Source organism: Hemitrygon akajei, chromosome 8 (assembly GCF_048418815.1).
Source record: "Hemitrygon akajei chromosome 8, sHemAka1.3, whole genome shotgun sequence".
Classification (NCBI taxonomy): Eukaryota; Metazoa; Chordata; class Chondrichthyes; order Myliobatiformes; family Dasyatidae; genus Hemitrygon; species Hemitrygon akajei.
In genome coordinates, this window is record NC_133131.1 from 35662520 (window position 1) to 35806698 (window position 144179).

Sequence of the window (144179 nt, forward strand, 5' to 3'; positions counted from 1 at the left end):
GCTCCTCTTATCCCGTGTACACTACACCGCCCAGCCGGTATTTTCAGATTTACACACTCTGGAGAGTGTTTTAGAAAAGCTCTGTTTTCAGGGGAGGAAAACGTCGTTTCAGTGTGGATGGAGGGTCAAAATGAAGAGAAAAAGCTTCAGTTATAGATTTATCCGGTTTAGTGTGGACGAGTTGTCGAGGTAATGAGAGGGTTATTAGTCTTTGCATGAATAGAGGTGTGAACTGTTGTGGAGATGCTGGGGTAGAGATGTTAGGACTGTGTTGTTAGTAGCTGATAGGTGGTATCATCGGCTGAATATTGATTGGCGAGACAAAACCACCACTTCACAAACGGATGGCCCAACATAAGAGGACTAACACCTCAGGTCAAGACTCGGCTGTATGGTGCTGCGTTCCACCAGCATTTGGTGTGCCTGCGTTCCACCAGCATTTTGTGTGTTGGTGAGACCCGACGCAGACTGGGAGACCATTTCGCTGAATACCTATGCTCTGTCCGCCAGAGAAAGCAGGATCTCCCAGTGGCCACACATTTTAATTCCATGTCCCATTCCCATTCTGATATGACTATCCATGGCCTCCTCTACTGTCAAGATGAAGCCACACTCAGGTTGGAGGAACAACACCTTATATACCGGCTAGGTAGCCTCCAACCTGATGGCATGAACATTGACTTCTCTAACTTCCGTTAATGCCCCTCCTCCCCTTCTTACCCCATCCCTGAGATATTTAGTTTTTTTTCTTTCTCTGCCCATCACTCTGCCTGTTCTTCATCTCCCTCTGGTGCTCCCCTCCCCCTTTCTTTCTCCCTAGGCCTCCCATCCCATGATCCTTGCCCTTCTCTAGCTCTGTATCCCTTTTGCCAATCACCTGTCTGGCTCTCAGCTTCACCCCACCCCCTCCGGTCTTCTCCTATCATTTCGGATTTTTCCCTCCCGCTCCTACTTTCAAATCTCTTATTATCTTTCCTTTCAGTTAGTCCTGAGGAAGAGTCTTGGCCCGAAACGTCGACAACGCTTCTCCCTATAGATGCTGCCTGGCCTGCTGTGTCCCACCAGCATTTTGTGTGTGTTGCTGGGCTGTATATCTACACTTAATGGACAAGGGATACTCCTTTGATGACAACAATGTGCACATTTTGAACAGGGAGGGCAGGTGGTTTAAAAATGGGATTAAAGAAGCCAATATTGTCAAACTGGAAAAACCATCCCTATAGGGAGGAGGTGGGGTATGACACCTTACAATGTGTCTTCTACTTACAATGCAGTCCTAGAATCTCTACAACAGTTCACATCTCCATTCATGCAAAGATAAGACCCACTCATTACCTCTATGACTCACAGAGATTATAAACCGGAGAACTATTCGCTATGGATCAGAACCGAAGAGGCCTCTCGGATGAGCGGCAAAATGTCTTCTGGACAACATAGCAAGTCCAGTTGCCTTGATTTACCACTGCTTGAAATACATGACTATTGTGATTTTGTCATTCTACAAGTGCATAATATTCACAATAGAGTATTCAGCAAGGCTTGTGGTGTTTGGGTTTGAGTTTGGTGTTTTTTGCCTTTGGAAATGTATGCAGCCAGAGGCTATGGAGTGAAGCACTTCAGCCATTCCAGTAAAGAAGGATGTACCACAATGAAAGTACTTCTGGATATCAGGAAATGATTATGTAAATATGATTATGTTAAATATGTGGTGAGTTAATTTCAAAACTAGACACATGCTGCGAGCTTGAATTTCCTTGTTAAAATATACTTCCTTGTGAAATTGCAATCCTACTAAAAATAATTTTCCACTGCTCCACATTATAACCCCATTGTAACTATTAAAGTTCTATTTGACCATATGGAATGTAATCCAAAATCATGACTCTGTAAAACTGTACATCATACTAATGCAAAATACAACAAATCACTATACAGCACTCTACAGGCCTTTTGGCACTGGATTTTGTGCCGATCTTGAGGCCAATTAGCATCAAGAGGACCACAATCTAGTCATTCAAAGCAAATCTATTAACAACATACATAATTGTCACTATATACAACCTTGAGATTCATTTTCTCACAGGCATGCTCAGTAAATCCAAGAACCATAATAGACCTCACCCAGCAGAGTGATAAAACAACCATTATGCAAAAGACAGCAGACTGTGCTAATGCAAAAGAATAAATAAATAAATAAACAAACAAACAAACAAATAAATAAATAAATAGATAGATAGATAAATAAATAAACAAACAAACAAACAAACAAGCAAGCAACAAATATTGAGAACATGAGATGAAAAGTCCTTGAAAATGAAAGGCTGTGAAAGCAGTTCAGTGATGGGCAAGTGAAGTTGAGTGCAGTAAAGTTATTCCCGTTGATTCAAAAGTCTGACGGTTTAGGGGTAATAACTGTTCCTGAACCTGGTGGTGTGTGTCCTGGGGTTTCTGTACCTTCTTCCTGATGGCAGCAGTGAGAGAGCACATGACCTGATGATGGATACTGCTTGCCTCTGATAGCGCTCCATGTAAATGTGCTCAGTGATGGAGAGGGTTTAACCCATGGCTCAGAGGTTTATCTCAATGACCCTGAGAGCTATGTTGGCTGGAGTAAAGACTTTATGCTTTGGCTCTTGCTAGGGACTCATGTGCCAAACATGTCAAAGGGTAGAGGCCATACTAAGAGTGGTCCACCACTCCTCCAGGTTCGGGGGTTCAGCTCAGGGCTAACAAATCAGTTACAGAAACAGCAATGAAGAATCATTCCACATCTGAGTGCAACGGTATTCCTGAGCCTTTATGGCTGACAATAATGAAAACCAAGAAGAAGCTACTGGCAAAATGAAGAAGAAACATAGAAAATAGGTGCAGGAGTAGGCCATTCGGCCCTTCGAGCCTGCACCGCCATTCAGTATGATCATGGCTGATCATCCAACTCAGAACCCTGTACCTGCTTTCTCTCCATACCCCCTGATCCCTTTAGCCACAAGGGCCATATCTAACTTCCTCTTAAATATAGCCAATGAACCGGCCTCAACTGTTTCCTGTGGCAGAGAATTCCACAGATTCACCACTCTCTGTGTGAAGAAGTTTTTCCTCATCTCGGTCCTAAAAGGCTTCCCCTTTATCCTTAAACTGTGGCCCCCCCAACATCGGAAACAATCTTCCTGCATCTAGACGGTCCAATCCCTTTAGAATTTTATACGTTTCAATAAGATCCCCCCTCATTCTTCTAAATTCTAGTGAGTATAAGCCTAGTCGATCCAGTCTTTCTTCATATGAAAGTCCTGCCATCCCAGGAATCAATCTGGTGAACCTTCTTTGTACTCCCTCTAAAGGCAAGAATGTCTTTCCTCAGATTAGGGGACCAAAACTGCACACAATATTCTAGGTGCGGTCTCACCAAGGCCTTGTACAACTTCAGTAGAACCTCCCTGCTCCTGTACTCAAATCCTTTTGCTATGAATGCCAACATACCATTTGCCTTTTTCACCGTCTGCTGTACCTGCATGCCCACCTTCAATGACTGGTGTACAATGACACCCAGATCTCGTTGCATCTCCCCTTTTCCTAATCGGCCACCGTTCAGATAATAATCTGTTTTCCTGTTCTTGCAACCAAAGTGGATAACCTCACATTTATCCACATTAAATTGCATCTGCCATGAATTTGCCCACTCTCCTAACCTATTCAAGTCACCCTGCATCCTCCTCACAGCTAACACCGCCGCCCAGCTTCGTGTCATCCGCAAACTTGGAGATGTTGCATTTAATTCCCTCATCTAAATCATTAATATATATTATAAACAACTGGGGTCCCAGCACTGAGCCTTGCAGTACCCCACTAGTCACTGCCTGCCATTCTGAAAAGGTCCCGTTTACTCCCACTCTTTGCTTCCTGTCTGCCAACCAATTCTCTATCCACATCAATACCATACCCCCAATACCATGTGCTTTAAGTTGGCACACTAATCTCCTGTGTGGGACCTTGTCAAAAGCCTTTTGAAAATCTAAATATACCACATCCACTGGCTCTCCCCTATCCACTCTACTAGTTACATCTTCAAAAAATTCTATAAGATTCGTCAGACATGATTTTCCTTTCACAAATCCATGCTGACTTTGTCCAATGATTTCACCTCTTTCCAAATGTGCTGTTATCACATCTTTGATAACCGACTCTAGCATTTTTCCTACCACCGATGTCAGACTAACCGGTCTATAATTCCCTGGTTTCTCTCTCCCTCCTTTTTTAAAAAGTGGGATTACATTAGCCACCCTCCAATCCTCAGGAACTAATCCAGAATCTAAGGAGTTTTGAAGGCCCTGAACACCACCAGAATTGGAGGACCTTCATTGCTACCTTAACTGCTAGTGGCGTAATGGGCAGTAAGTAAGTTGGCGCCAATTTATCCTGATGCTATTCTCTTGTGTATTATCCATCTCTCTCCATTCCCTTCACGTTCATGTATCTATCTAAAAACCTTTTACACTTCATCAAACTGCTTGATTCCACTACAAACGCTGATACCTATCACTCTCTGGATATAAAAAAAAGCTTGCCCCTCACATCACTGTTAAATTTTTGCCCTCTAACCTTAAATGCACGTCCTCTGGTGCTTGGCATACGTCTCTACCCTGAATAATTGACTCAAAGGTGGAACTGAGTTCTTGATTGCTCAAGCCAAGAAAGGTGGGGAGTGTAGGATTCATTTTTAGATCAAATTGTATTTACAAACTTTGGAATCTCTGGTAGCCAGAGGCTGTTGAGATAATTATAATGAGAAAAGCACTTCAGTCATCCAAACAATGAGGAGGCACTAGAATGAAAACACTACCAGGAAATTATTACAAACACGAGGAAATCTGCAGATGCTGCAAATTCAAGCAACACACACAAAATGCAGGTGGAATGCAGCAGGCCAGGCAGCATCTATAGGAAGATGTACAGTCGACGTTTCGGGCCAAGACCCTTCGTCTGGACTAACTGAAAGAAGAGATAGTAAGAGATTTGAAAGTGGGAGGGGGAGGGGAAGATCCAAAATGACAGGAGAAGACAGAAGGGGGACAGATGAAGCTAAGAGCTGGAAAATTGATTGGAAAAAGGGATACAGAGCTGGAGAAGGGGGAGGATCATTGGACGGGAGGCCTGGGGAGAAAGAAAGGGGAAGGGGAGCACCAGAGGAAGATGGAGAGCAGGCAACGAGTGATTGTGAGAGGGACAGAGAGAGAAAAAAAGAGAGAGAAAAAAGAGGGGGGAAATAAATAAATAGATAGATAAATAAGGGATGGTGTAAGAAGGGGAGGAGAGGTATTAACGGAAGTTAGAGAAATCAATGTTCATGCCATCGGGTTGGAGGCTACCCAGCCGGTACATAAGGTGTTGTTCCTCCAACCTGAGTGTGGCTTCATCTTGACATTAGAGGAGGCCATGGATTGACATATCAGAATGGAAATGTGACGTGAAATTAAAATGTGTGGCTACTGGGAGACCCTGCTTCCTCTGGCAGACAGAGCGTAGGTGTTCAGCAAAACAGTCTCCCAGTCTGCGTCGTGTCTCACCAGTATATAGAAGGCCACACCAGGAGCACCGGACGCAGTATACCACACCAGCCGACTCACAGGTGAAGTGTCACCTCACCTGGAAGGACTGTCTGGGGCCCTGAATGGTGGTGAGGGTGGAAGTGTAAGGGCAGGTGTAGCACTTGTTCCGCTTACAAGGATAAGTGCTGGGAGGGAGATCGGTAGGAAGGGATGGGGGGGAGCGAATGGACAAGGGAGTTATTTAGGGAGCGATCCCTGAGGAAAGCAGAAAGAGAGGTGGAGGGAAAAATGTGCTTGGTGGTGGGATCCCGTTGGAGGTGGTGGAAGTTACGGAGAATTACACGTTGGACCTGGAGGCTGGTGGGGTGGTAGGTGAGGACAAGGGAAAACCTATCCCGAGCGGGGTGGCGGGAGGATGGGGTGAGAGCAGATGTGCATGAAATGGGAGAGATGCATTTGAGAGCAGAGTTGATGGTGGGGGAAGAGAAACCCCTTTCTTTAAAAAAGGAAGACATCTCCTTTGTTTTGGAACACAAAGCCTCATTCTGCGAGCAGATGCGGCAGAGACGGAGGAATTGCGAGAAGGGGGATGGCATTTTTGCAAGAGACAGGGTGGGAAGAGGAATAGTCCAGGTACTTGTGAGAGTCTGTAGGCTTATAATAGACATCAGTAGATAAACTGTCTCCAGAGAGAGAGACAGAAAGATCAAGAAAGGGGAGGGAGGTGTCGGAAATGAACCAGGTAAATTTGAGGGCAGGGTGAAAATTGGAGGTAGAGTTCATGAAGTCAATGAGCTCAGCATGCGAAATGATTGTTTATTAACTCATCAATTAATAGTTCATTAGGGTGATTGATAAGTTCATGGCCTAAGGTAGAAGGAGATGAGTTATTAACTTCAAACTTTCTGGATAATCACTCAAAGAGCTAAACTGATTCTGCTGTATAACTCATCTCCTTCTACCTTAAGCCATGATCTTATCAATCACCCCTTGTGTATGTGTGTGTATATATATGGAACTACATGTGTGTATATATATATATAAATTTAAATAAGTAGTGCAAAAAGAGGACTAGAGTAATGAGGAAATATTCATGGGTTGGTTCACTGACCTTTCAGAAATTTGATGGCAAAAGAGAAGAAGCTATTCCTAAAATGTTCCTTCCTGTTATTCCACTGATCTCTGATGGCTTTAAAGTGACTTAAGCCAAATTCTTGGAAGCTTCATTCGGAAGAAATAAGTCACTGTTTATTCAGTTACCCGTGGGAGTAAACATTGAGTATTCAGGCACCGCAGTAGAACAGGTTCTCCAGTGGCTTTAGTTTAATCAGCCGGTGAAAAAGGCAAATGGTATGTTGGCATTCATAGCAAAAGGATTCGAGTACAGGAGCAGGGAGGTTTTACTGCAGTTGTACAAGGCCTTGGTGAGACTGCACCTAGAGTATTGTGTGCAGTTTTGGTCCCCTAATCTGAGAAAAGACATTCTTGCCATAGAGGGAGTACAAAGAAGGTTCACCAGATTGATTCCTGGAATGGCAGGACTTTCATGTGAAGAAAGACTGGATCGACTAGGCTTATACTCAATGGAATTTAGAAGATTGAGGGGGGATCTTATTGAAACGTATAAAATTCTAAAGGGATTGGACCGGCTAGATGCAGGAAGATTGTTTCCAATGTTGGGGAAGTCCAGAACGAGGGGTCACAGTTTAAGGATAAGGGGAAGCCTTTTAGGACCGAGATGAGGAAAAACTTCTTCACACAGAAGGTGGTAAATCTGTGGAATTCTCTGCCATAGGAAACAGTTGAGGCCAGTTCATTGGCTATATTTAAGAGGAAGTTAGATATGGCCCTTGTGGCTAAAAGGATCAGGGGGTATGGAGAGAAAGCAGGTACAGGGTTCTGAGTTGGATGATCAGCCATGATCATACTGAATGGCGGTGCAGGCTCGAAGGGCTGAATGGCCTACTCCTGCACCTATTTTCTATGTTTCTTCTTCATTTTGCCAGTAGCTTCTTCTTGGTTTTCATTATTGTCAGCCATAAAGGCTCAGGAATACCGTTGCACTCAGATGTGGAATGATTCTTCATTGCTGTTTCTGTAACTGATTTGTTAGCCCTGAGCTGAACCCCCGAACCTGGAGGAGTGGTGGACCACTCTTAGTATGGCCTCTACCCTTTGACATGTTTGGCACATGAGTCCCTAGCAAGAGCCAAAGCATAAAGTCTTTACTCCAGCCAACATAGCTCTCAGGGTCATTGAGATAAACCTCTGAGCCATGGGTTAAACCCTCTCCATCACTGAGCACATTTACATGGAGCGCTATCAGAGGCAAGCAGTATCCATCATCAGGTCACGTGCTCTCTCACTGCTGCCATCAGGAAGAAGGTACAGAAACCCCAGGACACACACCACCAGGTTCAGGAACAGTTATTACCCCTAAACCGTCAGACTTTTGAATCAACGGGAATAACTTTACTGCACTCAACTTCACTTGCCCATCACTGAACTGCTTTCACAGCCTTTCATTTTCAAGGACTTTTCATCTCATGTTCTCAATATTTGTTGCTTGCTTGTTTGTTTGTTTGTTTGTTTGTTTGTTTGTTTGTTTATTTATCTATCTATCTATTTATTTATTTATTCTTTTGTATTAGCACAGTCTGCTGTCTTTTGCATAATGGTTGTTTTTTCCACTCTGCTGGTTGAGGTCTATTATGGTTCTTGGATTTACTGAGCATGCCCGTGAGAAAATGAATCTCAAGGTTGTATATAGTGACAATTATGTATGTTGTTAATAGATTTGCTTTGAATGACTAGATTGTGGTCCTCTCAAGCACGCTGAGTAGGTTATGGTTCTTTATATTCAGAAAAAGCTGAATGCTTGCAACTTTCCTGAAGCTCCTTGAACTCTCTTCCATTTTAAAACCAAGCCACATTTTGCAAGTAACTGCCTGATTTGCATATCAGAAGTTTTCTCAGGAATGTTGCCTGCAAAAGCTGTTGTAGCCACTTTCATCGCTTCCACGATTTCCCTGAGCAGCATGGCCTTCCTTGGTTCAATATACTTTTGAACCAAAGGCACAGATGTTGAGACCAACACTAGATTGCCCTGTGTTGTGCAATGGATCTTGCTGTACAGCATGGAGACAGCTGTGGCATCATCCAGTACCGTTCTTAATTCACTTTCAGTTGACTCCATTGCAGGGCATGTGGCATGAAATGGTGGATGGATCTCCAATCAAGTTGTAGTTGTCTCGGCCACTCACAACCACACAATGCTGGCCGTCCCGTTTTTACCACATACATCCCAATGTGGTTTCCTGGTTGTTGTATTTCACTGTTACGAATATCATTCCCACATGAGTTATCTTTTCTTGAGTATAAGTTCTTAGTTAGATATCTGCAGGCTTAAGTTCAGTAACTTTGAAAAACTATTCAAACTTATTTTGTGTCCAAGCCAGTGTCCAATTCCAGTTTAATTCACGCCATTAACTTCTGGTGTAAGCCATATTGTTTTGTTACCTATAGTTTTCATATTGTAAATCTCAAGGCTACTCAGCCTTGAATCACTCTCCTCATTATCAGATCTTTCATCAACAGCATGCAGATTAGTGCTTGTTTTGAAACCGCAACTTGGCTTTTCATCTTTTTCTCTTCCCTGTGCAGTCCATTTGTTGTCTGCCTGACATACTCTTTGTCTGCCCAACTTTGTTGCTTTTTCTTTTGTAATTTATTTTCTATTGAAGTTCATCATCAAAGAAACATTTCCATAAGATGTATTTCAGATGTTCTATATATATATATCATATAGTCATATTTGCCACAAATCTCCACATAATATTTATCTGAGGTATACACTTATAGAAAAGAGAGGAAAGAACAAGCAAAAGGAGAAAACTATGTACAAGTAGGAGTGATAATGTTTTTACGACATATTTATTGATTTGTGAAAATAAAATCAGGCCTATGAGGTATTATGTAGTTAAACCATTATTCCCAGTATGAATCAAATTGTTCCAAATTATGATTAACAGATGCTGTTATCTTCTCCATTTTGTAAATGTCCATTGTAATTTCCATCCATGCATTTAAAGTTGGGTTCTCCTGTGATAGCCATTTCCTGGTAAGAGTCTTTTTACCAGCCACCAGCAGTATATTCATTAAATATTTATCTCTTTTCAACCATTCTTGAGGTATATATCCAAATTATATGATCTTACTTTCTAAGGGTATTTCGCATTTAAAGATGTCTTGTAGGGCATTATGTATCCCACGCTAATAGTCTTTGATAATGGGGCATTCCCAGAAAATATGATAATGGTTTGCATTTTGATTTCCACAATTTCTCCAGCAAACAGGAAGGTTACTATCATAATGGGATTTCTGAGAGGGTGTAATAAAATATCTTATCAAGTTTTTCCATCCAAACTTCCTCCATTTCTGTGAACTAGTACACTTCCATTGATACCTCCAATATTATTGTCCATTCTTCCTCAGATATAATTATCCCTCCTTCCTTCTCCCATTCTGTTTTAATGTATGAAGTCAAATGTGTTTTAAGATTTGACAACCCTTATACACACTTGAAAAGATTCTACTACCATTCTCTGAATTATATGCTTTTCTAAATAGCTCTATCAAACACATACTTGCCTTGGTTACATTTTTAACTGTCCTATTAACATACTGTCACATCTGTAAATACCGATAAAACTCTTGTTTTCTAATGTGTTTCTCTTTAAGCATTTCAAAACTGAACAATGTTCCTTCTTTCATTATATTGCAAAGAACTGTTATTCCTTTAGCTGTCCAGTCCTTAAATTTAGCATCCAGTTTATTCGGCATAAAATCCAAGTCATATGCACACCACTTAGGAATTGCAGTATCTCCCTCTAGTTTATATTCTTTTATAGTAGTTTTCCATATTTTAAGAGTCCATTTCACCCATGGATTATCAATAGTACTTATGTACCTTTGTAGGTTGTTATCAACCAAAATTGCCTGTCTGGGGGTGGGAAGTATCCGCTCCTCAATGTTTCTCCATTGAGCATCATGTGATGGGTTGCACCAACATATCACAGCTCTCAACTGTGCTGCAAAATAATAATCTCCAAGAGAAGGGAGGTCCCATCCCCCCTTTTCCTTGGCTAATTGTAAAGTTTTGAGATAAACTCTAGGCCTTTTACCTTGCCATATATATATTGATAATATTTTGTGTCATTCATGGAATTGATTTTGATTAATCTCTATTGGTAGGGTCTAAAAGAGATATAATAGTCTGGGCAGTATATTCATTTTAATAGATTCAATCCTTGAACTGAGACTAAAAAAAGGAATTAGGTTCCATTTTGTTATATCTTCCTTAATTTTTATATATAGGCTGATAATAGCATTCTGATAATTTTGGCATAATGATGCCCAAATATTTGGGAAAAAAAATTGAAAAAAAAAGTAAGAAAGACTCTGTTTTCCATGCCCAGCAATATCTACTTTCAATTTCTCTTGGTGGGCTATAGTTATATGAAAGTAATTGGGTTTTATCTATGTTGGTCTTGTATCCTTATAATTGACCATATTGTTCAAAGGATTGCATCACTTTAGGTACAGAGTATGTTGGTTGCCCTAGATAGATCAAAATGTCATCCGTGTAACAGGCCAATTTATGCTCTGTCCCTTCAATAGTAATTCTCCTGATATCTACATTTTGTCTGAAATGGTTCCAGATACAATGCAAAGAGTAGCGGTGACCATGCACAACCCTGTCTCATGCCCCGTTCTAGGGTAAAACTATTTGATAAATATCCATTGATTTTAATCCTAGCAGTAGGGTTGTCATATAGTGCCTGTATAGTTTAAATAATTGTGTAATGGAAATCAAATCTATGTAAAACTCTGTAAAGAATATTCCAATTAATCGAATCAAATGCCTTTTCAGCGTCCACGCTTATCACTATTGCTTTGATTTTATTTTTTTGTATATGATCCATGGTGTGAAGTGTCCTTCATATATTGTCTTGTGTTTGGCATTGTTGTATAAAACCTGTCTGATCCTTATGTATCAGTGTGGGTAGAAACTCTTCTAAACGTTTGGCCATGATGGAGGTAAATAATCTATAATCTACATTAAGAACAGATATTGGTCTAAATGACCCGCATTCCATTTTATCCTTGCCTTCTTTCAGTATAGCTGACATTATCACTTCCTACCAGCTGAGTGGCATTTGTGCCTTTTTCAGAGCCCAGTTCAGAGTGGGGAGTAAGACAGGAATTAACTCATTTTAAAATTCTTTGTACCACTTTGTCATATGCCCATCTGATCCTGGTGATTTGCTTAATTTAAGCCTACTAATTGCAGCTTTTAGTTCAACTTCAGTTATGTCAGCGGTCATCGTTCTATTCTGTTCTTAGCTTAAAGTGGTTACCTCTAGGGAATTCAGGAAGGTGTCAACTTGGGTTATGCTTCTCCCTGGAACTTTGGAATTTAGAGTTTTGTAAAACACTTCAAAAGCTTCTTGAATTTCACTTAGCTTATATTTTTTTATCATTTTTGTTCTTGGATCCCTAATTATATAAATTGTATTTTCTGCTATCTTTGTTGCATTTTCTAAAGTTCAAAGTTAAAAGATCAAAGTAAAATTTATTATCAGAGTACATAAATGTCACCACATAGAACCCTGATTTTTTTTTTCTGCAGGCATACTTAGGAAATCTATAGAACAGTAACTGTAAACAGGATCTGCAAATTTCCCCTTTAAATCTGCATTAATCTGGTATATGTAAGCCCCTGACAGAACAGTAACATAATTTGTTTGGCCAGGCCAGTTTCTGTTTAGACACTGCAATTTTGTTCATGCTCACTTTAACTCCTGACTGCAACTCAATTGTGTTTCTGTCTGTGGACAATTTCAACTGTTCTCTTAAAAGTAAGCTGTGCTTTCTTGTAAGATTCCAGAAACTAAGAAATCTCTCAGTGATCATTAAACCCATCATTGAATTGACAATGCTCAGACAGTCTCTTAAATTCAGCCACTTATGCTGAAATGGACACCCTTTTTTGATTCTGCTTATGAAACCTAAAGTGTTCTGCAATCAACAATGGCTTTGATTCTAAATGTTGCTGCATTACTTTCACAATATCAGCAAAGCTCATTTCGTCTGGTTTGGTTGGAGCAGTCAAATTCTGAAGCAAACTGTATTCCTTTAAATTGGAACTTGTTTCTCATGTGTTATTTCATTCGCTTTAAAATACTACTGAATCCATTCAGTATACAAAATCTAGTTATCTTTTGCGTCAATCATTCCGATCTAGCTAGCCATTTCTGCTCTTTGTTTATGATTATTATCAGCTGATACTCACTATTTATGAATTTGTGAACTCTTCTGTTTTCTACCCATTTTTAAAATTTGTTTCTTGTTACACTTTTTTTTAAACTTGAATTTCTTGCTGCTCTTCAACCGATAGTTAGTCATCTCGGTTTCATTTTAAAAATACCTTATCCCCACTGTTAAGTTTTGTAATTCCAAGAAAAAAAACAGGAGCCCAAGAGATGTTAGCCTCAGTTTAGTCTTTAAGCGAGGTATCATGTGGTAGAGTCATGATGTATGCAATTCATGTGTTTTACATATAACCAGCAATGAATTATTTAAATAAATAAAGGATGCTTAATTGACAACATATTTACAATACTATGCAAATACTTCTGAAATATTAAATACACAACAAATCCACCCTGGGTAGAGAGACTGTTTACCCTATCTACGTCACTCATAATTTTACATGCTTCTATCAAGTTGTCCTTCAGCTTCCAGTGCTCAGAGAAAACAATCCAAATTTGTCCCATCTCTTCTTACAGGAAAGACACTCCAAGCCAGTCAATATCCTGCATCGACTCTATTGTCTTCAGTAACTACAACTGTGCACGACACTCCAGTTTCATACAGAAGCAACATGACTTCTCAACAGTTTTACTCAATGCTCTGACTCATGAAGTATACAAGCATATAGATATGCAATATACCTACTCTATCCACTTGTGTTACCGCTTTCATGGAGCTATGTACTTGCACCTCAAGATACCTCTGGATGTCAATGCTCCTGCAGCTCCTGCCATTTACTGTACACTTACCCCTTGTATTCGACCTCCCAAAATGCATCGCTTCACACATGTCTGGAAAAACTTAGATTGGTCATTTCTCTGCTTGAATTTCCAACTGATTTATATGCTGCTGTTTCTTTTGGCGAATTTCCTCACTACCTACAAATACACCAATTTCTGTATAATCTGCAAACTTGCTCATCAGTCCACCTGCAACTTCATGGATTTCATTATTATATATTGCACAAGAACACCAATGGTCACAGACCACTAGTCAGAGAAACAGTTAACTCCCCCTACACTGTTTTCTATACCCATGCCATTTTAGGATTTACCATTTGCTGTGGATCCTATGTGACATAATCATCTGAACTAACCTAGCATGAGGGACCACGTTAAATGCTTGTCCATATGGACAAATCCTACCTTTATCAATCATCATTGTCACTCCCACAAAACTTCCACAAAATTTGTAAGACAAGACATCCCCTGTCCAAAGCAGTAGTGACTATCCCTAAAAAGCCCATGTTTATTTTGAAATGTAAGTAAATCTGGTTGCTATGAATCTACCCCAATAATTTTCCTACTGCTGACGTAAGGCTCAGTAATCTATACTGTAATTATCTTGTTTATTCCTGTTGCCCTTGAACAAAGGAATGACATTATCTATTGTTCAGTCTTCTGGCACCTCACCAGTGATTAAAGGCATTGATAAATCTCGTTTTAAGCTCCAGCATTCACTTCCCTCAGTGATCATGTAAGTAACTCTGGATTAAATTGATTTCAGTTACATTGTGCTGAAAAAAATAATGTCCTCTGCTTCCCGAGGCCTCCCGTCCCATGATCCTTTCCCTTCTCCAGCTCTGTATCACTTTCGCCAATCACGTTTCCAGCTCTCAGCTTCATCCCACCCCCTCCGGTCTTCTATCATTTCACATTTCCCCCTCCCCCCACTACTTTCAAATCTCTTAGTACCTTTCCTTTCAGTTAGTCCTGACGAAGGGTCTCGGCCCGAAACGTTGACAGTGCTTCTCCTTATTGATGCTGCCTGTCCTGCTGTGTTCCACCAGCATTTTGTGTGTGTTGTCCTCTGCTTAAACCTTGATTGACTGGAAGAGAAAACTGGAAAATATAAGAGAAATACCACCTTAATGGGGTGGATTTTGCCATTAAGAATGAGCTGGACCCACACTTCAGTAGGTCCTCCTGTGTGGTAAGTGAATTTTTCATAGCCTTTTGGACACGGTTACCTTGAACCAGTAGGTATCGTCAGTGCATATGCCCAACTCAAGAGCTATGGATTAGGCTAAGGAAAAGCTCTTGTCTAACCTCAAAGAAACTGTGGTCCAAACAGCAAGGGAGGCCAAGCGGATCCTGTAGGACACTTCAATGCCAGAGTCAGTAAAGAAGCAATCAGCTGCAAAGATGTAAACCACAACAGATTCCACAGATGAAGGAAATCCAGAGCAACATACAAAACAGGCCAAACTTCCACAAAAGCTGTTGCTTAACTTCTACAGAAGCACAATTGAAACCATCCTGATCAATAGCGCCACAGTGTGGTATGCCAGCTGCACAGCCGCTGAGCGACAAGCCCTGCATCGCGTAGTGAAGGCGGCCCAGCGAATTGTCAGGATGGAGCTCCCAGGACTGGACACCATCTATCCCAGCAGACTCAGGAGGAAAGCAATCAGCATAACCAGAGACACCACACACCCTGGCCACTCCCTGTCTGACCCGCTTCCGTCCAGCAAAAGGTTCAGGACACTAAAAACCAAAACAAATAGACTGAGGAACAGCTTCTAACCCCAGAGCTGTGGCCTCCATCACACCACTCCCACAGAACAATGACTGAAACTGTGAGCACACACAAGGACTCAAATACTTTGTGCATTACTGTGATATTCTGGTGCTGCTGCAACTTATTTTCTGCTACTTATCTATTTAATACTGTTTTTTTATTACTGTCTTGTTTTTATCTACTGCTTTGTTTGATTGCCTGAGAGGAAGCCAAACAGAGTTTCATTGTATCTATGTATAATGACAATAAAGATCATTCAATTCAATTCAACTCAATTCAAAAACTGTTGGAGGAACTCAGCAGGTCAGGCAGCATCTATGGAAAGGAATAAATATTGGATGTTTTGGCCTGAGACCCTTCTTCAGACTGGGAAGGAAGGAGGAAAACACCAGAATAAAGAGGTGGGGGAGGGGAAGTTAGACTAACCAGAAGGTGATAGGTGAAGCCAGGTGAATGGAGAAGGTAAAAGGCCTGTGGAGGATGGAATCTGACAGGAGAGGAGTGTAGACCATAGGAGAAAGGGAAGAAGGAGGGGCACCAGGGAGACATGACAGGCAGCTGAAAAGAAGAGGAAAAATGCCAGAGTGGGGAATAAAAGAAGAGGGAAAAGGGAGGGAAATATATTTTACCAGAGGAGAAATCAACGTTCATGCCATCAGGTTTGAGGCTACCCAGATGGATCGTGAGGTGCTGCTCATCCACCCTGAGAGTGGCCTCATCACATCAGAAGAAGAGACCATGGGCTGACACATCAGGTGGCAATGGGAATAAGAATTAAAATCACTGGCCACTTTGCTTTTTGCAGATGGAGCACAGGTGCTTGACAAAGCAGCCGCCCAATTTACATCAGGTCTCACCAATGTAGAGGAGGCCTTGCTGGGAACATCAGATACAGTAGGCAACCCCTACAGATTCACAGGTGAAAGGTCGCCTCACTTGGAAGGGCTCTTTGGGACCCTAAATGGAGGTGAGGGAGGAGGTGAATGGACGGGTATAGCATTTCTGCTGCTTGCAGGGAAAATGCCAGGACAGAGACATAAAGTGAGAGATCCCTGTGGAAAACGGAGTGCAGGGAGGAGGTAAAGATGTGTTAGTTAGTAGGGTCCTGATGAAGATGGTGGAAATTGCAAAGAATGACGTGTTGGATGTGGAGGCTCACGGGGTGGTAGGTGCGGACAAGAGGAGCTCTATCCCTGGCAGGAATATTGGGTGAGAATGGATGTCTGGGAAATGGAGGAGATGCAGGTGAGGGCAGCATCAATGGTGAAGGAAGGGAAACACCGTTCTTTGAAGAATTAGGACACCTCATTCTGGGAACAGATGCAGTGGAGATAAGGAACTGAGAAAAGGGAATAGCATTTTTACAAGAGACAATGTGGGAAGAGTTATAGTCAAGATAGGCATGAGAATTGGTAGGTTTATAAAAGATATTCATGGACAGTTTGTCTCCAGAAATAGAGACAGAGAGATCAAGAAAGGGGAGAGAGGTGTCAGAAAAGTACAAAATTAATTTAAGGGCAGGGTAGAGTTGGAGGCAAAGTTGCTGAAATAGAGCTCAGCATGGGCGCATGAAGCAGCACCAATGCAGTCATCAAAGTAGCACAGAAAGATCTGGGGAGGATTATCAGGAAAGGCTTGATACATGGATTGTTCCATGTAGCCAATGAAAAGCCAGGCATAGCTGGGGCCCATAGGGGTGCCCATGGCTACCCCCTAAGTCTGGAGAAACTGAACATAACTGAAGGAGAAATTGAGCGTGAAGACCATTTCTGTCAGACAGAAGAACTGGAGGGGGACTGGTCGGATCTGTTGTCTGTAAAACTAAATCTCTTCTGCCTAAACAAGACCACTACATTTCCTACATATTCATGTGCCTAAGTCTCTTAAATACCCTTGCCATATCTGCTTTCACCACAACCTTTGGCAGCCAGTTCTACACACCTACTGTTTTCTATGCAAAAACATTGCCCCACAGCATCTATTTTAAACCTGTCCCGTCACGTTAAGTGCATGCTGTCTAGCTACTTGACACTCCGACCCTGTGTAAAAGATTCTTCCTGTCTCCCCGTTATATGCCTCACATGATTTTATAACTCTTTATCAGGTCTCTCCTTAGACTTTGATGAGAAGGTTCACAAGAATGGTCCTGGAAATGAAAGGCTGAACAAACAAGGAGCATTTAATGGTTCTATGTCCGTACTCACTGGCGTTTAGAAGAAAGAGGGAAGGATCTCCATAAGAGCAAAAGACATAGGAGCAGAATTAGGCTATTTGGCTCATCCAGTCTGCTCGGCCATTCAATCGTGGCTGATCCTTTTTTCTCTCCTCCTTGACCCCATGTTTCCGCCTTCTCCCAATAACCTTTGATGCCATGTCCAATCAAGAACCTATCAGTTTCTGCCTTAAATACACCCAACAACCTGGCCTGCACAGCTGCACATGGCAACAAATTCCACAAATTCACCACCCTCTGGCTAAAGAAATTTCTCCACATCTCTGTTTTGAAGGGACGCCCCCTTTCCTGAGGCTGTACCCTCTTCTCCTAGACTCCCCCACCATGGGAAACATCCTTCCAAATCTACTCTGTCTAGGCCTTTCAACATTCGAAAGGTTTCAATGAGATTCCCCCCCCCCCCCCCCATCCTTCTAAATTCCTGTGAGTACAGACCCAGAGCCATCAAACGTCCCTCGTATGATAACCCTTTCATTCCTGGAATCATCCTTGTGAACCTCCTCTGTACCCTCTCCAATGCCAGCACATCTATTCTAAAATGAGGAGCCCAAAACTGTATGCAATACTCAAGGTGAGGCCTCACCAGTGCCTTATAAAGCCTCAGCATCACACCCCTGAAATCTCATTGCAACATTTTGAAGATTGAAAGGCCTAGAGGGAGTATATATAGAGAGAATGTTTCCTACAGTGGGGGAGTCTAGGACTAGAGGGAACAGCCTCAGCATAGAAGGATCCCCTTTTATAAAAGAGATAAGGAATTTCTTAGCTAGAGGGTGGTGAATCTCTGGCAGACTTTCAAAGAACAGCCATAGAGTTGGGGAACAAGCACACATTTCTGAATACCTCAATAAGCATCTGAACTTTATGGTACTGGCAGTTTGTCAGTAGGATAATTTCCATCCCTTTGGTGCATTGAAAACTCCTGTCACTTGTTTCTAAACTTGTTTTTTTTATCCCCAATTCTACCTTGCCACTTTCTAGGAATCTTCCAATAGTGCAACTTTCTTGGAACCTACCAAGTTGTTCCAGGCTAAGGAAACATAACATTCAGTGGAAGGATAAAGTGACTCCTCAATACCCAGAGCCTGGACTGGCACCAACTTACTGCCCTCTACTGTGCATATTGTCTTGTTTATTATTTATTGTAATGCCTGCACTGTTTTGTGCACTTTATGCAGTCCTGGGTAGGTCTGTAGTCTAGTGTAGTTGTTTTTTGGTGTTGTTTTTAACGTAGTTCAGTGTAGTTTTTGTACTGTTTCATGTAGCACCATGGTCCTAAAAAACGTCTCGTTTTTACTGTGTATGTACCAGCAGTTATGGTCGAACTGACAATAAAAAGTGACTTGACTTGAATGAAAAATCAACAGACATGTTGAACTTTACAGAATCTTTGTGAAGGACACACTATACAGATGATAAATTCCCTTTCTCTGTACTCACAACACTACACATGCTGAGTATTACTGAGGGTGACTGCTATTAGTATGCCCTGTCCTCTCACTTGATAGTTTGCTGTATAGCACCATCTATATATTAACCGACCAGGCTTCTGAATTGGTCACAGCCACGGGCTCTTGTGGGGTCTATGCGCTCGCTTCAGGCGGGCTGCAAGTTCGGCAATTGCACTCATGAATATGCACATTCCAGCTAATCACGGCTTCATTATGGTGGTATTTAAATCCCTTCTCTTTGTTGTATTCTTGTCGAGACTTGAACAAGTGCACAGCAATGTTACACTTCCTGCTTACTCTCGTCCTCGTCTGGAAAAGTGGGATACCATTTGGACTGATGCTGGGAAGGAGCAGTATTTGTTTAGTAATTGGATATTATTTTTAGGCACAGTGTTGGCATTTACCTTTCAGTTTAACAATTTTAGTTAATGGCCCTGTTGGCCTAGCATTTATTGCTTTTTCCCCCCTGTAAATTAACAACAGTTCTCATTAAAGTCAGTTAAATGTCGACCTGCTTCAGTGTCTCTTTCTCTCTGCACTTGGGAATCTGGAGGAATCTGCCCACATCTACACTTACTTTTCTAAATTATAATTGTTAAATATTTCTAAATGTCAGAAGTACTTGGATAATGCCAATTGCTGACCGCCAGTTAAATCAGTGGATGTGGTTTAGTTGTCCGTCAAAATTTCTTCAGCTATTTTGTGAAAGGGATTGGTTGTCTTTGTGATCTCTTTTTTTTATTAAACAAAATATACTTTGTTCAAAAATAAGATTATGTACAATAAACCATTCAATGTCTTTCAATCCTTTACACATGTTTCCATTACAGTCTTTACATTTCCACACTTTTAGCCACCCACGTGGCACTCGGTTGTTTCATATTTACAGGCCCTTGTTGAGGGGTATACTCCCCACCACCCTACCCCTCAACTCTTAAACTGTGGTCCTTCCCCACCGGGCCCTTGCAGTGGCTGCACCAAGTTTGAGTGCGTCCCTCAGCACATACTCCTGCAGCCGAGAATGTGCCAGTCGCCAGCATTCTCCCACGGACATCTCCACGTACTGGTAGACCACCAAGTTTCGTGCTGACCAAAGAGCGTCTTTCAACGGAGTTGATGATCTGCCAGTAGCACCGGATGTTGGTCTCCGTGTGCGTCCCCGGGAACAGCCCGTAGATCAGAGAGTCCTCTGTTAAGCAGCTGCTGGGGATGAACCTCGACACTGTCCCTTCCATCCTCCTCCACACCTTCTCCGCGAACCCACAGTGTGCAAGGAGTTGGGTCACTGACTCCTCCTCACTGCAGTCCTCCCGTGGGCAGTGGGATGTGGAGTCGACGTTCCAGGTGTACAGGAGGGATCTGACTGGGAGGGCCCCTCTCACCGCCAGCCAGGCCAAGTCTTGATGAGGTCTGGCGATGAGGCATTTTGCTAGATGAACTGGACAGTTTGCTCAGGGAACCACCCCACTGTGTCCGTCACGTCCTTCTCCTGCAGTGCTTGCAGGACATTACGTGCTGATCACTGCCTCATGGCCTGTGGTCAAATGCGTTGACCTGGAAGAACTTTTCTACGGTGGACAGGTATGGTGGCAATGACCAGCAGACTGGGGCATTGCGCGGTAGTAGGGCCAGGCTTCTTAGCCAGGGTGGCAGGTAGAACCTGGGCACATAGTGATACTTGGTGCCCACGTACCTAGGATCCGCACACAACCTTATGCAGCCACAGACGAAGCCGCCCATCAAGGTGAGGGCAACATTGGGAACGTTTTTGCCTCCATTGTCCAGGCACTGGTGCATGGTGGCCCATCTGACCCGCTCCATCTTGGATCTCCAGACGAATCTGAAGACGGCCCGGGTGATTTCCGAGCGGAAGGAGTGGGGGATGGGCCACACCTGCGCCAAGTACAGCAGCCCTGAGAGCACCTCACACCTGATGACCAGGTTCTTGCCCGTTATCGAAAGGGAGCACCTGGGGTTCTTTTGCCAAATATTACCATTTAATTTGAATTATTCTATATGGTTTCCTTCCAATTTTATTATCTTTTTAAAAAAAAATGTGTGTTGGCGGTTGATGACTTTTTTCTATATATCTAGATGATGGTTAAACGTATTGCTTCCGGGGGTTGATTCCTAAAGGGTTTTTTTTTTGTAGTTAATAGAGTTTTTTTTTCTTAGTTAGATGGGGTTCTTTTTTTTTCCTTCTATTTTCTATATATAAATTTTTTTTTCATTTTTATATATTACGATTAGTTTTTTTCTTCAGCTGTATTAATTGTATACATATTAATTTGTTGAAGTTTTGTATTATTCTATAGTTGTAGAAGATTATGTATTAACAAAAAGATTCTAAAAATGAAAATGAAAGTTAAAGGGAGCACCCTCCCCACAGTCCCAGTTTCTGTTTCACCTTGGCAGTCCGCTCCTGCCAGTTCCTGTTGCACGCCTCGTCCCCTCCAATCCAGATCCCCAACACCTTCAAGTGATCAGATCTGATGGTGTAGGGGACACTGGATTAGTCGGGCCAGTTGCCAAAGACCATGGCTTTGCTCTCCGTACGGTTGACCCTAGCCCCCGATGCCAGCTCGAACACTGTTCCCGGATGCTGATCAGCCTGCGAGCTGACCTCAGATCAGAGCAGAAGACGGTGAAGTCATCCATATACAGGGAGGCTTTGACTTGGGTCCCTCCACTGCCTGGCAGCGTCACCCCTCTTATGCCCCCATCCCTCCTGATGGCTTCGGCAAAGGGTTCTATGCAGCACACGAACAAGACAGGGGAGAGAGGGCAGCCCTGCCTGACTCCAGACCTGATGGGGAAGCTGTCTATTTCCCGCCCGTTGACCTGGACTGCGCTACAGATGTCTGTGTAGAGCAGTTTGATCCAATTCCAGATTCCCTCCCAAAATCCCATTTTGGAGAGTACATCCACCACGTACATCTGTCGAAGGCTTTCTCCTGGTCCAAGCTGACCAGGCAGGCGTCCACCCCGCTGTCCTGCACGTAGGCGATGGTGTCCCTCAGCAGCGCGAGGCTGGCGATAGCCTTGGACAGGATCTTGTAGTCGGCCTTGTGATCTCATTACATTGAAGAAAGATCATATCTGCAGTGCCCTGCAGTAATGAAGGGAGCTGTCTGTGGGCCTCAGCTCGCTTTAGGAAAACCAAACATCTAAATCAGTGCACCTTTCATTAGTTGGCAGTGAGCATAGGTGGACAGCCACTGACTACAAAAATTGATCTAATACACAACCAATCACAGGGCAGCAATTCAATGCATAAAAGTGTGCAGACATTGTCAAGAGGTTCAGTAGTCATCAGACAAAAGATCAAAATGGGAAGAAATATGATCTAAGTGACTTTAGCCAGGGAATGATTGCTGGTTCCAGACAGGATGGTTTGAGTATTTCAGATACTGCTGATCTCTTGGATTTTCATGCACAACAGTCTATCGAGCTTACAGTGAATGATGCAACAAACAAAAGTTTGTCAAACAGGACCTGTCTTTGCTGAATCCATGCCACATCTGTCTGACGGATCCATTTCTTTCCAGGTGCCTCGCTATTTCTTCTTTAATGATAGCTTCAAGCATTTTCCCAACTATAGATGTTAAACTAACCGGCCTATAGCTACCTGCCCTTTGCATACCTCCTTCTTTGAACAGTGGTGTGACATTCATCCTCGTCCAATCCGCCAAGACCTGCCCAGAGTCCAGTGAATTTTGGTTAATCATCACCAAAGCCTCTACTATAACTTCTGCCATTTCTTTCATTACCCTGGGGTGCATTCCGTCAGGATCAGGGGACTTATCTATCTTCAGGCCCTCAAGTTTGCTCAGCACTACCTCTTTAGTGATAGCTATTGCATCAAGGTCCTCACCCCCCCCCACTGCATCCATAACATCTCTCTTTTGGCATGTTAGATGTGTCCACCACCGTGAAGACTGACACAAAATTATCATTCAAAGCCTCAGCTATTTACTCATTACCCAATATCAATTCCCCCTTCTTGTTCTCCAAGGCACCTACATTCACTTTACCCACCTTTTCACTTTATATAATTATAAAAACATTAACTACCTGTTTTTATATGTTGTGCTAGTTTATTTTAATAATCTATCTTCCCTTTCTTTATTGCTTGCTTAGTGGTACTTTGTTGCTTTTTAAAGTTTTCCAGTCTTCTAGTTTCCCACTACTCTTGGTGACCGTATGCACAAGCTTTTAGTTTTATGCCTTCTTTTATTTTCTTAGTGATCTAAGGCTGGCTCTTCTCATCCTTACTGTCCTTGCTTTTAACTGGTATATACTTTTGTTGAGCACCATCAAAAATATCTTTGAAAGTCTTCCACTGTTCCTCAACTGTCCCACCATATAGCCTGCGTTCCCAGTCTACACTAGCCAAATCCTCCCTCATCCCATTGGAGTCTCCATTGTTCAGGCATAATACAGTATACTGGTTTTAGACTGAACTATTGCACCCGCCATTTGTATGACAAATTCAATCATTCCATGATCACTCACGCACTCTTTCCAAGAGGATCCCTAACTACAAGATTGCTAATTTTACCTGTCTCATTGCACAGGACCAGATCTAAGATAACACGTTCCCTTGTAGGTTCAGTAACATGCTGTTCTAGAAAGCCATCACTGGTGCATTCTATGAAGTCCTCCTCAAGACTGCCTCGACCAACTTGATTCATCCAATTGATGTGCAAGTTAAAGTCTCCCGTGATAACTGCTGTTCCATTCTTACATGCCTCAGATATTTCTCTGTTGATTGATATGCCACTGTAATGTTATTATTCACTGGCGAATAGATAATTTCCACCAGTGATTTTTTCCCTTTACTATTCCTAATCTCTATCCAGATGGATTCAACATTCTTATATCGTCTCTCACTACTGCCCTGATCTCATCCTTAATTAAGAGCACTACCCCACTTCCCTTACCTTTCTGCCTATCCTTCCATATTACCTGATATCCTTGGATATTTAATTCCCAATCCTCTCTACCCTGCAACCACATCTCTGTAAAGGCCACTAAATCATACCTCTTTGTACTGATTTGAGGCACAAGTTCACTGACCTTGTTTCGAATACTTAGGGCATTCAAATAATATGCCCTGACACTCACTGTGCTTTTAAAATCTTATAATCTTTTACTCTTTTGCACTTTTTATATCTTTGAATGCCTGTAACACTTCTTGCATACAGAAGCATATCATGAACAACTACATTATCCTTTGGTTTACGAAATCCTGTAAAATCATCATTAAGTTTTTCTTCAGGTGCATGATCAAACATCAAGGCAGGCCACAACTTATGCCAGCCATGTTTTAGTGTTGAAGGTTCTACTTTCTCCTACCCTTGAGCACTGAGCCAAGGAACATCTTTCATGTTAAATTCGTTAATAAATGTCTGTAATTGCCAGCATTCACTTCATCTAACAGGCATTTCATGAAAAGTGAGGCAATACCTGGCCTTTAGAGAGGTCTTGAGGCTGGATAAGTGACATACAGTTTGGTGGTAAATACACTGTAAAACCTTTAATCTTACACAGGAGTTCAGTTTTGGGGTGAGCTGAACAGTTATCCAAATAAGAATTATTTTGCAATCTTTGGGTAGCCTTACAGATGTGCAATGTGCTCTGGCTTCTGGCACACAATATTTTTCAAACCACTAACATAATACCAGTGGTAATCCAGCATGCCAGTCAGCTTCTGTGGAAAAAAGTACAGTCGACGTTTCCAGCTGAGATCCTTCATCAGGACTGGAGATAAAAAGATGAGGAGTCAGAGTAAGAAGGTGGGGAAAGGGGAGAGAGAGAGAAACACATGGTGATAGGTGAAACTGGAGGGGGGGGGGGGGTGTGGTGTCGATGAAGTAAAGAGCCGGGAAGTTGATTAGTGAAAGAGATGAGGGGGAATCTGACAGGAGAGGACAGAAGACGATGGAAGAAAGGGAAGGGGAGGAGAACCAGAGGGAGGTGATGGGCAGGTAAGGAGATAATGTGAGAGAGGGAAAAGGGGATGGGAAATGATGAAGGGAAGGCAATTACTGGAATTTCAAGAAATTGATGTTCATGCCATCAGGTTGGGGGCTACCCAGACGGAATATAAGGTGTTGTTCCTCCAACTTGACAAGGCCACGGCGGTAGAGGAGGCCATGGACTGACAAGTCGGAATGGGAATGGGAAGTGGAATTAAAATAAGTGGCCAGAGGGCGATCCCGGGTTTTTTAACAGACAGAGCATCGGTGCTCGATGAAGAGGTCTCCCAATCTATGTTGGGTCCCACCAATATACAGAAGGCCACTCTGGAACCACCGTACACAATAGATGACCCCAACAGTCTCACAGGTGAAGTATCACCTCACCTGGAAGGACTTTTTGGGGCCTTGAATGGTAGAGAGTGAGGAGGTGTAGGGGCAAGTGTAGCAGTTGTTCCACTTGCAACGATAAGGACCAGGAGGGAGATTGGATTGAGAGTCCTCTCCCATTTTAATTCCACTTCCCATTTCCATTCCGGCATGTCACTCCATGGAAAATTTACAAAGAAAAATAAGAGCTGAAATGCCAAATTTTAGAAAACACTATGCACACTCAAACACACGTAGATTAACACTGCCTAGGGCAGATAGAGGAAGATGAATAACAGACATAAAAAATTTACACAACAGTCAGATAAAGCTTCCATGGATTGGTTTCCATCAACAAAAACAAAAATTCAGCACTCAATGCAAGCATATGTAATTCTGATAAGAAGTACATCCCACTATATGTACTAGACACTAGACAGTAGAATACTACAGCACGGTACAGTCCCTTCAGCCCTTAATGTTGTGCCAACCCATATATTCCTTAAAAAATGTACTAAACCCACATTACCCCGTTACCCTCAATGTTTCTGGCAAGACATTTCAGGCATCCACAACCCCCTGTATAAAAAACTTTCCCCTGATGTCTCCCCTAAACTTCCCTCCCTTAATTTTGTACATATGCCCTCTGGTGTTTGCTATTCGTGCCCTGGGAAACAGGTACTGGCTATTCACCCTATCTATGCCTCTCATAATCTTGTAGCCCTCTTATCAAGTCCCCTCTCATCCTCCTACACTCCAGAGAGAAAAGTCCCAGCTCTGCTAACCTTGCCTCATAAGACTTGTTTTCCAGTCCAGGCAACATCCTGGTAAATCTCCTCTGCACCCTCTCCATAACTTCCACATCCTTCATATAATGAGGTGACCAAAACTGAACACAATACTCTAAGTGCGGTCTCACCAGAGATTTGTAGAGTTGCAACATGACCTCTCTACTTTTGAACTCAATCCCCCTATTAATGAAGCCTAGCATCCCATAGGCCTTCTTAACTACCTATCAACCTGTGCAATGACCTTGAGAGATGTATGGATTTGAACCCCAAGGTCCCTCAGTTCATCCACACTCTTTAATAACTGACCATTAATCCTGTACTCAGTCATCTGGTTTGTCCTTCCAAAATGCATTACCTCACATTTATCTGGATTGAACTCCATCTGCCACTTTACTGCCGAACTCTGCATCCTGTCTATATTCTCTTGTAACCTTTTGACAACCACCAGCTCCATTCACAACTCCTCCAATCTTCATGTCATCCGCAAACTTACTCATCCATCCTTCCGCCTCTTTGTCCAGGTCATTTATAAAAATCCCAAAGAGCAGGGGTCCCAGGACAGATTCTTGCAGCACTCCACTAGTCACCGACCTCCAGGTAGAGTACTTTCCTTCCACTATTACCCTCTGCTGTCTTCCTGTAAGCCAATTTTTTTTATCCAAACAGCCAAGGTTCTACTGATCCCATGCCTCATGACTTTCTGGGTGAGTCTCACATGGGGTCCTTGTCAAATGCCTTGCTAAAATCCATGTAGACCATATTTACCGCCCTAACCTCATCAATTTCTTTTGTTACCTCTTCAAAAAACTCTAGTAAGCTCGTGAGGCACGACCTTTCCTTCACAAAGCCATGTTGACTATCCTTGAGTAGACTGTACTTCTCCAAATGCTTGTAGATCCTATCTTAAGAATCCTTTCCAATAGTTTGCAGACCACTGACGTAAAGCACACCAGTCTATGGTTCCCAGCATTCTCCCTATAACCTTTCTTAAACAAGGGAATTACATTTGCCATTCTCCAGTAATCCAGCACCTCCCCTGAGCCAAAGATCATAGCTACCACTCCAGCAATCTCTTCTCTCACTTCCCACAGCAACCTGGGATATATCATGTCTGGCCCTGGAGAATTATCAATCTTGATGTTTTAAGAAGATCCAACACTTCTTCCTTAATCTCCACATTATCCAGCACACAGGCCTGTTCTATTTTGACCTCACCCTGTTCAAGGTCCTTTTCACTTGTAAATACTGAAGCAAAGTATTAATTTAGGACCTCCCCAACCTCCTCCACCTCCAGCCACATGTTGCCCTCTTTATCCTTTAGCAGCCCCACCTTCATTTTTGTCATCTTTCTATTCTTCACATACGCATAGAACGCCTTGGGGTTCTCCTTAATCCTACGTGCCAAGGACTTCTCATGCCACCTTCGAGCTCTCCTAAGTCCTTTCTTAAGCTCCCTCCTGGCTACCCTATATTTCTCATGAGCCCCTCCTGCTTCCTGCTTCTTATATCTAACATACGCTTTCTTCTTCCTCTTGACGACGTGTCTCACATGTTTCATCAGCCATGGTTCCCTTTTTCTACCATTTTTTCTTTGTCTCAGTGGGACAAGCCTATCCTGAACCCAGCACGTGGTCCCTAAGTTTCTCCCACATTACTTCTGTGCTTTCCCCTTTGAACATCTGTTTCCAATTTACTCTCGCTAGTTCCTGCCTCATCCCTTCAAAGTTAGCCCTTCCCCAGTTAAGCACTTTTCCATTTTGTCTGTTTTTATCTTTTTCCATAGCTATGCTAAAGCTAAGGGAGCTGTGGTCACTCTCACCAAAATGCTCCCCCACCAAGAGGTCTGCCACCTGACCAGGTTCATTACCCAGAACTAGATCCAGTATGGCCTCTCCTCTCGTCAGCCAGTCCACATACTGTGTCAGGAATCCTTCTTGAACACAACCGATAAATTCAGCCCCATCTATTCCCCTTGCATTCAGGAGGTGCCAGTCAATATGAGAGAAGTTGAAATCACCCATAACTACAACCCTGTATTTCCTGCACCATTCTAAAATCTGCCTGCTTATCTGCTCCTCGGTGTCCTGAGGGCTATTTGGGGGCCTATAGACTACTCACAACACAGTGATTCATTCCTTCCTATTTCTGACTTCCACCCAGACCGACTCAGTGGACATTCCCTCTTCAGCGTCCTCCCTTTCTATAGCCGTGATACTATCCCTGACCAGTAATGCTACTTTCCCCCCCCCCCCCTTTTCTACCTCCCATCCTATTCCTTTCAGAACACCTAAACCCCGGTACCTGCATCAGCCAATCCTGCCCTTACTCTAGCCAAGTTTCAGTAACAGCCACAACATTGCAGTTTCATGTATTGATCCATGCTCTAAGCTCATCCCCTTTATTCCTAATACTCGTAGCATTGAAATAGACACATTTCAACCCCTCTAACTGGCTACATTTATGTTTTGTTCCCTGCCTGTCCTTCCTCACCAACTCAGAGCACATAGCATCATGCCCTTGTTCTTCTACCCTAATCTCTGCACTCACATTCTGATTCCCACCCCCCTGCCAAACTAGTTTAAACCCTCCCCAACAACTCTAGCAAACCTACCCGCCAGGATATTGCTCCCTTTCCAGTTCAGGTGCAGCCCGTCCTTTTTGTACAGGTCAGAGATTCCCCAGAAGAGATCCCATTGATCCAGAAATCTGAACCCCTGCCCCCTGCACCAACTCTTCAGCCACACATTCATCTGCCATAACTTCCTGTTCCTACCCTCTCTATCTCATGGCACAGGCAGCAATCCCAAGAATACCACCCTTGAGGTCCTGCATTTTAACTTCTTTCCTAACTCCCTATATTCCTTCCTCAGGACTTCATCCCTACTCCTATCCACGTCATTGATTCCCACGTGGACCACAACATCTGGCTGCTCACCCTCTCTCCTTAGAATACCGAGAATGCCGAGAGATATCACGGACCCTGGCACCAGGGAGGCAACAGACCATCCGGTATTCTCAATCTCTCTCACAGAACCTCTTATCTGTCCCCCTAACTATTGAATCCCCTATCACTACTGCTCTCAAAGCTCCACTCCTTCACTGGCCCACTCACTCACTCACTGGCTGCTCTGCTTGAAAGCACAACTCAGAAAAATTAAGAAATTATCACCATAGAAGAAAAAGTTAACCAATGGAAGAACATGGCCTCCATGGAAGGCATCCCCATGATCTCAGCAGACGAGATGTCAACAAGGAGGTGTCAAATGCCTGACTCAAATTTGGAGACCTCCTCAAAAACAGAGGGGTTCCTTGTGGAAATATAGAACCAGGTGGTTAACACAAAAATTTATAAAAAGTGCAAAATAACAGACCAACAAATGTAAGATGATAAATGTCAAGAGAAACCAGAAACAATCCAGCACATTACAGGACCCTGCAACAGTTTTACTCAATCGGATTACTTACACAGGCACAATCAGGAGACAAACATCATTCATCAAAATCTTGCTTTAAATTTCAAACTCATAAAAGACACCATACCTTACCATAAATACAAGCCTGGTCCAGTTTTAGAGACCTACAAATTATATTATGACCAATCCATTATTACAGATAATCCATAATAACTATCCAGATATAATATTACAGGATAAACAAACCAGAACAACTTACTTAATAGATACAGCCATTCCAAGTACACAAAATATACAGAAATCAACTAGTGAATAACACTAGCAATATGCTGAATTAATAGAGGAAATTGAAAGATTATAGAACATGAACAGGGTATACACTGTCCCAAAGCTAATATCTACAATTGGTACCAACCCAAAGTCACTACACATCAGTACTAAACAAATAGGCCTACACAGCAATATTTATGCAAATCTTCAGAGAGCCGCAGTACTAAACACCCACAAACACTGTAAGTCCAAAAGTTCCTAGCAATTGAGAAATGAGTGTGCTTGGCTTTACCCGTACCTCAGGTTTTACCAACTTGAGCTGAGAAAAGACCAACAAAAAATAAATAATTAAATAAGCAATAAGTTTCAAAAACATGAGACAAAGAATCCATTGGTTATGGGAATAATTCAGTAATAGGGGTGAGTGAACTTATCCTCTCAGGTTTAAGAGCCTGATGGTTGAGGGGTAATAACTTTTCTGAATCTGGTGAGGGGGTCCTGAGACTCCTGTACCTCCCTTCCCGAGGCCGGCAGTGAGAAGACAGTATAGCCTGGATGGGAGGGATCCTTGATGATGGATGCTGCTTTCCTGTGACAGAGCTCTATGTAAATGTGCCAGTGATGAAAGTGCTTTACCCGTGATGGACTGGGCTGTATCCCCATAACGTCGACTGTACTCTTCTCCATAGACGCTGCCTGGCCTGCTGAGTTCCTCCAACATTGTGTGTGTGTTGCTTGGATTTCCAGCATCTGCAGATTTTCTCTTGTTTGTGATTCCACTACTTCTTGTGGGCTTTTCCATTCAAGGGCATTGGTGTTTCCATACCAATGCAGCCATTCAATATACTCTCCATCGCACATCTATAGATGTTTATCAATGTTCTAGATGGCATGCCAAATCTTCCAAAATTTCTAAGAAAGTAGAGCTGCTACCATGTTTTCCTCATAATAGTGTTACGTACCCGTGACACATGACGCGTGACTGGGGTTGAAGCTATACTGGACTTGAGGTAATGGTCTTGTGATGGTGGAGTGACATCATTTTCCCGCCAGTAGAGGTCATGTGACAGGTTTTTTTTACAGGGTATAAAAGGAGGACCCCTCCCTGTGAGGAGGGGCAGTTCGTGGCTGGATTTGCCATGTTGACTTCATGCCGCTGCGTGATTTAATGTTATGACGCAGTTCAGTTGAAAGATGAAGTTTTATCTAATGCCTAAAGTTTAAAAGGTCATTGCCAGCAGTTTCTTTACAATACTGCTAGTTGAGAATCAGTGGAGAGTGAAGATCAGAGTACCGGAGTTAAAAATCAAGGAGAAACGATTTCGACGGTGAAACAGGTTCGACCTTGTTTGATCCTCATTCGGAAGGATTTCGTTGACTGTTCTCGTGTTAATCCCTGGGAAATACCAGAAAGGATTGAGAATGGTGTTTTGAAGGAAAGGTCAGTGCCTTTAAGCTGTTTTGTTTTATTACGTAAATTCTTCGTGGGAAAAGTTCGATTTGGGAACCGAAACAACACGACGTGAAAGAGAATTTAAATCGTCTTAAAAAGTCTCTCCCTTAAATGGACTGAGCATTTTGAACTTTTGGCAATACTACTTTGAAGAACTGTTTTTGCAACATCGCTTTAAAAACTGTTTAAGCTTCATTGCTTTAAGAACTGTTTAAGCTGCCGCACAGCAGCTGATTTCCGGTTACGTTAGTGTTTTGTTTACTTTTGGGGGGTTTGTTTTCAGTGTTTAATAAACATGTTATTTGTTATAAAAACCCCTGCCTGACTCATATATTTATTGTTGCCTGAATCCGTAACAATAGCACTTATGTCGTGGACCCAGGACAGATCCTTCTGAAATGATAACACAGAGGAATTTAAAGTTGTGGACCCTCTCCACCTCTGATTTCCCAATGAGGACTTGGTCATGAAACTTCAGTTACCTCCTCCTGAAACAAATAATCAGCTCCCTGGTCTTGCTGACATTGAGTGAGAGGTTGTTGTTGTGGCACCACCACTCAGACAGATTTTCAATCTTCCTCCTATATGCTGATTCATCACCACCTTTGATTCAGCCAGTGACAGTGGTGTCATCAGCAAACTTAAATAATGGCACTGGAGCTGCGATTAAGCACACAATCGTAAGTGGAAATCAAGTAGAGCAAGGGGCTAAGCACATAGTCTTGTGGTGCACTTGTACTGATGCAAATTATGGGGGAGATGTTGTTGCCATTTTGATCTGACTAGGGTCTGCAAGTGAGGAAACTGAGGAACGAGTTGCAGAAGGAGGTTTTGAGACGTACGTCTTGAAGCTTATCGATTACTTTTAAAGGGGCAATAGTATCGAATGTCATGTTGCAATTCATCAAGAGCATCATAATGTTTGCATCTTCACTGACTAGATGTTCTTGGGTTGAGTGAAGAGCCGGTCAGATGGCATCTATGGCATATAAAAGAGGAAATTACAACACATTTGGATAGCAGTAGAAGGATCAGTCCGAGTCAGCATGGATTTATGAAGGGAAAATCATGTTTGACTAATCTTCTGGAGTTTTTTGAGGATGTAACTATGAAAATGGACAAGGGAGAGCCAGTGGATGTAGTGTACCTGGACTTCCAGAAAGCTTTTGATAAAGTCCCACATAGGAGATTAGTGGGCAAAATTAGGGCACATGGTATTGGGGGCAGAGTACTGACATGGATTGAAAATTGGCTGGCTGACAGGAAACAAAGAGTAGTGATTAACGGGTCCCTTTCGGAATGGCAGTCTGTGACCAGTGGGGTACTGCAAGGTTCGGTGCTGGGACCGCAGCTGTTTACAATATACATTAATGATTTAGATAAAGGGATTAAAAGTAACATTAGCAAATTTGCTGATGACACAAAGCTGGGTGGTAGTGTGAAATGTCAGGAGGATGTTATAAGAATGCAGGGTGACTTGGACAGGTTGGGTGAGTGGGCAAATGTATGGCAGATGCAGTTTAATGTGGATAAATGTGAGGTTATCCACTTTGGTGGCAAGAACAGGAAGGCAGATTACTATCTAAATGGAGTCAAGTCAGGAAAAGGGGAAGTACAACGAGATCTAGGTGTCCTTGTACATCAGTCAATGAAAGCAAGCATGCAGGTACAGCAGGCAGTGAAGAAAGTTAATGGCATGCTGGCCTTTAAAACAAGAGGAATTGAGTATAGGAGTAAAGAGGTCCTTCTGCAGCTGTACAGGGCCCTGGTGAGACCCCACCTGGAGTATCGTGTGCAGTTTTGGTCTCCAAATTTGAGGAAGGACATTCTTGCTACTGAGGGAGTGCAGCGTAGGTTCACAAGGTTAATTCCCGGAATGGCGGGACTGTCATATGTTGAAAGATTGGAGCGACTGGGCTTGTATACACTGGAATTTAGAAGGATGAGAGGGGATCTGATTGAAACATATAAGATTATTAAGGGATTGGACACGCTGGAGGCAGGAAGCACGTTCCCACTGATGGGTGAGTCCAGAACTAGAGGCCACAGTTTAGCAATAAGGGGTAGGCCATTTAGAACAGAGATGCAGAAAAACTTTTTCACCCAGAGAGTGGTGGATATGTGGAATGCTCTGCTCCAGAAGGCAGTGGAGGCCAAGTCTCTGGATGCATTCAAGAGAGAGTTAGATAGAGCTCTTATAGATAGCGGGGGTCAAGGGATATGGGGAGAGGGCAGGAACGGGGTACTGATTGTGTATGATCAGCCATGATCACAGTGAATGGCGGTGCTCGCTAGAAGGGCCGAATGGCCTACTCCTGCACCTACTGTCTATTGTCTATCTGTTGTTGACCTGTTGTGATGGTAGTCCAAGTTGTTTCTCGGCAGAAGTTGATATGTTTCATCACCTGCCTCTCAAATCATTTCATCACAGTGAATGTAAGTGTTACTGGATGATAATCATTGAGGCAGGAATAGGGAATGTCATTCAGATGCGCAGCTTATGATTCCCCACGCAGATCCTTTATTCCCAGGTCAGCAAGCCCCTCATGGGCAAAGGAAATGCTTCAAAGATAACATCTAAACCAGCCTGAAGAAATTCAATGCTACATCTAAAAACTGAGAAGACATTGCACTCAGTGGATACACCTGGGGGAAATCTGTTCAAAAGGGAGCTGTGCTGCATGAGATCAGCCTCTGCTGTGCTGCACAGAACAAGCAGCATCTGCGAAAGGAGAGACTGAACAACCAAATAACCCAGTCACTACTCACAGCCACAACTTACCCTTGCCCACAGTGCACCAGAATATGTGGATCCCAGATCAGCCTCTACAGCCACCTGGGGACCCACCAATAGACAACCTCTTAGGCAAACCTGCACAGCTCAGGTAACTGCACTAAGTCTGGAGTAGGACAAACGCATTTTGTTTAAATCACGGTCTCACCAAGCTGCTGAAGTGAAGTGGAACCATATCACACTTCTGGTGGCACTTGGCCATGTAGCTGTGACCTGAGGGCTCAGACCTCAAAGGGATCAATCCATTGCACCCATCACGGCTACAACTTGTATTACCTATTCTGCAGCAAATCTGATATCAATAAAACTGGAGCTCAAGTTCTGAGATTTTCTGATAAAGTTCCAGAAATTATAGGGGAAGAGAAGCCAACAAGCACAGAGATAATCCACTATCACAATGAAATGAATTTGGGAGGAGTTTTAAAGCCCTACATTACGCATCAAGAGATATGCAGCAATGTAGGGCAAAGTTTGCATGAACTCAGGCAAAATGCGAAGAAGTGAGTATTTATCTCCAACACTATATCCACCAAACCACTCACCCAAACTCAATCATAAGCACTCATTATAACATTTACTCCCTTTCTTCTAGCCCAGAAGATTAGGTTAATAATCCAGAGGTGACCTTCAAGGCGTATTTTTAGTACATTTATTATCAAAGAATGTATAAATTATACAACCATGAGATTTGATTGCTTACAGGTAGCCACAAAGCAAGAAACCCGAAGGAACCCAATTAAAGAAAAATATATAATAATAAAGACCAACGCTCGATGCATAATAGAAAAATACACAAATCATGCAATGAAGCGAACAACAATGTTCTGAACCAAAATTGAGTCCTCAGATCCAAACCCTTGAGTAGGCCTAAAGCCTCGCTTATCATTTCAATCATTTCATCATATTAGTGGGCACAGAGCACAGAAGCCAGAGCAGTCTTCATAGCCTCAGCGCCAGGAAAGAGGTGTAACCATCATAGAGAATCAGCGAAATCAGCACTTGCCTGAATCCTGACAGTATGGAAACTGAAATATGTCTAGAGCAAATAAAACGGTAATACAGGTGTTTCCCCCCCTCTTTACAAAGGTTCCTATGAAACCTTTCTTAAGCCGAAATGGCATAAGGCAAAGAGCCATTAATTTATATGGGAAAAATTTTCATAGAAGCGAAAATCCTTTTTGTAATGCGAAAACAGGTTACTAATGTAGGTCTTTTGTAAAAGCGAAGTGGCGTAAAGTGAACATTCGTAAAGCGGGGACACCTGTAATGACCAAATTGGCAAAAAGACCCACCCAATTCTCTGATATCCTTTAAAGAAGTAAACTTTCCATTCTGGTACAGGCTGAAGTTTAGGCAACTCCAATCCCACCACATTCTATAATATCTCACTAAACTGACCCAGAAATTCATTTTTCTTTTGGGGAAATTTAAAGTTTTCTGCTGTTGTTGCTCGAAATCCAAGTCCCTATCAATGAACAGTGATGAGAGAGAGGCATACAATTTTTTAATTGATTGTATTTTTGTGGAATTGAGTAATTGTTGCAACAGTTGCCAAAACACTTCTGAATAACTTACGATTAAAAGCTTCACATTACTCAGGTCTGGACACACCTTTATTCAGAAAGTGCTATTTGGAGGATGCCTCCACTAAACTCACTCAGGCAAATGTGAGTCTCGTGGGTGGGGCACCATCATTCTGTTTCATTTTAAGCCTTTTTATTTTATTCTGTTGCTGTTGAGTAGCTCGCAGAGCTGGCTTGTTAGCTTGCAGACATTTCCTTACCCAGCTAGGCAACATCTTCAGTCCAATTTGCAGGAGAATGTCAGGGTAGTAGTCCGTCACCTGAAGTTTAATAAAGCTGGATAATGCAACAAGATAATGATCTGAAAGACGAGCGTAAATCAACAACAGAATGGTTTATAAAGAAGAAAACTAGTGTTTTGAAATGGCCAAGTCAAAATCCTGACCTTAATCCTATAGAAATGTCAGGGAAGGACCTGAAGCAAGCTGTTCATGCAAAGAAGCCCACCAATATCCCAGAGCTGAAGCAGTTTTGTAAGGCGAAATGGCCTAAAATTCCTCCAAGCCAAAGTGTAGGACTGAGCAACAGTTATCAGAAATGTTTGGTTTAAGTTATTAATGAACAGGGGAGGGGGTCACACCAGTTACTAAAAACAAAGGTTCACATACTTTTTCCAACAAATACATAGAACGTAGAACATAGAATAGTACAGCACATTACAGGCCCTTCGGCCCACAATGTTGTGCCGACCCTCAAACCCTGCCTCCCATATAACCCCCACCTTAAATTCCTCCATATACTTGTCTAGTAGTCTCTTAAATTTCACTAGTGTATCTGCCTCCACCACTGACTCAGGCAGTGCATTCCACGCACCAACCACTCTCTGAGTGAAAAACCTTCCTCTAATATCCCCCTTGAACTTCCCTCCCCTTACCTTAAAGCCATGTCCTCTTGTCCTGAGCAGTGGTGCCCTGGGGAAGAGGCGCTGGCTGTCCACTCTGTCTATTCCTCTTAATATCTTGTACACCTCTATCATGTCTCCTCTCATCCTCCTTCTCTCCAAAGAGTAAAGCCCTAGCTCCCTTAATCTCTGATCATAATCCATACTCTCTAAACCAGGCTGCTCCACGAGGCAAGGGAAGAGATTGCTGAACCTCTGGCTAGGATCTTTATGTCCTCGTTGTCCACGGGAATGGCACCAGAGGATTGGAGGGAGGCAAATGTTGTCCCCTTGTTCAAAAAAGGTGGTAGGGATAGTCCAGGTAATTATAGACCAGTGAGCCTTACATCTGTGGTGGGAAAGCTGTTGGAAAAGATTCTTAGAGATAGGATCTATGGGCATTTAGAGAATCATGGTCTGATCAGGGTCAGTCAGCATGGCTTTGTGAAGGGCAGATCGTGTCTAACAACCCTGTTAGAGTTCTTTGAGGAGGTGACCAGGCATATAGATGAGGGTAGTGCAGTGAATGTGATCTACATGGATTTTAGTAAGACATTTGATAAGGTTTCACACGGTAGGCTTATTCAGAAAGTCAGAAGGCATGGGATCCAGGGAGGTTTGGCCAGGTGGATTCAGAATTGGCTTGCCTGTAGAAAGCAGAGGGTCGTGGTTGAGGGAGTACATTCAGATTGGAGGGTGTGACTACTTTTCTTGATTTTTATTAACGACCTGGATGTGGGGGTAGAAGGGTGGGATGGCAAGTTTGCAGACGACACAAAGGTTGGTGGTGTTGTGGATAGTGTAGAGGATTGTCGAAGATTGCAGAGAGACATTGATAGGATGCAGAAGTGGGCTGAGAAGTGGCAAATGGAGTTCAAACCGGAAAAGTGTGAGGTGGTACACTTTGGAAGGACAAACTCCAATGCAGAGTGCAAAGTAAATGGCAGGATACTTGGTAGTGTGGAGGAGCAGAGGGATTTGGGTACATGTCCACAGATCCCTGAAAGTTGACTCACAGGTAGATAGGGTAGTTAAGAAAGCTTATGGGGTGTTAGTTTTCATAAGTCAAGGGATAGAGTTTAAGCGTCGTGAGGTAATGACTCAGCTCTGTAAAACTTTGGTTAGGCCACACTTGGAGTACTGTGTCCAGTTCTGGTCACCTCGCTATAGGAAGGATGTGGAAGCATTGGAAAGGGTACAGAGGAGATTTACCAGGATGCTGTCTGGTTTAGAGAGTATGGATTATGATCAGCGATTAAGGGAGCTAGGGCTTTACTCTTTGGAGAGAAGAAGGATGAGAGGAGACATGATAGAGGTATACAAGATATTAAGAGGAATAGATAGAGTGGACACCCAGTGCCTCTTCCCCAGGGCACCACTGCTCAGTACAAGAGGACATGGCTTTACGGTAAGGGGTGGGAAGTTCAAGGGGGATATTAGAGGAAGGTTTTTTACTCAGAGAGTGGTTGGTGCGTGGAATGCACTGCCAGAGTCTGTGGTGGAGGCAGATATACTAGTGAAATTTAAGAGACTACTAGACAGTATATGGAGGAAGTTAAGTTGGGGGGATATATGAGAGGCAGGGTTTAAAGGTCAGCACAACATTGTGGGCTGAAGGGCCTGTACTGTGCTGTACTATTCTATGTTTTATATGTATAAATACATGAATTGCATATGTTGTCACGTAAGCATGCCTCACTTAAAGTAAAGTTAAAGTTAGACCTGCATTCCCAAAAAGCACATGTTCTTTGGAAGGGAATACACAATCAATTTTTTTTTTGAAGTGCAGAAAATGTAAGATTTCATTAGTTCATAAAGAGTGTGTATTGGGTGATAATAATCACCAAAAATAAGAACAGAAATGACTGGCTATATTAGAAAAATTGACGAGTTTGATTATACAATGAGTAACTGGTTCATGTATACTGAGCCGATCCAGCAATATTTTGAAGCAAATTAAATAACCAATGAGAAACAAGTAGCAGTTTTGCTGAGTGTATTGGGTTTAAAGCATACAGTTTGCTTCGAAGTTTAACTGCTCCAACAAAATCATCCAAAATGATATTGTCAAAGTAATGCAGGAACGTTTAGAACCAAAGCCACTGTTGGTTGAGGAATGCTTTAAGTTTCGTAAGACGGGGCGTCCATTTCAGCTTACGTGACTGAATTGAAATGATTGTCTGAGCATTGTCAGTTCAGTGATGGGTTTAATGACACTGAGAGATGGTTTAGATTGTGAAATCTTACAAGAAAGTATTCAAAACTGGCTCCTAACTGAAACACAAAACATAACAACCTTCACTATTTGCAGCATCAGCAATCTTCATATTCATCAAACTTATTACTCATACCTGTTTCATTTATTTTCAGATCGTGAATGTAACTTGCAAACATAAGGGTCAAGTGCCAATCATTGCATTGTACCTCTGATCACAGGCTTTTGATAACCAAAGACACCCAGTACATTATCCTGTGCCTCCTGTCACAAAGTCAAATTAAGTTTGCTAAATTTGGACACTTTTTACCAAATCTCCCATGTGGGACCTTGTCAAATTTTCCTGCCACTGGTAGAACACAGAACAAAACAATAAAGGAAATGGCTGAACTAATTAAGTTCATAATTAAATGCCTGTCTAAACCAAACCCTTATAATGTCCATAATGTAACATATTGTAATATACGTAACATAATGTCCATATCGTATCCTGTTCTGCATATTCAAATGCCTGTGCTTCCATCCTGTTTGCCTCCATTATGACACCTGACTGCTTATAATGCACCCACCATGCTCTGTATATAAAAAAAACTTTGAATGTTGGATTACTTACACACTGAATCCTTCATATTGAGTATAAATTACAGATTGGATCTTTGATAACACATCATCCAACAGGCTTTACTCTGACCCCACAGTATTCACTCAGTACTGCATGGAGTTTCTAGTCAGGATGAGAATTTGGCAACAGGTAGAACTGTAGGATATGAGCCTCTACATTCTAGCTCAGAGTTTAGTTTGTTCCTGATTGATCTCATGCCTGATAACTTTAATGAAGGAGGGTGGAGGGATTTACATACAGCCTCAGAATCCTCAAGAAATTGGCAGAGGCCTTTGCAAAATGGCGAGGAATTTTTCATCTAAATGCCAGTTGTTTTTCAGCATTTCCTCCTTTAGTTATAAAGCCTGGGATTCTGGATGATAGTTGTCCTCACACACTGCATTTGCTGAGATTGTAAGCTAATCTCTAGAAGACTCTGTGCTTGTGCTGTACCTCCTATTCTCAGATGATCACCAACAACACTTATGCTAGAAAAAAAATCAAGTTCAACCCATCGGAAAAATGTAGATGAGGCTAAATCCTGGAGGGTGGCAACTCACAGCTGCCTCCGCCACCTCCCATGAGAAATGGAGGCAAGAGTTTTGGGTGGGAAATGACAAGCCAACACTTGAAATGCAGCTGAAGACATTCAAGCCCACAGGTGCCACACCAGTTCGTCTCCTCCCAATAATAATTTAACATCGGCATCTATAACACTAAGTTAACTAGAAAGACACCTTAAGTGGCAGTGCAATCCTATTACATTAAAGTTGTCACAGTTTTGCTTTGAGGTTCTGATACCAGTTTTGAATTTTATTGTTTACCTGCACTGTACTTTTTCTATTGCTGTATTCCGCATTAATTTCATTTTACTTGGCTCTATTACCTCAATGCACACTGTAATGATTTGACCTTTATGAACACTATGCAAAGCAACTTATAAGATCAGACTTGCGTGCCTGTCCTTTTGTCAATACATATGTGACAAAAATAAACCTGTTCAGATTCCAATTTCAAATTCACTGGCAATCTATAATCTGGAAAGGTTATCTATCAAGAATTGTATCTGCCTAAAATATAAATATCCGCATTCTAAAATGTTATTGATAATATTTCTTACTAACTTCAAACATGCCATATTTATTTAGAATCCAGTCAAACAGGAAACAGATCAACATTTTATGCAAATTTGTTAACATTTTTAAGCCAGATTTTCCTAAGCATTGCAGCCATAGAAATTGGAGATCCTGAGGTGAGTGTTATTTGAATCCCTTGCATTTACTCTTCGTGTACTTCATGTCTTTTTGGAATATTTGGAGGAGTAATCAAATTATTTAATTACTTCTCAATCTTTCTTTCAGTCAACATGTGCATTTTAGGATTGTCGTTTTTATTCCTCTCCCCACTGGTTATAGTTATAAAATAACTTTTCTTTCTTCTATTTGGTTTCTGGCTCTGCACTCGGTCTCTGCGGTGCTCTTTTCTAATCACCCTTATATTTCAATGTGCTCTTTCATAGGTTTGTAGAGTCAATTTTGCTTTGTTTTTAATTTCTGTTTTAGCTACTCCATCCAATTCACTCTAACCTTATTTACTTGGAGGAATTGATTGAGTACTTACTTGAGTGTGTGGTTTGATCAGAGAAAACCAGCATGAATTTTTTCATTGTCATGGGTCTTGAGAATATATATGAAGAATTGATGTTTCTCTTGACTATCGTTTGAGATTTCAGTCGCAGAATTAGGATTTGAGGATTTATAACAATTAGCTTTCTTAGCGAGAACATGAAATAAAAGAAGTATTGAAGGCTAAGCAGTAAACTGGCTAAATATAGAAAATGAAGAGTGATGACAGTTCTTTGGCCAACCAGACAGGAAACAAAGTTTTCAAATTTTTCAACCCAGTACAATAAATTGAAGATTTACCATCACAGGCAAATAGAAACACAGAACTGTCTTTGCAAAATGAACACTTATTCTGCAACAGTAGTGCATGCTCTCCATGTGAAGATGATCACATTAAATTAAAAGAAGAGCAAGTGAATTGTTGCTTCACCTCAGTAAAAGGAGGGAAGAAATAAAAGTATTTCCTGAGGTTGTTTGGGCAAGTGTTACAAAATAAGATTGTTTGGTGGAAATTGAAGAGTAGTCGCAGAGGGAATGTTATTTTTGTTACATTTAATTGGCCACTATATTTCCAATTCAGGGGTTAGATTAGTGACTAATACCCGTTAGAAACCCACATCTGTCTCTGTTATGCCTTTTTCCACACTGGAAATAGCGATGCCTAAGAAGAGAAGAGTTAGATATTGATCATGTTTAAGTGAGAGCATGCTGAAAACTGGAAGCCTAGAGAATGTAAACTCAAATACTTTGGAGAGCAGAAAGCAACACCGAGGGATCATCAATGTAACAGAAGAAACACAGAGGGAGTGATCCTGAAGAGGCCTGAAACAATGATATTATCAAACCAGTTGAGCAACCGTAATATGGATTAATCCTAACAGAGAAAGAAAAAGCAAGAAATAGAAGGAATGATTATTATTTGAGTAGATTCTCTGTAGCCTTGATATAATTGGGTTTACCTCACCCAGAAAAGTCACTGGCTCAGAATTCCAGTGTGTGCAATACTACCAGTGCAAGTGTTTGGCACTGACGATCAAAAACAGCAATTGGGCTGTCTGAATATCTTTGACAGCAGAGGGTTCCTACGTCCAGGGACACTATGTAAAACCTAGCACTATCAATGAAAGTACATGACATTAAAAAAGCTTTAAAATTTGTTTTTTAATATTAGAGTCTGAATGCTGGTAACTATGTGCAAGTTGGCTCTGCTCCACTGAGGTAGCAGAATCTATGCCTAAGATGGCAAACATATTTGCAGATAGATCTGAATTTATCTTGTGGGAATAATTTTAAATACTTATATAATCAGACATAAATATAAAAATATGCAGGAAATTGAGATAAAAGTATTGTAATGAAATATTAAAAAAACCAAAATGCTGCCCTTTCATATTTTAAACTGTTGTGAAATATTTGAGTATTTATTCAAAGAGATTACAATCCAAGCACAATAATAATGTTTATTACACTAGTACTTTTTCAGCAAAGAATAATGCACAGCATATCATTAAATTTTCATTATACCTGCTGCAATACAGTTAATATTTTCAGGAATCTTTACATGGAAATAAATGTTTTAAATACATTCAGTTGTAGATCGCTGATTTATTATTGATCAGTGACGTGCTATTGATCACTGAGACACCCCAGGGAAGAGTAGAGAATCGCTGCCAGCCGATTCTGCCTGTTCAACCTCAGGAAGATGCTAGATTTCCTTCATTATAAGAGTTGGCACTGATAACTACACCATTACTTTTCACATGCCATTGATTCTGAATGCAGCACAGTTGTATAAGAGCACGTGACATAGCAGCAGAATTAGGCTATTCAACCCATAATGTCGGCTCTGCCATTCAATCATAACTGGTTTATTTTCACTCCCAAACCCATTCCCCTTCCTTCTTCCCGTAACATCTGATACCCTTACTAATCAATAGCTCAACTACCTCCACTTTAAATATACTCAATGACTTGTATTCCACAGTTGTTTATGGCAATAAATTCCACAGATTCACCACATTTTGGCTAAAAAAAAATTCCTCCTCATCCCTGTTCTAAAGGGATGTCTTTGTATTCTGAGGCTGAGCGCTCTGGTCATATACTCCCCCACTGGAGGAAACATCCTCTTCATATCCACTTGGTCTAGGAATTTCAATATTTAATAGATTTCAATGAGATCCCTCCTCATTCTTCTAAACTCCTGTGAGGACAGGGTCAGAGCCATCAAACACTCTTCATATGTGAACCCTATCATTTCTGAGATCATCCTCATAAATCTTCTCTGGACCCTCTCCAGTGTCAGCACATCCTTTCTTAGATAAGAGGCCCAAAACTGCTAGTAATACGCCAAATATAATTTTGACTAATGCTTTATAAAGTCTCAACACTATTCCCTCCCTTTTGTATCCTAGTCCTCTCATAGCTAATTCATATATACGAGGGGTGTTTGATAAGTTCGTGGCCTAAGGTACACGGAGTCAATTTTAGAAAACCTAGCGCATTTATTTTTCAACATAGTCCCCTCCTACATTTACACACTTAGTCCAGTAGTCGTGGGGCATATGGATCTTGGACCTCCAGAAAGTGTCCACAGACGGCTGATAGATAAGTTTGTAACCTAAGGTAGAAGGAGATGAATTATACAGCTCTTGTTAGATAGATAGATAGATAGATAGATAGATAGATAGATAGATAGATAGATAGATAGATAGATAGATAGATAGATAGATAGATAGATACTTTATTCATCCCCATGGGGAAATTCAACTTTTTTTCCAATGTCCCATACACTTGTTGTAGCAAAACTAATTACATACAATACTTAACTCAGTAAAAAATATGATATGCATCTAAATCACTATCTCAAAAACCATTAATAATAGCTTTTAAAAAGTTCTTAAGTCCTGGCGGTAGAATTGTAAAGGTTACGTGCACATTCAGGTCAACTCTTTGAGTGATTATGCAGAAAGTTTGAAGTTAATAACTCATCTCCTTCTATCTTAGGCCACGAACTTATCAATCACCCCTGCTGAGTTGTTCACTTCAAACTTTCTGCATAATCACTCCTTCTACCTTAGGCCACAAACTTATCAATCACCCGCCTGTGGACACTTTCTGGAGGTCCAAGATCCGTATGCTCCACGACCACTGGACTAAGTGTGTAAATGTAGGAGGGGACTATGTTGAAAAATAAATGTGCTAGGTTTTCTAAAATTGACTCCTTCTACCTTAGGTCATGAACTTATCAATCACCCCTCATATTGTCATAATATGCATATAAGCAACATCGCTGGTTTTATTTCACCTGTTTGGTTCTATCCTGTGGTCTCATCTTTAATAATTGCATAACTTCTTTTCCATCTCTTCAATGGTCTTTAATCCTGCCCCTTGTCTGACTTGCCCTGTTACAAATATGCTTAAGGTCTCATAATTTGCTAAGTGACCATATTTCAGTTTCAATTTCTGCAGATGAAAATCTAAAAATGAACATTAGCACTCTGTACATATATTAATGTGTCTGGGCATGTACCTGTCTAATATTTTTTGTCACAGTTCACATGAGTTTAAGTCACAGTATTACTCTAAAGTGTCTGCCTGTATCTGCATGCGTGCAGATGTGTTCATCTGTGATCATTACCTGTTTAATTCTTCTGATTCTAGTATCTCACTGATCTCTCAGACCTGTGCCTAACTCGTATACTGGATGTGTTTCTTACAGAATGGCAGTCCTATGGTCGTTGAGTGTGATCCTTGCAGGACTTTTCCTGTTTTACACTAACGGAGTTCATGCTGGTAAGAGATTTGAGTTTCATTCCTCGATCTGTGTTAAATAATTTCACTGAACAGAAGCCACAAAGCCTAACGATCCAAAGTACTTTCAAAAATCCTGTACAAAGGGAAGATTTGAGCAGGACTTCTCAACTTGATCTTGCTTTATCTCAGAGTGGACAACACACAACATGGTTTTTCTATTTCATTAAGTTTCAGGAAAGACTTTCTGTGATATGACACCACATGTATTCTACAGAGCAGATACGGTGATGAGTAAAAGCAAATTTGACTGTTCATTTAATTTGAGCATTAGTCTCAGCTTTGGTCATGGTGCAGGTTGACTTAGTCGGGAAAAAAAGAAAGAGAAGATCTTGCAAATGATAATGAAAAGCTACTTAATGTCAAACATTAGCAATATATTCAGTTTTGTTCAACGGACTACACAAAATAAACTTGCTTGCAATCAGGTGCTCCTCAAGGATTTTAAAAACCAAATTGACATGATTGATATTTATTGAAATATTCACGTGTAATCATATAGTAAAAAATGTTAAAACAAACACGAATGCAAGAAAATCTACAGATACTGGAAATCCATAGAGACACACACAAATTGCTGGAGTAACTCAACAGGCCAGACAGCATCTATGGAAAAGATTAAACAGGAGCCATTTCGGGCCGAGATCCTTCTTCAGGACTGGAAAGGAAGCGGAGAAGTCAGAGTAAGGAGGTGGGGTGAGGGGAGGAAGAAGTACAAGGGGGCAGGTGATAGTTGAAACCGGGAGAGGGGAGCATTGTTTCACCTATCACCTGCCATCTTGTACTTCTTCCTCCCCTCTCTCCACCTTCTAATCCTGGCATCTCTCCTTCCTCTCCAGTCCTGATGGAAGAGTCTCAGCTCAAAATGTCAACTGTTTACTCTTTTCCATAGATGCTGCCTGGTCTGCTGACTTCCTCCAGCATTTTGTGTGTTGCTTACAATAAGTACTGAACTTTGAAGTAATGCACGGAATATTTAGATTTGGATGATATCAGAGACAGACAACCACATTGTTTATGCTGAGCATGCAATGCATCTTGTCCAAAACACACTGGAAATTTTGCCAGATTTGCTGAGATGAAATGATGCAAAATCTTTTGCGCATTTATCAGCATAATTCCAGAAGTAAGACTGCCCAAGACTCAACACATTCAAACTGACTGGAAGAGAAGATCGTCCCCCATCATTTACAGGAATGGAATCACAAGGAAATGGGTTTTTTATGTATCAATAATTGATCTGTTCCAGAGCAGTGGCCGGGAAGTTCACTAATATATTGCTTTTGATGTGAATTTTTAACTTACCTCTCATGTTTTTTTCTTTAGCAATGAGGAGCAGATTCATTTACAATAGAGGGAGGAATTACTGTATATTGTACAGTCCAATGGAAATTTAGCATTGCCAATTAACCAAACAAGCAGCACGTCTTTCAGGATGTGGGTGAAAACTGCAGCAGGGGCAGAATATGCAGACTCCACACAGACTGCACCAGGAATCAGGATCAATCCAGGTTGCAGGAACAGTGAGGTGGCTAAACTACCCACGCACTGGGAAGTGGAGATCACTCTGGAAGCTAATAGGAAAACATACCTGATTGTTACGGGAGACCTGACATTTATTTTAACAGGAAAACAACAGTGTCTGTACCAACAAAATGATTGGTTTGAATTATTATGCTGTTGGATACTTGCAGTCAGAACCTTATAATTGGTCACAATCGTAATACAACAGTCTCATTTCACGTAGAAAGGAAATGAGGAAAGCACTACACATCTCTTTGCAGGCAAAAGACTATTTAGAGAACCATCCATTCCTATAAACTCAATAAAATTGTTACATTTGTAGTAGTGATAGTCTGGTTTCCTGGTCTTCCGGTCTATTTCTCCATCTTGTATAGAGAAACAATACCCTACTATCAGATACTCATTTTAAGTATTGTTTATTTGTTCTTAACCCATTCCTACATCCCTCTCGATTGTTCCAGATTTATAGTTGCATGGAACACACACAAAATGCTGGAGGAACTCAGCAGACCAGGCAGCATCTATGAAAAAGAGTAAACAGTTGACCTTTTGGGCTGAGACCCTTTATCAGTTGAAGGGTCTTGGCCCAAAATACCGACTATTTGCCCTTTTCCATAGTTGCTACCTGGCCTGCTGAGTTCCTCCAGCATTTTGTGTGCGTTACTTGGATTTCCAGCATCTGCAGATTTTCTCGTTTGTAATAGTTGCATGGGTTAGATGTCTTAATGAAGTTAATAAATAGTGGCAAAGTTCAGTGGAGCTGAATGTACTTGCATGCTACCAAAGTATCTGGATACTTACTGCTAAAACACATCAGGTATGTTTCACCCTGCGAATTACTGCACTTCTATTGAAGAAGAGGTTGGTTTCAGGGATTAACAATACACTGAGAAAGTGCAAGAAGTTGAATTTAAACTCCATGCTCTTACCTTAATTAACCACTGCAGCACCTTGCCTCTAATCAGCCACTCTATATTATCCTTTCCAAGTTTCTTGAGAAGTCCACTTGACTCCAAGATGTATTTCTGTTTTTTTTCCCCTCATAAAAAGAACAGTAAAAGCCAATTAGTTCCTCTTCAGCAGAATAGCTCCATGTGTTCATAATCTCACTGAATATCTTGGTCCATTTTATCTCTCACTATGTGTTGCATTTGTCTCAAAGTAATACAAGTTCCTAACTTAAGTTTGCTTGGCCCTCCTGAATTATGGACAATTGTTGTGCCTCTTTTGTAGGTGAAAATGAATATCTTGGGGGTCCATTTTTACACCGTGCAGTAAATCAAGCCATTGAATCGGTGGACAGAGCATATCGGGTCTCCAGAAACATGTACGTTCCTTTATCTTTATAATTTTGTCATTCAGGGTTCTTTGTGAAATATTCATCAATGACTTAATGCTAATGAATAGATATTACATTCAAAATTTGGAGAATAGTTTAGTTGTGTAATTGTTCAACTGAAAACTTGTTCGCATATTCACTAATGTGATGTAGTTAAACAAAAGTAATGCATTAGCACAGGGTTTGAAAAATTACATGGAATTAACTACTGAGATTTCTTTTGCACTGCTCAAAACAATTCATAAAATGTTCTCAATTTAATATTGTGCTGGCTGAATTCCCACATAAAATGAGCTATCTCTCTGGTCCCCATGTCCTTTGCTTTTTATAGCAGTTTAAGACCTATCAGTCCATCTTAGAGTGCAGGCCTCTGTTAGTCTCGATAGACCATGGATTTGCGCCTTGGAAAGTTTCCAGGGCACAAGCCTGGGCAAGGCTTTTTTTTATGGAAGACGCCACGCCACCGATGTTGTCCAAGGGAAGGGCATTAGGACCCATACAGCATGGCACTGGTGTCGTCACAGAGCAATGTGTGGTTAAGTGCCTTGCTCATGGGTACACACGCAGCCTCAGCCAAGGCTCGAACTAGCAACTTTCAGATCATTAGACCAACGCCTTAACCACTTGGCTACACACCATCTTAGAGTACAACAGCACAGAAGGAGAGTCGAGGGTCCATTAAGCACCACTTACTAATTCTACACTCATTTCATTTTCTTCTCTCCATATTCCCATTAACTTCTCCTAGATTCTAACATATACCTACACACAAATGACAATTTACAGTAAGGTAGGTATATTAATCCTTATATAAGAAGCACAGGAATTTAAGTGACTCTAGCAAGACATCTTAAATCATATTTGCTATTTCATTTCCAAACAAACTAGTCCACTTTCTAAATGCGTAGTGTAACTGTATTTTAAATGTTTGTTACCTTTGCACAAAGACACCCAGCATTCACCAACACCAGGTTTGCTGGTCTCCTCCCTTTTAAAAATGATTTTCTTTGCCACATTTTCTTCAAAAGGTTAATAATGTAACTTTTTACTTCATATTTTACTGCATTTTTAAATCCTTGCTCATTCTATTGCAGTATCTCTCCCACCTCCAATTTTCATTATATTCTGAAGAAACTTGAGTACAAGAAGGTCAGGTTGCACTTGAATCCCAGGGGGACCAATATCCGGCGGGGAGGTTTGCAAAGGCTGTTGGGGAGAGTTTAAACTAGAATTGCTGGAGGGTGGGAACTGAACTGAAGTGACGAAGGAAGAGGCAGTAGGCTCACAGATCGAGAAAGCTTGGAGACAGTGCGAGAGGGAGGATAGGCAGGTGATAGAGAAGGGATGCGCTCAGACCAATGGTTTGAAATGTGTCTATTTTAATGCAAGGAGTATTATGAACAAAGCGGATGAGCTTAGAGCATAGATCAGTACTTGGAGCTATAATGTTGTGGCTATTACAGAGACTTGGATGGCTCAGGAGCAGGAATGGTTACTTCAAGTGCCAGGCTTTAGATGTTTCAGAAAGGACAAGGAGGGAGGCAAAAGAGGTGGGGGCATGACACTGTTGATCAGAGATAGTGTCACAGCTGCAGAAAAGGAGGAAGTTAGGAGGGATTGTTTACGGAGTCTCTGTGGGTGGAAGTAACTCTACTGGGTGTTTTTTATAGACCACCCAATAGTAACAGGGACATTGAGGAGCAGATAGGGAGACAGATTCTGGAAAGGTGTAATAATAACAAGGTTGTTGTTGTGGGGGATATTAATTTCCCAAATATCAATTGGCATCTCTCTAGAGCGAGGGGTTTAGATGGGGTGGAGTTTATTAGGTGTGTTCAGGAAGGTTTCTTAACACAATATGCAGATAAGCCTACAAGAGGGGAGGCTGTACTTGACCTGGTATTGGGAAATGAACCTGGTCAGGTGTCAGATCTCTCAGTGTGAGATCATTTAGCATTGGAGAGAAATAGGAACAGACAAGTTAGAAAGGCGTTTAATTGGAGTAAGGGGAATTATGAGGTTTATGAGAATTAGTAAGTTTGCTGATGACACAAAGGTTGGGGGTATTGTGGATAGTGTGGAAGGATGTCAGAGGTTACAGCGGGACATTGATAGGATGCAAAACTGGGCTGAAAAGTGGCAGATGGAGTTCAACCCAGATCAGTGTGAAGTGGTTCAATTTGGTAGGTCAAATATGAAGGCACTATATAGGATTAATGGTAAGACTCTTGGCAGTGTGGAGGATCAGAGGGATCTTGGGGTCCCAGTTCATAGGACGCTCAAAGCAGCTGCGCAGGTTGACTCTGTGGTTAAGAAGGCATACGGAGCATTGGCCTTCATCAATCGTGGGATTGAGTTTAAGAGCCGAGAGGTAATGTTGCAGCTATAGAGGACCCTGGTCAGACCCCACTTGGAGTACTGTGCTCAGTTCTGGTCGCCTCACTACAGGAAGGATGTGGAAACCATAGAAAGGGTGCAGTGGAGATTTACAAGGATGTTGCTTGGTTTGGGGAGCATGTCTTATGAGAATAGATTGAGTGAACTTGGCCTTTTCTCCTCTGAGCAACGGAGGATGAGAGGTGAACTGATTGAGGTATATAAGATGATGAGAGGCATTGATTGTGTGGATAGTCAGAGGCTTTTTTCCAGGGCTGAAATGGCTAGAACAAGAGGGCACAGGTTTAAGGTGCTTGGAAGTAGGTGCAGAGGAGATGTCAGGGGTAAGTTTTTTATGCAGAGAATGGTGAGTGCGCGGAATGGGCTGCAGGCGACAGTGGTGGAGGCAGAAATGATAGGGTCTTTTAAGAGACTCCTGGATAGGTACATGGAGCTTACAAAAATAGAGGGCTATGGGTAAACCTGGGTAATTTCTAAGGTAAGGACATGTTCGGCATGGCTTTGTGGGCCGAAGGGCCTGTATTGTGCTGTAGGTTTTCTATGTTTCTATTAAGGCGTATTGCCCCACAAGTGACCCATTGATCAATGGGGTCCATGTTTGATTGCAAAACAGTGTCAGTGTACCTAGAGTTTATATTTATAAACAGAATACAGCTGTTCCCCCCCCCCCTTTACAAAGGTAGAGCGTTCCTATGAAACCTTTCTTAAGCCGAAATGGTGTAAAGTGAAGAATCATTAATTTATATGGGAAAAATTTTCGTAAAAGCGAAAATCCTCCTTGTAATGTGAAAACAGATTACTAATGTAGGTCTTTTGTAAATGCGAAGTGGCGTAAAGTGAACATTCGTAAAGCGGGGACACCTGTACCTTCAAACGTTTAAAAAAGTGTTATCCACCTCTAGACAAAAGGAGAAGGTGCACAAAAGAGAGATGACACCAAGTGGCCTGATGCAAATGTTCAAGAGCCCTACAAGCGAAACCAGGAGGGTAGTGAGAGCAGCAGAGTACATGGACCTAGCATTGCAAGAGATTCAAAGCCACGTTCAGCGCATCCACAAACGCTCACTCAATGCAACAGGTTAGTCTTGAAACAGGTGAGGAATATCTGGAGGAAACACTTTTTCCCCGTGACCCAGTCACACAGTTGCCACATCAGTAAGGTCTTAATTCAATGATTCCTGAAACAGTCAGTCTACTGATGACAGCTACCATAAGCAACTTCAGTCACACCAGCAGCTGCAGTGGGTCGATGCCCTGCGAGAGCCAATTCCATCATTTGTGGTCAGTTCTTGCTGTCCTCCAATGTGAGAAATAATGAAGTCACCAAGTCAGCAGCCTGCTTATTAATTGGCGTGTGGTGCTTCGCATGCGTCATTGAGTGAAACAGAGATTGAATCAGCTAATTTCACTTAAAAGAGGAAGAAGTGCCTCACAAACCCTTATTCACAGAACATGATGGGTGACAACAGTCTGCAGTGTTGCACTGTTAAGTGCAGGTGCTATGGCTGTTATTGCTATTGACAAATAATGAGAAAGTCTTTCACCGTCTCTGTTGATCCTGATGTAACTGAAAGTGAGATTGCTGTTTTGAAGTAGTGTAAGCCTTTCACTAACTAGAACTGATAATGAGTGTATGTGTCCTGCAGAACTGTTATCACCAGATGACCTGGATTCCATTGCAAGAGTCACGGGCTGTCGAGCTATGCGTCAGCCTCCAGTCTGCAGTAATGACTGCTGGTCAAACCGATACAGGACTTTCACCTCTGTATGCAATAACAGGTGAGACATAATGTGTTGGTGGCAGCTACTGTCCCCATTTCAGCGATGACTTTCAAACAATTATCCTCATTCACTAAAAGGTTTATATCTTTGTAGTTTGAGAAATCATATGAAAGTCCCTAAATATTGATAATATCCCATTATATCCTACCATGGGCATTTGCAAACTTACAAACACAATCTTCCACTTACTCATCCAAACACATACGTACTTCTGAATAAAGAATAATGTGTACCAGCTTACTACCACTTTAATTCTCCATCCCATCATGTCTGACCTCTCTGTCTGTGACCATCAGGCCCAGTGTTGAAGGAAATGTCAACGCTTTGGAATGAAACCCTGCATCAGGCTTGAGTCTTTTTCCCACCTCCAATGCTGCCTGACCTGCTGAGATCCTCTAGCAGATTGTTTGTTTGTTGTTCCAGATTCCAACTCCTACAGTCTCTTTTGTTCACATTTCACTCTGCACACCCTCCATTGTACTCACCTGTGTTGTCAAAACACTCATGTCTAGGAGTGGCTCAGCGGCACAAAGTCTTCACTCCATGATAAATTCCTTTAGCATGAATATATAAGATGCATTGTTCCCTGTACCTTTCATAAAAAAGTTACTCTAGAGCCATCAAAGATTGAGACAATAGTAATAGAACTCAATAGATATTGATTAGATTAAAATCTGAACATAGTTGGTAGACCCTTTTAATAATATTGGGATCAGTCCCAATGCACATTCAGTTACATGAGATTAAAAACAGTGTCGACTGGTTCCCTAACTCCAGGCTTGCACCACTGACACCATTGGTGTCACATGTTAATCAACATCAGGATCTACCCACTCTATATGATTCTGTTGGGTAATGACTTCACCACCTCAGAATGTACCCGCATCAGGCCTGGGCCCAACATATCGATGCAGCTAAAGAAGCATGACAATGGCTGTACTTCATAAGGAGCTTGAGGAGATTTGGTATGTCATCAAAGACACTCAGAAGTTTCTACAGATGTACCATGGAGAGCATTCTAACTGGCTGCATCACCATCTGGTAAGGGGCTAGAGGCTACTGCACAGGATCAAAGAAAACTGCAGAGAGTTGTAAACTCTGTCAACTCCATCATGGGCACCAGCTTCCATAGTATCCACGACATCTTCAAGGAGTGATGCCTCAAATAGGTGGTGACTATCATCAAGGATCCCCATCACCCAGGTTATGCCTTGATCTCTTTGCTACAATCAGGAAGGGGTACAGAAGCCCAAAGGCACACAGTCAACAATTCAGGAACAGCTTCTTCCCCTCTGCCATCCGATTTCTGAACGAACACTGAACCCACTACCTCGCCACTTTTTTATTTCTATTTTTGCACTATGTATTTTATATGACTATTTAATGTACTATATATATATATATATATACACACCAGTATGCCACAATATATGACAGTGATTTTAAACATAATTCTTATTCTGATCTAGCCCTCCATTTCCTAAACAAACACTAAAAAGATAAAAATTCTCTACTATATTTTCTCATTTGTAAAGAGTATTCAATCTTTTAAAATCCTTGTTAGGAAACAAGAGTCATCGAATCAGAATGACATACAGAAAGGAATAAGCCCTTTTGGGTCATCTCATTTATGCCAACCATTTTGCCTATCTATATTAATCCCACTTGCCTCCAGAGCTCTACTGAAAGAAATCATTGGGTTGAGTTTGCCTTTTTTGTGTGTGCTTTAAACATAGCAACTGTATCTGTGTCCACCATTTCCTCTGGGAGTGTTTTCCAGATATCAGCCACTCTCTCTAAAAACAACTTATCCCTTTTAAAACTCCTGCTTTTCACCTTAAATCTATGCACTCTGTGTTTTTCATACTTCTGCCATAGGAAAAAGATTTTGATTACCTACACCATGTCTCTCATAATAAAGTCACACCGCAATCTCCTTATCTCCAAGGAAAACAAGCCCAGCTGATCCAACATCTCCCATGAACTAAAGCAAACTAGAGAGGGGGTTAAACTGTTGACCTAAAGATGACAATACTTAAATTTATCCCATTGATTTTCCTGTTGGTTTCACTCTTGTACTGCCCTCTCCTATAGGCCATATACCACTGAATGTATTCGCAATGATAAAAATGCTAGCAGCAAGGAAGCTTTCTCCTTATTAATTGCTCAGGACTCCACTAGACATTGAGAGACATGTCCATTGCCACTATCATATCTTTTTATTATCCATCAGATTGGGGCATGGGTGAAAGATAACCCATTATATATCATGTTCTAAATTCACAATATTCCTCATGCTCCATTCCATGTAAAGTAAGAGTAAATGGGTTGTTTTAGTGGAACCTGTGAAAATAACCTCATAGAATCATAGAACAGAGTAACAGGATCCACTGTCACTAAGTCCATGCTGGCCACCATAAGCATCCAGTTACACTAATCCTGTTTTGTCTTCCCCAAACTCACATCTGTTTCCTTAATTACTACTAGACATTGTCTCACCAGGTACAATTTACAGAGCAACACACACAAAATGCTGGAGGACCTCAGCAGGTCAGGCTGCCATCTATGGAAAAGAGTAAACAGTCAACATTTCAAGCAGAGACCCTTCTTCAGGGCTGGAAAGGAAGGGGAGAATGTGGGGGCAGGAGAGGAAGGAGTACAAGGTGGTAGGTGATAGGTGAAACTGGAAGAGAGGGAGGGGGTTGAAGTAAAGAGCTGGGAAGTTGATTGGTGAAAGTGATAAAGGGCTGGAGAAGGCAGAATCTGATAGGAAAGGACAGAAGCCCATGTAAAAAAAGGGAAGGTAATAGGCAGATAAGGAGATGCTGAGAGAGGAAACTGGGAATGGGGAATGGGGAATGGTGAGGAAGAGGTGCTGAGGCATAACTTGAAGTTCAGGAAATCAATGTTCATGCTCTCAGGTCGCATGCCTTCACATTTCCATTCCAACGTGTCAGTCCATGGCCTTTTCTACTGCCACGATGAAGACACATTTTGGTTGGAGGAGCAACACCTTATATTCTATTTAGGTAGCCTCCAACCTGATGGCATGAACATTGATTTCTCCAACTTCTGGTAATTGCCCCCTTTCCTTCACTATTCCCCATTCCCATTTCCCTTTTTCACCCTATCTCCTTTCCTGCCCATTACCTCCCTCTGATGTTCCTCCCCTTCCCTTTCTTCCGTGATCTTCTGTCCTATCCTATCAGATTCCCCTTTCTCCAGCCTTTTATCTCTTTCACTAATCAACTTCCCATCTCTTTTCCTCAATCCCTCCCCCTATCGCCTATCACCTACCTCCTTGTACTTCTTCTTTCCTTCCCCCTACATTCTCCTTTTCCTTTCCAGTCCTGAAAAAGGGTCTTGCCTTGAAACATTGACTGTTTACTCTTTTCCATAGATGGCTGCCTGACCTGTTGAGGTCCTCCAGCACTTTACGTGTTGCTCTGTAAATTGTCCCTGTTGAGACAGTGTCTGGTAGCACCCCCCTTCTTACCCTGACTCCTCCTCTTCCTTTCTGGCCCTGATGAAGGGTCTCGGCCCGAAATGTCGACTGGTTACTCTTTTCCATAGATGCTGCCCGGCCTGCTGAGTTCCACCAGCATTTTGTGTGTGTTGCTTTGGATTTCTAGTATCTGCAGATTTTCTCATGCTTGTGACAATTTACAGAAGTTAATTACCCCACTAGACTCATGGTATTTTCACTGTTGGTAGAAATTGCTCCAAATTTTGTAATGTTATATATATATCTGTTAATCACTAAGCTAACTGGAGGGAAATTACTACTGAATAATTCAGATCCCATTAGTGAGCCTGACATTCAAAAGTTCCCATCAGTGCTCATAATACAGTGCAGGTACTTTTAAAAGATTTTTGAAGATTGTGCATTATTAGTGAAGAAAATGAATGATAGGTTTTACTATTTTTCAGGGACAAGCCTTACCTGGGAGCCTCCAACACAGTACTCAACCGATGGCTCCCCGCTCGCTATGAAGATGGGATTTCACTCCCATTGGGTTGGACTCCAAATAAATTACACTCTGGATTTCGTCTACCATTGGTAACTATTTGCACCTATATTCAGATTTGTTATGGAATTTCTGTTAAATAAAATCATAAGACCAAAAGATAAAAGGGGCCAATTGGCCCATTGATTCTGATCATCAATCAATAACCTGTCAATTCCTCTCTGCCATATCTTTCATAGGAATTGCTGTACCAGCCGTAATACAACCAGTCAGGGTACTTTCAACAATGCATGTAGGAGATTGGTAGAGCATTTAATAACATTCTGAATTTCCTTACATTTTGAAGGAAGTAGAGGCATTTGTGTATCTACAATATGTGCTGTACCCAGGATAGATAAATTGAAATGTTAATGGCCAGGAATTTGATGCTGAACATATTACATGATTTTGAATTTGTTATTCAATGAAATGGAGAAGCAGATTGAAAAAATTCTATTGTACACTGGGATTTTCATAGCAATGATGTCTTTCTCCTTAGTTACTATTTACATGGTGCTCTTAAACATTAGAGGACTGGAAGGCAATACTGAACAATTTGTTTGTATTAATGCTATGAATGATTTATACATCTACTCTAGGTCCGAGTTGTGTCCAATGAGATTTTGAAAGTGGATGATAAGAACGTAGTCTCAGATGAAGATTCAACTCATTTGTTTATGCAGTGGGGGCAGTGGATTGATCATGACATGAGTTTAAGCCCTCTGTCTGGCAGTCTCCAAACCTTTAATGATGGCATCAACTGTGAACAAAGTTGTGAACAGAAAAATCCTTGTTTTCCAATAAAGGTGAGACTCCACAGTTTTCATTCCAAAATTATGTCTGATATTTTGTTTTGTGCCAGGATTAAACAAATAACTCCTGGATCTGTCTATTTGTCTCACACATGGCCAATCCAAGGAAGTGAAAATCTACAAGAATCAGAGATGACTGCTGGATATATTAATGCTTGTTATATTATTAGCAGCTTTATCAAGTGCAGGCATGGGGTACAATATAAACTGCTTGTAAGGGGTTTGTACATCCTCCCCACGACTGCATGGGTGTCTTCCACGCACTCCAGTTTCCCTCCACAGTTCAAAGATGTACCAATTTGTAGGTTAATTGGTCATTCTAAATCGTCCAGTGATTAGGCTAGGATTAAAACTGGGGGATTTCTGGGTGGAGTGGCTTAATATTTCAATAAATAAAATAATAAATAAGTAAACTGTTTAACATTTACAAATATCTCAAGCAGTACAACATTCACATGTACAAAGCATGCATATCCTAGTCTTCTTGTTGAGAGTTCTCTTCCTCTTCTCAAAAAACTGTTGATATGTGGCTGAATTTCTACAACAATGCCACTAATCCAATTTATCATCATGCATTGCAATCCATTCCTAAATCAGGCTAAGTTAAGGCAACTCATTTCATCATCAGCTAATGAGCATGAAACATCATTATCTTCCTTTAGATTTTGTGGAACTATTTGAGATGAATTATTTCTAAAATGGTTCTGAATCTTCATGACAGATACCTCAAAATGACCCCAAGTTTAAAGGTTCTGAAACATGCATGCCCTTCTTCCGATCGGCTCCTGCTTGTGGCACTGGTGAGCTGGGTGCAATGTTTGGACAGGTGAGCACTCGTCAGCAGATTAACTCCCTCACCAGCTTCCTGGATGTCAATGAAGTCTATGGCAGCACAGATTGTCTGGCCAACAAGCTCAGAAACCTGACCAGTGAAGAAGGTCTGTTGGCTGTGAACCAGGAATATTCTGACAATGGACGGGAATATCTACCATTTAACAGCATTTCAAGTAACCTTTGTGGCATCATGGGAGAAGCATGTGACTTCAGTCAAAATTCTACTCCATGTTTTATTGGAGGTGAGTATCAGTTCAGTAGACCACTGCTTCACCACCCATCTTCAATAAAGCTTTCCCTTCACATATAGCTTATCTTTGTAGCAAGAGTTTAAATACAAAGGAGAAATTTTCCAGTGATAGCCAGACAAGCTTAAAATGGCTATCAAGCTGATGGGCTTTGTGCACATTCATTCTGGAATTACAACACAATGGAGAAAGCTGAGAAAGAATTGGAATTGGTTGATTATTGTTGCATGTACTGAGATACTGTGAAAAAAAATGGTTTGCACATGTCAAGACAGAGCACAACAAACATAAGTAATCAAGGTAGTACCAAGGAAAAAACAATAACAGAAATGGAAAATATTGTGTCATAATTACAGAGAAAGTGCAATGCAAGTGGACAAATAAGGGCAAGAAATGTGACGACTGTAAATCAAGAGATCATGTGTCCATCTTTATTACATGAGATTCACTGAAGCCTTATAACAGCAAAAGAGAAATTATTATTCTTGAGCCTTGAGGTGCATGTTTGCAAGTTTTGTATCTTTTGGATGAGGAATGGATGGAGTGTTAAGAGATGGGCTTTAGATTATGTTGGCTGCTTTTGTGAGACAGCGGAAAATATAGACAAAGTCAATGTAGGGGCAGACAATTTCCATGATAGACTGGGCTATGCTCAGAACTCTCTGTGATTCTTTGCATTCCTGGGCAGACAGCTGCCATACCAAGGTATAATGAGTCAAAGGAAGTCAGAAGGAAATATAGAGTTCCAAACCTTAATTGTCCACCATTTCTATTGATCTCTCAATGTGATGATTCATAAAGAGGGAGCAATGTTCTAGAAGATAATACGCACCTTGAGATCCTTGCAGCTATGACAAGCAGTGGTGGAGCAAATAAAATTAGGAATGATCAAAAGGTACAAATGAAGGATAGGGTTAGCTCAGAGAGTTATTTGTGAAGAAAGTAATGAAGATAGTAATGGAAGGAGTTAGAAGGAGATGAAAGCAAACTTTAAATTTGAACTATTGCTAACTGTAAGCCAAAAGAAGTAATCATAGGTTTGGGCAATGTAAGTTAAGATGTGGGTACCAGAGGTTTAGATAACAGGTTCTCAGAAAGTGGAATAAAATAGATACATATTGGGTGCCAATATAAAAATGAGAGTTTTAGCAGCAGGGAAGTGAAGGCAGGGACAAGCCAGACAACTAAAAATGTAGATATGGGCTGCCTTAACGACACTCAGAATAGGTTTGATTAGCTAGAGCATATATGTCAAACTCAAGGCCCGCGGGCCAAATCCGGCCCGCGATGGAATTATCTTTGGCCCGCGAGATAATATCTAATTACTATTAAAGCTGGCCCCAGTAATCGAAGTGCCTATGGCGTATGATATGGCTAATGCTGAGTTTATTCAGGTACCAGGTTTTCAGGGTTTTTAGTGTTTATTCGGCAGTCTTGCTCAGCAGTCTTCTTCATAAGAAACGGAATTTGTAAAGTGAAACACTTTGGAGTTATAGCAGAGACTGAGACACATGAGAGCAGGCTGAAAAAACGGAGGCAACGAAAGCTGCGTTCGCACGCGTCCGACTGATCCGGCCCGCATGAAGCTGCATTTTGCTCAATCCGGCCCGTGACCTAAAATGAGTTTGACACCCCTGAGCTAGAGCATAAAGATCTAGGACATGATTGATATTGAGTCTTGGGCTTAATTGCAGCCAGCTATTCAAATGAGTTAATGATAAGCAATGTTGTTGGCAGTCCTTGAGTAGATTATGGCCAGTTTAGGGTGTGTATTGGGCAGCGCAATAGTGTAGCAGTTAGCTCAATCTCTTTACAGTGTCATCAATCACTCGTTAGAGTTTGATACACACTGCTGTCTGTAAGGAGTTTGTATGTTCTCCCCATGACCACTTGCATTTCCTCGGGGTGCACTGGTTTCCTCCCACATTCCAAAGATGTATAGGCTACGGTTAATAAGTTGTGGGCATGCTATATTGGTGCCAGAAGTGTGGCAGCTCTTGGAAGCTGCCCCCAAAATGCAAACAATACAATTCACTCTACATTTCAATACTTCGATGTGCATGTGACAAATAAAGCTAATACTTTAATTCCCCAATGTGTCAGCCTGTTCTCTGAAATTTCAAAAATCACCAGACAGTACTACCTTCAATGACTTAATGATAGTGATATGGAGGAATGAGAGCAGGAAACCCTTGAAGGGAAATCAATAGTACGTGATCAACATCATTGGGAATAATACTTGTATTTCATTTAGCTACTAAACGGCCTGAGCATATGCAGCATATTTGAGTTTATAAAAAATTGAATGAATATCTGTCAGGTCAATGACAACTTAACTCTTTCTGATCTTGTTCCATATGGCATTTGTAGAGTAAACACTGAGAATGTCTGTCCGGATTTGAGCTTTTTTAATGTACTTTGTAAGCCCAAGGAATACAGTATAATGTATTTGGACACTGGGAAACTAATGAACAAAGAAGTGACCATTATAATATCTAATTGCTTTATGAAAATATGGGTCTGAAAAACGAACAGGCTGTGTTAATGGTATGGGAGCAAAAGATCAAAGAGTTTGTATGTGCCTGTGCTTGTGAGGCTTTTGCATATAGTAGACTGTTTTTTGAATTATCTTTGGACTTCAACTGGGATCAGGATCAAGGTTAGTCCTTGGGGACCAAGGGGTGGCTTCAGCAACAGCAGTAATCAAGTGCTAACTAAGAATCGCAAGACCAGGAATCTTCGTGACTTGCTATGTAGCATTTTCTGTGGTTTATTTGTGCTGTCTATTTTACAATAATAAATTAGGCTTAAATTACTTTATTCTGCTTGTACATTTATTGCCACATTTCCTGGACAACTGAATAGTTGGGTCTGATTAACCCAGCCCATTGCAGCATACTACACCCTGGAATCTTTGGTCACGAACTTGTTTACTGACAGTTTCAATCAGTGTTGCCATTTGTCATTAACTATATCAAGGTAACACTTGTCTACCTCACCATGTCCACAACAGGTGATGTACGTGTAAATGAACAGCTGGGACTGTTGTCTTTCCACGTAATGTTTCTACGGGAGCACAATCGCATCGCAAGAGAGCTGAAGAAATTGAACCCGCACTGGAGTGGCAATACAACTTATCATGAAGCAAGAAAAATCTTGGGAGCTTTTCAACAGGTAAAGAGAAAATATCACTGGTAAAAAAAGGTTATTTTACTGACTGACTAACACTTAAATCTCAGCATAGCAGGTGAACTTGAATTAATTTTATTACATATATCATTGCTTTTAATTTACTGAAAACTACTTTGCCTTTATATTTAAGTATTTAAGAAACGGACCCGTCACTATTCCCAGGCTTGCAGATATGGTGATCCCTGATCCACACTAACTATCTAGACTATAAGAAATAGGTGCAGGAGTATGCTACCTGTCTTCTTGATCCTGCTCTGCCATTCTTTAAGATCATAAATGATCTTCTACCCCAGTACTATCCTCTCCTATCCAGAAATCAATCTATCTTGGTTAACGATTAATCCTTCACCGCTCTCCAGTGTGCACAGTTCCAAAGATTCTTTAATCTCTGTGTAAAGAAATGTCTCATCATCTCAGTCCTAAATAACCAGCCCCTTATTTTTGAGTCTTTGTTTTAGGTTATTCAAATAAGTGAAATATTGCCTCAACATCCAGTCTGGTAAATATTTTGGAAGGTTTATCGCTCTCTTTTCCCAGTGTTCCTAACTCCAGTGAATGCCAGTACAGACTTCATATTTTCACATAGTCTAAGGACATTCAGTCCTGTTCCCGCAACTCCAAAAGGAACATGTTTTATTTGGTGACTGTGGCTGTTTTCATTGAAGATTGCACGTCTTGTTTTTGATCTGATCATTTTACTTTTTTGGCCCGTTACATAGTGCATAACACTCCATATGGTCACCTTGTCACAGGGAGAAAATGCACACATGGCAATAGTGCCTCACAGTGACTCGAGAAAAACATATTTAGTCTCTAGTTTATGTTTATAGGCAGAGACTTAAATAATAGTAATTGGCATTTTGCTGAAGTAGTCAAAACACTAACTCAAGGGAAAGTATAGGAAGAGAAATTCTGAGAAACGGCTTCAAACAAAGACTAAAGCAATTATGAGACAAAACTACTGAGTACGAATCAAAATGGATAGTAGAGAGACGCTGTTCTGCCTCAGATATTCAGTAGCTTGTCACAGCCATACAGCAGGATGTCCTGCTTCCGGGGTCAGTCACTGGTCCTGTTCTAGAGTCAGTCCATGGGGCTCTCCAAATTTAGGATCAGGTTGTGACTGAATGATCTAACCTAGCTGAGCACGAGGGTGGTGCAGAGGTAACCCATTTTCCAAGAGTTTTATTGTGTGTGACTTGTATTACCACATATATTCTTTCTAAGGTCTTTGCTGCTCCAAGACTACAGAATGCCATCGTCACTGCCTGACAAGACAGTGATGAAAACTTGAAACGCTCATTCTGGGCCAGACTCAGAGTGAGTGTGGAAAGGAGACCAGATCTTTCTCAAATTAAACTATACTTTTCATTCCAGATAATAAATCACAGAGACTATGTTCCCCGGGTAATTGGAATAGAAGCAACGGAAAAATATCTCTCAGAATATGAAGGTTATGATGAGTCTGTCAATCCCAGTATTGCCAACGTTTTCTCAACAGCATGTTTCCGTTTTGGACACCTCAGCATTCAGCCAACCTTGTTCCGCCTAAATAACCACTACCAGGAGCACCCAGAGTTCCCGAACCTGCCTCTCCACCTGACTTTCTTCACTCCCTGGAGAATGATAAGGGAAGGTAGGAAACATGCTCTAACATTACTGCACTCAGTCTGAACCATTGCTCAGATCTTGAGAGTCAGATTGGGCACATGTTGGTTATAATTGGATTCTGGTTGCGATTAACTAAAGTAGAAAATAGAGCTGAAAGTTGAAGGGAGAGGGGAGATTGAAGGTGGTGCAGCAATAAGGTCCAAGGGCAACCTGACTCAGGCCTACTCCAGAAGTGTGTTGTGCTGGAACCAGCAGAGGAATGCTCACCGTCTTTGCAAACTTCAGCCTTGGAACCTCCTGAGTGCTGTTCTCACGGGAAGGTCTGAGATAAGATTTAAACACTTGGTTTCTTTAAACTTCCTTCCAGGTATAGCACCAAAAACTTAAGATAACTTTCCAAACCAATGGACTGAGATTAAATGGGAAGAAAGGATGTTTCAGGCTGAAACCCTGCATCAGTACGATGCATGAAATGAGTCCAGATGCAGGGCTTTGACCCAAAAGATTGACAATTCCTTTCCTCTCATTGATGCTACTCGATTCGCTGAGTTTCCAGCAGATTGCTTATTTCTCTGGATTCACAGACTGACAGACATACTTTATTGATCCCGAGGGAAATTGGGTTTCGTTACAGTCGCACCAACCAAGAATAGTGTAGAAGTATAGCAATATAAAACCATAAATAATGAAATAATAATAAGTAAATTATTCCAAGTGGAAATAAGTCCAGGACCAGCCTATTGGCTCAGGGTATCTGACACTCCGAGGGAGGAGTTGTAAAGTTTGATGGCCACAGGCAGGAATGACTTCCTATGACGCTCAGTGTTGCATCTCGGATTCTAGCTTTTGCTGTCTCTTCTGACTTGATTGGGATTACGTAATGCATGCATACAGGGCAGGGGCATAGGATACCAAGCATTTACATTCCCAGACATCTGTTTCATAGAACAGCTTTCTCCACAACATAGATTGTGTTTTGTGCAGGTGGAGCTGATCCCATTGTTCGAGGATTAGTGGGTCGTCCTGCAAAGCTACAGAAATCAAACAAGATGTTGGTAGACGAACTGCGAGAGAAGCTGTTTAAGCTGACCTCTCATATAGCATTGGATTTGGGTGCTCTGAACATGCAACGTTCTCGTGATCATGGGCTCCAAGGTAAGAGGATGACAAGCAAAATGTTGCAAATAGCTCAGGAAAATACATTGTCAGCTTATCCAAAACTGATCTAGAGTCACATCATCAAAACGTCGATGGGAAAATATTGGGTTTACTGTCAAAGAGCAAGAAAGTTGCTGTGAATATTGTCATGTGGTAGGCGTAACAGTAGCTGAGATATACATTGTAATCAAATGTATTTGCAGAATTGCGGTTAAAATTGTACCTTTGAGTATCTCATTCTGCTGCCTTTGGCTGCATTGTTGAATCATCGATTTCAAATATAGAATCAGAATCTGGCTTAATGTCACTGGCATTGTCCTGAAAAGAGGGATAAAAGTAGTGAGGTAGTGTACATGGGTTCATTGCCCATTCAGAAATCTGATGGCAGAGGGGGAAAAGCTATACCAAAAATGCTGTATGTGTATTCACACTCCTGTACCTCCTCCTTGATGGTAGCAATGAGAAGTGGGCATGTAAAGCATTCACAGTGAGTGTACAGCAAGAAGTTGTCATCAGCAAATACTGAACTGAGATTATTAATTATGGATTAAGAACGAGTCCTTGGGGCATATGAAACAAGTAAAAACTACTGGAGAATTCATATTTAAGAAGTAATTTAAGATGAGGAATTAATTAACTCCAAATAAATGCCCTTATGATAGCTGATTTTTTTTAAAAACATTCAATGAGACTTGGGATTTTTTGGAGGAAAACTCACAGATATTAATCAGGAATTATTTACTTGACATATTTAATGGAGATCATTTTGTTATGAAATATTTACTAAAATATTAATTTGAAGTAAGTAAAAATCGAGCTTATGCTAATAAGCACATAACAGCATACATTCAAGTAAAATCATTTTATTCATATTTTTGAATGAGTGTGATTTATCAGGTTTACATTCAGAGAAGTATGTTTCAATGGCATTATGTGTACTAGACCTATGCGCCATAAAACAAATATTGGGCAACATTTGACTTAGATACATGGATATTGCAGTCAGTACCATCATGGCATTTATCAATGACTTTATAGAAAGAAGGACTGAGTGTAGTTATATTCTCCCCATGATTTCAGCGATTAGTTGAAAACAAGCCATGTTGCCCCAGAACAGAGATGTCATCAAGAAGTTGTGTGGCAAATCACACAGAATAATTCTCATAACAGCAAGAGTAACAATTCCAACCAATGATTTCCTAAATGTCCTGCCGAGAAATATTTACATACAGTGCCTACAAAAATATTCACCCCCTCCTCTTGGAAGTTTTCACGTTTTATTGTTTTTCGACATTGAATCACAATAGAATTAATTTGTTTTTTTCTAACACTGATCAACAGAAAAAAAAGACTCTTTTGGGTCAAAGTGAAAACAGATCTCTACAAAGTGATCTAAGTTAATTACAAATGTAAAACACAAAATAATTGACTCATAAGAATTCATCCTCCTTTAATATGACACATCAAATCATCACTGGTTCAGCCAATTGGTTTTGGAAGTCACATAATTAGTTAAATGGAGATCTGCATTTGGAGACCTGTGTGTAAACAAGGTATTTCAATTGATTGTGGTTAAAATACACCTGGTATATGAAAGGTCCAACTGCTGGTGAGTCAGTATCCTGGCAAAAAGTACACCGTGAAGACAAAAGTAAACTCCAAGCAACTCCACAAAAAGGTTATTGAAAAGCACAAGTCAGGAGATGAATACAAGAAAATTTCCAAGTCACTGAATATTCCTTGGAGTGCAGTTAAGTCAATCACCAAGAAAAGGAAAAAACATGGCACACTTGTAAATCTGCCTGGAGAACATCGTGCTCAAAACCTGACTGACCATGCAAAAAGGGAACTAGTCAGGGAGGCCGCCAAGTGACCTATGACAACTCTGGATGTGTTACAAGCTCCAGTGGCTGAGATGGGAGAGACTGCACATACAACAACTGTTGTCTGGGTGCTTCACCGGTCACAGCTTTATGGGAGGGTGGCAAAGAAAAAGCCACTATTTTAAACAAACTCACATGGAATCTCAGCTAGAGTCACCAGAAGGCACGTGGGAGACTCTGAAGTCAGCTGGAAGAAGGTTCAATGATTTGATGAAAACAAAATTGAGCTTTTTGGCCATCAGACTAAATGTTATGTTTGGCTTTAGCCAAACCACACATCATCAAAAACACACCATCCCTACCATGAAGTATGGTGATGGCTGAATTAAGCTATCAGGATGCATCACTGCAGCAGGCTCTGGAAAGCTTGTGAAGGTAGAGAGTAAAATGAATGCATCAAAATACAGGGAAATCCTAGAGGTTAGCCTGATGCAGTCTGCAAGAGAACTGTGATTTGGGAGAAGATTTGTTTTCCAGCAAGACAATGACCCCAATTATAAAGCCAAAGCTACCCAGGAATGGCTTAAAAACAACAAAGTTAATATTCTGGAATGGAGAAATCAGGATCCAGACCTCAATCCAATTGAGAATTTGCAGCTGGACTTGAAAAGGGCTGTTCACTCATGACCTCCATGTAATCAGTCAAAGCTTGAGCAGTTTTGTAAAGAATGGCGAAAAAGAATGTAAAGCAGTCTCCAGATGTGCAGAGCTGATAGAGACCTATCCACACAGACTCAAGGCTATAATTACTGCCAAAGGTGCATCTACTAAATACTGACTTGAAGGTGGTGAATACTTAGGCAATCAATTATTTTGTGTTTTATATTTGTAATTAATTTAGATCACTTTGTAAAGATCTGTTTTCACTTTGACACAAAAGAATCTTCTGTAGATCAGTACCAGAACAGCCAAGCTAAACCCACTGTGATTCAATGTTGTAAAGTGATAAAACATGAAAGCTTCCAAGGTGGATGAATACTTTTTATAAGCACTGTATGTCAAGTAAAATGTGAAATATAAACAAGCTTTAGGAAGAAAATCAAAATTCAAAATGTCATTACTTTTGAAATGGTGCTGCCATCACCCAGGACATGCCCTCTACTCAATGCCACAATTAGGAAGGAGGTACAAAAGCCTAAATATGCACACTTAATTATTCAGGAACACCTTCTTCCACTCTGCCAACCAATTTCTGAATGGACTACCTCACAATTTCCTATTTCTAGTTTTACACTACTTATTTAACTATTTTATATATATACACACACATATATATATATATATATACCTAGTTTTTCCCTCTGTTACTTTCTATTGCATTGTACTGCTGCCACAAAGCAAACATATACCAGTGATATTAAAACTGATTCTGATTTTAAGTAATTATCAGATGTAATCAGGGTCTACATTTATAAAATTAGTGATTAAGGCCAAAAAGGTTGTGAAAGGTAATCAAAAGCTTAGTTTTCATTAAGCCTCCTAAATTTCACACAGAAATATTGCAAATATCAGAATATTTTGCTGATAATTAAACTTCCGAACAGTTCTTGTCCAATTCAGAGACTTGGGGAGGAGGCAGCAGGGTTCCCCTGTGGAGAAGAAGTAAACCTCTGAAAGCAAATTCTGTACTTAATTGCACATTGGAAAGCTCTGAAGTTATTCTCAGATTTGCTGTGTGGTAATCATGATAGATATACTATCATTTTTGTCTCTAATGTTTGCCAGTCTGCCATCAGCAAGCCAGAAATCAGAAATAATACCACACTTTCCAATTGACCAGATGGATGCAACTGTAGTGGCATTCAGGTTCCCTGATACCATCCAGAGTAAAACAGCCCACTTGATGACACTTCATCTGTAACCATAAATATTCATTCCCTTCACTGCCAGTTGTATGATTTATAAAATGCATGTTAACCTGTTTGTTCTTCCTAAACCTACAACTTCTGTCACTGAGAAGGACAAATAGGCGCATGGAAAAATGCTCAACTGTAGGTTACATTCCAAATTCCACACCAACTTGACTTGGAAGTACATATCTATTCCTTCAACATCACTGGAGCTACATCCTAGCCCACCCTTTCCATCACTATTGTACAAAATACTTCACCTGAACACCTGCAGTGGGTCAGGAAGGTGGCTCAACATTAGCTCCTGAAGGCACTTTGGAAACTCACCCATGTCCAAACGAACAATTAATTAAAATAAATGTTTCACAATGTGCCAAGTGAGGGGATGGTCTTGATAAATTATGTAAAATTTGAAGACTGAAGCTTACTCTTAGACTTTATGAATTGGTGTGGAGTTGGGGTAGCTTCTGCTGTGAAAAGTTCATAACTAGCCTCAGGCAGAAGAATAAAGCACTAATTCAAACCCAGCTATGTTTTACACAAATTAGGAAAAAAATTAAAAAGTCACATTTCTATTGACAATTCTAGAAAGTTTTGCTTGATAAGTTTACAAAGACCCCGCCTGAGTCCGGCAGCAGATCACCCATCAATGTTTCTAAACTCAGGATATTTTGTGTTAATGTTGTTCTTGTTTAAGTGTAACTCCCACTAACAAGCTGATATGCTTTTTACTGTCGCTGGATCTTACAGGTTACTCTGCATGGCGCAAATTCTGTGGACTTTCACAACCAGAGAATGCTTTTCAACTTGGTCAAGTTCTTGGAAATACAGGACTAGCAAATAAGCTCCTCCAACTCTATGGAACTACAGAAAATATTGACGTGTGGTTAGGGGCAATCTCTGAACCCTTCGTTAGAGGTGGAAAGGTTGGCCCTTTGTTAGCCTGCTTAATAGGACAGCAATTCAAGAACCTGAGAGATGGGGACAGGTAATAGCAATATTAAAACAGTCGAGCAACTCAGGACTTTGACTGTCCACTTTACAAGCCAGGCACAGGCAATCCAACAGCCAATCGAGCTTTTCAATAATCCGGTCTTCCAGGTTAGGATGCGATAATTCAGGGAAAGAAGAATTGTATGTTTGAGAACAGATGTCAAGATTGAGTTTCTTTCATAGTTGTACAGGAAACTAGGAATGCTTATTGGCGTATTCCTCTCCAGAAACAAGCTCCTCTTCATGTATTGATTAGCCAAACCCTTCCTCAATCATTTACTCTCTCAAGAAAACTCAAAGATGGTGATCCTAAATTGTACTATAGCTCCTTCCTATACATTTGCACTCGCATGTCACATTTTCCCTGAGAGTACATTAGCAAATACTTTCATTCAGCTAGGAGCCTCACAACCAAATACATATTAGGGCTTCTACCTGTCTTGATTAGGTCTCTAATGCATAGAGGAATCCAATACAATTTCCAGCAAGATGCAAAATCTTCTATTTGACTAAATTAGTGACACGTATGTACCCTGATAATAAATTTTACTTTGAACTTTGTCAGAAGTGTTAATAATGTTAGATAAAATGGGTTAGAATGCTGCCCAGGTCTGTGTAGCAAATACAGTCTTGCCCTGACTTCAGACCAGAAAGCTGCGAAAGGCCAAGGGTCTTATCTCATTATTGACCAACTTTATGCACGTCCCACGAGATGGATTCAAATATAAGAGACTCAAATGCTCTGTCTTCAAGGGCAATTGAAGCAGAAGACTTAATCACATTTAAAAAGTTGTAGGATGAGCACAAAATGTTGCAACTTGTAATGCCCTGGATCAAAAGCAGAGAAGAGGCATCAGCTTAAGTAGCCCATTTTTTGGATTGGGTAAATGCATTGGGCTAAAGGCCTTCTTCTGGGTATAAGTTAACAGAAACTGTATGATTTCTCCTCCTTCGACCTTTTCCCTTTGTACAGTTGTTAGACCTGGGTCAATAAGTCTGGATATACTGCTGTCTTTCAGTCTGATCTGTGTACTTCAGAATCTTAATACTGACATTTCCCCTCTGTTCTTCAGATTTTGGTGGGAAAATCCTGAAGTGTTTACTATTGCCCAGCGCCAGGCCCTTACTCAAATCTCCATGTCCAGGATTATCTGTGATAACACTGGGATACAGGTTCTACCTTATGATGCATTTAAATACCACCGCTTTCCAGATGGATATGTAAACTGCAATGAGATACCACAGGTTGACCTGAGTGCCTGGAGAGAAGACGTACAAGGTACAGTTTCTGAGGGCTGACCACAGCCTTCACAAGATCAGCAATACTGTTCCTGTGCATCTGTGTACAAAAAACAGCCCAGTCTATTGCAGTGAAAGAATACAAAGCTGGTTGTTGTGATCCAACACTGAATGCTGAATTACTGTGAGTCAAAGTCATTTAGTTTCTGCAGTAAATTGTTCTCTTGTCACTTGAGGACAGTAAAACAAAAGGGATTGGAGTTATGGAAAGCCTTTAGAAGCAGCAGATTCAGGCTTTATTAATAACATCACTGATGCTTCTTCTCACACTGCCATTCATTCTATTCCCTCAGTCCTTTTCAGCCCAGAAGATCATCTAACTGACTCCTTATGCCATTTATGCCATCTACTTCATAACTCTGTTCACCCCTTTTGCTCTTTCAGCCAACCTGCTCACACCACAGAAAGTTTCCTGAGATGGCAAACTTCCTTGATATTTCAGCTATCAAGGACTGCCAAGGACACTTGGTGCAACAATAATATTTGGTATCATGGCACTGATTGTGGTAGGTTCCTAAGTTAGGAGGTTTCTGGGAATAAGTCAGATAAAATACACCGCAAACTCTCAACCAATATTCATTATTAAGATATGAATGGCAGAGTGTGTGTGTGTGTGGCCTCCGTCGGTCGTGGTCGACCATGGGTACTGCGCCTCTGGTAGTCACTGGGGAGTGGCCTCTCCAGGGCGCAAGCCGGGACAGAGTTGATATGGAGATCTGTCTGTTGCCCATGCAGTGGGATCCCCCTCTCCATGCTGATGACAGGTCCAAAGGAACAACGAAAGCTGATACAGATTGGTGCCAGCAGCATCGCAGGAGTTGCCGTGCCGGTGCTGGGTACAGCAGTCAGCTGCCTTCAGAACTCCGAGTCCGGATATTTCCTCGGGGTTTACTCCCAAAGCCTTTCCCGTGAGCAGGTATAGCCACAAGGCAGCAGAGGTTTGAAATTGGAGCTTTCCCTCTCCTAGATGAGCTACCGTCCGTGGTTAACGAGCCCCATCTGCCCGGAGCAACTGGTTTTAAGACGCCAGTGGCCCGCCTTTGCCCCTTCTCCTGTCAGTGAGAACAGCTCCGCTGGGCATAAGAACTATGCCACACGTGAATGCCAGGAGTTGGACTTGGTTGTCAGAGGCCTTTTGAGATGCACACCATGAAGAGCATTTGTTTAGCAGTGGGAGTTTGTCCCCACTACCACCCTTTGGCTATGACTACCTATAGTACGATGTGGCATCTATTTTATAGTACAATGTGATATCTATTTGATTGATGTTGAATAAGGGATACAGATTGGCCATAAAGTTAGTTTCGATACTTTGTTCCTCTGTGACACAGCTACAGGTATTTTATCCATCCTCTGAAAGAGAAAGTAGGATAACTGTTAGATATCTCTTACTAATGGTGACAATTACAAGATCATAGTGCTGAAATGGGTGCATAAGCATTGATTCATTGGTGATAATGGCTGCCACAGAATTACACCCAACATTCAACAGTAAAGTAGATGTTGTTCAGAGTTAAATATCATTGTTTTTAAAGCTCTGTCTGGGTGGATAGAATCATTCCACGATATTTATCACTATTAGAAAATCTAAAGTAAGTAACAATGAAGATGAGCAGCATTATCTCATATATGGGCGTGTTGAATGTCATATGGTAGTAGTCCATTATTTGGGAGCATCCTGGCAGTGAACTTCATAAGTCATTAAGGAATGTTACAGTTCACTGTGTTTGGCTGTGTCTTGGTGAATGGAATCGCTGTGCATCTGTTTCAACTCAATCCTCCTTACCTGTAGCAAGGCTTCACTCCTTTCACATTACGTTTATTTCTTCATGGTTAATATTCAGTAGAATTGAGCCTTTCAACATTTCCCATACATTCCCTACCAGTGTGATTCATTTTGCCTTACTAGTAATCTGAGCATTTTACTGTGATTTACACATTTCCTCATGTGCTACATGGTCTCAATTCATTTAACCAGTTACTATCTGCTTCATTTACAGTGACCCCATGTGGTGCTGTCCCCTCTGTGGATCATGCCCATTTCTCTATCTGTAAATCTTCGGTGAGGTACACCTGTCAGTCCGGATTCATCATACAGGGAGCAGACACGATAACATGTCTGAGTAATGGACAGTGGGAGCAGCGACCACCCAGCTGTGTAGGTAAGGGCTGGAATCCAGTATCTAATGAGTTAAAATGTTTGCCTTTATGGTTAAGTATAAACACAAGTTCATTAAGTTCCATTTGTGTACTCATCTGAGTGAGAGGTTCACTTGGCTCATCTTCATGTTATTGAAATCAACAATATAACAAATGTCTTCCATTGGATTCTCACCCATCTAGTGCAACATACCTATTGCCTTTGTTTCTTAAACACTTCTTAGAAAGAACCAACCATGGAAAAGTGTAAGATGTTATAGTGTGAAAATCTAATTGAAACTAATTTCCAGATTTTATACAACTCTAATACTTACGAGAAATTAGAATAACTCAAGGCCTACCCTGAATTAAATTGCACTTCTATATCATTACTTCAAAGAGCAACTCTTGCAGACTATCTGAGGACACAATATTCTCCACTTAAATGAAACTCTAAGAAATTTTGTCTCCCTGCCAGCAACAGGACACCTTCAAAAGGAAACAAGAATTATCACAACACTCTTTTGTCAGCTGTGTCCCACAACCCAGCATTCAGTTCAGCACACTGACCCCCCAGCTTCTGCTTGTTGACAGTTCTGGGCCTAGAAATCAACCTGGGGCATACAGTTTCCAAAATAATACTGCTCAAATTATCAAGAACAGGATGTTCTGACATCCTTGATCCTGCTCTTTAGTATTTCTATGCTGTGAAGATTTAAATTCAGTTAATCAAGTTATGAATTTTCTACTGATTGGATAAATATGATGATCTATTTTTGCAGCCAATGCTGAAGACCTGGAAACTCCATGTAGCAGTAATCTTAAAGGAGATAAAGGAGACAAAGGAGAAAAAGGTGACACTGGACCACAGAGACCTGAAGGAGATTGCAGTGCATGTCTACAAAAAATAAAACAATCAGCCTTTACTGCAAAACTTAAAACAAGAAATACACACCCATTTCTTTTAATTCCAATTCCATGTGAAACTGAGATCTATAATGGCCAGAAACATTTCAACTGTGATACAGGAATATTTACTTGTGTTTTCCCTGGGGTATATCAATTTTCATATAGTTGGGAAATTGCTAGCAGAGTAAGTTTAGCTTTGAAAATTAATGGACTTTCAGTGATTAACTCAGAAAGAAGTTCAGCAAACCTTTTAGTAGGTGATATCATCTATCAACTAAAAGCTGGTGATAAAGTTTGGCTAGAAATTCAGCAGGGATCACAAAGAATTTATAATGACATCTATTTTCAGGGGCATTTAATCTATTCAGTTTAATAACTTGCCCTTATTTCTGGAAAAACATCATTTATTTTACCAGTTGAATGTCAAAAGTATATTTTTTGATTTGTTTTTTGATCTTGGATATCATGGGCCACTAATGGAATCTTTTTACACCAAGCTGGATGCCATTGACACATAGGTTCCTCTCCTTTTCTAATATTTGTCTCAGTGTAGGAAGGTTAAGACCCAAATTGGCATGCCAAGCAATATATTAAATAAGTTTATTTTAATCAAATCTTACAAAATGTGAGAAGCCATACCAATGAAGGTGGTGCATTGGAATCCAGCTTTTTAACACTTCCTTAATCAATCCTAGTTCTTTAAAGTACAAATGCTACCACAGCTAATCTTTGTATGTTGTAGTAGTGTGCCAGTTCTTGCTACACCCTCTCCCTGAACTGCTTTTAGAACTTCATTGTAGAAAACTGCTGACTTATGTTGCTAATAATAATTTTCACCAATTTGGTTGATTGACACAAAATGTTTAGATTTCCTCAAATTCAGTCAGTAAAATATTTTTCTGCTTTTATGAAGGTGATTCTAAAAATATGAACATTAAAGGATATAAATATTTAAGTTCATGCATTATATTTCCACTGTACATAAATTGTCCTATTCCAGGCTGTTTTCTAAAAACTACTGACAGTACATTCCAGATTTAAAAACACACTTTCAAAAGTAAATGCAATTTTGTTTTTCCGAAAGAAGTTAAAACTATTTCTGCATTTCTTTGATATCTAGCAACTATTATTAACCTTCATGAGGCCATGAAAATGGTTGGTTGTGATATTGTTTAGGACGCCAACCTAACATTCTCATAAACACACAATGTTCAGTACTAGTACCTGCTAGAAGCGGAGTTTGTGCATTTGCAGGACTTCAGCTTGAACAGTAACTGGAAACACAAAATACAGGAAAATCTCATGGTGCAATTTATGTTCCTCTCTGCCTGACCAACGATTATTTTCCAGCATTTTTGTTTTTATTTCAGACATACTAAATTTGTTGTATTTCCCTTTCAACCTCAATAATGTAAGTGAACATTGTTGGAAGATAATAAACAAAAGTTTCAAAGTACATTTATTGTAAAGTATGCATACAGTACACAACCCTAGCATGGTTAGAGAATTGGCTGATTAGTAGGAGGCAGAAAGTGGGAATAACAGGATCCCCTTCTGGTTGGCTGCCAGTGGCTAGTGGTGTTGACAGGGATCAGTATTGAGACTGCATTTTTTTATGCTCTATTTCAATGATCTAGGTAATGGAATAGCTGGCTTCCCTCCCAACTTTGCAGATGATATGAAGATTGTTGGAGGGGCAGGTAGTGTTGAGGAAACAGGAAGACTGCAGAAGGACTTAGACAGAGTAGGAGAATGGGTAAGAAAGTGGCAAATGAAATACAGTGCTGGAAAATGCATGGTCATGCACTTTGGTAGAAAAAAATAAATGTGCAGACTGCTTTCTAAATAGGGAGAAAATCCAAAAAACCTGAGATGCAAAGGGACTTGGGGGTCCTCGCACAGAACACCCTAAATGCTAACCTTTAGGTTGAGTTGGTGGTGAGGAAGGCAAATGCAATGTTAGCATTCATTTCAAGAGGTCTATAAGAGCAGGGATGTGATGCTGAAGCTTTGTAAGACACTGGTGAGGCCTCACCTTGAGTATTATGAACAGTTTTGGGCTCCTTAACTAAGAAAAGATGTCCTGGCACGGAGAAGGTTCAGAGGTGGTTCACTAGGATGATTCTGGACATGAAAGAATTATCATATGGGGAACTCGTCGGAATTTAGCAGGATGGTTGGGGGAAGGAGGATCTCTTAGAAACCTTTCAAACGTTGAAAGGCCTGGACAGAGCAGACATGAAAAGGATGTTTCCCTTGGTGGAGGAGTCTAGGAGAAGAGAGAACAGCCTCAGGATAGAGGAATGTCCATTTAAAACAGAGATGCGGAGAAATTTCTTTAGCCAGTGGGGTGGTGAATTTGTGGAACTTGTTACCACAATCTGCTGTGGAGGCCAGGTTATTGGGTATATTTAAGGTGGAGATTGATAGGTTCTTGATTGGCCATGGCATCAAAAGAGGTTACAGGGAGAATGCCGGGGACTGGGGCTAAGGAGGGGGAACAAAAAAGATCAGTCATGATTGAATGGCAATGCAGACTCAACTGGCCAAATAGCCTAATTCTACTCCTATATCTTATGGTCTTATAGAAAGATGTATTGGTCAGAGTCTACTGTTCTGTGCAGCTTCTTATATTCCTGTGCATTGGAATTATTGTGCCAGGCCATGATGCAACCAGTCAGGATGCATTCAACAGTACGTCTACAGAAATTTGATAGAATGTTTGGTGATGAGCTAAATCTCCTGATCTCCTTTAGAAAGTTAACAGTGCAGCATACTGTTTATGATTGCAAATAAGTGCTGGGCTCAGGACAGGTCATCTGAAAAGTTAACACCCAGGAATTTAAAGATGCCAACTCTCTCTACCACCGATACCCTAATGTAGACTGGTATACAGTATGTCTGCCTTCTTTGCCACTTCCAGAAGCCAAGAATGGGCTCTTCAGTTTGCTGACATTGAGCGTTGGCACCAGACAACCAGGAGACCAATCCTTCTGCATAAGCTGACCTATTACCACCTGTGGGCCCTCAGGGGTTCAAGTGTGTTTTAGATAATAATAGCAGTAAACATTTGATATTACACCTTTCTGAAAAGGATTTAGTTCTAACAATTTCTCCAAAATACCCGAAGAAACAAGATTTGGAAAGGTCAGTGTTTAAACAATTCCTAATCTGTAAATATCTAAAAAAAAAAATGAGATCTAGGCAAATTATATTTATTAGATAATTGTTCAAAAGACATAAAAGAATTATCCAAAAATAAATCAGAAAATCGTAGTATACCTTTAGTCTTACAAGCTGAATAAGCTTGGTCCATAATAGAGGGATGAAAAAAGAAATTGGATACAATAGGAATTGCTAAAACAAACTGGTTCAACCCAAAAAATTTCCGAAATTGAAACCATATACGTAAAGTGTACTTAACTATTGGATTGTCAATTCATTTAGAAAGAGCAAAGGGAAGAGAGGTCCCTAAAATAGAACCCAAAGAAAATCCTTGTACAGATTTAGTTTCCAGATTTACCCAATGAGGGCTAGGAGATAAATCCAGATCCCTTAACCAACAATTCAAATATCGAATATTAATTGCCCAATAATAAAATCTAAAATTAGGCAATGCCAATCCACCTTCCTTCTTTGACTTCTGTAAATATCTTTTACCCAATCTAGGATTTTTATTCTGCCATATATATGAGGAAATATTTGAATCAACATTGTCAAAAAAGGATTTTAGAATAAAAATTGGTACCGCTTGAAATATATATAAGAACTTGGGTAAAATAATCATCTTAATAGCATTAATCCGACCTATCAGAGATAAAGACAATGGTGACCATTTAGTAAACAAACATTTAATCTGATCAATTAAGGGTAAAAAATTAACCTTGAATAACTCCTTATGATTTTTTGTAATTTTAATCCCTAACTATATAAAAAAGTCATTAACTAATTTAAAAGGTAAATTTCCATGAATTAGAACCTGTCTATTTAAGGGGAACAATTCATTCTTATTAAGATTCAATTTATACCCGGAAAAATTACTAAACTGAGCCAATAATGATTTAACTGCAGGAATGGATTTCTCAGGATCAGAAATGTATAATAACAGATCATCTGCGTATAATGATAACTTATGTATATCTATCCCTCGAGTAATGCCAAAAATGTTAGGTGATTCTCTAATAGCAATTGCCAAAGGTTCCAGAGCAATATCAAATAATAATGGACTAAGAGGACAGCCTTGCCTGGTACCCCGAAATAAATGAAAAAGAAGGAGATCTTTGATTATTAGTAAAAACCGAGGCTACTGGAGTATGATATATCAATTTAATCCAGGATATAAATGTCGGACTAAAATTAAACTTCTCAAGCACAGTAAATAAATATGGCCATTCAACTCTATCAAATGCTTTCTCCGCATCTAATGAAATGACACATTCTGAGGTACTGCGTGAAGGAGTATAAACAATACTCAATAATCTCTGAATATTGAAAAAAGAATAACGATTTTTAATAAAACCAGTTTGATCCTCCGAGATAATTCGAGGTAATACCTTCTCCAGCCTGGTCGCCAATAACTTGGAAAAGATCTTGGAATCTACATTCAATAAAGATATTGGTCTATAGGATGCACAGTCAGTAGGGCCTTTATCTTTTTTCAATATTAAAGAAATGGAAGCTCTATAAAAAGATTGTGGTAGTTTACCTAGTCTAATTGCTTCTTCAAAAACCCTGCATAACCAAGGAGAAAGAGTAGAGGAAAAAAACTTTTAAAATTCCACTGTATACCCAACTGGACCTGGTGCTTTCCTGGAATTCATAGAGGAAATAACACCTTTAATTTCTGTATCCGTAATAGGAGTTTCTAATATTAAAAGTTCTTCAGATGATAATTTTGGAAAATTCAATTTCTCTAAAAAATCATGCATGGTATTATGATCATGAGGAAATTCAGAATGATACAGGGAGGTATAAAAATCTTGAAAAGATTTATTTATCTCATCATGATTAACTGTCAGTTCACCATTCTGTTGGCGAATCTTAATAATTTGACGTTTAACTGAAGCATTCTTCAATTGGTTAGCTAACAGTTTACCCAATTTATCACTACGTATATAAAAATCACTTCTGGTTTTCATTAATTGATTTTCAATCGAAAATGTAAGTAACAAACTGTGTTCCATTTGAAGCTCAACCCTTTGTTAGTAAAGCTCCTTACTAGGAGCAATCGAATATTTCTTGTCAATTTCTTTAATCTTGTCAACCAATAAGAGTTTTCTTCTTATAGACAATAGACAATAGGTGCAGAAGTAGACCATTCAGCCCTTCGAGCCTGCACCGCCATTTTGAGATCATGGCTGATCATCTACTATCAATATCCGGTTCCTGCCTTGTCCCCATATCCCTTGATTCCCCTATCCATAAGATACCTATCTAGCTCCTTCTTGAAAGCATCCAGAGAATTGGCCTCCACTACCTTCCGAGGCAGTGCATTCCAGACCCCCACAACTCTCTGGGAGAAGAAGTTTTTCCTTAACTGTGTCCTAAATGACCTACCCCTTATTCTCAAACCATGCCCTCTGGTACTGGACTCTCCCAGCATCTGGAACATATTTCCTGCCTCTATCTTGTCCAATCCCTTAATAATCTTATATGTTTTCTCAAACCAACAGAATAGGAGATAATCTGTCCACGTATATATGCTTTACAAGTGTCCCAAAGTGTTCCGCAGGAGATTTCATCCGTGGAATTAGTTGAAAAGAAGAAATCAATCTGTTCCTTTATAAATTTAATGAAATCCGGATTTTGTAGTAAGGTAGAATCAAATCGCCATTGCTTAGTACTAGGAGCTGTGTCCATTAATTTAATAGAAAGTTTCATTGGAGCATGATCAGAGATGGCTATAACGTCATAATTACAACCAATTACAGGTGGAATAAAACGAGAGTCAATGAAAAAGTAGTCAATTCTCGAGTAAGAATGATAGATGTGAGAAAAATGAAAACTCTTTGTCCTTAGGATGTAGAAATCTCCAAATATTGACAATTCCAGTATCAGTCAAAAAAGAATTGATATAAGTGGCTGACTTATTTGGTAAAGTCTGAATGGATATAGATCTATCCAGCAAAGGATTTAAGCAACAATTGAAGTCACCACCCATTATTAACATATATTCATTTAGATTAGGTAGAGAAGTAAATAAAGACTTAAAGAAATCAGGATAATCCACATTTGGAGCGTAAACATTAACCATAACAACCTTCTTATTAAAAAGTATCCCAGTAATTAACAAAAATCTACCATTCGGATCCGAAATAATATCATGTTGAACAAATGTAATAGAGGAGTCAATAAAAATTGAAACTCCTTTTACTTTGGCATTCGAATTCGAATGGTACTGTTGATCCCTCCAAAACCTAAAAAAAACGTTGAATGTCCTCTTTCCTCACATGAGTTTCTTGTGCAAAAATAATATGAGCTTTCAGTCTTTGGAATACTTTAAAAATCTTTTTCCGTTTAATCGGATGGTTTAAGCCATTAGTATTCCAAGAGACAAAATTAATGGTCTGAGCCTTATTTCTAAAATCAACCCTTTTTTATATAAAGAGTTAACCAAAGTATGAACTCATGCACCCGGAAGAGGAACTAAAATAAATGGAGGAACTGGAAATGACGACAAATCGGACATTTTAGTAGTTTGAAATTAGCCCAAATGAAAAAACTAGAAAAACTAATAAAAAGACCAATTGAATTAGAAAGAAACCCCCCACCCACCACCCATGAAAAAGAGACCCTCCTGAGCCTAAAGGAGGCCAGGGAAAAAAAGCGTGACACTAAATCTACGCCCTTGTCTCCAGAAGGTAACTCCAAAGATATAAAGGAGAAAGAAAAAATCCACCCAAAACCCTAAAAAGTAATTAACACTATGCTAAAACAGACTTCTTAATATAATTGCTAGTAAAAAGAAAACAAAAAGAATATGAACACTGGTAACTTATAAATCGGGTTAAAACCCGAACAAATAAAAGTTAGGATGTGATAAGAAAGGCATTATAGGAAGAAGAAGACCAAAAAAATGGCGAAATCAAAAAAAGCAAGTATTTTTAAAAAGAAACCGCCATCTTAGTTACACAAAAAAATGAAAAAAAGATATATATCAAAACGTTAAAAAAATTCACCTTCAGAGAATTAATAATAATGACCAAAAAATAAAATACAATGGTTAAAGTAAGTAAATTAAAAAGATTAGTACATCGATAAAGAAAAGCTTTAATAGGAATATAAAATGTAAAATAAACCTACACCAATAACCAGAAACAAAATCTATAATATTTACAATATAATTATGAAAATACGTTCAGAGGCCTTTTATAAGATTAAAAATGATTGGGAAAGAGAACTTAACCTTACTATCCCTATTGAGAATTGGGATAAAATTCTTTAATTAGTTAATTTATCCTCTATATGTGCAAAACATTCATTGGTACAGTTTAAAGTAGTGCACAGGGTTCATATGTCCAAGGATAAATTGGCTCGTTTTTATTCCCACATAAATCCTATATGTGACAGATGTCATTCTGAGATAGCTTCTTTAACTCATTTGTTTTGGTCATGTCCGCTTTTGAAAAGATATTGGAAAGACATTTTCGATATTATTTCCACGGTATTGAACATTGATTTACAACCTTATCCTATTACTGTAATTTTTGGTTTACCAATAATAGAGTCAATTCATTTATCTTCTTCTGCTTGTCGGATGATTGCATTCCTTACATTAATGGCTAGAAGATCTATTTTGTTGAATTGGAAAGAAATTAATCCCCCTACCATATTTCATTGGTTTTCTCAAACTATGTTATGTCTAAATTTGGAAAAAAATTAGAAGACAATAGACAATAGACAGTAGGTGCAGGAGTAGGCCATTTGGCCCTTCTAGCCAGCACCACAATTCACTGTGATCATGGCTGATCATACACAATCAGTACCCTGTTCCTGCCCTCTCCCCATATCCCTTGACTCCACTATCTATAAGAGCTCTATCTAACTCTCTCTTGAATGCATCCAGAGACTTGGCCTCCACTGCTTTCTGGGGCAGAGCATTCCACATGTCCACCACTCTCTGGGTGAAAAAGTTTTTCCGCATCTCTGTTCTAAATGGCCTACCGCTTATTCTTAAACTGTGGCCTCTAGTTCTGGACTCACCCATCAGTGGGAACATGCTTCCTGCCTCCAGTGTGTCCAATCCCTTAATAATCTTATATGTTTCAATCAGATCCCCTCTCATCCTTCTAAATTCCAGTGTATACAAGCCCAGTCGCTCCAATCTTTCAACATATGACAGACCCGCCATTCCGGGAATTAACCTTGTGAACCTACGCTGCACTCCCTCAATAGCAAGAATGTCCTTCCTCAAATTTGGAGACCAAAACTGCACACAATACTTCAGGTGGGGTCTCACCAGGGCCCTGTACAGCTGCAGAAGGACCTCTTTACTCCTATACTCAATTCCTCTTGTTATAAAAGCCAGCATGCCATTAGCTTTCTTCACTGCCTGCTGTACCTGCATGCTTGCTTTCATTGACTGATGTACAAGGAAACCTAGATCTTGTTGTACTTCCCCTTTTCCTAACTTGACTCCATTTAGATAGTAATCTGCCTTCCTGTTCTTGCCACCAAAGTGGATAAGCTCACATTTATCCACATTAAACTGCATCTGCCATACATTTGCCCACTCACCCAACCTGTCCAAGTCACCCTGCATTCTCATAACATCCTCCTGACATTTCACACTGCCACCCAGCTTTGTGTCATCAGCAAATTTGCTAATGTTACTTTTAATCCCTTCATCTAAATCATTAATGTATATTGTAAACAGCTGCGGTCCCAGCACCGAACCTTGCGGTACCCTACTGGTCACAGACTGCCATTCCGAAAGGGACCCATTAATCACTACTCTTTGTTTCCTGTCAGCCAGCCAATTTTCAATCCATGCCAGTACTCTGCCCCCAATACCATGTGCCCTAATTTTGCCCACTAATCTCCTATATGGGACTTTATCAAAAGCTTTCTGAAAGTCCAGGTACACTACATCCACTGGCTCTCCCTTGTCCATTTTCATAGTTACATCCTCAAAAAACTCCAGAAGATTAGTCAAGCATGATTTTCCCTTCATAATTCCATGCTGACTCAGACTGATCCTTCTACTGCTATCCAAATGTGTCGTAATTTCCTCCCATCTTTCCCACCACTGATGTCAGGCTAACCGGTCTATAATTCCCTGTTTTCTCTCTCCCTCCTTTCTTGAAAAGTGGGACAACATTAGCCACCCTCCAATCAGCAGGAACTGTTCCTGAATCTATAGAACATTGGAAAATGATTACCAATGCATCCACGATTTTTAGAGCCACCTCTTTAAGTACCCTGGGATGCAGACCATCAGGTCCCGGGGACTTATCAGCCTTCAGACTCAACAGTCTATCCAACACCGTTTCTTGCCTAATATAAATTTCCTTCAGTTCATCCTTTATCCTTTACCCTAGTTCCTTTGGCCACTATTACATCTGGGAGATTGTTTGTGTCTTCCCGAGTGAAGACAGATCCAAAGTACCTGTTCAACTCATCTGCCATTTCCTTGTTCCCCATAATAAATTGACCCGTTTCTGTCTTCAATGGCCCAATTTTGGTCTTAACTATTTTTTTGCTATTCACATACCTAAAGAAGCTTTTACTATCCTCCTTTATAGTCTTGGCTAGTTTACCTTCGTACCTCATTTTTTCTTGGTGTATGGCCTTTTTTGTTATCTTCTGTTGCTCTTTAAAAGCTTCCCAGTCCTCCGGTTTCCCGCTCATCTTTGCTATGTTATACTTCTTCTCTTTTATTTTTATACTGCCCTTTACTTTCCTCGTCAGCCACAGCTGCCCCTTACTCCCCTTAGGATCTTTCTTCCTCTTTGGAATGAACCGATCCTGCACCTTCTGCATTATTCCCAGAAATACCTGCCACTTTTGTTCCACTGTCTTCCCTGCTAGGGTATTGTTCCATTGAACTTTGGCCAGCTCCTCCCTCATAGCTCCATAGTTCCCTTTGTTGAACTGTAATACCGACACATCCGATTTTCCCTTCTCCTTCTCAAATTGTAGGTTAAAACATATCATATTATGGTCACTACCTCCTAATGGTTCCTTTACCTCGAGGTCCCTGATCAAATCCGGTTCATTGCACAACACTAAATCTAGAATTGCCTTCTCCCTGGTAGGCTCCAGTACAAGCTGTTCTAAGAATCCATCTCGGAGGCACTCCACAAACTCCCTTTCTTGGGGTCCAGTACCATTCTGATTCTCCCAGTCTACCTGCATGTTGAAATCCCCCATGACAACTGTATCATTACCTTTGCGACATGCCAATTTTAACTCTTCATTCAACTTACACCCTACATCCAGACTGCTGTTTGGGGGCCTGTAGATAACTCCCATTAGGGTCTTTCTACCCTTAGAATTTCTCAGTTCTATCCATACTGACTCTACATCCCCAAATTCTATGTCCCCCCTCGCAAGGGACTGAATATCATTCCTCACCAACAGAGCCACCTCACCCCCTCTGCCAGTCAGTCTGTTCTTTTGATAAGATGTATATCCTTGAATATTCATTTCCCAGGCCCTGTCTGCTTGAAGCCATGTCTCAGTTATTTCCACAACATCGTACTTGCCAATTTCCAACTGAGCCTCAAGCTCATCTACTTTATTCCTTATACTTCGTGCATTCATATATAATACTTTTAATTCGGTACTCCCCTCTCCTTTCATATCAATTCCTATTTCACTTGGCCATACTGTAAGATCTCTTATTGAGCTTTCTACTCCATTGATTCTGTTGTCCTTTTTAACTTTTCTTATTTTCACTTTCCCTTTAACTCCATCCTTATATTTCCAGTTCATCCCCTCCCCCCCAACTACTTAGTTTAAACACATCCATGTTGCAGTGGCAAACCTGTCTGCCAGAATGCTGGTCCCCAGCCTATTAAGGTGCAACCCGTCCCTTTTGTACAATTCATCCCTACCCCAAAACAGATCCCAGTGGTCCAAGAATGTAAATCCTTGCTTCCTGCACCAGTTCCTCAGCCACACATTCAGATCCATTATCTCCCTGTTCCTGCCCTCTCCAGCACGAGGAACTGGAAGCGAACCAGAGATAACCACCCTGGAAGTCCTGCTTTTCAGCCTTCTTCCGAGTTCTCTGAAGTCCCGCTGCAGAATGTCCTTCCTCTTCTTCCCGATGTCATTTGTGCCGATATGCACTACCAGTTCCGGCTGTTCACCTTCACCCTTGAGGATTCCCTGCAATCGGTCCGTGATGTCCTGGATCCTAGCACCAGGGAGGCAACACACCATCCTTAAATCTCGCCTGTTGCCACAGAAACCCCTTTCTGTACCTCTTACTATGGACCTTCTGTACCTCCTACTACCACGGCTCTTCCTGATGTCTGACTCCTCGGCTCTGCTTCTGCACGAATTTTCGGCTCACAGACCTGTCCGCCTCTCAGACTGGCAGTATCTTCTGTCCTGACAGCTTCCAAGAAGGTGAACCTGTTTACGAGAGGTACATCCCCTGGGGTCTCCTGTACTTCAAGCATCCTTTCCTTCCTCATCGTCGTCCCTTTTCTCTCTTCTGGTATCCTCGGTGTAATGACCTCACTGTAGATCCTGCCCAGAAAACCCTCGTTTTCGCGGATAAACCTGAGGTCATCCAGTTCTTTCTTCAGTGCTGCAACATGCTCCTTCAGAAGCTGAATCTGGACACACTTTCCACAGCTGTAGCAGCCAGGGGCACCATCAGTGTCCCTGACCTCCCACATCATGCACGTAGCACACTGAATCAGCTTAGCAGTCATGTCTTCACCCTCTGCAATTGTGCCTGGCGTAGTCTCCTCGCCAAAGACTCTCGAGCCAAAGACTAGCACTTTTCACACCAGGCACTTCCCTCGACCAGGCCGCTTCCCGACAGGCCGCTCCGCGAGAGCCCTCCCTCTTTTTATTTATCATATATGACCCTTCTATTAAATTTGAAAAGACTTGGAGGCCATTTATTCAATATTTTCACATGATGTAATTCGACCCTGTTCCAATCCTATTTGTTTTTCCGGTTTTGATTATATGTATGTTGAGAGGATCGGAGTTGGGGACACTGATGATTCTTTGTCTTTTTATAGATACTATAAACAGCCCATTTTTTAAAAAAAAAATCTTCCCTTTTTTTCTCTTTAGTAGTTAGTGGTTAGTTTGTTAGATTAGTTTTTCTTAGGGTAATAATTTTTTTTTCTCTTTTTCTCTTTTCTTTTTTTTTCAACATGATATACCTAGTTTTTTGTTGTTGTTTCGTTTATATGATAGTTGTATCATTCATGATTTGGGAAAACTTAACTATATTGTACTTATTGCTTGTGTATCCTTTTATGTTCATTTTAATTTTGTAATTTTGTAATCCCAATAACTCTATTATTCTTATCATGTTGATATTAATAAAAAGGTTGAAAAAGAAAAGAAAGATAATAATAACAGTATTTTGATTTGAAGCTGTAAAGGTTTATCAAATCCTAATAATTGGATATTGTTTTGTTGGTGAATAAATTGTCATTGGCATATTTCAATATGGGATTGGAGGTGTGCTTAGCCATACTGTCATGCATATAGAGAGTAGAGAAGCAAGGAATAGAGAGTAGAGGCACTTGATTTACTGACTGAGCCCGATTATTAAGAAATTGTACTCTGAGGTCCTGACACTATTGACAGCAGAAACTTCCAAACAATAGTGGAAACCCTTTGATCCAGGTTTTCAAGGCTTCAATAGTTGCTTTTTAAGGTATGAAACATTGACTCCATAGGTTGAGGCTCCATTGGGGTTATTGTGTTGACAAGTGGAGGTATTCCAATCCTCACAGGAGATAGTTTCACCAATGGGAATGTCCAAGCCTGAGCATCTCTCAGGAGAACCTAACATGGCTTTTATTAATAAATGACAATCTAATATTTGAGACATTGTTGGAAATTTGGAGGAATCCTTAGCCTGGGCCAAATTCCCGCAGCTACCTTCCTTCAACTCCTCTATCTCCCTATAGCGTGTAACCGGCAGTGACTCCAAATTTGCTGCTAGTTTAGTCCCAACATTTTGTGTTAATAAATATTTTCCCAATAGCCTCTCAAAACAGAGGGCAGTGATATCCTGTGCCATGATCCTTGGATAACCAACAATATTGTGATAATATTCTAAGATTCAACTGTATGAAAGGCTAATCCTAAACAGCCATAGTTTATCCTGAGGTGCTCATTCATTGTCAGCAAAACCAAAGAGCTGATTATCGATGACAGGTAGAGAAAAACAGAAGTCCATGAGCTAGTCGTCATTAGGTGATCAGAAGTGGAGAGGACCTGTGACATAAATCCCTTGACTTCATCATTTCAGAAGATCAGCTGCTAAGTGCCATTACAAAAGAAGGCACAAGTGCCCCTACTTTTGTAAAGGTTTGCTCAGACTTGGCATGTCATCTAAAACTTTGACCAACTTCTAAAGATGTACAATGGAGGGTATCCCGACTGGTTGCATCACGGCCTGCATGGAAACGCCAACTGCAAAGAATTGAAAAGCCTACAATAAGTGATGGCTACACCTTAGTCTGTCATAGGAAAAGCCCTCCCCAGCACTGAGCACATCTCCAAGGAGAGCTGTGATAAGAAAGTAGAATCTATTGTCAAGAGCCCCCACCGTCCAGGCCAAGCTCTCTACTTGCAGCTGCAATCTGGAAGGTGATACAGGAGCCTTACGTCCCACACTGCCTGGTTCAGGAACAGTTAATACCTTTCAACCATCAAGCTCCTGAACCAGGGTGGATAATGACAGTCACCTCAACTCTGAAGGGATTCCACAACCTACAGACTCACTTTCAAGGACTCTATGACTCATGTTCTCAGTATTATTTATTTGTTTCTTTGTTCATTTGAACTTGCACAGAGTTTCTGTTTTTTTTTAACACATTGGTTATCTATCAGTCTTTGTGTGTAGTTTTTCAATGATTCTACTGCATTTCTTTGTTCTACTGTAAATGCCTGCAAGGAAATGAACCTCTGGCCGACTGAGTTCCTCCAGCATTTTGTGACTGCCACTTGGATTTCCAGCATCTACAGATTGTCTCTTGCTCAAGATACCATATAGTGACATATATTCTTTGAAATTAAAGTTACTTTGAACATGCAGGGGGATCTGGTGGTGAACCTCCACCATGGGAAACATCCTTTCCATACCTACTCAATCTGATGGTACATAAGAACATAATAAATAGGAGAAAGAGTAGTCCATCTGGCTCTTCGAGCCTGCTCCGCCATTCAATAAGATCATGGCTGCTCTGGCCATGGACTCATCTCCACCTACCTGCCTTTCCCCCATAGCCATTAATTCCCCTACTGTGCAAAAATCTATCCAACCTTGGCTTAAATATATTTACTGAGGTAGCCTCCACTGCTTCATTGGGCAGAGAATTCCACAGATTCACCACTCTCTGGGAAAAGCAGTTCCTCCTCATCTCCATCCTAAATCTACTCCCCTGAATCTTGAGGCTATGTCCCCTAGATCTAGTCTCACCTACCAGTGGAAACAAATTTCCTGCCTCTATCTATCCCTTTCATGATTTTATATGCTTATAAAAGATCTCCTCTCATTCTTCTGAATTCCATTGTGTACAGTCCCAGGCAACTCAATTTCTCCTCATAGTCTAACCCCCTCATCTCTAGAATCAATCTGGTGAACCTCCTATGCATTGCCTCCAAAGCCAGTATATCCTTCCTCAAGTAAGGAGACCAGAACTGCATGCAGTACTCCAGGTGTGGACTCACCAGGACTCTGCACAGTTGCAGCATAACCTCTCTGCTCTTAAACTCAATCCTTCTAGCACTGAAAGCCAACATTCCATTTGCCTTCTTGATAGCCTGCTGCTCCTGCAAACCAACCTTTTGTGATTCTTGCATAAGCACTCCCAAGTCCCTCTGTACAGCAGCATGCTGCAATTTTTTACCATTTAAATAATAATCTGCTCTTTCATTTTTCCTTCCAAAGTAAATGACCTCGCATTTACCAATATTGCATTCCATCTGTCAGACCTTTGTCCATTCACTTAACCTATCTGTATCTCTCTGCAGACTCTTCGTATCATCTGCACAATTTGCTTTTTCACTTAATTTAGTACCATCAGCACACTTAGATACACTACACTTGGTCCCTTCTTCCAGATCGTTAATGTATATCATGAACAGTTGCAGGCCTAATACCAACCCCTGCGGCATATTGTTCACCACTGATTGCCAACCAGAGTAACATTCATGTATCCCAACTCTCTGCTTTCTATTAGTTAACTAATCCTCTATCCATGTTAATACATCAGCCCCAACTCTATGCATCCTTTTCTTATGGATAAGTCGTTTATGTGGCACCTTATTGAATGCATTCTGGAAATCCAAGTAAATAACACACACAAAATGCTGGTGGAATGCAGCAGGCCAGGCAGCATCTATAGGAAGAAGCACTGTCGACGTTTCAGGCCGAGACCCTTCGTCAGGAATCACAAAGTCCTGGCAAAGGGTCTCGGCCCAAAACGTCGACAGTGCTTCTCCCTAAAGGTGCTGCCTGTCCTGCTGCATTCCACCAGCATTTTGTGTGTGTGTTGCTTGAATTTCCAGCATCTACAGATTTCCTCATGTTTAAATAACATCTGTTTCCCTCTGTCCGCTGCACTCATTATATCCTCAAAGAACCCCAGTAAGCTTGTCAAACAGAACCCGCCTTTGCTGAATCTATGCTGTGTCTGCCTGACGGATCCATTTCTTTCCAGATACCTCGCTATTCTTTAATGATAGCTTCAAGCATTTTCCCAACTACAGAAGTTAAACTAACTGGCCTATTGTTACCTGCCTTTTGCCTACATCCTTTTTAGAACAGAGGCGTGACATTCGCCATCTTCAAATCTGCCAGGATCTGTTCAGAGTTCAGAAAATTTTGGTTAATCATCACCAAAGCCTCTACTATAACTTCTGCCATTTCTTTCATTACCCTGGAATGCATTCCGTCAGGATCAGGGGACTTCAGGCCCTCATGTTTGCTCAGCACTACCTCTTTAGTATTAAGGTCCTCACCTCCCATTGCATCCATAACTTCTCTATTTGGCATATTAGATGTGTCCTCCACCATGTAGACCAATACAATATAGTCATTCACAGATTCAGCCATTTCCTCATTACCCAATATCTATACCCCCGTCTCGTCCTCCAAGGGACCTACATTCACTTTAGCCACCCTTTCCCACTTTACATAATTATAAAAACTTTTACTATCCACTTTTACATTTTGTGCTAGTTTATTTTCATAATCTGCCTTCCCTTTCTTTATTGCTCACTTAGCGGTATTTTGTCACTTTTTAAAGTTTTCCCAATCTTCCAGATTCCCACTACTCTTGATGACTTTGTATGTACCAGATTTTAGTTTGGCACCTTCTTTTATTTCCTTAGTTATCCAAGGCTGGCTTTCCTCACCCTTACTGTCCTTGCTTTTAACTGGAATATACAGACAGACAGACAGACATACTTTATTAATCCCGAAGGAAACTGGGTTTCGTTACAGTCATGCCAACCAAGAATAGTGAAGAAATATAGCAATATAAAACCATAAATATTTAAAGAATAATAAGTTAATCTTACCAAGTGGAAATAAGTCCAGGACCAGACTATTGACTCAGAGTGTCTGACACTCGGAGGGAGGAGTTGTAAAGTTTGATGGCCACAGGTAGGAATGACTTCCTATGACGCTCAGTGTTGCATCTCGGTGGAATGAGTCTCTGGCTGAATGTACTCCTGTGCCTAACCAGTACATTATGGAGTGGATGGGAGTCATTGTCCAAGATGGCATGCAACTTGGACAGCATCCCCTTTTCAGACACCACCGTCAGAGTGTCCAGTTCCACCCCCACAACATCACTGGCCTTACGAATGAGTTTGTTGATTCTGAGGCTACCCTCAGCCTGCTGCCCCAGCACACAACAGCAAACATGATAGCACTGGCCACCACAGACTCGTAGAACATCCTCAGCATTGTCCGGCAGATGTTAAAGAACCTCAGTCTCCTCAGGAAACAGAGACGGCTCTGACCCTTCTTGTAGACAGCCTCAGTGTTCTTTGACCAGTCCAGTTTATTGTCCATTCGTATCCCCAGGTATTTGTAATCCTCCACCATGTCCACACTGACCCCTTGGATGGAAACAGGGGTCACCGGTGCCTTAGCCCTCCTCAGGTCCACCACCAGCTCCTTGGTCTTTTTCACATTAAGCTGCAGATGATTCTGCTCGCACCATGTAACAAAGTTTCCCACTGTAGCCCTGTACTCGGCCTCATCTCCCTTGCTGATACTTCTGTTGAGCACCATGAAAAATAACTTTGAAAGTCTTCCACTGTTCCTCAGCTGTACCACCATATAGCCTGTGTTCCCAGCTACACTAGCCAAATCCTCCCTCATCCCATTGTAGTCTCCATTGTTTAGACATAGTACACTGGTTTTTTTTTATTGCACCAATTCTTGGTGTGAAGGTGCCAGTAAGTTCTTTTACTGCAGCATAACCTATCTTGCTGATGCCTTTGTTGGCCTCATTTTCCACGTTGGAGCAGATGCGTTATAGGTATGCCTCTTTGTCGAGCCTGCAGCGTCGTCGTACTTCACGCTTCAGCTCCTTGTATTCCTTATTTGTTGTACCTTTCTGACCTTTCACCAGTCTCTTCTTTTCTACTGCATACAGCGTTTCATTTGTGATCTACTCTGTGCCTTTGTGCTCGCGTCGCTTTGGAATGTGTTTCTCTGCTGCTGTCATCAATGCATCTCTTGTTACATTCCAAAGTTCTTCTGGTTCGACCTCTTCTTGTAAGTTCAGCAGGGCTTCAAAACTGCTGCAAACCTCTATGCTGAGAGAGTCTGGTATGTCTGAGAGACCGTATCTGACTGGTGATTTTGCTCGTTTTACATTCTTAACCCTGAGCTTCATCTTGGCCAACAGCAGTTGATGATCAGTATCACAGTCAGCTCCTGGATATGTCCTGCATTTCAGAATATTTGATTTCCATCTTCTGCTGGTGAGGATATAAACAATAAACAATAGACAGTAGGTGCAGGACTAGGCCATTCGGCCCTTCTAGCCAGCACCGCCATTCACTGTGATCATGGCTGAACATACACAATCAGTACCCCGTTCCTGCCCTCTCCCCATATCCCTTGACCCCGCTATCTATGAGCTCTATCTAACTCTCTCTTGAATGCATCCAGAGACTTGGCCTCCACTGCTTTCTGGGGCAGAGCATTCCACATATCCACCACTCTCTGGGTGGAAAATGTTTTTCCGCATCTCTGTTCTAAATGGCCTACCGCTTATTCTTAAACTGTGGCCTCTAGTTCTGGACTCACCCATCAGTGGGAACATGCTTCCTGCCTCCAGTGTGTCCAATCCCTTAATAATCTTATATGTTTCAATCAGATCCCCTCTCATTCTTCTAAATTCCAGTGTATACAAGCCCAGTCGCTCCAATCCTTCAACATATGACAGTCCCGCCATTCCGGGAATTAACCTTGTGAACCTACGCTGCACTCCCTCAATAGCAAGAATGTCCTTCCTCAAATTTGGAGACCAAAACTGCACACAATACTTCAGGTGGGGTCTCACCAGGGCCCTGTACAGCTGCAGAAGGACCTCTTTACTCCTATACTCAATTCCTCTTGTTATAAAAGCCTGCATGCCATTAGCTTTCTTCACTGCCTGCTGTACCTGCATGCTTGCTTTCATTGACTGATGTACAAGGAAACCTAGATCTTGTTGTACTTCCCCTTTTCCTAACTTGACTCCATTTAGATAATAATCTGCCTTCCTGTTCTTGCCACCAAAGTGGATAAGCTCACATTTATCCACATTAAACTGCATCTGCCATACATTTGCCCACTCACCCAACCTGTCCAAGTCACCCTGCATTCTCATAACATCCTCCTGACATTTCACACTGCCACCCAGCTTTGTGTCATCAGCAAATTTGCTAATGTTACTTTTAATCCCTTTATCTAAATCATTAATGTATATTGTAAACAGCTGCGGTCCCAGCACCGAACCTTGCAGTACCCCACTGGTCACAGACTGCCATTCCGAAAGGGACCCGTTAATCACTACTCTTTGTTTCCTGTCAGCCAGCCAATTTTCAATCCATGCCAGTACTCTGCCCCCAATACCATGTGCCCTAATTTTGCCCACTAATCTCCTATGTGGGACTTTATCAAAAGCTTTCTGGAAGTCCATGTACACTACATCCACTGGCTCTCCCTTGTCCATTTTCATAGTTACTTCTTCAAAAAACTCCAGAAGATTAGTCAAGCATGATTTTCCCTTCATAAATCCATGCTGACTCGGACTGATCCTTCTACTGTTATCCAAATGTGTCATAATTTCCTCCCATCTTTCCCACCACTGATGTCAGGCTAACCGGTCTATAATTCCCTGTTTTCTCTCTCCCTCCTTTCTTGAAAAGTGGGACAACATTAGCCACCCTCCAATCAGCAGGAACTGTTCCTGAATCTATAGAACATTGGAAAATGATTACCAATGCATCCACGATTTTTAGAGCCACCTCTTTAAGTACCCTGGGATGTAGACCATCAGGTCCCGGGGACTTATCAGCCTTCAGACTCAACAGTTTATCCAACACCGTTTCTTGCCTAATATAAATTTCCTTCACTTCATCCTTTACCCTAGTTCCTTTGGCCACTATTACATCTGGTTAGATAAAATCAATCTGGTTCCTGGTTTTACCATCAGGAGCTGCCCATGTGTATTTGTGCCGAGGGTGTTGATCAAATATTGTCTTCTCTATACAGAGGTGGTTTTCTTGACAGAACTCAACTAGCCGTGTCCCCCGTTCATTTGGTGTTCCTAAACCGTTGTTTCCCATGACTTCCTTATTCAGAGATGTTTGACCTGCTTTTGCATTGAAATCACCTAGAATGAGAACAACATCAGTTTTTGGAGTATCATCAATGAAGCCTTGCAGGTTGTTGTAGTGTCCCTCTACTCAGCAAGGTTCTACCCATAATCATCTCTGAGAGACTAAAGAACTATGTACATAGAGAAATTGCACTTGAAGAGGCTGGCTTTAGGAGTGGCCGAAGCACCAGGCACCAGCTCTTCAACATGCTTCTAATAATGGAGAAAATGCGAGAGGTCAATACGCTCCTGTACATCTGCTTCATAGACTACTCAAAGACTGTGTTCAATACACCAAACTGTGGACGACAATGATCCAACTGGGCATGGCACCACACCTAGTGGCTCTTCTAGAAACACTGTGTCTTCCAGCCTTTGGACCGCATCTGGCGAGACTGAAACATTCTGCAATGGGAAAGGAATCCACCAAGTCCGCATCCTTTCTCCACACCTTTTTATACCTTTCTACACTGAGATGATCACGAGACTGGCAGACACCACTGGCATTAAAATAGGAGGAAGAATCATCAGTAACTTGAGATATGCAAATGCTAGCCACAACAGAAGAAGATCTACAAGCACTACTTAATAATGTTGCAGAAGTCTCTGCTGAATTTGGATTGCTGATAAGTGGCAAAAAGACCAAAGTTACAGTGATAAGCAAAACTGCAATTCAAGCTGACATCTACATCTGAAACAACAAGATCGAACAAGTGTCCTTCTTTATATACCTTAGTGCAGAACTAAATGACACAAACAAATGCAGCAAGGAAATAAGGTTGGAATAGCAATAGCACGCACAAACACTATCAAACTCTGGAACATCTGGAAAGATAGATCTGTGAGCACTGACATTAAGAGTCTCGTCTGGCCAGTAACCCTATATGGCTGTGAAACTTGGACCCTAAAAGCAGCTGATGAAAAGAAGATGACAGCATTTGAGATGTGGGCATACAGATGAATTCTCAGTGTATTATACATTGAAAGGAGATCCAATAATTTCATCCTAGTGTAAGGGGTTTCTTCTTTTATGTTACTGCTAAGGCTAATGAAATGGCTTCTTTGTTATGTTAACTGCTGAGAAAGTGCTTCTCTCTCGCAGCTTGTTTGGGTTATAATTACTGATAGAGAGAATTGTATTCATTTGCTAACCAATTGGGATAGATGTTATTCTTTCTTGTGTGTCTGTAAGCTATTGTTTTTGCGGCCTTTGGGGGAGAAGGCGCGATGGGGACAGAGAGAGGAGACGCAATGCTGTAAGCTGGGCGACGGGACAGACCCCGAGCGGGAGTCCGAGACCCAAGGTCTTCGGTGAGGAGAGGAGACGAGGACAGATTCGTGTGGAGCGTCTGGTCCACCACCACGGTTGGTCCCTGGCGGCGAGTCAAGGAGGTCGGAGGGGAGAGAAAGGTGAAAAGAAGACTCCGTTAATTGAGCTCCAACTGTTGTGCATGAAGTGTTTGAACTTCAATAAGTTTGGAGTTATTGAAACTTATGTTGTATCTCTATTAATTACATACCTCCAATAAGACCTATAAAGTATAATCATTTAATCGCATATGGTGTACTGTCTGTTATTTGGCGTGGTGGGGTATATCACACAGCATCTACACAAACTGATTACCCAGTCTGGCGGGGCCAAAGGCTGCTCCCACTAGACGAAAGCGAGCTGAGCACGCCTGAGGCTTCCCAGGGGGCTACACTAGAAAAGACTGGCATGAAACCAATACTTCTGGAAACCATTATCCAAAGGAAACTTTGTTATTTTGGACACATCTCAAGAACTGATGACACATTGGAATGCACTGTGCTTGAAGGCAGAGTAGAAGGAAGCTGCTCCCAAGACAGACAGAGGACAAGCTGGATCGACAACTTCAAGAAGTGGACCAGCCTCGCCGCCAGAGATTTAACTGCTGACAGATCACAGTGGAAGAAAGTGATTGCCGAGGCTCTGGCAGAGCCTGGCACATGATGATGATGATGATGACGACACTGGTTTTAGATTGAACTTTTGCACCCTTCAATTATATGAGAAATTCAATCATACTGTGATAACTCTTTCCAAGAGAATCCCTAACTATAAGATCACTAATTTTACCTGTCTCATTGCATAGGACCAGATCTGAGATAGCACATTCCTTGTGGGTTCAGTAACATGCTGTTCTAGAAAGCCATCACTGGTGCATTCTATGAAGTCCTCCTTAAGACTGCCTCGACCAACTTGATTCATCCAATCTATGTGCAAGTTAAAGTTCCCCAAGATTACTGCTGTTCCATTCTTACATGTCTCAGATATTTATTTCTCTGTTTATTGCCTGTGTCACTGTAATGTTATTATTCAGTGGCTAATGGACAACTCCAACAGTGATTTTTCCCTTTACTATTCCTAATCTCTACCCAGATGAATCCAACATTCTGCTCCTTAGATCTTATATCTCTCAGTATCATCATGATCTCATCTTTAATTAAGAGCACTACCCCCCTCCCTTACCTTCCTATCCTTCTATATTACCTGATATCCTTGGATATTTAATTCCCAATCCTCTCCACCCTGCAACCACATCTCTGTAAAGGCCACTAAATCATACCTCTTTGTACTGATTTGAGGCACAAGTTCACTGACCTCATTTCGAATACTACGGGCATTCAAATGAAGTGCCCTTACATTCATTGTGCTTTTAAAATCTTGCAATCTTTTACTCTTTTGCACTTGACTTTCCTTCACTCCACTCTTACTTTTCTCTTTTTTATCTTCTGATTTTTCTTTATCTTTATCAACACTTTCCTTTTTTACTTTATCCATACTGTACTTCTCCAATCTGTTGAACCCACACCCCTACTATTTAGGTTAAAGACCTATCCACGGCTCTAGTCATGCGATTCGCTGGGATCTGTGTCCCATCACGGTTCAGGTGGAGCCCGTCCCATTGATGCTGCTCCGTCCTTCACCAATACTGGTGCCAGTTTCCCATGAATTCAAACCCACTTTTCCCACACCAATCCTTCAGCCACGCATTTAACTGTCTAATCTTCTTGACCCTATGCCTAGCTGCAGATGGCTCAGAGAGCAATTGCGAGACGCTTTATCCTCATGACAGAGAACTCTCTATTCCCCTGACTATACTATCCACAATTATGACAACATTTCTCTTCCTTCCCCATTCTTGAATGGCTCCCTACACTACAGTGCCACAGTTAGGTTGCTCATCCTTCCTATAGTCCCCTCTCTCATCCACACAGAATCTCAGACCTGTTGGACAAGCTCAAGGGCTGAGGCTCCTCCAGCACAGTTTCTTGGATCCCACTACCTGCCTCACTCGTAGTCACACCCTCTTGTCCCTGACCAAGATTTCCTCTCAACAATTCTTATATCTACTAAAATACCAGTTATTTAAAAGTTACAAAATTTTGTGCACAACTTAGAGTGAGGTGCAGTTAATTCCTGGCTATCTGCTGATTTCTACCTGAAAGAATTGGAAGTCTTGGGGTGAAATTTGTAAGTTAGCTCTGGCTGTGAAAGTTTGCACCTGTCTTTCCTTTGGAACATTCAGACAAAAGATTTTTCATAATGTTTACAGTTTTATACTTTATTTTCTAGAGTTTTGGCATTTGGAAATAATATAGAGAACATAGAGCAATACAGCACAGGCATAGGCCATTCAGCCCACAATGTTGTACTGAACTAATTAAATTAGTAATCAAATGCCCAAGTGAACTCTAGCTCTCTGCCTACACCATGTCCATATTTTTCCACATCCTGCACACTGATGTGCCTATCTAAGATCTTCCTGAATGCCTGTCATATTTTCTTCAACCAACATCCCAGGCATGCATTTAAGCAGCTACCACTTTCTGTGTAAAAAATCTTGACCAACACATCTCTATAAGACTACAAGATATAGGAGCAGAATCAAGCATTCAGCCTATTGAGTATGCTCACCATTTCATCATGGCTGATCCAATTTTCCTCTCAGTCCCAAGTTCCTGTCTTCCCTCCACCCCCCATATCCCTTCATGCCATGACAAATCAAGAATCTATCAACCTCTGCCTTAAAAGACTTAGCCTCCACAGCTGCAATGACTTCCACAGATTCACCACTCTCTGGCTAAAGAAATTGCTCCTCATCTCCATTCTAAAAGGACGCCCCTCTATTCTGAGGCTGTGACCTCTAGTCTTAGACCCCCCACTACTGGAAGCATCCTTTCCACAGCCATTCTATTAATGGCCTTTCACCATTCGATAGGTTTCAATGAGGCCACCCCTCATTCTTCTGAATTCCAGCTATAAAACTTCTTCAGATGACAAGCTGTTCAATCCTGGAATGATTTTCGTGAGCCTTCTTTCAACCCACTCCAGTTTCAGCACCTCCTTTCTAAGGTAAGGGATCCAAAACTGTTCACAATACTTCAAGTGAGGCTTCACCAATGCTTTATAAAGTCCCAGCATTGGAAATTCAAACAACAGCACACACAAAATGCTGGTGGAACACAGCAGGCCAGGCAGCATCTATAGGGAGAAGCGCTGTCGACGTTTTGGGCCAAGACCCGAAACGTCGACAGCGCTTCTCCTTTGAACTTAACCTCTTTCACCTTAAATGCATGCCATCTAGTATTTGACGTTTCAATCCTGAGAAAATGATTCTGACTATCTGTTCTATCTCAAAGTTCAAAGTTGAGAAGAAATTTATTATCAAAGTACATATATGTCCCACCTTGAAAATCCTTTTCTTGGTGGCATTCATTGGAAATGCAAAGAAACACAATAAAATCAATGAAAAGGTACACACAACAAAGCTGGACAAACAACCAATGTGCAAAAGGCAACAAGCTATGCAAATACAAAAATGAAAAACACAACAAAATAATAATACTAAATAAATAAACAAGCAATAAATATTAAGAACATGAAAGAAGCCATTTTTTTAACTGGTTGGAGAAAAGAGGCTAGACTGCGCAGGCGCGTGACATAGCTCGCCAAAGTTTTTAAAAAAAGACTGCCACATACAGCGGCCATCGTCGGAGTGGACTGAGGCAGAGTGGGACGGCTTTGGCTCAACAGGCTTTGGCGTGAACAGGCAGAGGCAAGGGTAGGTTCCGGTAAGTTTTGTTTTGTTCGTTTAGAGTAGAGAGAATGCCAGGCAGGATGTTAGAAAGCTCTGTAGAGACCTCTGGTGTCCCTGACAATGGCACCTGCAAGAAGTGCATCCAGCTGCAGCTCCTAACAAACAGCGGTAGGGAACTGGAGCAGGAGCTGGATGACCTCCGGGTCATTCGGGAGAATGAGGAGTAGCCACAGGGAGGCAGTTACACCAAAGGAGCAGTGCACAGGTAATTGGGTTACCGTCAGATGAGGGAAGGAGAAAGGGAAGGCAGAGCAGGGCTCCCCTGTGGCCATTCCCCTCAACAACAAGTGTACCGATTTGGATACTGTTGGGGGGGACGGCTTACCTGGGACAAGCTGTGGAAGCCGGATTCTTGACACTAAGTCTGGTTCTGCAGTGCAGAAGGGAGGGGGGAAGAAGAGGAGAGCGGTAGTGATAGGGGACTTGATAGTTAGAGGTACAGACAGGAGGTTCTGTGGTCGCGTCAGAGACTCCCAGATGGTTTGTTGCCTCCCGGGTGCCAGGGTCAGGGATGTCTCTGATTGCGTGCACAGCATTCTGAAATGGGAGGGTGAGCAGCCAGATGCCATGGTATACATCAGTACCAATGACATAGGAAGAAAGAGTGAGGAGGTCCTGAAGAGTGAGTATAGAGAGCTTGGTAGGAATTTAAATAGCAGGACCTGGAGGGTGGTAATCTCAAGATTGCTACTTGTGCCACATGCCAGTGAGGGTAAGAATAGGATGCTCTGGAGGATGAACACGTCGCTGAGGAACTGGTGTATGGGGCAGGGTTTCAGATTTCAGAATCATTGGGACCTCTTCTGGGGCAGGTGGGACCTGTACAAGAGAGACGGGTTACACCTGAACTACAGAGGGACCAATATCCTTGCAGGGAGGTCTGTTAGTGCTATTGGGGGGGGGGGGGGGGTTTAAACTAGATTTGCAGTGGGATGGGAACCAGAGTGCCAGAGTAGATAGTGGAGTGGGGGTGAAAATAAATGATGTTAAAGCTTCTTGCAAAGTCACAAATAGAAGGTTTGTGTGTGGTGGTAATAATCTTCTGAGGTGTGTCTATTTCAATGCGAGGAGTATTGTGGGGAAGGCTGACGAGCTGAGGGCATGGATTGACACGTGGAATTATGACATTGTAGCCATTAGTGAAACTTGGCTGCAGGAGGGGCAGGACTGGCAGCTTAATGTTCCAGGGTTCCGATGTTTCAGACGTGATAGAGGCAGAGGGATGAAGGGTGGGGGGGTGGTCGCATTGCTAGTCAAGGAAAATGTTACAGCAGTGCTCAGGCAGGACAGATTAGAGGGCTTGTCTACCGAGGCCATATGGGTGGAGCTGAGAAACACGAAAGGTATGACCACATTAATGGGGTTGTATTATAGACCACCTAATAGTCAGCGAGAATTGGAGGAGCAAATCTGCAGAGAGATAGTAGACAACTGCAGGAAACAAAGAGGTGATAGTAGGGATTTTAATTTTCCATGTATTGATTGGGACTCCCATACTGTTAAAGGTCTAGACGGGTTAGAGTTTGTAAAATGTTTTCAGGAAAGTTTTCTCAATATATAGAGGTACCGGCTAGAGAGGATGCAATATTAGATCTCCTATTAGGAAACGAGTTAGGACAGGTGACGGAAGTGTGTGTAGGGGAACACTTTGGTTCCAGTGATCATAACACCATTAGCTTCAACTTGATCATGGATAAAGATAAATCTGGTCCTCGAGTTGAGGTTCTAAACTGGAAAAAGGCCAAATTTGAAGAAATGAGAAAGTATCTAAAAAGCGTAGATTGGGACAGGTTGTTCTCTGGCAAGGATTTTATTGGTAAGTGGAAGGCCTTCAAAGGAGAAATTTTGAGAATGCAGAGTTTGTATGTTCCTGTCAGGACTAAAGGCAAAGTGAATAAGAATAAGGAACCTTGGTTCTCTAGGGATATTGGAACTCTGATAAAGAAGAAGAGAGAGATATATGACATGTATAGGAAACAGGGAGCAAATAAGGTACTTGAGGAGTATAAAAAAATGCAAAAAAAACAAGAAATAAATCAGGAGGGCTAAAAGAAGACATGAGGTAGCTTTGGCAGTCAAAGTGAAAGATAATCCAAAGAGCTTCTCCAGTTATATTAAGAGCAAAAGGATAGTAAGGGATAACATTGGTCCTCTTGGAGATCAGAGTGGTCGGCTATGTATGGAACCAAAAGAAATGGGGGAGATTTTAAATGGGTTTTTTACATCTGTATTTACTAAGGAAACTGGTATGGAGTCAATGGAAATAAGGCAAACAAGTAGTGAGGTCATGGAACCTATACAGATTGAAGAAGAGGAGGTGCTTGCTATCTTGAGGCAAATCAGAGTAGATAAATCCCCAGGACCTGACAGGGTATTCCCTCGGACCTTGAAGGAGACTAGTGTTGAAATTGCAGGGGCCCTGGCAGATATATTTAAAATGTCGGTATCTACGGGTAAGGTGCCAGAGGATTGGAGGATAGCTCATGTTGTTCCATTGTTTAACAAAGGTTCTAAAAGTAATCCAAGAAATTGTAGGCCAGTAAGTTTGACGTTGGTAGTAGGTAAATTATTGGAAGGAGTACTAAGAGATAGGATCTACAATATTTAGATAGACAGGGACTTATGAGGGAGAGTCAACACGACTTTGTGCGTGGTATGTTTAACAAATCTATTAGAGTTTTTCGAGGAGGTTACAAGGAAAGTGGGTGAAGGGAAGGCTGTGGATGTTGTCTACATGGACTTCAGTAAGGCCTTTGACAAGGTCCTGCATGGGAGGTTAGTTAGGAAGATTCAGTTGCTAGGTATACATGGTGAGGTAGTAAATTGGCTTAGACATTGGCTCAATGGGAGAAGTCAGAGAGTGGTAGTGGAGGATTGCTTCTCTGAGTGGAGGCCTGTGACTAGTGGTGTGCCACAGGGATCAGTGCTGGGTCCATTGTTATTTGTCATCTATATCAATGATCTGGATGATAATGTGGTAAATTGGATAAGCACATTTGCTGATGATACAAAGATTGGAGATGTAGTGGACAGCAAGGAAAGTTTTCAAAGCTTGCAGAGGGATTTGGATCAGCTGGAAAAATGGGCTGAAAAATGGCAGATTGAGTTTAATACAGACAAGTGTGAGTTATTGCACTTTGGAAGGAAAAACCAAGATAGAACATACAAGGTAAATGGCAGGGCACTGAGGAGTGTAGTAGAACAGAGGGATCTAGAATACAGATACAAAATTCCCTAAAAGTGGCGTCACAGGTAGATAGGGTGGTAAAGAGAGCTTTTGGTACATTGGCCTTTATAAATCAAAGTATTGAGTATAAGAGTTGGAATGTTATGGTGAGGTTGTATAAGGCATTGGTGAGGCTGAATTTGGAGTATTGTGCGCAGTTTTGGTCACCAAATTACTGGAAGGATATTAATAAGGTTGAAAGACTGCACATAAGGTTTACAAGGATGTTGCTGGGACTTGAGAAACTGAGTTACAGAGAAAGGTTGAATAGGTTAGGACTTTATTCCCTGGAGCGTATAAGAATGAGGGGAGATTTGATAGAGATATATAAAATTATGATGGGTATAGATAGAGTGAATGCAAGCAGGCTTTTTCCACTGAGGCTAGGGGAGAAAAAAACCAGAGGACATGGGTTACGAGTGAAAGGGGAAAAGTTTAAAGGGAACATTCTTCACACAGAGAGTGGTGGGAGTGTGGAATGAGCTGCCAGATGAAGTTGTAAATGCGGGCTCACTTTTAACATTTAAGAAAAACATGGACAGGTACATGGATGAGAGGTGTATGGAGGGATATGGTCCAGGCGCAGGTCAGTGGGACTAGGCAGAAAAATGGTTCAGCACAGCCAAGAAGGGCCAAAAAGCCCGTTTCTGTGCTGTAATGTTCTATGGTTCTATGAGTTGTAGAGTTAATAAAAGCGAGTCTGTCGGTTGCGGAATCAGTTTAGTGTTGGGGTGAGTGACGTTATCCCCTTTGGTTCAATAGCCTGACAGTTGGGGGGTAATAACAGTTCCCTAAACCTGATGGTGTGAGACTTGAGGATCCTGTAGCTCCCTCCTGATGGTAGCAGTGAGAAGCAAACAAGGCCTGGATGGTGGAGCACCTTGATGATAGATGCTGTTTTCCTTCCAGAGTCCTCCTTGTCGATGTGCTCAATGGTGGGGAGGACTTTACCTTTGCTGCTTACAGTGATTTTTGTAAGCTTAATTGGAATTTCCATAGCAGGCCGCAATGCAACCAGTCAGTGTACTCTCCACTGCACAACAGAAGTTTGTCAAAGTTTTAGGTGACATGCCAAATCATCGTAAACTTCTAAGAAAGTAGAAACACTGCTGAGTCTTCTTTGTAATGGTACTTACATACTGGACCCATGACAGATCCTCTGAAATGATACTGTAATGCCAAGGAATGTAAAGTTGCTGACCCTCTCCACCTCTGATATGCTGATGAAGACTGGGTCGTGTACCTCCAGCTTGCTCTATCTATGTCTCTCATAAAATTATAAATATCTATCAGATTGTCCTTTAGCCTCTATTGCTTCAAAGAAAACAACCCAAGTTTTTCAGTGTCTCCATATAGTACATACTCCCTAAACTAGGCTGCATTCAAGTAAACATCTTCTACACCCTCTCCAGTCTCAACATCCTCCTTGTAATGAAGCAACAGGAGCTGAATTCAATATTTCAGATACCACCTAACTCGAGTTGTATAAAGTTGCAACCTAAGTTCCTGATTCTTGAATTCAGTTCCTCGACCAGTAAAGTCAAGCTGCCCATACACTTTCTTTATTTCAATATCAACCTCTGCAGTCACTTTCAGGGAGTACGAACAAGCTGGAGGAATTCAGCAGGTCGGGCAGCATCCGTGGAAACAAGCAGTCAATGTTTCGGGCCGAGATGAGTCCTGATGAAGGGTCTCGGCCCGAAACATTGACTGCTCATTTCCATGGATGCTGCCCGACCTGCTGAGTTCCTCCAGCTTGTTTGTACGTGTTGATTTGACCACAGCATCTACAGTATACTTTGTGTTTACTTTCAGGGAGCTATGGACTTGTAACCCAAAATCCCATTAGCACTTTACCGTCTCTACATTTGATCTCACAAAGTGCAACACTTAACATTTCATCAGCTTAAACTCCATTTAAAAATTTTCCCCCATATCTACAACTGATTTATATCACACTATATTCTTTTCATCTTCTACACAAACGACAGCACCATCAATCTTCATATCATCTGCAAATATACTAATCCATCATTTATATCTGTGTGTGTGTGTGTGTGAGAGAGAGAGAGATTTTGTGATATATATACACCCTCTACCCTCTATCTTCTCTATCTTCAAGATATTTTTTCTCCTGCTTTTCTCTTGTTCAACACCCTTCCCCAACCCACCTACCTTTTTATTACCTGCCAGCTTGCAGTCCTGCCTCTCCCCAAACCATTTTATTCTAGCTTCTGCCCCCTTCCTTTCCACTCCCCATGAAGGGTCTCAGCCTGACCTGCTGAGCTCCTCATTGTTTACATTTACTTATTTAATAATGCATCTTTGCCACATGCTCAGCATTTTTGCCCTGGTTTTAATCACTTATCTTGTCAGTATGTAAGGTATGTACCTGATCTTTATCATACTGTCAATTATTAATTCTAATGATTGTCTTACATCAGCAACAAGTAATGTGATCAAACCAGTTGAACAGATCATCACGTTGATCAATTCTCACAGATAACAAACATGGAAATATATAGCAATACTTTTATGCAAATATCCTTGAAACACTATAATTATACAACTGGTCACTCACTCCTTTACCCACTACCCTCTGAGGAAAAGTTTCCCTTTTAAATCTTTCTCTTCTTAACTTAAATCTATGTCCTCTAGTTTTAGATTTGCCCACCCGAGGAAAAGCCAGGTAGTAGTGTAGTGGTATCAGCACTGGACTTTGAGGCAAGTGGTCCCGGTTTCAAATCCAGCCGGATCCTTGCACTCTTTCCATCCGAGCAGGATTGAGCGTTGAGCTAGCAACTCAGCCTCGTGAAAACAGACAAAGGCTAAAGCAATGGCAAAAAATACTGCCCAGTGCACCACAAGGTGTGAAAAGGATAGATAGATAGATAGATAGATAGATAGATAGATAGATAGATAGATAGATAGATAGATAGATAGATAGATAGATAGATAGATACTTTATTCATCCCCATGGGGAAATTCAACTTTTTTCCAATGTCCCATACACTTGTTGTAGCAAAACTAATTACATACAATACTTAACTCAGTAAAAAATATGATATGCATCTAAATCACTATCTCAAAAAGCATTAATAATAGCTTTTAAAAAGTTCTTAAGTCCTGGCGGTAGAATTGTAAAGCCTAATGGCATTGGGGAGTATTGACCTCTTCATCCTGTCTGAGGAGCATTGCATCGATAGTAACCTGTCGCTGAAACTGCTTCTCTGTCTCTGGATGGTGCTATGTAGAGGATGTTCAGAGTTATCCATAATTGACCGTAGCCTACTCAGCGCCCTTCGCTCAGCTACCGATGTTAAACTCTCCAGTACTTTGCCCACGACAGAGCCCGCCTTCCTTACCAGCTTATTAAGACGTGAGGCGTCCCTCTTCTTAATGCTTCCTCCCCAACACGCCACCACAAAGAAGAGGGCACTCTCCACATCTGACCTATAGAACATCTTCAGCATCTCACTACAGACATTGAATGACGCCAACCTTCTAAGGAAGTACAGTCGACTCTGTGCCTTCCTGCACAAGGCATCTGTGTTGGCAGTCCAGTCTAGCTTCTCGTCTAACTGTACTCCCAGATACTTGTAGGTCTTAACCTGCTCCACACATTCTCCATTAATGATCACTGGCTCCATATGAGGCCTAGATCTCCTAAAATCCACCACCATCTCCTTGGTCTTGGTGATATTGAGACGCAGGTAGTTTGAGTTGCACCATATCACAAAGTCCTGTATCAGTTTCCTATACTCCTCCTCCTGTCCATTCCTGACACACCCCACTATGGCCGTGTCATCAGCGAACTTCTGCACATGGCAGGACTCCGAGTTATATTGGAACAACCACCCTGGGAAAAGGACTGTGACCATCCACCTTGGAATCGGCCTGAAACATCAACAACACTCTTTTTCATAGATGCTGCCTGGCCTGCTGAGTTTCTCCAGCATTTTGTATGTGTTGCTTGAATTTCAGCATCTGAAGATTTTCTCTTCTTTGTGTTTCTATATACTCCCCTAATGGTTTTATATACATCTATAAGGTCACCAGTCAGGGACCTGCATTCCAGGGAAAAATCAGAATCAGAATCAGGTTTATTATCACCAGCATGTGACATGAAATTTGTTAATTTAGCAGCAGCAGTTCAATGCAATACATAATCTAGCAGAGAGAAAAAAAAATAAAACATAATAAATAAACAAGTAAATCAATTATATATATTGAATAGATTTTTTTAAATGTGCAATAACAGAAATACTGTATATTAAAAAAGTGAGGTAGTATCCAAAGCTTCAATGTTCATTTAGGAATCAGATGGCAGAGGGGGAGAAGCTGTTCCTGAATCACTGAGTGTGTGCCTTCAGGCTTCTGTATCTTCTACCTGATGGTAACAGTGAGAAAAGGGTATGCCCTGGGTGCTGGAGGTCCTTATTAATGGATGCTGCCTTCTTGAGACACCGCTCCCTAAAGATGTCCTGGGTACTTTGTAGGCTAGTGCCCAGGATGGAGCTGACTAGATCTACAACCTTCTACAGCTTCTTTCAGTCCTGTGAAGTAGCCCCTCCATACCAGACAGTTTTGCAGCCTGTCAGAATGCTCTCAATGGTACAACTATAGAAGTTTTTGAGTGTATTTGTTGACATGCCAAATCTCTTCAAACTCCTAATAAAGTATAGCCATTGTCTTTCTGACTACATCGATATGTTGGCACCAGGTTAGATCCTCAGAGATCTTGATGCCCAAGAACTTGAAGCTGCTCAATATCTCCTCTTCTGATCCCTCTATGAGGATTGGTATGTGTTCCTTCATCTTACCCTTCCTGAAGTCCACAACCAGCTCTTTCATCTTACTGATGTTGAGTGCCAGGTTGTTGCTGTGGCACCATTCCACCATCTTATTCCTGTATGCCCTCTCATCATCACTTGAGATTCTACCAACAATGGTTGCATCGTCAGCAAATTTGTAGATTATATTTGAGCTATTCCTGGCCACACAGACCTAGACTTTCCAACTTCTCCTTCTAACTCAAATCCTTCATGCTCAGTAACATCTTATGAATTATTTATTTTCTGGTAAAAAGTGTAACAGGGAGAGGTGTAACTTTTTTGAATGCAATTAAAACTACACCCATCTATGCAAAACATTGCAAATGCCAGTGCCTTTACCCTTCACCAATTCTGCTGATTATCTTAGATGACGTCACACTATGGTAGAGCAGCAAATCTGAACCAAAATTTTTGGAATGGCCAATACTGTACCCAGAAATTACTAACAACTACACAGTACAATGATGAGAAACCCTGTCAGTTTCACCTTTGTTACAAGTCAAGTCAAGTCACTTTTATTGTCATTTTGACCATAACTGCTGGTACAGTACATAGTAAAAATGAGACAATATTTTTCAGGACCATGGTGTTACATGACACAGTACAAAAACTAGACTGAACTACGTAAAAAACAACACAGAGAAAGCTACACTACACTACAGACCTACACAAGACTGCATAAAGTACACAAAACAGTGCAGGCATTACAGGACAATAGGGCAAGGTGTCAGTCCAGGCTCTGGGTATTGAGGAGTCTGATAGTTTGGGGGAAGAAACTGTTACATTGTCTGGTTGTGAGAGCCCGAGTGCTTCGGAGCCTTTTCCCAGATGGCAGGAGGGAGAAGAGTTTGTATGAGGGGTGCATGGGGTCCTTCATAATGCTGTTTCCTTTGCAGATGCAGCATGTAGTGTAAATGTCCGTGATGGCGGGAAGAGAGACCCTGATGATCTTCTCAGCTGACCTCATTACCTGCTGCAGGGTCTTGCGATCCGAGATGGTGCAATTTCCGAACCAGGCAGTGATGCAGTTGCTCAGGATGCTCTCAGTACAACCCCTGTAGAATGTCATGACAATGGGGGGGTGGGAGATGGACTTTCATAGAGTCATAGAGAAGTACAGCACAGAAGAGGCCCTTTGGCCCATCTAGTCCATGCCTAACCATTTAAACTGCCTATTCAGTTCAGTTCAGTTTAGACCATAAGACCATAAGACAAAGGAGCAGAAGTCAGTCATTCAGCCCATCGAGTCTGCTCCGCCATTTCATCATGAGCTGATCCAATCTCCCCTTTAGTCCCAATCCCCCATTTTCTCACCATAACCTTTGATGCCCTGACTACTCAGATACCTATCAATCTCTGCCTTAAATACACCCAGTGACTTGGCCTCCACTGCCGCCCATAGCAACAAATTCCATAGATTCACCACCCTCTGGCTAAAAATTTTTTTCGCATCTCTGTTCTGAATGGGCGTCCTGTAATCCTCAAGTCATGTCCTCTCGTACTAGACTCCCCCACCATGGGAAACAACTTTGCCACATCCACTTTGTCCATGCCTTTCAACATTCAAAATGTTTCTATGAGGTCCCCCCTCATTCTTCTAAACTCCAAGGAGTACAGTCCAAGAGCGGTCAAACGTTCCTCATATGTTAACCCTCACATTCCTGGTATCATTCTAGTGAATCTTCTCTGAATCCTCTCCAATGTCAGCACATCCTTTCTTAAATAAGGAGCCCAAAACCGCACACAGTATTCCAAGTGAGGTCTTACCAGTGCCTAACAGAGCCTCAACATCACATTCTTGCTCCTGTACTCTATTCCTCTAGAAATGAATGCCAACATTGCATTCGCCTTCTTCACCACTGACTCAACCTGGAGGTTAACCTTAAGGGTATCCTGCATGAGGACTCCCAAGTCCCGTTGCATCTCAGAACTTTGAATTCTCTCCCCATTTAAATAATAGTCTGCCATTTATTTCCTTTACCAAAGTGCATGACCATACACTTCCCGACATTGTAATTCGTTTGACACTTCTTTGCCCATTCCCCCAATCTATCCAAGTCTCTCTGCAGACTCTCTGTTTCCTCATCACTACCAGCCCCTCCACCTATCTTTGTATCATCAGCAAACTTAGCCACAAATCCATCTATTCCAAAATCCAAATCATTGATATACAATGTAAAAAGAAGTGGCCCCAACACAGACCCCTGTGGAACACCACTGGTAACTGGCAGCCAACCAGAATGGGATCCCTTTATTCCAACTCTCTGTTTCCTGCCAATCAACCAATGCTCTATCCACGTATGTAACTTTCCTGTAATTCCATGGGCGCTTATCTTATTTAGCAGCCTCATGTGCGGCACCTTGTCAAAGGCCTTCTGAAAATGTCAAAGGCCTTCTGAAAGGCTTTCTTTCCTCAGCCTTCACAGAAAGTAGAGACGGTGCTGGGCTTTCTTTGCTATGGAGCTGGTGTTAAGGGACCAGGTGAGATTCTCCACCAGGTAAACACCAAGAAAATTAGTGCTCTTAACGATCTCTACCGAGGTGCCGTCGATGTTCAGCAGGGAGTGGTCACTCCGTGCCCTCCTGAAGTCAACAACCATCTCTTTTGTTTTGTTCACATTCAGAGACAGGTTGTGGCTCTGCACCAGTCCGTTAGCCGCTGCACCTCCTCTCTATAAGCTGACTCGTCGTTCTTGATGACCCCCACCATGGTCGTGTCATCGGCGAACTTGATGATGTGGTTCGAGCTGTGTGTTGCAGCACAGTCGTGGGTCAGCAGAGTGAACAGCAGTGGACTGAGCACACAGCGCTGGGGGGGCCCCGTGCTCAGTGTGATGGTGTTGGAGATGCTGCTCCCGATTCGGACTGACTGAGGTCTCCCAGTCAGGAAGTCTAGGATCCAGTTGCAGAGGGAAATGTTAAGGCCCAGTAGGCTCAGCTTTCCAATCAGTTTCTGAGGGATGATTGTGTTGAATGCTGAACTGAAGTCTGTGAACAGTATCCAAATGTATGTGTCTTTTTTGGCCAGGTGAAGGATGATAGCAATGGTGTCATCTGTTGAGCAGTTGGGATGGTACACAAACTGCAGGGGATCCAGTGAGGGGTGCAGCAGGGTCTTGATATGCCTCATGACGAGCCTCTCGAAACACTTCATGATGACGGATGTGGGTGCAATGGGATGGTAGTCATTTAGGCAGGACACTGAAGTCTTCTTCGGCACGGGGATGATGGTGGCGGCCTTGAAGCACGTTGGAATGGTGGCGCTGCTCAGGGAGATGTTGAAGATGTCAGTGAGAACATCTGCTAGCTGGTCTGCACATCCTCTGAGCACTCTACCAGGAAGGTTGTCTGGTCCAGCAGCCTTCCGTGGGTTGACCCTGCACAGGGTTCTGCTCACATCAGCCATTGTATATTCATAAAAGCATATTAAGTACATAATTCAGCCTTTCATGGTCCCAAACCCAGCAGCAGAAGGAGGGGGCTTGGGCATGGGTCTAGCAAACCCATCCTCTCAAAGGCCAGAACTACAGAAATGCCAGCAGAAGCTCCAAATATTTCATGCCTGTGAGAGGAATGACTTTTGCCTGAAGACTGACCCAGGACAGACAACTCTGGCAACTTGCTGTTGGCAGCTCATGTCCCAGTAGGAATAATGGGCTTACATAAGAAGTGCAAAAGGAAATAGTAGCAGGAATTGATCACTTGCTCTCTCTAGGCTGCCCCACTATGTAGTTGTGATTGTGATCTGATCTGCCTCTGTCCTCATCTCTTCCACGTTTATTAATCCAAAACTCATTGAAAAAAAGTGCAGGATCTCAGGATAACTAGTCTACTTGGGTTTTCTTTAGTGAGGCACTCACATATGACGTATGCCATTCACATACTGCACTTCAAGCATATAACCCATAATGAATTATGCAAACAAAGAATGATTAATCAAACAATAAATATATATATTACTCAAATATTATTGAAATATTAAATACACAATACTCCTCCCTGCTTAGTTATAAACTCCAACTCAATACAGAAAGCATCTCAACTGAAATATGTTAAGTATTGCTCTTTAGTTATCTTTACATACGGTGGTGGGGTGGAGGTAGCTTTCTGTCAACAGAGGCGTCATGCACTCCTTCCCTCCGCTAGCCTGCAGGTCAGCTTGGCCAAGCTTAGCCACCCAATCAGTGCCAGGTGAAACGATGGGAGCAGATGGTGGATGGTCATATGAGCACTTGGTGCATATTGCAAGTCCTGGCTATGCCAGGCAGACATTCTCTGAAGAGTATTGGTAATGGCTGGAGTCACTTGTCTTGTAAAGACACTGCCAGGAGGAAGGCAATCTCAAACCACCTCTATAGAAAAAAAAAATTCAAGAGCAATCATAGTCTTGGAAAGACCTTGATCACCTACTTCATATGAAATGGCATACAATGAACGAACTATATATATATATATGTATAGTTATATAAAAAGACAACAACTATATTGACATCGACAACATAGTAAATATTAAATTGACCCATTTATGCCTAAAGATTTAATTGCTTTGGAGGATTTCTTACTCTTGTGGGATAACATCTTTCCTGACAAGGTGGGGAGTGGGGTCACTCTGATGGCAGGTTGGCAGGTGAGACGTGTGGCTGTGAAACAATCTCAGGTTCTGGGATCTCCTCTTTGATGGTTGTAGGAGTTGACTCTTGGACTGCAAAAAGTGGTTCTGATAGCTCTGGACACCTTTCTTCTCCAACAATTGACTCTACCCTCCTCAACTGATTGAAGTGGCATCTCCAGACGACATCAGACACAACCTCCAATATGTAGGGGAGTGGCCCAGTTCTGTCCTTTTCAAGTACCCACTTTTGATCGCTGTGTAGACCCTCACCAGGCTTGGCTGTCCAGGGTGAAACATCAAAGCTTCTTATTTGAGGAGCCCTCAATTTGTCTCAGCTGCTTGTCCTGCATACTCCTTCTGAGATTGGGCTTGAGGAGATCCAAGTGTTAGCACAAGTGACAACCCAGAAACAGCTTAGCTGATGAGTAGTTGATTGTGAAGAGTGCTGCACTGCGATATGGAAGGAGGAAATTGATTCTGTGTTATTGTACTGTGTTCTGCTGACATTGCACAGAGTGCATTCCTTAGACTCTGGACCAACTTTTCCATCAAGACATTTGTAGCTGGGTGATACAGTACAGATGTAATATGTCTTATTTCATTCATTTTCAGGAATGACTGAAACTGTTCCACAACAAACTGTGGTCTTAGGATTTTGAAAATGGTCCTTGTCATCTTCACCAGTAGCAATGATCTAGCTCACTGCTACTTTATCATGAATGGTATAAAGAACCGGACAGGCTTTGTAAAACTTGGGTGCGCCATTTCCATTTAACACTAATTCACCCTTGATATGTTTAAGTTTTCTAATGCCATCCTTGAAAACTGCCATGGCATCATCCATTACCTTTCTTAATTTAATTCAGTTGACTCTATTACAGGGGATGTAGCATGCAAATGGTGGATGGATCTTCAATCAAGTTGTAACTACATCAGCCAGTCACGGCCCCACAATACTGGCATCCCTGTTTTGACCAAATAGAAGCCAATATGGCTTGTTGGTTGTTGTATTTCATAGTTGCGAATGTCATTTCCAAGGATTATCTTTTCTCCAGTATAAGCTCTTTATTGGATACCTGTAGGCTTCAGTTCAGTATCTTTGAAATGGCTTTCAAAGTCTTTTTGTAGAGTGACTGAAACAACTGAACCTGGGTCCAATTCTATTTTAATTAAATTGCCACTGACTTCTGGTGCAAGCCATGTGGCTTGTCTCCTGTTAGTTTTCACACTGTAAATCACGATACCCATCCTTGTGTCACTCTCATCATTACCAGATTTTTCATCAACAGCATGCATATTAGTCATGATGAAGGGCCTCGGCCCAAAACGTTGACCATACTCTTTTCCAGAGATGCTGCCTGGCCTGCTGAGCTCCTCCAGCAGTTTGTGTGTGTTGAGGTCTGGTCTTTGTCTGTCCCTCCTGCACATTCAGATGGCACTCTCTATGTGAAGGACAGTCTGTGCTGTTGACAGAATTCAATCTAGCACCCTCATTGACCTAAAACAAAGCAAAGCATCTAGTATATTATCAGAAATTTCAAGATCACTCTCATTTTGTCATTTTCTCTATTTGAACACATCAGATGGCTTTGCACTTGTACTGATACTCTGTAAGTGTTACCATTTCCGCTTGCTACAATCTCTCCCTTGCAAACCAGAGAACTGGGCATGTGCACTGATACTTTCCCACCCATTGTAGGAGCCTTCTCTTCAGTGCCTGCTTTCTCCTCAAGTTTCAGGGTACGGTTGATCCTTCTGGTCATAGATGATCCTTGGGGTAAAAGTGCGTTATTCAGATTGTACAAGGCTTGATTCAATAGAGCCAGCCACCCTTTTAGGGCTAACAGACAAAGTCCATTCATTCTCCCAATCAGCCACGATGTCTGGGGGTAAAAAAGTATATACATACCCTTTGCTGGCAGGACAATTTTTGCAGTTTGTCCTGAAAAATGAGACCCATTATCTGAATGTATCTCTTACGGGTCCCCAAAAAATCTGAATAATTTCTGCAATCCCCTCAGAGTATGATCCTGATCAGTTTTCATACGATATGTCCTCTTAGTCCATTACTATTTAACATCACTTTAGAACCTTTGGCAATTGCCATCAGAGAATCACAGGATATTTTGGGTATTAATCGTGGAACAGATATTCATAAGGTATCTTTATACGCAGATGATTTATTATTATTCATCTCTAACCCTGAGAAATCTATTCCAGCAGTCTTATCATTGTTGGCTCAATTTAGTGAGTTTTCTGGGTATAAGTTAAATCTTAATAAGAGTGAATTGTTTCCTTTGAATAGACAGGTCCCAAACTATGGTATTTTACCGTTTAAATTAGTTAAAGATTCTTTTACTTACTTAGGGATTAAAATTACAAAAAACCATAAAGAATTATTTAGGTTTAATTTTCTACCCTTAATTGATCAGATTAAAGGCTTGTTTACTAAGTGGTCACCATTATCTTTGTCTCTGATAGGTAGGATTAATGCTATTAAGATGGTTATTTTACCTAAATTTTTATATATTTTTCAAGCGGTACCAATTTTTATTCCGAAATCCTTTTTTACTAATGTTGATTCAAAAATTTCCTTATATATTTGGCAGAATAAACATCCCAGGTTAGGTAAAATATACTTACAGAAGACAAGGAAGGATGGTGGGTTGGCATTACCCTATTTCAGATTTTACTATTGGGCAGTTAATATTAGATATTTGATATGTTGGTTGAAAGAATGGGATGGTCCTTTTGGCCCTCATTGGGTGAGTTTGGAAACTAAATCAGTATCTGCTTATGCTCTGGGTTCTATTTTAGGGACATCTCTCCCTTTTGCTCTTTCTAAATTGCCGAATCGAATCGACAACCCGATAGTTAAATATACCTTACGTATATGGTTTCAATTTCGGAAATTTTTCGGGTTGACTCAATTCGTGTTAAATAGTCCTATTGTATCTAATTGTTTTTTCCACCCCTCAATTATAGATCAAGCTTTTTTGGCTTGGAAAACTAAGGGATTATTAAGATTTTCTGACTTATTTTTGGACAACTGTTTTATGTCTTTTGAGCAATTAGCAAATAAATATAATTTGCCTAGATTTCATTTTTTTAGATACTTACAGGTTACACATTTTTTAAGTACGGTACTTCCTTCATTCCCAAATTTTGTGTCTTCAGATATTTTGGAGAGTTTGTTTGAATTAAACCCTTTTCAAAAAGGGCTTATATCAAAACTTTATCATATAATTATGAAGATACGTTCAGTGCCCTTTGATAAGACCAAAAATGATTGGGAAAGAGAGCTTAATCTTATTATTCCTATTGAGAATTGGGATAGAATTCTTCAATTAGTTAATACATCATCTATATGTGCCAAACATTCATTAATACAATTTAAGGTTGTGCATAGGGCCCATATGTCCAAGGATAAATTAGCTCATTTTTATTCTCATATAAACCCTATTTGTGATAGATGTCAATCAGAAATCGCGTCTTTAACTCATATGTTTTGGTCATGTCCGATTTTGGAAAAATATTGGAAAGATATTTTTGATCTTATTTCGGCGGTACTGAACATTGATTTACAACCCCATCCTATTACCGCAATTTTTGGTTTACCGATGATGGGCTCACTTCACTTATCTCCTTCCGCCTGTCGAATGATTGCTTTTCTCACTTTGATGGCTAGAAGATCTATTTTGTTGAATTGGAAGGAAATTAATCCTCCCACGGTATTTCATTGGCTTTCTCAAACTATGTTATGTCTAAATTTAGAAAAAATTAGAAGTGCTGTATTTGATACTTCTATTAAATTTGAAAAGATATGGAGACCATTTATTCAATATTTTCATATGATGTAATGGCCCTGTGCCAGGCTTATTGGTTTTTTCAGCTTTAATCGTATGTATGTTGAGAGGATCGGAGTTGACGACATTGATGTTTATGTATGCTTGTGAGATATTATGAACAGCCCTTTTTTTTCTTTTTTTTTAGTTTTTTCTTCCTTTTTTGTTTTTTTTTCTTAGATATTAGATTAGTAGATTAGTTAACTTTCATATATAGATTTATATTTTTTTTCTCTTTTTTTATATTATATATTATGGAATATCTAGACTTACCTTGTTCATATATACACTATATGGTTTATGTTTGGGAAAGCTTACTTATACTGTATTCATTGTTTATGTATTCCTTCATGTGTAATGGGAGTTTATATGTTTGTAATCCATTATTAATATTTTAATTGTATTTTGTTCATAATATTTTTAATACTAATAAAAAGATTAAAAGAGTTTTCATACGATGAATCAGAAGATCGAATCAGCGTCAACCATATTGTTCAAGTATTTAAATCATTGTTGTTGTGGTAGGCAGCTAATATAATCCATCAGTTCTAGAGTTTGATAACAGTGGGACAGAAACTTTCCTTGAGCCTGGTGAAATGTGCTTTTAAGCTTTTGTATATTCTGCCTGAAGGCAGAGAGGAGAGGAAAGAATGTCTGAGATGGGTAGCATCTTTGATTCTACTGGCTGTTCTCCTGAGGCAATAGCCACAGAGCGGAGGCTGGTTTCTGTGATGTGCTGAGCCGTGTCCTCAACTTTCTGCAGATTCTTGTGGTCATGTACAGCGTTCTAGCTCAATGCACTGCATAATCATTTGATCTGAATGAACAATATGCAAGACAAGCTTTTCACTGTATCCCAGTACATGCGACAATAATAGACCAATACCCTCCCCCACCGGATGGTAGAGCGTTTCAAGGGTACTTGTGCCATGACAAGGAGGTCAGGCCTCAGAATGATCTGGCTCCCCTCTTTGGTTTTCAGTTTCCACTAACACCAATAACAGGTCAGCAACTATCATTCAAAAGGCATATATCATTCAGCTGCCTCAGGCAATGTGCCACACCAGAACCCAGGGGGCGCTGGAGGTGGGGGGGGGAAGTTCATGGCATTCTGTTTACAAACTCCATACAGTGATTTGCTCTACAGATGTCTGTAACACAAATGGAAACCCAATAAAACAGGGGGCCAGGGACAGGGCATGGGTCGCTGCTTCCTTGGCAGCCTTGAATGGCAGCTGTTGCTCTGGACCCCATTCAAAGGCTAGTTTTTCCAAGTTACTGTGTAAGGAGATTTTAGCAGGACAGTTAGATGTAGTATGTACTGCTTCCAATAGCCTAATAGCTCCATAAATCTGTCTGTTTCTAATTGGTGGGGGAAGCCATTTCAGTTATCCTGTTTAGTACTTTATCACTTGATGTTCTGAAACCTACTGGATACACAAAAGCTGCACTGTCTGACTCCATCCTTGTATCTTTTGAGAATAAACCATCTATCCTCTGTCTTTCATGATAGTTATCAACATATCCAGGGCTTCGCTATCCCCTCCTCTGTGGTTCCTCTCCACAAGAATTTATTGCTAGAGTCAGCAAAAGAGGACAACATTAAGGTCCCGCACTCAGTCCATAAGACAGGGTAGGGCCAAGTCAAGTTCAAATTTAATTGTTATTCAACTATATACATGTATACATCTAAATGAAACATCGTTCTTTCATGGCCCATGAAAAACACAGTTACACTTAGTTACAATAGCACATACAGTCACAAAATAATATTAGCACAGGTTCCTGAGTGACATGGCCTGAAGATTCATGGTATATGGGATGTTGTCCTGGAGCCATGTTCCTGCAAGAACAAGCACGCAGCATCGGCGTATGCACAGCCTACAGACATGGCGGAGAAGAAGCAACCAGAAATGCATAGGAGGAAATGTGATGCTACCAAGTGGACCGATCACAGTTGTTGCAGTTTGCGTCGCCGCAACGCGTGAGTAACTTTTCTGGAGAGGTGCACGTCACCCTACGGCGTAGGGCAGAGTGTAGGTATGGCGTAGGGTACGGGGTACCTACGGCATAGATGCGATGCACAAGTATAAGTCAGCCTTTACGGGTGATAAGGGCCTGGTCCGTACAACAACTAAGACAATATGGGGAAGGTGTACTGCTTTCCCTCCTAAGTAAAGGCAAATTGATCTTGTGATTCTGCTGGGAGGGGCATGAAAAATAATGTGTTGGCCAGATCCTTTGCAGCATACAACTTCTTGTCTCGAGACATTCTTTCCACTGAAGTTAGTATATAATGGAGAGCAGCAGTTAATGAAGGCATGTGTTTGTTTAGCTGGCAATAAATGACAATCACCCTCCAGCTGCCATCTTATTTCCTCACTGGTCAGACAAAACTGTTATATACAGAGGTTGGACGCCTGGGTAAAGGTTTTCGGTGCAAACATATCCGGAATAGATAGATAGATAGATAGATACTTTATTCATCCCCATGGGGAAATTCAACATTTTTTCCAATGTCCCATACACTTATTGTAGCAAAACTAATTACATACAATACTTAACTCAGTAAAAATATGATATGCATCTAAAATCACCCTCTCAAAAAGCATTAATAATAGCTTTTAAAAAGTTCTTAAGTAGTTTACTTAAATACATTGAGTCCTAACCCCGGCACTTTAACATATCTTACTCCTGGCGGTTGAATTGTAAAGCCGAATGGCATTGGGGAGTATTGATCTCTTCATCCTGTCTGAGGAGCATTGCATCGATAGCAACCTGTCGCTGAAACTACTTCTCTGTCTCTGGGTGGTGCTATGTAGAGGATGTTCAGGGTTTTCCATAATTGACCGTAGCCTACTCAGCGCCCTTCGCTCTGCTACCGATGTTATACTCTCCAGTACTTTGCCCACGACAGAGCCCGCCTTCCTTACCAGCTTATTAAGACGTGAGGCGTCCCTCTTCTTAATGCTGCCTCCCCAACACGCCACCACAAAGAAGAGGGCGCTCTCCACAACTGACCTATAGAACATCTTCAGCTATCTGTCACCTATTACACCTTCTTTTAAACTTAGTCAAATTTCTACATGAGCTAACAAATTGTAAAGAAAATACAAATGAAAAGTTAGCATATATTATACTCTCCTTAGTCATTGTCCAAGTTTATACCTAAATGGGCAAATATACATTACATTGACATACATAATGCTCAGAAAAATGTGAACTAAAATAATAATTAAAAATTGTGCATCCTATTCAGGTGTTTATAAGAATTTTCCAATTTGATTGACAGCTCAGCCCAATTGGTGATATTTCTTTTGTTGGTTGCCAGTGTTTCCCTTTAAACAAATAACTGGCAGAACCTGGTGAAAGGAACTCTCAAGTCTTGGAGAAAATGCAAGACTTTTATCACAGTCAGTGCAGTCATTTTACTGTTGACTGCAAAATGTCAATAATGTGGCCACTGGCTCAACTTGCATAACTCCATTGGTATTAAGGGCTGGATTTCCCTTTTACTGGTACATTCTCTTACAGTCATTTAACAACTCCTGCAGATTTCTGTATTAATGTCAACAACATTGCTGTCATCAAAAAGGTAAAGCAAATGATAATATTTAAGAAATGCTCCAGACGTAAACCAACAAGCTATTTTTAACGCAAACATAAGGAAATCTGCAGATGCTGGAAATTCATGCAACACACACGAAATGCTGGTGGAACGCAGCAGGCCAGGCAGCATCTATAGGGAGAAGCACAGTCGACATTTTGGGCCGAGACCCTTTGTCAGGACTCTTCGTCAAGCTATTTTTAACCAGCTTTTGAAACACTGATTGCAAAATAAAACCTATTCTGTAATCCACACAGCATCAAATTATCACTACTAAATCACCCATATGCAACATTCTGGGAGTTACCATTAGTCAGAATGATTGTGGACATTAGGAAGATACAGGCTGATCACCTCTTACTGCACATAAATGACTCCTTCATGGAAGAGAGTTAGGAGAGCCAGATTTCTAGGAATGCACGTAATGGACAATCTCACCTGGTCCCATTCTAGCCAATTTTTACAGGAGCACCATTGAGAGTGTCCTGACCAGCCACATCACCACCTGGTACAGGAATTGCAAAGTGTCTGACCACAAGTGCTGACAAACGATTGCGAGGACTGCTGAGAGGATCATCAGGGTCTCTCTTCCACCCATCCAAGATATTTATCAGAAGCACTGCATATACAGGGCCCTTAGCATTGTCAATGATCCCTCTCATCCATCCAACAATTTCTTTGACCCCACAACCATCAGGTAAGAGGTACCATAGCATTAGGACATGGACTGTTAGGATGGGAAACAGCTTCTTCCTCCAGGTTGTAAGGTGACTGAACTCCCTGCTGTTTACTTTTTAACTTGTGTCATAAATGCACCTTAATATTTGTTAACTTTTTGGGATAAAATTACTTTATGTGCTGTGTGTGAGTTATGTGTAGTGTACTGTGCACCTTTGTCTGGAGGAATGTTGTTTCATTTGATGGTATACATGTATGTAGTTGAATGACAATGAACTTAAACTTGAAACTGAACTGGAGTAGTCTAGAAATCCTCTGAGTAACTAACTTCCCAACTCTCCAAAGTCTATCCACTATCTACAAGGCTCAAGTCAGGAATGGGATGAAATACTCTCCCCTTGCCTTGATGAGCACAGCTTCAACAACACTAAAGAAGCCTGGGACCTTACAGAACACAGCAGCCTACTTAATAGGCACCACATGCACAGCCATTCACTCACTCTGCCATTGATGCACAGTGGCAGAAGTTCATACCATCTAAAGCATGCACTGCATTAATTCACTAGGACTCCTTCGTAAGCACCTTCCAAATCCATGACTTCTACCAGCTACAAGATGAAAGTCAACAAAAGCATGGGAACAGAATAGGATACTCAACAAACCAATGTATTTTCAAATGATTGCTGGTTACAGGTCTGATGTACAAAGAGTAAATCAATCAAGTTGTGGAGTGGGGCAAGATAGGCTTTATAGGGTGAGGCTGGGTTCTAAATAATATTGGGGAGATAAATTTTTAAACAAAACTTTAAGAGCTGTGAGTCTGAGTGACATATACAGTCCTGTTCTCTGATTAATAATGTGGATTTCCCAATGAGAGTTTTCTCTGTATATAATTTGAAAAGGTCAATTAGATTTATTTCTCACATGTACAGCGAAACATATAGTGAAATGTGTTACAAGTGTCAACAACTTGCACGATCCAATTATGTGCAAGGGGCGGCCCACAAGTGTTGCTATGCTTCTGTCAACAACATGGCATGCCTACAACACACTGACTCGAACCAGTACATCTTCTTGAACATGGCAAGAAACCAGAACACCCAGAGGGAACCATCGCTGTCATGGGGCGAACATACAAACTCCCTACAAACAATGGGGGAAATTGAACCCAGTTGCTGGTGCTGTAAGACATTAATCTAGCTGCTAAGTTGCAATTCCACCCTATTACGGTGAGAATGATGGTAGAGCTTAATTAGACAATCTAACCCTAAAGCCCAATGAACATGTTTGCTGTTTACTGACTTGTTGCCTAGAGACTGGAACTCCTTCATTTCATGGCAGTAAAAGTCATCAAATCATTTCAAGCTGGATCCTTCTAGGCATTACATGTTAACCAGTTTATGACTTTCTACAGATGAGCAGTAGAGAGCATCCTAACATGCTGCATCTCAACATGGCATCAAAGCTGTAGGAAGACTCTACAACAGGTGGTCAAAACTGCCCAAGGCATCATCAACACCAGCCCACCCACCATCAAGGACATATGGTATATACCAAAAGTTGCTGGAAAAAGGCCAGCAAAATCATGAAGGATCCTAACCACTCTACTCTTGGACTGTTCATCCCATTGCCATCAAGGAGGAGGCTACGAGGCATCCATGCCAGCACCATCAGATCAAAAACATTTATATATCACAAGCAGTAAGGATTCACCCACTAACCCACCCATTCCACACCCCAGCCACCACTACTTTATTATTTCCTGTCAGTCACCTTATGTAAAGGCACTCCTGTGTCTAGCATCACTTTATAGAAATACATTCAATCTATGTACAGTAAATAAGTTATATTATGTATTTACATTTATTGTGTTATTGTCTTCTTTATTTAATAGTGTCATTTCTGTGCTGCCTCGGACAAATTATTTAGCTTTCATTTTTAATTATGTACTGGAAATGAAGTGAAACAATCTTAAATTCCTGTTAAACAATCTTAAATGGGTGTTCACCAGCTCATCATAAATCAAAACCTGACATAAATCAAAACCTGGCAATGGTCCTACATTTCAAAGGAAACAATTACCAGCTTTTCCAGATACCAAAAGCTGAGGCCTCTAGATAAGCATGAAGGTTTCTAGACATAATAGAGAAACAATATTTTTCCATCAGCAGGTTTCCAGATTTTGAATCATCCCTTTCTCACAAGACAATAGTTTCAGGCTTAGTGATGACGAAGTTGAGAATGTCAGCAGCAGTAAAAGTAAAAGGAAATTACAAAAAAAAAGCTGCCAGAAATCTGAAACAAAAGCAGAAAGTGCAGAAAACCCTCAAATGGTCAAGAAATATCTGTGGACAAGTAACAAAGGTAACATTACAAGTTAGAAACTCTTCTTAAAAAAAGGAAGGAGAGATTAAAAAAAGAGCAGAATCAGAATCAGGTTTGTTATTATTTGTCATGAAATTTGTTATTTTGTGTCAACAGCACAGTGCAATTCATAAAATTACTCTAAGTTAAAATAAGAAATATATAAAAAATAGCATGAGAAGAGAGATAATGTCCTTGGGTTCATGGGCCATTTAGAAATCTGATGGCAGAGGAGGAAAAATAATTCCTAAATCATTGAGTGTGTGTCTTCAGGCTCCTGTAGCTCCTCATTGATGGTAGTAATGAGAAGTGGGAATGTTCTGAGTGGTGGAGGTCCTTAATGACGGATGCCACCTTTTTGAGGCACCTCCTTTGGAAGATATCCTCAGTGATGAAGCTGGCTGCGTTTACAACCCTCTGCAACTTTTTTTTTGATCCTGTGCTTTACAGCCTCCATACCAGGTGGTGACGTAACCAATCAGAATGCTCACCACAGTACATATGTAGAAATTTGCTAGAGTTCTTCATCACATACCAAATCACCTCAAATTCCTAATGAAGTATGGTCACTGGCACATCCTCTTCATAATTAACGATCTTAAGCTATAGAGAAAGTAGCAGGAAGGATCTGTGATATGGGTGTGACCAGATTGATTAAGTTAATGGAGAATATAGACAGTGATTTGTATTATATATTGTTAATTGCACAGCTATGGGTCAGTACCATCAAATCAAACTGCACTAATGAAAAGTGAAAAATGGGTGACTTACTCCAGAAATGACCAGTTTTATATCAGAAAAAAGTGAATTACCTAAAGATGGAGAATTCAACATTAAATCAAGCAATATAAGAACATAAGAAATAGGAGCAGGAGTAGGCCAACCGGCCCATCAAACCTGCCCCGCCATTCAATAAGATCATGACTGATCTGTCCGTAAACTCAGCTCCATCTACTTGCCTTTTCCTCATAACCCTTAATTCCCCTACTATGTAAAAATCTATCTAACTGTATCTTAAATATATTTAGTGAAGAAGCCTCAACTGCTTCCCTGGGCAGAGAATTCCACAGATTCACCACTCCCTGGGGAAAACAGTTTCTCCTCATCTCTGTTCTAAATCTTCTCCCCTGGATCTTGAGGCAATGTCCCCTAGTTCTAGTCCCAACAAGAGGTAAGGAGTTGTTCTTCAAGCACGTTTTGGACCTGACAGAAATAGTAGAGAGTACTATGGACAAATCGGTAAGTGAGGGATTGGAACCAAGAATTAAAGTGGCAGTTAACGGGAAACTAAGGGTCTCTTCTGCAGGCAGAGCACAGGTCTTCCGCAGAGCAAATACCCTATCTGCTCTTGGCCTCACAGGTGTAGAAAAAAGCATGAAGGTTAATGAACCTGAATGTCATTTTGTAGCATAGAAATCCATACCAAGGCAAAATTATATCAGTTTTTAAAGTCAATATTGCAATTGCTAAATCTCCAACATCAGTATTCTGGGTTTTATTGATTAGAAATGAAAGAAAATACATGCGTAATTTTAAGGATATTAGAAGCTGAAAACTACATGGTGTTTACTCCTGATTTTCAAACATTTTCGTCCATTAAAAGGCACTTGCAAGCTTGTAAAAAATGTTCCCACCTGTCTGAAATGATACAGCCCCAAACACACTGCAGTCCTTAGAAAACTAAACAATTTACAGTATTCAGCTGACGTCCTGTTAACAACTCTGAAAAGTCCCATTGTCCACTACCCAGACATTTTGCTGGCTATGTGACCACCTGAAAAATAGATGCAATCAAGTCTCTGATGCTTTTCCAACTTCACCTAAACATCCACTACTAGGGACAGGGCAAGGTAGCTTATTACCGACTGCCTTACCATCTGCAAGGTTCTCTCTCTCTCTCTCTCTCTCTCTCTCTCTCTCTCTCTCTCTCTCTCTCTCTCTCTCTCTCTCTCTCTCTCTCTCTCTCTCTCTCTCTCTCTCCCTCTCCCTCTCCCTCTCCCCCTCCCCCTCCCCCTCCCCCTCCCCCTCCCCCTCCCCCTCCCCCTCCCCCCCCCCCCTCTCTCTCTCTCTCTCTCTCTCTCTCTCTCTCTCTCTCTCTCTCTCTCTCTCTCGTGCTGCCTGGACTGCCAAGTGTTTCCAGCACTTTCTGTTTCTAACTCACTTGTATTCACTCCTTCCCAGTTCTAATGCCTCACACTGTTTCACCTTCCACAGATGCTGCCTGGCCTGCTGAGTCTTTCTAGCGCTTTCTATCTTCTATTTCCATCTCACTTCTTTGCTGTTCAATGCTGCCAGTTCTTCCACACCTGCAGAGCTCCCACAACAACTGCAGCCAGGTTGCTGGAAAGTTGCTCACCTGGGGTGCAAAAGCATTCAACGCCCACAAAAGATGACCTCAAACAATTCTGGATTTGCCAGCCTGGACCCAGGCGGCAAGCCAGCCCAGGCTAGCTAGCTGATGGATATTCTTCCTTCTTATTTCAGAAATAAACTTTATTTATATTATTCGAGATATTTGAAGTTAATGATCTTTGGATTTCTCCCCATGCCAGATACTAGAGAGGACAGAATTAGAAAAGGGTGGATGACATTGTAGCTGGTTCAGGGGACAGGAGTTTAGGTTCTCGGTCCATTGGGATGTCTTCAGAGTAGAGGTGACTAGTGCAAGAGGAAAGGGCCGCACAAATCAGAGAGGGGTAAATACCCTTGCAGCGAAATCTGCTAGTGCTACTGTACACAGAAGGGTTTTAAATTAGACCAATTGGGGACTGGGGGGAGTGGAGTGAAGGAAACCGAGCAAGGGCACATCATGAGACAAAGCAGCAGCAAGCAAGAGCAAGTCTAGTGAGCAAGGTAGCCAGGGACACAGTGAAGGCAAGGAAAGCCTTAGAAAGAAATGACATAGGATCACTACCCTCTCCACCATCGAGCATATATTCAAAAGGAGATACCTCAAGGCAGTGTCTGTCATCAAGGACTCTCACCATCCAAGACTTGCCTTCTCATTACTATCATCAGTGGTGAGGCACAGGAGCCCGAGGACAAGAACTCAGCGTTTTAAGATATAGCTTCCCCCTCCACCATCAGATTTCTGAATGCCCCATGAACCCTTGAACTGTCACTGTTACTGTCTTGTTCTCTTATTGCGCTACATATTAGTTTAAAAAAAAAATCTTATTGCAGCTCATAGTAATGTACAGGCAGTCCCCCAGGTTCTGGCAGGTCTTCACTGCCAGAAGTTTGAGTGTCGGGGCAGAAGTGTGTGGAATGGTTATTATTAAAGAGAACCTGTTTGGGAAACTGACAGGTCTTAAGATAGATTAGTCACCTGCACCAGATGAACTACACCCAGAGTACTGAAAGAGGTAACTGAAGAGACCATGGAGGCATTAGCAGAGACCTTTCAAGAATCACTAGACTGAAGGACTGAAGAAGGGTCTCCATCCGAATTGCTGACTGTTTATTCATTTCTATAGATGCTGCCTGGCCTGCTGAGTTCCTTCAGCATTTTGTGTGTGTTCCATTGGATTTCCAGCACCTGCAGACTTTTCAAGTTTACAAATTACTTATTTACTTTACTTTATTTGTCACCAAATGATTGATACTAGAGCGTACAATCATCACAGCGATATTTGATTCTGCGCTTCGCGCTCCCTGAAGTACAAATCGAATTAAATATAATAAAAAATTAAATTATAAATCATAATTAGAAAATAGAAAAGGGAAAGTAAGGTAGTGCAAGTCAGGTCCGGATATTTGGAAGGTACGGCCCAGATCCGGGTCAGGATCTGTTCAGCAGTCTTATCACAATTGGAAAGAAGCTGTTCCCAAATCTGGCTGTACGAATCTTCAAGCTCCTGAACCTTCTCCCGGAAGGAACAGGGACAAAAAGTGTGTTGGCTGGGTGGGTTGTGTCCTTGATTATCCTGGCAGCACTGCTCCAACAGCATGTGGTGTAAAGTGACTCCAAGGATGGAAGATTGGTTTGTGTGATGTGCTGGGCTATGTTCACGATCTTCTGCAGCTTCTTCCGGTCTTGGACAGGACAACTTCCATACCAGGTTGTGATGCACCCTAGAAGAATGCTTTCTACGGTGCACCTATAAAAATTAGTGAGGGTTTTAGGGGACAGGCTAAATTTCTTCAACTTTCTCAGGAACTAAAGGTGCTGGTGAGCCTTCTTGGCAGTGGACTCTGCTTGGTTAGACCAAGTCAGGTCATTTGTGATATTCACCCCGAGGAATTTAAAGCTTTTGACCTGTTCCACCTGCGTACCACGGATGTAGATGGGGTCCTGCGGTCCGCTACTCCTTCTGAAGTCTACAACCACTTCCTTCGTCTTGCTGACGTTGAGGGATAGGTTATTGTCTTCGCACCATGCCACCAGGTTCTTAATTTCCTCTCTGTACTCAGAATCATCATTACCCAAGATACGGCCTACAATTGTGGGGTCATCAGCAAACTTATATATTGAGTTTGATGGAAACTTGGCTACACAATCATGGGTGTACAGTGAGTACAGCAGGGGGCTGAGTACACAGCCTTGTGGGGCACTGGTGCTCAGAGTGATTGTAGAGGAGTGTTTGTTCCCTATTTTTACAGCCTGGGTCCTGTCTGTGAGGCAGTTTAAGATCCAGCTGCAGATCTGAGTGCTAAGACCCAGGTTCCAGAGCTTAGGAATCAGTTTATTTAGAATGATGGTATTAAAGGCAGAGCTGTAGTCGATGAAAAGGAGCCTTACATATGCGTCTTTATTCTCCAGGTGTTCTAAGGAGGAATGTGGTGCCAGAGAGATGGTATCTGCCGTTGACCTGTTGCTCCGGTAGGCGAATTGCAAAGCATCGAGGTTGACCGGTAGGTTATGGTTGATGTGTGCCACAACCAATCGCTCGAAGCTCTTCATAGCAATTGATGTTAGAGCTACAGGTCGGTAGTCATTCAGGCATGCCATCTTGCTTTTCTTCGGCACCGGGATTATTGTTGCCTTCTTAAAACACGAGGGGATCTTAGACTGAAGCAGGGAGCAGTTGAAGATGTCAGCAAACACTCCAGCTAGCTCGCTTCCACAGGCCCGGAGAACCCGTCCCGGGACGCCATCTGGGCCCGTTGCCTTCCTTGGATTTATCTTCAGGAAGGCTCTTCTAACGTCTTCCTCGGTGATGATGGATCTTGATGCCACCAGGTCCAGTTCATCCAGAGGGGGCAGGATGCTCCTCTTCTGTTCGAATCTTGCGTAGAATACGTTAAGTTCGTCAGGAAGAGAAGCGCTACAGTTATTGATATTCCCAGCCTTTTCTTTGCACCCAGTGATCTCATTTAGACCTTGCCATAGTCTACTGGCATCCCTCTGGATAGCCTGGGCTTCCAACTTGCCTCGATATTGCCTCTTGGTGCCCTTAATGGCTTTCCGGAGTTCACGCCTGGATTCCATGTAGCGACTGGTATCCCCGGACCTAAAAGCCACAGCTCTAGCCTTCAAAAGGGACTGGACCTCATAATTCATCCAAGGTTTCCAGTTAGGGAATACCCGGATCGTTTTGCAAGACACACAGTCCTCTGTGCATTTCCAGATAAAGTCCATGACAGCTGAGGCATACTCATCGAGGTTAGCTGCCGAGTCCTTGAATACTAACCAGTCCACCGATTCAAAGCAGTCACGGAGGACCTCATCCGTTTCCTCTGTCCAACGGGACACCACTTTTGACACCATGATCTCCTGCTTCAGTTTCTGTTTGTAAGCTGGGAGGAGGAGTACGGCCTGATGGTCCGATTTTCCGAAGTGAGGTCATTGGACGGAACGTTAGGCATCCTTGACTGCTGTGTAGCAGTGGTCAAGTATATTCGGGCCTCTAGTGGAGCAGGAGACATGTTGGTATAACTTTGGCAGCGCTTTTCTGAGGTTGGCCTGGTTAAAGTCCCCGGCTGTAATGAGCAAAGCCTCCAGATACCTGGTCTCAAGTTCACTGATGTTGGCATACAGCAGCACACTCCATGTCTGCCTGGGGGGAATGTAGACCGCTGTCAGTATGACTGAGGTGAATTCCCGTGGCAGATAATAGGGACGACACTTCACCGATGTTCCAGGTCTGGACTGCAGGAGCTTGTCACTGTGTCTGAGCACCACGCAGTGTTGATCAGTAGGCAAACTCCACCTCCCTTCGTCTTGCCCGAAGATGCTGTGTGGTCCATCCGATGGATCGAAATCCCTCTGATCGGGTGGCACAGTTGGGGGTGGCAGGGGAGAGCCAGGTCTCTGTGAAACAGAATAAACAGCAGTTCTGCATCTCCCTGCAGTAGGTGAGCCTCCCTTTAAGATCATCCACCTTGTTCTCTATGGCTTGCACATTAACTGGTAGGATGGTGGGCAGAGGGATGCTAAAGCCCCTCCGCTTCAATCTGATCAACAGCCCAGCTCTTTTCCCACACTTCCTTGGTAAATAGTGCATCTTTCCAGGTTTCCATCGATGTAGTGTGTTGTTGGCAGCTCTTTGAGGTTGGTGGACGCGTCCCCCAGGGATCCATCGGCGGGTCGCGTCGTCAGGCGTTCCAGGTTGGTCTGAGTGATGGGGGGAGGCTCTGCTGCCACTTCCAGCTGTCGGGGACCCGGGCTGTCGATCGGGTCGGGCCCCGAAGCCGATACTTAATCCCGGAGGGCCGGGCTGCCGGCTGAAACAAGTCCGTGAACTGTGTCACGGCTGCGGAGGCCTTTGCTCCAGCCGAGCCCCGGGCTCAATTTCCGAGGTCGGCGGCGGAGGCCTCACTTCCGGCAGCTGTCGATGGCCACCAACGGGGCTCTACGGTGGTCACTCCGGGGAAGCGTCTGGGGTACCTTGAGGTCTCCGACATCACTTCTGTGTGGTCGTCTGCTTCGGAGAGGTGCTGGTCAGAATGGGCTGCATCTCCAGGCGCTCTGACATGGTAGCAGGCCTCGGGTCTCCAGGAATGTGGTGGACCTCGGACCAGGCCTCAATGATCGGGTTCAGGTGCGGTCCGGAGTTGAAGCAATTCTGGTGCGTCGATGATCTCCAGCTGGGTCAGTAGCTTCACCAGGGTGTTGTTGATCTTGCTAGATGTAGCAAATTGGAGGTTTAGAAGGGTTTCTCGGGTATAGGTAGTGTAGAAGGCAGTTTGCTCGGGAGAGCACGCACAGAGTGCCAGATACCGGCGCCGTCTTAATATTCTGGTATTAATATTCAAATTATAGGCCAGTTGGCTGTAAGTTAAACTAATGTAGGACTTACACTATGAATGCTAGGGCACTAGGGAATGTAACAAGACAAAGGAAGTTATGAGTACAAGTGCATAGTTAATTGAAAGTAGAGTCACAAGTATGCAGGGTGGTAAAAAGGCATTATGCAATCTAGTCTTCATCTTTCAGGCTATTGAGTATAACAATTCATTAGTAAGACTGCACTTGGAGTACTGTGTACAGTTTTGGTCACTCATATATAGGAAAGATTCAGTTAATCCAAAAAGAGTTCAGAGAAGATCTACAAGGACGTCATCATGACTAGAGGGTCTGAGTTATCAGCAGAGATTAGCTAGGCTCGGTCGTTATTCCCTGGAACATAGGAAAGTGAGGGACTACCTTGTAGAAATGTTTAATATTTTGAGGGGCATAGATATAATGGATGGTTATAGTCTCTTCACAGAGACGAGAACAATAAAACTAGGGGACATAGATTTAAAGGGGCAACTTTTTCCACACAGGTGGTGATGAGTATATGGAATGAACACCCAAAAGAAGTAGTTGAGGGAGATACAACAGGATTATTTCAGAATCTCTTGGATAGGTACATGGGGGCTGGACTGAGAGGGATATGACCTAAATGCAGAAAATTGGCTGGTCACCACAGTCATCATGAACTCACTGGGGTAAAGGCCCTGCATTCATGCTATATTGCTTTATGTCTCTTTGACTCCATTTATATATAATTACAGAAAACACAATGCATGGCTATTTTGTTACTTCTGTAGCATTACTTAGTCTCTACAGTCAGAGTGTACTGGTTATGCTGGTAATGTTGGCATAGTTTTTGTGTTTGTGGCATCGCTGCCAAGTATGTGGCCTCCTGGGATGATCACACCCTCAAGGGTTTGAGGGATTTCTGCACTGAATGCTGAACTGTTTTTTTTTCCCATTTATAGCACCTCTAGCCTCTACATTCAGAACGTATTGGTTTTATAAATTGGTAGTGTCAGCATGTGGCATCCCAACTTCAAGTTTTGGAGGGTTTCTGCACAGGGCTTATCCCTCAATATCTGGTGGTCAAAGGACTTTAGGCTGTAGTTCTTCTCCACAAGCTTTTGGTTTGACTGCACTAAGCCTCGACGCATACCTCAACACATGCTCCTGCAGCCTGGTATGTGCCAATTGGTAGGATTCCCTTCAAGACATCTCATTGTACTGGAAGACCAACAATATTTTAGGCAGATCAAAATGCGTCTTTCACTGATTTGATAATCTTCCAGCAGCACTTGATACCCGCCTTGGCTTTCATACGGATAGAGAATTCTCTCTTCCTCAGCTATATCTCAACAAGGAAGTTGCATCTTTCTCTGGATCTTCTTTGCAACGACACAGTCCACAAAGTGCACTGGGAGTGTTATTCTGACCATACAGAAAGGGCCTGATGGGAGTGCCCGTCTCCCCACCAGGCAAATGACTTTGTGGTGCATGTTTGGGAGTTCTGGCAATGAGACATTCTGCTAGATGTCTTGGATGGTTTCTCAGGGGACCACCTCACAAAATTCATCAAGATCTTGTCCCATAGAGCCTGCAAGACATTCTGTGCTGACCACTGCCTGAAGAATTCTGGTCAAAGGTGTTCTCTTTGAAGAAATTTTCCACGAAGGATAGATAGTTTGACATTCTCTGACTGATTGGGACATGATGCAGCAACAAGGCCAGACCGATCCTTCACAACACAGGGGACAGACAGGGCCTTAACATGTAGCAAACCCTGGAAAGCTAGGTCACCATTGCCAAGCCAAATGATGTTCCACAGATGAACCATCACTCCCTAGGTCATCATTTCAGCAATCCCAGTAAAGTGCTGCTGAAAAGATTGTGAGAAACCTGCACTACACACAAAACCCCTTTGAACCATAATATCCAGAACCAAGGCATTATCAACCTCAGCTTGCATGGGCAGAAGTCTGAGTATCCGTACACACACCAAGACTACAAGGGTAAAAATTCCTTTTCTGACAATGATAGGCATCAGACACTATGCAAGTCCTTGCTCATGTTGGAACTAGACTCTATCATGCTTACTAGCAGGCATGCCAAGGACTGAGAGCCTTTTCCGCATTCACCTGAGTCCTCATCATGCAGGCTACCCACCCACCCACTAATGTGAGACCTCTGAAGAAGAACTCAAGCGCTTACCTGGTCCCCTTAACGTCTGCACCCAAGCTACCCCTCCCTTACCCCCCCCCCCCCCCATCCCTCCACCACTGCCCTTCCAGTCACTCTCTCACTCCTTGGTACTTGACATCAGCAGATCATTACCCTGAAGTCCTCAGTAACAACAGCAGAGAATGGAAAATGTCGAGAAAACTAAGCAGGTCAGGTTTATTTTTTTTCCAGTATCTTCTGTCTGTGATTTTTTTCTATCCTACACATGTAAGTCCAACCTATAGAGTCAGTGCCGTGACCATATGACAACTCAGACTTACAATAAAATTAACTCTTGACCTTACAATCTACTTTCTAGTGGCCCTGCATCTCATTGTCAACCTGCACAGCATTTTTCTGTTATTGTCGCACTTTATTCAAAGTTCAAAGTAAATTTGTGATCATAAATACATATACTCTATGTCACCATATACAATCCTGAGATTAATTTTCTTGTGGGCATTCACAGTAAGTACAAGAAACACATGGGAATCAATGAAAGACCGAATCCCAATCAGGCAGACAAACAACCAATGTGCAAGAGAGAACACGTTGTACAAATACAACAAGAAAAGAAAAACATGTAAAAATAATAATAAATAAGCAATTAATATTGAGAACACGAGATGAAGAGTCCTTGAAAGTAAGTCAATAAGGTGTGGGAAGTGAAGTTAAGTGAAGTTATCCCCCTGGTTTTAGATGACATGCTGAATATTCACAAATTTCTAAGAAAGGAGAGGTGCTGCCATGCTTTCTTCATTATGACACTTATGGGATGGACCCAGGACAGATCATCTGAAATGGTAACACTGAGGATTTTAAAGTTGCTGATCCTCTCCATCTCTGATTCTCTGATGAGAACTAGCTCATGGACTTCTGGTTTCCACCTCCTAAAATCAATAATCTGCTCCATGTTCTTGCTAACACTGTGTGAGATGCTGTTGTTGTGGCACCACTCAGGCAGATTTTCAATCTCCTTCCTAAATGCTGATTCATCTCCACCTCTGCTTTGGCCTATGACAATGGTGTCATCAGCAAAGTTGAATATGACATTGGAACCGTTATTAGCCACACAGTCATAAGTGTAAAGCAAGTAGAGCGGGGGACAAAGCACACAGCCTTATGGTGCATCTTGGTTCTGTAAATGAGGAAATCGAGGATCCAATTGCACAAGGAGGTATTGAGGCCAAGGTCTTGAAGCTTATTGATTACTTTTGAGGGAATGATGGTATTGAATGCTGAGCTGAAGTCAATACACGGCATTCTAATGTATGCACCGCACTGTCCAGATGTTCCAGGGCTGAGTGAAGAGCCGTTGATATGATATCTACTGTTGGGCTATTGTGGCAGTAGGCAAATTGGAGTGGATACAAGTCAGTCCTCAGACAGGAGTAGATACGTTTATCATCAACCTCCCAAAGTACTTCATCACAGTGAATGTACAGTAAGTGCTACTGGATGATAGTCATTCAGGCTAGCTACCACATTCTTCTTATGAACCGGTATAATTGAAGTCTGCTTAAAGCAGATGGGTACCTCAGGCTGCCTGAGTGAGGGATTAAAGATATTGGTGAACACTTCAGCCAGTTGATCTGCACAGGGCTTTAGTACTCAGCCAGATTCCCCATCTGGGCTGGATGCTTTCCATGGGTTCACCCTTCTGAAGGATGCTCTCACTTTGGCCTCAGAGACTGAAATCACAGGGTTATCAGGACTGTGGAAGTTCATAAAGGTGCGTCCATCTTTTGATGGTGATTTTGTTCCCCCACTTCTCCCCCACCCCCATTGTGGTACCTCAACACATTGTTGCAATGAATTGACCTGTATGGATGGCATGCAAAACAAGTTATTCACTGTATCTCAGAAAATGTGTCAACAATAAACCAATAAACCATTAACAACTTATTACACAGGCCTAGTAACTTAATATACCAGTAACTGCTCCATTAACCTCATCCTACAGATGTTCATTTTGTTCTGTACTTCCCCCTCCTACCTTCCCTCCCACTGAAGGTCCACTTGATTCTGTCATCCTGAGAATCAAATGAAGAATTGCAGACCCAAACGTAAACCATTTCTCTTTCTACAGGTCCGGCTTGACTTGCATCAGACTCCAACTGGTGGTAGTCCTCAGATATACAAGGGCCCAAGAATAATGTTATGATGAATGCAGAGGCCATGTATGAGATGTAAAAGACACATGCTTGGAACAGAGACCAGGATTACGGAGAAATCTGTGGAATAGATGAAACTTACACCATGCCTCGGCCAACCAAATGTCTACTGATCTGGACTGCTTACTTAATGCAAAATGTCAATTTAGAAATAGATGTGTTAAAACAAGGAGAAGTACTTGATCAACCAAGCCTTCTTTCCTTAGATGGATTGGTCCAATGCAATTAATCTGCTGCTAATATCACCCCTGATCATTTAGCAGAGGCAGAAAATAAGGGTAGGTACTGTATTCTGTAGGAAGGGATCCATTACTATCAAGAATTTTGACAGCTCAAGCTATCCTTTCAGTGTGAGGTTCTGTGTGAGAGCCTGAAACTTCTGCAGATCTGACCTGAATTCACCTGTAACTTGAGAAAACTGAGAGGTCACAGTGGGCATTGGTGTAAACTCTGGGTAGTGTTATAGATAAGAAGGTACGGGCCCCAGATCATGTGTGCATCCTCTCATCTGAGATGCCCACAGAGTTTGGCATTTACAAGTTTCATTTGGAGGTTTTCACTTACAGCCTGCAGGTCCCAAGATTTGAGAGCTGTGACATGAGAAGTTGGGCAGAGCTGAGTTTAAACCAGTTGTACCACTTACAGCAAAACAAATACTACAGCACATTGGCACAGCCTCAGCACATGTTCAGGAGTTGGTTATTTTTCTTGACAAATAACTGTACAAGAATTTACCAACTCTCATTGTTTTGCTTGAAACAGTGTGAACTCATCACTGAACGGGATTGATTACAGAAGAAAGCGTAAGCATAGAGCACCACAAGAACAGGCCCTTCAGCTCAAATTGCTGTGTTAAATTAATTGAACCGGAAGGCATCCTTGACTTTGGTACCTGGGAAGCAAAATACCATCTGGACGTCTTTTTCACATCTACAGAATCTCCTGTCTGCACCGCTAGCTATAGAATCCCCGATCATTACTGCACTCTTCCCTTCTGTGCCACAGTGCCAGACTTATTGCCAGGACTGGTCACTGTGGCTTTCCCCAGTAGATTATCCCCCCAACAGTATCAAAGCAGTATACTTATTACAGAGATAGATGGCTACACTATTGGCCTATTCCCTTTCCATCTCCTAACAGTCACCCAGCTACCTGTCTCATATAATTTAGGGGTGACTATCTCCCTGTAGCTCCTATCTCTCACCTCCTCATTCTCCTACATGATCCAAAGGCCATCCAACTGCAGCTCCAGTTTCTTAACATGGTTTGTAAGGGGCAACTAGACTGATGTTTCTGCACAAGGATAGTATGGGAATGAGAAAAAGTGTGAGGTTGAATCCAAGCCTCAGGATGCTCTCTGCTTCAGGGCACCATAAATGTTCAGGATCCAGAAACCAGCCATGGGCCAAAATGTGCTCAGGTTCACATCTGGGTCAAAATACAAATGAGAAAAGTCTTGGTCTCCCATGCCCATTCAAGAAGCTGTATCAAATGTCTCGGTGAATATTTACAAATCAGGTCAATACTTCTGTCAAACTGACTCCACCATTTATAAAAGTCATGGTTAGTCATGGTTAGTCATGGACACTCTTACTTATCCAAATCTTTCTGCCCCTTCTTTAAAGATATTTGGAATCCACTTCCAGTGTGTTTTAAAGAGAGTTACAATTCTCTGAGGAAAAAATTGCTTTGTCTCTCCTCTGAGTGGCAAGCCTTTATTTTTAACAACTGGGCCTTAGACCTGATTTTGGCACAAGAGGAAATATTCTCTCCAAATTCACCCTCTCAGCACTCTTCAGGACTTTGTCATGAATCCTAAATAAAAAGACCATAAGACATAAGAGCAGAATTAAGCCATTCAGTCCATTATGGCTGATCTATTATCCCTCTTAATCCTTCTCTCCTGCCTTCTCCCTATAACCTTTGAAGCCCTGACATATCAACTTCCACTTTAAATATACCTAGTGACTTGGCCTCCACAGTCATCTGTGGCAACGAATTCCACAGACTCTCTACCCTCGGGCTAAATAAATTCCTCCTCATCTCTGTTCTAAATGGATGTCCCTCTATTCTGAGGCTGTGCCCTCTGGTCCAAGATTCCCTAACTATAGCAGTGTTGGGGAATCTTGGACCAGGGGACTTGAGCCCCAACTATAACATTTGGGCAGTGTTCGGAGCGGGCAGTGGAGTGAGAGGCAGCAGAGTGATAGGGCTTTGGCTCAATGGGCATAGGCGGTAAAGGGACGAGGCGAAGTAGGTTTGCCAATGTTACTTGCGCAAAGGAGGAAGTATGTATGTGAGGCCAGTTTTCTGTGCTCGGTGTCAGATGTGGGGTATCCTGGAGTCTCCCAGCCTCCTGGATGGCCATATCTACACCAGGTGTGTCGAACTACAGCTCCTGAGGGACCAAGTTAGGGAACTGGAGATGCAGCTCGATGACCTTCCCCTGGTCAGGGAGAGCGAGGAGGTGATAGAGAGGAGTTATAGGCAGGTGGTCACACCAGAGCCACGGGAGACAGACAAATAGGTCACAGTCAGGAGGGGGAAGGGGAAGAGTCAGGTACTAGGCTGTATCCCTTGACAATAAGTACTCCTGTTTGAGTACTGTTGGGGGGGGACAGCCTACCTGGGGGAAGCAACAGTGGCCATGCCTTTGGCACAGAGTCTGGTCCTGTGGCTCAGAAGGGTAGGGAAAGGAAGCGGAAGGCTGTAGTGATAGGGGACTCTATAGTCAGGGGGTCAGACAGGCGATTCTGTGGACGCAGGAAAGAAACTCAGACGGTAGTTGGCCTCCCAGGTGCCATGGTCCGGGATGTTTCAGATCGCACCCAATACTGCAGTGGGAGGGAGAACAGCCAGAGGTCGTGGTACATATTGGTACCAATGACATAGGTAGGAAAAGGGAAGAGGTCCTGAAAGAAGAGTACAGGGAGTTAGGAAAGAAGTTGAGAAGCAGGACCGCAAAGGTAGTAATTTCGGGATTATTGCCTGTGCCACACAACAGTGAGAATAGGAATAGGATGAGGTGGAGGATAAATGTGTGGCTGAGGGATTAGAGCAGGAGGCAGGGATTCAGATTTCTGGATCATTGGGACCTCTTTTGGGGCAGGTGTGACCTGTACAAAAGTTTGCAGTTGAATCCCAGAGGGACCAATATCCTGGCAGGGAGGTTTGCTAAGGCTACTCGGAGAGTTTAAACTAGAATTGTTGGGGGGTGGGAACCGAACTGAAGAGACTGGGGAAGAGGAGATTGGCTCACGAATAGAGAAAGCTTGTAGACAGTGCAAGAGGGAGGATAGGCAGGTGATAGAGAAGGGACGGGCTCAGAGCGAAGGCTTGATATGTCTCTATTTTCACGCAAAGGGTGTTGTGAACAAAGTGGATGAGCATAGAATGTGGACCAGTACTTGGGAGGTATAATGTGGTGGCCATTACAGAGACTTGGATGGCTCAGGGACAGGAATGGTTACTTCAAGTGCCGGGTTTTAGATGTTTCACAAAGGACAGGGAGGGAGGCAGATGAGGTGGGGGCGTGGCACTGTTGATCAGAGATAGTGTCAAGGCTGCAGAAAAGGTGGACACCATGGAGGGATTATCTACAGAGTTTCTGTGGGTGGAGGTTAGGAACAGGAAGGGGTCAATAATTTTACTGGGTGTTTTTTATAGGCCGCCCAATAGTAACACTGATATCGAGGAACAGATAGGGAAACAGATCCTGGAAAGATGTAATAATAACAAAGTTGTCATGATAGGAGATTTTAATTTCTCAAATATCAATTGGCATCTCCCTAGAGCAAGGGGTTTAGATGGGGTAGAGTTTATTAGGTGTGTTCAGAAAGGTTTCTTGACACAAAATGTAGATAAGCCTATAAGAGGAGAGGCTGTACTTGATTTGGTATTGGGAAATGAACCAGGTCAGGTGTCAGATCTCTCAGTGGGAGAACATTTTGGAGATAGTGATCATAATTCTATCTCCTTTACAATATCATTGGAGAGAGACAGGAACACAAAAGATAGAAAAGCGTTTAATTGGAGTAAGGGGAATTATGAGGCTATCAGGCAGGAAATTGGAAGCTTATATTGGAAACAGATGCTCTCAGGGAAAAGTACAGAAGAAATGTGGCAAATGTTCAGGGGATATTTGTGTGGAGTTCTGCATAGGTACGTTCCAATGAGACAGGGAAGTTATGGTAGGGTACAGGAACTGTGGTGTATAAAGACTGTAATAAATCTAGACAAGAAGGAAAGAAAAGCTTACAAAAGAGAGCTAGGTAATGTTAGAGATCTAGAAGATTATAAGGCTAAAAGGAAGGAGCTTAAGAAGGAAATTAGGAGAGCCAAAAGGGGCCATGAGAAGGCTTTGGCAGGCAGGATTAAGGAAAACCCCAAGGCATTCTACAAGTGTGACAAGAACAAGAGGACAAGACATGAAAGAATAGGACCTATCAAGTCTGACAGTGGGAAAGTGTGTATGGAACTGGAGGAAATAGCAGAGGTACTTAATTAATACTTTACTTCAGGATTCACTATGGAAAAGGAGCTTGGTAATTGTAGTGATGACTTGCAGCAGACTGAAAAGCTTGAGCATGTAGGATGTGCATGTAGGATAAGTTGCCGGGACTGGATGAGATGTATCCCATGCTACTGTGGGAGGCAAGAGAGGAGATGGCCCACGAAATTATAGACCAGTGGGTCTTACCTCAGTGGTTGGTAAGTTGATGGAGAAGATCCTGAGAGGCAGGATTTATTAACATTTGGAGAGGTATAATACGATTAGGAATAGTCAGCATGGCTTTGTTAAGGGCAGGTCATGCCTTATGAGCCTGATTGAATTTTTTTGAGGATGTGACTAAACACATTGATGAAGGAAGAGCAGTAGATGTAGTGTATATGGATTTCAGCAAGGCATTTGATAAGGTACCCCATGCAAGGCTTATTGAGAAAGTAAAGAGGCATGGGATCCAAGGGGACATTGCTTTGTTGATCCAGAACTGTCTTGCCCACAGAAGGCACAGAGTGGTTGTAGATGCGTCATTTTCTGCATGGAGGTCAGTTACCAGTGGAGTGCCTTAGGGATCTGTTCTGGGACCCTTACTCTTCGTGATTTTAATAAATGACCTAGATGAGGAAGTGGAGGGATGGGTTAGTAAGTTTGCTGATGATGCAAAGGTTAGAGGTGTTGTGGATAGTGTGGAGGGCTGTCACAGGTTGCAATGGGACATTGATAGGATGCAAAACTGGGCTGAGAAGTGGCAGATGGAGTTCAACCCAGATAAGTGTGAAGTGGTTAATTTTGTAAGTCAAATATGATGGCAGAATATAGTATTAATGGTAAGACTCTTGGCAGTGTGGAGGATCAGAGGGATCATGGGGTCCAAGTCCATAGGACGCTCAAAGCTGCTGGGCAGGTTGATTCCGTGGTTAAGAAGGTGTACGGTGTATTGGCCTTCATCAATCATGGAACTGAATATAGGAGCTGATAAGTAATGTTGCAGCTATATAGGACCCTGGTCATACCCCACTTGGAGTACTCTGCTCATTTCTGGTCACCTCACTACAGGAAGGATGTGGAAGCTATAAAAAGGGTTCAGAGGAGATTTACAAGGATGTTGCCTGGATTGGGGAGTATGCCTTATGAGAATAGGTTGAGTGAACTCGGCCTTTTCTCCTTGGAGTGACGGGGGATGAGATGTGACCTGATAGAGGTGTATAAGATGATGAGAGGCATTGATCATGTGGATAGTCAGAAGCTTTTTCCCAGGGCTAAAATGGTTGCTACAAGAGGACACAGGTTTAAGGTGCTGGGGAGTCGGTACAGAAGCGATGTCAGGGTAAGTTTTTTACTCAGCGAGTGGTGAGTGCGTGGAATGAGCTGCCTGCAACGGTGGTGGAGGCGGATATGACAGGGTCTTTTAAGACACTTTTAGATAGGTACATGGAGCTTAGAAAAATAGAGGGCTATGGGTAAGCCTAGTAATTTTTAAGGTAGGGACATGTTCAGCACAACTTCGTGGGCTGAAGGGCCTGTATTGTGCTGTAGGTTTTCTATGTTTCTATAGGAAACATCTTCTCCACATCCACTAAGATTACTTCGACTAAGAAAAGTAATTAATTATTTATTTAAATTAGATCAGCACGTGCAAATCATCAAATTAAATGGAATGCAAATTTGCTGCAGGAAAACTTTACTTCTATTTGTAGACCTGAATCTTACAAGTTCCTATCAATGTTGGCTTACAGAAATGCTTCATGGGAGCTTTGCTCAGAGTGATCAGAGGGCCCAACGCAGCTAGTGATCTATAAAACATCAATCTCACCTTTTGCTTAGAGGCATAAGAGTTTGCAAATGTTGGTATCTGGGGCAAAATAAACAACTTGCTAGAGGAACTTAATGCATTGGGCAGCATCTATGGAGGGAAATAGATAGTTGATATTTCACGTCAATGGCCTTCATCTGGGCTGTAAGATTTGTGGGAAGATAGCCAGCACAAAATGGGATGCAGGAATGTTACCCCTATGTCAACTTGATTCCCAATATTGGCATGGCATGCAGGAGCTTTCCCTGCATGAGGGTTAGTAAGAGGGTGTAACAAGCAGGGTTGACCAGGCCCAATTATTTGACTGTCTACATGATGTGGTGGTAAGTGTACAAGTACAACAAAATAATTTAAAGCTAGTTTATTATCATAAAAGAGAAAACGCCAACTAACCACACAAAATACTACAAAGCAAGTCACAAAGATTTCTGGTCTCATGATTCCTAGTCACCAGTCAATTGTTGCTGTTGGAGCAATTTCAAATTTCAATTCATGAAACCATCACTGGATCCCAGGCACCAACTGTGATTCTGGTCTGGGCAAGATTCCAACAAAGTTGGGGAAGCTGTTTCACTTATACAAGCTTCACAAGCACAAAGTCATCTTGTTTTTGTCCTTTAACATATTCTCATATATCAATTCAACATTTTTATTGTCACCTCCTTGTTATCTTATTCTTTAATTTCACATTGCCCATGACACACAACATTCATTGGGCTTTCACAACAGATTAATATTTACAGATAAGAGATAAATCCAAATTCTGAAAGAATGCAGTATCAATACCACTTGACAGACAACCTCACTAACAGAGTTACAGACCCCAAATACTAAGAGTTCAGGAAGAGTTAAGTTGCCATCTTACCTGACAGATATTCTATCATTATTCTAGATTACATACGCTACATGGGATAGTGAGAGCTTATGATGTGGGATAGTCATAGGAAGAGTGGAAGCTGGTGGGCCTGTAAAATAATAAGATAAAAGATAAAAAATATCTGAAGTTTTGGAATGCATAGGTTTACTTTACACTATTAACTTTAAGGGTAAATACCAGATTTTTCAAAGTTCAAAGTAAATTTATTATCAAAGTACAAATGTGTCATCATATACTAATCTGAGATTCATTTTCTTCTAGGCATACTCAATAAAGCAAGTAACCATAACAGAATTATTGAAAGACTGTGCCAAAAGGGCAGACAACCAGTGTGCAAAAGACACAAAATACAAATACTAAAAGAAATAAAAAATGATAATGATAATAAATAAGCAATAAAAATCAAGAACATGAGATGAATTGCTCTTGAAAAGTGAGACCACAGGTTGTGGCAACAGTTCAGTAAGGGGCAAGTGAAGTTGAGTGATGTTATCCCCTCTGGTTTAGGAACCTAATGGTTGAAGGGTAATAACATCCAGAACCTGGTGAGGGGGGTCCTGAAGATCCAGTCCTTTCTTTTTGATGGCAGCAATGTAAAGTAAGCATGATGTAGGTGGTGGGAGGCCCTGATGATGGATGCTGCTTTCCTGTATCAACACTTCATTTTGATGTGCTCACTGGTGGGAAAGTCCACGTGATGGACTGGGCCACATCCACTACATTTTGCAGGATTTTCTCATCAGTGTCACTGTGTTCCCATAGCAGGCTGTGATGCAGGTTATTCTCCACCACACATCTATAGAAGGTAGTCAAAGTTATACTGTAGGTGTCATATAAACTCTTAAGGAAGTAGAGATGCTACTGTACTTTCTTCGTAACTGCATTTATATGGTAGGTTCGGGACAATGATAACATTGAGGAGTTTTAACTTGTTGACCCTCTCCACATTTGATCCCCTGATAAGAACTGGTTCACTGTTATGCAGAAGCAGGTTCAAGTGTTGGTAAGTGAGACAGAAGACACTCATTACAGGTAAGTGCATTTACCATTTATTTACAAACTGTAAAACATTTGACCAAAAGTTTAAGTCAAACAAGTACTCATCTTAGCCATCCTAAGTTACAAAAACTATGGCACTAAACATTCAGTAACACTTCACACTCAACAAGTACTTCATTAATTCTCCCCAAGTTATACAACTACAAAACTAAACATTCAAATGTTAAATGTGGGTGTGGGTCCTCCTATATTTACAACATACTTTCCCAGTGGTTCTTGAGCACTGGTCGCAACCTCAATGTGAAGAGATGGCACTGGAGACAAAGGAATGAGCACGAGTCTCTCGAGCATGCTGTTCTTATACCTCTAAGGTGCCTGGCACCTGACATGTGTGTTATTATTAATGTGAAAAACGTTCAGTATGCTCAGGGATAAGGATTCCATCCTTAATGTTATCCCATGCTGTACTATATTTTACGTTTATAATTCCTTGGCTGAACTCTGATGTTCCTTTGGTTGCTATATTTCACCTTTTTACTACACTGGTTCTACTCAGTTCCAAATTTTCAAACTAAATTTATTATCAGATACATATCTGTCACCATATACTACCCTGAGTTTAGCTGAGATCCTGATTCAGATGGCAGCTGATTCCTGGAACAACTTCCTCCTTTTCTTCGGTCTCTCTGTCTCTTTCTGTCGCTCAGTATTGCTCCTCTACCAATGACTTCTTTTTAAAGTGTGATATCAATTAGTTAGCAATCTCAGAAATGGTTGTGTACTGGAAACAATTAAAACCAGTCTAACCACATTCTGACATGCATTCAAACTAAATATTGGTTACTCATCCCATCTTGTGCAAAGGGATGAATTAAAGATTAATCATGAATTATCCCTTCAGGGAATATCACTTTGAAAAACATAGTGTACAGATTGACATCCATGTAGAATTAATGAGGAGTTACCAGACAGTGTAATACATTTGTGGCAATGTACCGTAAGTGGATTTAATCAAATATTTTGGGCAAGATCCATATAATCAGAAAAAATATTAACTAATGAAATCCCATGGATAGGAGGGAATTGGATTAATAATTGGCTTTGTTAGACAAAACAAAAAACAATGACTGATGTGCAATATACACTAAATAGCTAATAATGGAGTTTCCACAGATCTTGTACTAGTTCTGCACTTCTTGGTGTATATACCTGGACAAATACAAGTGCTATAATTAAAAGGTCTGTATCAATTGTGGGGAGGTTCTAGGCCGCTGGAAGGTATTAACGGACCGATTAGGTTAGCACAAACTGTCAAAACTTTTGGATATGGCCCAAGTGCAGAGACAGACACACACACACCATGAAGTACCGTAGATCAACAGTTCATGACTTCAATGAGAACTCTTGCAGAATTTATAGGAAAAGAAAACCAATAAACACTAGGCCAACAGGTCTGTAAACTAAAACTCTGAAACTGAAAGCTAAATGCCAATACCTCAGCTGGAAGTAATATCAAATACTAACAATTCAGAACATAAAATTGTCTGAATTGCAAAGATGAAGTCACCGGAGACTGCAGATGCTGGAACAAGGACAATGCTGGATGACCTCAATGAGTTGGAAATGGCTAACATAAGGGGGCTTAGTTCTAAGGTGCTTGGAAACTAAGCACCTAGGTACAAGGGAGATGTCAGAGGTAAATTTTTCACACAGAGAGCGGTGGGTGGTAGAGGTGGATACAATTGGGTCTTTTAAGATACTCTTAGATACGTTGAGCTTAGAAAAATAGAGGGCTATGCTGTATGGAAATTCTAGGCAGTTTCTAGAATAGGTTACATGGTCGGTACAACATTGTGGGCCGAAGGGCCTGTAATGTGCTAAAGATTTCTTTTTCGAGTCAGGCAGCATCTGAGTTGGGAAATGAACCAAAGTTGAGGTCCATTCATCTGGACTCCATCTCTGAAAGAAAAACATTACCGATAAAAATAATCATCTATTTTGAGTCAAGAACATGCCTCTTTGGTAAACAAATTGCACTTTCGTGCTTTCCATATTTTGATTTCAAATAAAATCATAAGAAAGAGGTCGTATTGCATGTCTGAGGTCTGAGGTAGAAATGTTTGTATTCAAGTTGTACATTCATCCTACACTAGTGAGCCCAAGGCTTCAAGTTTGCATCAAAAATTATTTCAGATTTCAGTCCCATCTTTTAGTTGTACATTGTTGTTTTTACCCTTCTCTAGTTTATGGATTGACTTGCATTGAAAGGGTTTGTGTTTCATAGTGTTGGACACTACTACACAACAGTTAGATTCAAGATACTGCATCACATTTAATCATGTTGTTGACTCAAGGGATGGGAAAATGTTCAAATAATTAATTCATCCCAACAGAGCCAGCATCTATGTGATTGGCCCATAAACAACCCAGACTACTTCTAAATCATGATGCTTACCTGCTGCATACTAGGTATGACACAAACAGCAGGGTGAAATTAAATGGTCTGTTTTTTGTGATGCAGACATCTGAAAATCATCAGTATTTTAACATGATCAACTGCAGAAGGTGCATCTCTCTTGAGTATCTGCTGGGACCTATGTTGATAGTCATAAAGACTCATCAATCCCACAGAAGCTTCCATAATCTGTTCATGAATGACCACAATTACCTTTCAGAACATGTACTCTTACATTATTCCAAATGCTAAGGGGAGACTTGTTATTTGTCCACACCTAGTGATGTTTTAATTTCCCTGCAACAATTTAAGAATTCAATCTCCAATCATTCCATGTCTAACTTATTTAAGTCAGTAGTAGCTTCCCAAAACAATCTTCAATTATGAAAAGGAATCAATGTAACATCCATGATCTATGATTCAATGGAGTACAAAACACAGCAAAGAGTAATTGTTTCTGCAATCTGAGATGGACTAACTGCTCCATCTTGTGACTGGAGGAGAACTTGCCTTAATCCTTGTGTTTCAATACCCAGTATATGGAAACTTCAGTTTCACACCCGTTTTCTTCAATGATAAGTGTTTTTTAAGAATCTATAACTATTTTTGTATTGCCAACTTTGAATCACAATTAAATATAACATAGTGAGGGATAAATCTATAGAACAACGCTAATCATTTACCTCTTGTGCTCCTTGGGCCATTGGAACAACAAATTTATCTGTCATTTATTCAAAGAAATGTA

The 144179-nt window shown here is 41.6% G+C and overlaps 1 protein-coding gene across 1 annotated transcript; it reads left to right on the plus strand.

The window, feature by feature from the left end:
- Window positions 1-40688: 40688 nt before the first annotated feature.
- Window positions 40689-74339, plus strand: LOC140731792 (eosinophil peroxidase-like). The gene is made up of 15 exons (XM_073053596.1): window positions 40689-40723; window positions 44815-44888; window positions 47664-47757; window positions 51069-51244; window positions 51813-51945; window positions 55879-56008; window positions 56555-56761; window positions 57489-57843; window positions 60863-61023; window positions 62419-62677; window positions 63637-63807; window positions 68294-68531; window positions 69610-69815; window positions 71836-71997; window positions 72757-74339. Exons 2-15 carry the CDS (start codon window positions 44816-44818, stop codon window positions 73254-73256), a joined length of 2865 nt encoding a protein of 954 aa, XP_072909697.1. The 5' UTR covers window positions 40689-40723; window position 44815; the 3' UTR covers window positions 73257-74339.
- The last annotated feature ends 69840 nt before the right edge of the window (window positions 74340-144179 follow it).

Coding starts and splice junctions, on each gene's coding strand:
- LOC140731792 (XM_073053596.1), top strand. CDS start 44,816: ATGGCAGTCCTATGGTCGTTGAGTGTGATCCTTGCAGGACTTTTCCTG. Junction 61,024..62,418: donor TCTTGGGAGCTTTTCAACAG/GTAAAGAGAAAA, acceptor TTTTCATTCCAG/ATAATAAATCACAGAGACTA. Junction 68,532..69,609: donor AACCTGAGAGATGGGGACAG/GTAATAGCAATA, acceptor TCTGTTCTTCAG/ATTTTGGTGGGAAAATCCTG.